Source organism: Cynocephalus volans, chromosome 6 (genome assembly GCF_027409185.1).
Source record: "Cynocephalus volans isolate mCynVol1 chromosome 6, mCynVol1.pri, whole genome shotgun sequence".
Taxonomy (NCBI): domain Eukaryota; kingdom Metazoa; phylum Chordata; class Mammalia; order Dermoptera; family Cynocephalidae; genus Cynocephalus; species Cynocephalus volans.
In genome coordinates this window covers 163,854,494-163,976,389 of record NC_084465.1, presented here as the reverse complement: position 1 = coordinate 163,976,389, position 121,896 = coordinate 163,854,494, and the positions used below count along the sequence as shown (strand labels likewise).

At 39.3% G+C, this 121,896-nt stretch overlaps 1 protein-coding gene and 1 pseudogene across 1 annotated transcript; one reads left to right on the top strand and one right to left on the bottom strand.

Annotated features, from left to right (window-relative positions):
* Window positions 1-935: 935 nt before the first annotated feature.
* LOC134381136 (serine/threonine-protein kinase MRCK alpha-like) lies at window positions 936-37,835 on the top strand. Its single transcript, XM_063101179.1, has 10 exons — window positions 936-1,006; window positions 2,995-3,088; window positions 3,456-3,586; window positions 4,937-5,001; window positions 7,265-7,341; window positions 15,167-15,277; window positions 33,253-33,336; window positions 35,603-35,708; window positions 36,876-37,012; window positions 37,692-37,835. Exons 1-10 carry the CDS (start codon window positions 936-938, stop codon window positions 37,833-37,835), a joined length of 1,020 nt encoding a protein of 339 aa, XP_062957249.1.
* A 16,850-nt stretch (window positions 37,836-54,685) lies between these two features.
* Window positions 54,686-63,123, bottom strand: LOC134379608 (translin-associated protein X-like; annotated as a pseudogene).
* Window positions 63,124-121,896: the final 58,773 nt, after the last annotated feature.

The window sequence follows — 121,896 nt, the reverse complement described above, 5'->3', positions numbered from 1 at the left end:
GACAAAAACTGAGGGACGTCTCCAGATTAAAGGATACAGCAGCTAAATGCAATGAGTGGTCCCAGATTAGATCCTGAACCTGGAAAAAATAGTTATAAAGGACATTATTAGAACAATTGACCAAATTTGAGTACGGACTGTATTTTAGGCAGCAGTGTTGTGTAATGTTGAATTTCCAGGTTTTCATTATTGTACTGTGGTTATGCAGGAGATGTTCTTGTTCTCAAGTATTTAGGGGGTAATAGGGTATAATATCTGAAATGTACTTTCAATTTTTCAGAAAAAAACTGTGCATATTACATGTAGATGGAGGGAGAGAGGGTGGGGGGGGAGAGAGAGAGCAAATGGGGCAAAATGCAGGAGCTTTTTGTACTATTCTTATACTTTTCCACAAGTTTGAAATTGTATCCAAATAAAACGTTACCAAAAGGGATTACCTCAATAGCACAAAACAGAAAAAAAAAAATTGTAACAATTCCTGCTTGTCCAATATATGTATATGTCTATATATTCCAAGACATATACCAGCTTGTGGTATCAGAAACACACACGCACGCACACACACGTCTGAAAGTTCGTAGTTCAAAGGCTGTGTTGAATGATCAGATATCCCAATACTGTCACCAGAGTGCCCCCCCTCAACTTGTCCCATCGTCCACCAGGGGAGGATTTCCTCCTTTCCCATGAGCCAGGTCATTACGATGGACACCCATCCAGCCTGCACATTGAGTCTTCAGGTGTAACTGCCACTTCTGCTAGAGCCATCCCTGGAATCCTGGGGCAGGAACTTTCCAGCCCAGGGAGCAGCAGTTGGCCCAACATCAGCAGCTCCTGCGGACTGTTGGAGAACCAGTGAGCAGACTCTGCAGCCTCCCACCTCCACCACAGTCTTTTGCATCTCCCAGGAGGGGAAACCCTGGGAGTGTCGTGTTACCATGAGCAAGGAGAGAATGCCCTTGTTCCACAGGCTGCGTGATTACAAGCCCCTGCACAACACCTCGGGGAGGTACGTGAGGCCACATCCTCAGTTGTGTCCCACTTATTCACCATCACAGCCCAGCGATGCTTTTAAAAAATATGTAGTAAGGAGCCTCTGCACTTGTAGCTGGGTTTCAGGGCTTCTGCTTTAAAATGAATATTTATTTTTATTAAATAGATTTCTACTATCTTTTAAAAATTGTAACAGGAAATGGTGCTTTGAAATACAGGTAGCACTGTGTTTAAAATACTGCATGAAGTTAAGGAATTAGGAAATTAACTGGGTTTATAATTCCTAAAAATTCTTCAGTTTACTTTCCTGATTTATCAATTCTGAGGTTTTGACTGATGTGTAGGTGTATGTGATATATGTACATTACATAATGTACACACACACACACACACACACACACACACACACACACACACACACACACACACACACACCAGTCTTCACATGTTGTGTAACAAAACTCTAGGTCACAAAACTTCGAGGAGCTGGTGCCTGAACTGGTTCCCAGGCCTATGTGACCCTGATGCCTGTGCTATCTTCAGTGCAATGTTTCGTCTCTGAATTTGTTTTGGTCTGTGTTTTTCTCGTCTAACCTCTTCTAATTGTGACTTGTTATTGGCAGTTATTTACTTTTAATTACCACAAGAATGTGTTCAAAGCCTAGCAGCCCAATTTACGTCTCTGATTAATAACATACAAGAAAGTCCACACTAGAAAATATTTTTTCCCTTAAAAGCCCTTCATGTCATGTGTCACATGTGAGTCTGAGACAGCCCTAGTTTCGACAAGTTCCACTATAATTACACGTAATATAAAAGCAAAGTCTCTGTAGATCAGATTCAAAAAACATATTTTCCAAGTACATAAAGTTCAGTTATATGAAAATCTGTGATGCTTCCTCCTATAGTAGGGATAGAAAATGCTGTACGTTCTTGTTTTAGCACTAAAAATATTCAAAATTATGGAATTGATTTCTATATGGCATGTCTTTTCTGAGGTGCTTAAGAAACTTGGCATATTTCGTGGTAGACATTGATTGTAACAGAGGAGACTCACTATTGTATGAGTATTGCTACCTTTGCAAAGGTCACATAGTCGTAGGGAGGCTGACAGCAGGGTCGTTGCTGCGTTTCACCTGTGTTTGATCAAGAATTCTCACCACTGCACTGCAGTCATGTGCTGGCCTCATCTGGCATTTTAGTTCAAGATAGTTATTGTTTACTGACAGTATTTTAGACTTAACCATAGGTTGCTAGTTATGTCACTACTATTCTCTGTCTTGTGTTCCTCTTTTCTGAATCCAGTTTTTATTTTACATTAGAGAGCATCCTGGAGGAATTCTTTCCGAAAAGTCCATGTGTAGTAAACTTCCTATCTCTTTGCATGTCCGAAAGTGACTTTAGTTTGCTTTTACACCTGAATTCTCATTTGCCGGCCTCCGAACTTGCTGGGGAGTGATGGAACTAACCATTCCAGTGCCTAGGTGGTCCTTCTGGGAATGGGGGCTTAATGTGGTCACATTAATAAGTGGCATGCATTGTACAGAATGCTTATCAGTAAACTACTGCAAGATGAGCATAACGTAGAGTTTCAATGCCCACATTAATATTTAAAGTAATCTCTAATTAAGAATAAAAAGCTTTGAATAGTGACCTATCTTAATTAAATAATAATTTTTTTAAAAAAACTGTTTTTGCCCTTAAAAGACTTAACAATTTCTCCAACTGTGTGATTCAAATCTAGGAAGTGATCTGTTCCCATCCAGTGTGTCTTAAATCTAGCCAGCCACCTTATTTTCTAAGAGCTTTGCGAAGATCCAGGTCTACACATTTTGGTAGTATCTCTAGGTTTTTCCTCTTTTCTGTTTGTAGTAAATTATTTCTATGATTCAAATACTTATGTTAAGATTTACTGTAGGGTATCTTTTCTATATTCTCATTTAGGTTGTTTTATTTTTTTCCATGTTTGTGTTTTATATCTGTCTCTCACTTTCTATATTCTAGCATCAGGGATGAAAAGGATATCCAGGGCTTGACCTTGGGAATAACCAAAGAGGTGGAGTCTTTAAGAAATTTCAGCTTGGTTACTGGAGCCAGAGTGAGTGTCAGTCACAGACCAGGAAAGCTCGCAGAATGCAGCAAAGAAGAGCCAAAAACCATGATGATGAAGCTGCCGAATTATGTCCATTTATCTAGGTCTCAACCTAAAAAAAGCCTTTTCATAAGAAATCGGCCCTGCTTTGGGGGACAGCTATCATGGTGATAAGTATGAAAATGAGACTGTTCATATGAGTCTTTAATATTATCCCAAATTTAAGGAAAAATAATGTGTTTTAACAAGCAATTTTTCTATTTACTATTCAAAAAATGTTATAGTCCAGAGTACCTCCTAATGTTTTTCTGGATGGAATTTAAATGTTGTATATATAAGATGGAAATGAAAACCTACTTACATGGTTTTTTAGAAAACACCAGGGGAGATGCAGCAGTTTGATAAACTGGATATGTCAGCCATGCTTAAGCTGGAGTCATCTCTGGACAGACAATGGCCATCCCGACAGGTGCTCCCAGAAGGGAATCGGGTCACAGTTGACTGGTAAGGCCGAGTCACTCTAACAGTTCATAAGTGGTTGCAAGGCACTTACCTTAAGGTTACATGTTCAGTCTGTTCCCATGACCTAAAGTTTAGGGTTTCTAAAAGAACAGACTTCTCCTATGAAATGAGAAGTTATGAAAATTTTGAAAGTGATTATTTGCTTTTAACATGTATGCTTTCAACATATGTTAAATTTCATTGATCCTAGCATCTTCACAAAATGGTATCAGTAAAACTGAGTAATACTGAACACCAATACACCTATGAGTAAAGTTTCTGTCATTCTTTCCTCATTTGAAAATTTCCTTGATTCAGAAGCACCCAAAATCCTCTCGTAAGGAATTCTATGTATATACACTTACAATTTTAAATGAAAATAGAATGAGGTAAACTAAAATTTGAGCCTATTTTCTGTAAACCTTTAACTTCTGAAGATCTTACTGATGTCGGTTGCCACATGACATGTTTTCTATTATAGCGTATAGCTTATGTTGTATATTGTAGTATGTGTATTTTTTAAACAGTGCCTCTCCCTATTTTGTTTTCTGCTTAGTGAAGAATTTCCTTCCCTTCTTACCATCAAAAGTAGGGCAAATTAAACTCCAACAGTGCAAATGGTAACATGACAGTCATACAGATAGTCAATAAATGTGGCTAATGAATACAACAGTGTACATGAGATGATATAATGTTGCGGAAAAAAAGGGAAAAACAAATTAAAATTCAAACCACAGTAAAAATATGAGTATAGCAGTGGTCTCCTATGTAAATATGTTCCAAAAGTCATGTAGTGAGACAAGAAGAAATACAAGCCTGTGAAGACCAGCTCTCGTGCCTTGTTCACTTAATATAGTCATTGACACTTGGATCAATGTCAGTGTTAGAAGTTAAATTACTTAAAACCAAAAGCTTTATATGTTATAACCAATCTGCTTATAAGACCAGTATACTTTATTTAACATAAAAAGGAAAAACCATTTCCCAGTATGTGAATGGTACAGTGTTAGAGACCTATCACATAATAACGGTGTAGTGTGTCAGAATAAGCATGCTATTTCATCTTATGCTAATGGCATCTCAGTTCACACATTTGCCCAAAAGCAGGTATTCAAATCAAATGGAAAATACTACGTACTGATTTATTTGCTCCATTATTTTGGTTCCCTATGAAACAAACCCCAATCTATTTTTTTTCAGATCTCCCTTATCTAGAGTGTTGTTTTAAATATGAAATTCAGTTTGAGGATTCTGACCACGTTAGCCCCACGTTCCAGTTGCGTGGGATCCAGTTTTAGATCACTGCAGCACTTAACACCGAATGACATCTTCCCTTCTTTCTGCTTCTTTTAGTGAGATGAAAGCCAAAAAGAAGTACCAATCTGACGCGGGGTTAGAAATTGAACACCTGAATAAGGGTGAGGAGCTCAGACCTAAAAGGGTGTGGGGTAATTGTTGTCTCAGTCAGGATCTATTGCACTGTACTTTCATGGGCCATTTGGCCAGTGAGAGCCAGCTTACCATGCAGGTGCAAGAACTGCTGTCATAAGCCAGCCCAAGGTTAGTGTGTGTGTGTGTGCCTGTGTGTGTGCATGAGTGTGTGTGTGTGTGTGTGTGTGTGTGTGTGTACTCTTAATAAAATGTTCAAAGAGCCATTTTCTTTCCCTTTCTTTCTTTGTACTGACACATAATTGTACAATTTGATGATACATACATGTTGTATAATTATTAAGTCAGGGTATTTCACATATCTATCACCTCATCATGCATTTATCATTTCTTTGAGGTGAGAACATTGAAAAGCTCTTCTAGCTATTTTTAAAATAGACGATACCTTGCTGTTAACCATAGTTAACCCTACTTTGCAATAGAACACCAGAATTTATTCCTCCTAATTGCAATTTTGTACCCATTGTTTGCTTTTATTTTAAACAATTCTGAGATCTTTCTATGATGGTTGCTTTAAATGGAACTACCTTTTTTCAGTTAAAAATATTTTTGTAATTTATAATTTTTAAAATTTCATAACAGTTATCACTTCCCAGTTTTGGATGCTCCCATGTGTCACAGCAGGAGACAGAGCCATTCTGGCGATATGAAAGTTTTCTCAGGTTCAAACTGGAGGCCATTTCTTAAGCACAAATTAGTTAGTGGGCCTTCCTCTGCATGTCTGTGCTCCCTGTCCTTCCATTCCACAGTTCCATGGCACACACTGGACTAGATCAGAGTGGGGTGTCCTGCACTGGCTGGTGAATATTCTGGAGGGTAGAGAGTGAACTAGTGAAGAACTTAGGCTAGAAAAACTCTGGAAAGCAGTGGCTGTCCAATTAATATCTGTGGACTGACTTCTTCAGGGACAATAGAAGAAACAGTTAAAGAGAACTCTAGCTACCCTTACAAGGGGGAAAACCGAGATAGATTCTAATTCAATAGAGGTAGGTGTAAAGAGCTGTTGAATGTAGGACAAAAGTTATGTGAGCACTGAGGAAGCTGTGGCCCTCCCTGGGGCAAATGCCCCAGCAAGAAGACCAAGGCTAGAGCCTTTCTTGCTGTAAAACACCATTGAATGTAAAACACCAAACATTGGCTGGTGAGTGTACTGATAGGCTTGATAGTCCTTAAAATTCCTTGAAAGGAATATCGAGCCTATCAGTATATCAAGTCTTTCTTAATAGAGAAAGACCATTATCATAATGCTTTATGAAGTTAACATTTTAACCCAGTTTTGTTTTTTCTCATTATTTTCTGTTTGAGTACTGCAGAGCAATAAAGCACTTCTGCAGTGTCATGTGACATTTCTGAGCGCACTGTCTTATTTGATCATTAAACAAACATGTTAGTGATTTATATCTGAAAATCTCAAACTCCTCATAATGTCCATTGCTGAAGGTGTGCTTGGTAGAAAAAATAAAAGTTGGTGCGTATTCTTCCCTAATATTTAAATAAAATTATAGTCATACTCTAAGATTTCAATTTGAATACCATATATTTAATGTTGGTACAATCGCTAGATAACAAAGTATGACATTTCTTTAAAATTCCTCTGAGGAAAAACACCTGTAGTTGGATACCTTGTTGTGTCTAAATAAATAATATCTTGATACCACGATAAAAGTTTTAAATATAACTAAATATATTTATTTGTTTTATGACTGCTTATGTTCTTATTACAGAAAACTTAGGTAAAAAAGTGCCATACTAGGTAGCTGCAAGGAGTAAATTGAAATGGATACCTCAACTAGGGAGAAACTAGTATAGAAAAAGCAGCCATTGTTGAAATGACCATATTTCTGAAATCCCCTTGGGCCTTCCAAAAATGTTTCAAGTTTTAGTTAAATGTAATACTATTGGGGAAAAAAAAGAATGATTTGACAGACAGGAGTTAATTCATGAAAACTGATGTAACTTGTTTATGTACTTTCATTATAAGTTTAAAGTGAATTTGCTAAAAATTATTGTTTTATTTGACATGCAGAATGCTAAGATATGTTAAAAGGTATCTAATAAATATAAATGTGTAAATAAATATAAGCATGTTTTGGTTTAAATATGAGTATGTGATAAATGAAATTATCTCTGAAGAACGTGGTCTGAGAGCAATGTTAAGTAGATTAGGACTGAAAAAGCCATGAACACTAGTTTCAATTTTTCAGCTTAAAAACGTCTGTCGTTGCCTTCTAGGTATGTGGCAGCAGGACTCAAGCCCGTCTTCCTGGGCACTTTTTAATACAACATGTAATGCAGTGGCTCAAGAAGAAGTAAGTACTAAGCTTTTAGAGGGTGTTCCACAGCTGTGTTGTTCAAGGGCCAACTGCATTTTATATTCTGATCTATGATGTACAAGTTTATGCAGAAAAGTGAATCAAACACCTATAAAACCTCCACTCGGGTGACAATGAAATATGGCTAACACCCCAGAGAGTGCCCTTTTAGGTCACAACCCCTCCCTCTCTGCTAGTGGAAGCTGCTACCCTGATACTCATGGTAGTGACTTCCTCGTTCTTTGTTACGTTTCTACAACCTGTATGTGCATCCCTAAACAATGTGATTTAATTTTAGAATGTAAGTAAATGGAATCATACAGCTCATGTCCTTTTGCGTCATCAACATTAGGTTTGTGAGTTCACCCATGTCATGTGCAGCAATAATCTGTTCAATTGTATTGTCATGTAATATTCCATTCTGTGAACATATTGTAATTATTTTATCCATTCTATTGTTGATGAGCTTTTGGATGTGCCTCAGGCTCCAGCCAGGAAAACAGAAACTATAGCAGTTGTGTTAATGGAGACATTTTAAAACAAAGAGTTAGTTAAAGAGGCATTGGAAGACTAAAAAGGCAAAAAAGCAGATGGTGAGGTCACGCAGATGCAGCCATGGCAAGGAGCAGCCCTGGGCTGGGGAAACTAAAGGAAGGGGCTGGGGTCTCAGAACCTAGACGCTTGGAAAAGGGTCAGCCCAGATGTCTGGGGTGCCACCATGAGGCTGGTTAGCACAGTGCAGAGAGAAAATGCAGACTGGAGCCAACGGCTGCTGCCAGGGTGAGCACCGCTGCTGGGAGAGAAAGCTCTGCAGGCAATTCTAAAGTTACTACCCTCTAAGGTGGAAGAAACACCCAGGCATCTCAGACGTCACAGACACTGGCTCTAAGTTAACAGTAATTCCTGGGCCCTAAAGCACTGTGGTTGTCCACCAGCCGGCTGTATAACACCAGGTAGTAAACAGCATTTTGGCCTTCACTGTTTCTCAGTTGACCCAATAGATCTACCCTGAATACATAATTAGAATAAACATTCTAAAAACCTGGTATGAATCATGCATCATCTCCATGGCCAGGGAGTGAGCGAGGACTATAACTGCAGAGAGAGACAAATGGAAGCCCTGAGACATCCCCTCTAGGGTGGTCTGGGAGGCAGAATTCTAAGTGACCCTTAACAGTCCTGTAAAATCCTCTCCTCTTGAGTGTGGGTGGGACCAGTGATGGTAGAAATAGATCTCAGTAAACCAGTAACTGAACTGATTGCAAGTGAACAAAATACTCCAGTAGAAAAAGAAGTAAAAGATTGTCAAATAGATACAAATAAAGTCTAACGTGTGCTGTTTATAAGGGAGACCTGTAAGACATAAGCATATAGGAAACTTTCATATCAATTCAACATTAACTGAAAGAAAACTGATGCAGATAAAATCTAAGGCAAAAAAAATTATTGCTGGAGGTAAGGAAAGTCACTTAATTATGATAGGAAGTTACTATTCCTCAAAGTCATGCTAATTTTAAATATATAAGGACCAAATATTATGGCCTAAAAACAATAAGATGAAAATGGACACAACTACAAGGTAAACTAGACAAGTCCACAATGATAGATATAGATCTGAACACACCTTTCTCAGTAATTGATAGAAAATATTTGACTAGAATGGTTAAGAAAACCAACCTAATGGAAAAATACAGAACAGTACACATAACAAATACTAAATGTATTCTCTTTTTAAAATTACAAAAACATTTTTTAAAAATGAGTTTATGCTGGGTCGCAAACTAAGTTTCAACAGATGTCAGTGGATTGGACTCATGGAGAATATGTTCTCTGACCATGGGAGTGTTAAGTTAGAAATAACTATTTTGTAATATATGTTAAATTCTTATATGTAAATTAATAAATACGTTTTTAAGTAAACCATGAGTCAAAGTAGAAATTTTAATGGAAATTAGAAAGTAATTTGAACTAAACAATTACAAAAATACTACACATGAAAACTTATGGAATGCAACTAAATCAGTATTTAGAAAAAATTTGTAGCCTTATGTACATAAAATAGAAAAGAAGACAGCCTGAAAAGTTAATGAACTAAGCATACATTTTTAAGAAGTTACAGAAAGAATAGCAATTTAAAACCAAAAAAGGTGGAAGGCAAAAAATAACAAACATAAAAGCTAAAATTAAAGATGTAGAAAAAATATAATAAATACAATGAAAGAGCGAAGCCAATTCTTTGGACTTTAAAAAAACTAGCAAAAATTTTTTTAAAGTATAGCATGGTTTATTAAGAAAAAAAAAAGAAAGAAAAAGTACATAAAACCAATATCACAAATGATAAAAGGGGTTGTCATAGCTGGGGCAGATAGTTAAAAATAAATGAAACAGTACATAATGACTTTAGGCTATTTTAAAATATGAGGAAATCTCATGTCAAGAAATAAAAACTTTGGACAAATTATTAGAAAATATCACTTATCAAAATCAACTAGAGGAAAATGTAGAAAACATGAGTTTCTATAATCATTAAAGAAATTGAGTCTGTTGTTCAATATCTTTCCACAAATTCAACTCCAGGCCCAGATAGCTTCTATCAAACATTCAAGAAGAAATAATTATAATCTTACCCAAAATGTTCCAAAAAATAAGGAACACTCCCTTTTATGGTGAATTTTATGTGTCAACTTGACTGGGCCACAAGATACCCAGATATTTGGTCAAATATTATTGTGGGTATGTCTGTGAGAGTGTTTCTAGATGAAATTAACATGTGAATTGATAAACTGAGTAAAGCAGATTGGCCATCTTACTGTGGGTGACCATGAAGGTCAATCAATCAGTTGAAGGCCTGAATAGAAAAAAAGACTGACCCTCCTGTGAATAAGAAGGAACTCTTCCTGTCTGACTGCTTGAGTTGAGACACTGGTTTTTTCCTGCCTTTGGCCTTAAACTGAACTATGAGCTCTTCTTGGTCTTGGGCCTGCTGGCTTTTGGACTGAAACTACACCATCAGCTTTTCAGGGTCTCTGCTTGCTGATTTCAGATCATGGGACTTCTCAACCTTTACCATTGTGTGAACCAATTCCTTGTAATTACATGCATGCACACGCACACACACACATACACACACGCACACTCCGGTTGGTTTTGTTGCTCTGGAAAAGCTGGACTGACAGATTTTGGTACTGAGAAGTGGATTGCTGCTATAAAAAATAACTAAAAATGTGTAACTGGCTTTGTAGGTGGGTAATAGGGGAGAGAGGCTAGAAGAGTTTAAAGGTACGTGCTATTAAAAGTCAAGATTGCTGATGGGACTGTTAGTAGAAATAAGGACATTAAAGGTGATTCTGGTGATTGCTCACAAAGGAAGAGGAAAGCTGGAGAGAAAGGCTCCATTTTCTTAGAGAATACATAAGTACAAACAGAATATTGGTGGAAATATTAATGTTAAGGGCCATTCTGGTGAGGGCTTAGTTGGAAATGAGGAACAGATTATTAGAAACTGAAGGAAAGACAATTCTTGTTAAAAAGTGATGAAGACCTTGGCTGAATTGTGTTCTAGTGTTTTGTGAAAGGTGGAACATGTGAGTAATGAGATTGGATATTTAGCAGCAGAGATTTCTAAGCAGAATATTGAAGGTACCGCTCGGATCCCCCTAACTGCTTATATTAAAATACAAGGAGAGAGAGATGAATTAAGAATAAATAATGAAGCAGAAAGAAACCATAAATTGGAGATTTGGAAAATTCTCAGTGTAACCATATTACAAAATTTAGAAAGCCTATTCTGAGGAGAACCCTAAGGATGTGGCTGAACAACGATTTGATAAAGGGATCATGGGTGTGAGTCCAGGATTTTATCATCCACCTCAGCAGAAGCCAGGAGTGGAGAAGGAATTATACCAACAAGACACTGATAGTTTGACTTAAAGGGAGTAGAGAAAGTAGGATGGAATAAAGTAGAGCTGTCAGACTTCTTGGATGCCACAGGATAGAGCCATGGAGTTCTTTGGCTGTGAACATATACTATTCAAGGAAAGGGAAGAAGGATGCTGCAGGTAATTCCGGTATCATTCAGAGGTGGCTGTCACTCTCATCACAGCCACAGGGGGTAAGGCTGTTTCCTCCTTGATTTCAGAGGGTGGTGCTGCTGCAGAGAGCCACATGGGCAGGGCCCTCTTAGAGAACCATGGGGATGGTGCCCTGCAGAGCGCTGGGAGTGATACTGCCATCTCAATGGTCCTGGAAGGTGGGGCATCAGGCCAAAGAGAATTATTCTTGAGCCTTAAAATGTAATGGAATTTGCTTTGCTGGATTTGCTTGTGACCCATAACCCCTTTCTTCTTTCCTCTCTCTCTCTTTTGGAATGGAGATGTCTATCCTGTGCCTGTACCATCATTGTATTCTGGAGGCATGTAACTTGTCAGGTTTCACAGGTCTGTGGCTGGACAGGAATTTTGCCTCAGGATGAATCATACTTCAAGTTTCACCCATATCTGATTTAGAAGATATTTAGATGAGATGTCGAACCTTAGACTTTAGAGTTGACACTGGAATGAGTGAAGACTTTTGGGGCTGTTGGGGTGGAATAAATTTATTTTGCATGCAAGAAGGACATGGGTTTTGGGGGGTCCTAGGATGGAATACTATGAACTGAAATTGTGTCCCACCCCCAAAAATTTATATGTTGAAGCACTGACCCCAAAGGTAGGGCTTTTAGGAGGTAATTAAGGTTAAATTAGGTCATAAGGGGATGGCTCTAATCTGGTAGATTTGGTGGCTTTGTAAGAAGAGGAAAAGAGAGATATTTCTCTATCTCTTTGCCATGCAAAGACACAATGAGAAGGCTGCTGTCTGCAAGCCAGGATGAGAGCCCTCAGCAGAAGTAAAACATGCTGGCTCCCTGATCTTGACCTTTCAGTCTCCAGAACTGTGAAAAAATAATTATTTGTTGTTTAAGCCACTGTCTGTGGTATTTGTTTATGACAGCCCAAGCTGACTAAGACACTCCCCAAAGTCATTTTATGTGGCTAATGTAACTTGATTCAAAACCTGATAAGGACAGTATTGGAAGGTAATATCTCAGTCTAATCTTAATTATGAACATTAAATAATTCTTAAGAAACATTGTGAAATGAACCAGTAATATATAAAAGGAATAATGCAGCAAAACCAAAAATTTGGTATTATTCCGATAACACAAGTTTGACACTGGAAAATGAATCAGCATAATATATCAATGGATTAAAAAATAAAAATAAAAATTTTAATAACAGTTTAAAAACATCTGTTATAATTCAATCCTTTCGTAATAGAAAAACAAAAACAAAAACCCTTATCCCAAGCAAGAAGTAGAAAAGAACTTTTTTAATCTGATAAAAGATCAATAAAAGCAACAAAAATCTTTAGCAAACAGCATAATGGTAAAATATTAAAATGTTCCCACTTTTATATTTGGGAACAAGACAAAGATGCCTTCTATGACTTTCTATTCAATATGGTATTGGGGGTGTCTTAGTCCTGTCGGGCTGCTACAACAAATTACATTAGACTGGGTGGTTTATACAACAGACATTTATTTCTCACAGTTCTGGAGGCTAAAAGTCCAAGATCAGGGTGCCAGCATGGTCAGGTTCTAGTGAGGGAAAAGGAGGAAATCCAGATATCCAATAAGCATATTAAAAGTTCTAAACCTCATGAGATGCCACTACAGTTACTAAAATGGCCAAAATGGAAAGACTACAACACCAGGCCTTGGTGAGGATGTGTGCAACACGAGCCCATATGAGGGCTATAATTCCATTCCTGGAAATACATCCTGTAAGAATACTTGAATGCATATGCCAGGAAATACATTCAAGAGTATTCATAACAGCTAAAACAGGAAAAAAACCAACTGTTCATCAAACTGTGGCATGAAAAAAGAAATTCAGGTGCATTAATATAATGGAATACTATACAGCAATGAAAATGAATAAGTGATAGCTATGTTCAATAACACAGTCACATGAATGAATAAAGGCAGGCCCAAGAGAGAACACTCTATGAGCAGAATTAAACTATATGAGCAATTTAAGGATGCATGCTTAATATGATAAAATTCTAAACAAATGCAAAGAGGTGATTACTAAAAAGGCGATTTCCCTTGGGGAGGAAGGAGGTTGTGATCAGCAAGGAGCACGTGAGGAGCTTCTGGATGCTGGCAGCATTCTGTGTGTTGACCCAGGTAGTATTTTTGTGGATGTTTGCATTGTAGTAATGAATTAACATCATATTTATGCCCTTTTCCATATATTTGCTACACTTCACACTAAAAAACAAATTTATCAAAAAAATATAAATATAGAGAGAAATGGTGTAAATGGAAAAGCTGGCAAAGCAGGGGGTAGTGAGTGTAAATGGGCTTGGCTGTGGTCAGGGGTGGGGAGGGGAGGGTTTAGTGGTGGCGGTCAGTGGAGGTGCCCGACAATGCGGTGAGAGCTGGCTTTGCAAACAGAAATGGTCTCTTCCCCAGTGAGCTTATGGCCCCACAGGGAAAAAATTCTATCAGCAATTAGTGACAGATATTGCTGGTTTTCAAGTCCCACCCTTCAGAGTTAGGCTTAATTGTTTTGTGGGAGACTTGTGGTTTTCTAAAATATTAGCCACATAGAATATAGTACTAGGAATTAATCCACAAGCTGACTTTTAAATTCTCCACACCAAAGAGACATCAATTAAATATTAGATGAACCATGTGTCATCATTTCATGACAGTGGTCATGTGAATTAGCAATAGAAGGTACTCTCTCCACCTTGGGAACATAAACAGGGTATTTGGAGATTTAAGCCACATGTTTGATGTTGCCTTGAACTTAAAACAAATTTAGGAAGTAACTTACGAAGCAGAGGTTTTTCCTTTGCATATCTTCAATGGTTTCTGTGACTTCTTATTTGGCCTGACTTTATAGAGATTTGGTTCTGTTAGCCCAAGAACATGCTCATACAAACCCACAGAGCCTTTCATCGGTGGTGGCTCTAAGCCATAATCTCTACCCGCTCCCCCAAATCCCTACATCCCCAATTAAAATTATCACCACCACCACAACCACTACTATATCATCTTATGTGTGTAAATATTAAGTGTAAAGAAAACAACAAAACACTATTTTTATTCTCCAATAACATACAAGACACTGTTATCTGCAACCCCAGGAGGGCTACCCTAAAGATCTCTCCTCATCTGCCAACAAACCTTCTCCTACACAGAAATCTTGGAGCTCTGCCTTTAAGAAACTTTATAATTTTGGAAATCAATAAATTATGTGCTATATGTTCTTTAAAATTAAAGTTAAGAAAGTTCATAACATAGGAGACATTGGGCACAGTGCCAGTATTTTTCTGCTGCAAAAGGAGCAGGGGATTGGGTTTGCACCAAAAGTCATGATGCTGATTAGTTTCTTTTACTTTCATTTAGTAGCTAAAACAGGTACATTCGGGGGCAGAATTTATATCTTTAGTTTCTCGTTCATATCTGTATTACCCACTCTGGGTGGAATCCATTGTGCTCACTCTCTTTCGATGTCCTTGTACCTCCACGTGGAGGATGGGAGGTGAAGGACAGGCCATGTGAAGGGAAGAGCTTGGCAGTGGGCAGTGCCCTCTTTGCAGCAGTAAGGCTACTGCCTTGTGTGTTGAAATACTCCTGACAAAAATACCAAAATTATGTTATAGTAGTTACCCACTACTGAGAAATACTGTAATGTTCATGACTTACGTTAAGAGCTGTGGATGCTGTACGTTGATCTCTTGGGTTTTTGTCTTTCCTGATTTGTTTTTGCAGATTGGTCCAGTAGAGAACATATGTGAACAGAATCTAAAGACCAAGTTTTATATCAGCTCCGGGTCCACGTCTCCTTCCTCACATAGTGGTGATGAAGCTGACCTTGTTAAGGTGCCTCAAGGGGCAGCTTTGCTCCCTAACTGGTCACGTGTAACAACACCAAAAATGAATCCAATTGCAAAAATAGAGTGAGATTTCTCTCCCAACTGAATACGTTGCTTAGTTAGGCAAAGTCTATTAGAGATTATTATTAAGTTTAGCTGATAACACAGGAAGGTTTGAAGCTCAAATAAGAAATCTGCTTCTAAAATCAATGAAAAAAGACAAAAACTCTACCTGCATTTGAACAATGAGCTTAATGAAGTAAGGTTTTAAAGAGCAGAGAGTATAGTTATGTGAATTATGAAATGACCAGTACGACCACAGTGCAAACCAGGAAGGGACATGGTCTGGCAGGTCCAATTCTCTCATTATTTGCGTTGCTTTAATTAATATTTAGATATGTACATTCAATCATGTTTCAGTCAAAAAACATTAACACTAAGAAGTGGTGATATAACAGGAACATTTTATATAATTACATACTTGTCAGTATCAAGTCTGGCATTATGTGTAATTAGTAAAGTATACAAATATATTTGCGATTGCACTTATTAAAATTAGAGACAATGGCATCTTCTCTGCATAATACTACATAAAACGGCTCTTCATTGGCCCTTCACATTAATTAAAGGGCGTGATTCTCCACAAAAGAAAATATTTCCTCTGCTCCCTCTTCAGAAATGGGGTTCCCTTTCTTCTCTGCCTCCACCTCTCCCTGATTATCAGGGGTTCTCTGCTTCCTGCTTGGCAGTCCTGGGGTGGGACTGAACGGTCCCCCGGAGGCGTGTAGTTTCATGTGGGAAACTTCAGAGTTGCTTACAGCCAGGCCAGATCTTATTTTCAAATTCTGTCCAGAGCCTCTGAAATTTTGATAATTTTATTTTATCTTATTCTTTTTAAATTTTTTATATTATTAAATAATTATCCTGTAATAGTGGGTATCCTTCCTGCCCACCTTCTTATACTTACCAACAGGTGCATGTACCCTTAAAGTACATACGATTGCTCGGTCAGATTAAAACATTTACACAAATATTATTCCTATTATTTTGCAACTCATTTTTCACCCTGTTTATTCATGTTATTCATGTTATTTATTCATTTTAACTGCCGAGTAATATTCCAGTGTACAAATACATATCGATTAACATAACAATGCTCCTTGTGATGAACATTTGGGTTGATTCCATTCTTTAGTTTTCTGTTATAATGAGCCTGTTGGGACTTGCTTGTTTGTATACATATAGGACAATTTGTTAGTTATTGGCTAGTAGAAATGCATATTTTTAATTTAAAATTTTTCCAACAGACTGGTTTAATATTTTGGGGACAAGCATAAACTTTACAGAGATTGCAAATATATTATAAACTAATTTTTTCCCTGGACTATTTGAAAGTTGTCATCTGGTTTTGTGTCAGCCCCAATACTTGGTGCATATTTTTTATAAGAATATTTTCCTACATATACACAATACAACATCATCATTAACATCAATGCATTACAACCATCTAATCTCCAGACCCTGTTCAGTTTTTACCAATTGTCCCCATGGTGTCCCTTACGGCAAAAGGATCCAGTTCAAAATCATGCATTGCATTTGGTTGTCATATCTTTGATCTTTTTCTATCTGGAACAGTTTTTTAAGTATTTCTTTCATTTTATGACCCTGACTTTTGAAATTCATAGGCCGGTTATTTGTGGCATGTTCCTCAATTTTGTTGTTGTTTATTTCTTCCAGAAGTACACTCAGTATTTCTTGGAGAAGTAGCTGAGCCTGAGACTGGGGCAGTATAAGATGAGGTGATACGTTTTATTCTGCCAGACAGAAAGTGCTCAAAGAATGACGGAGACATGTCAGAAAGACATAGTGAGGAGCCTGAAGAGGCTTGCACTGGCCCATCTGCAACCATTTGGACACCAAAATAAATAATGACAATAATGATTATAAGCCATTGAATAAAATAAGAAACCATGGGTCCATATAGGTAAAAATAAACTGTAAAATTTGGTAAGGAATGGAGTACTCACACATTTTCAGGGTAACTCCCCAAAGTACGTACTAATTACAAAAGAAAAAAGAGTAATTTCACAGTAGAGGGGCCTCGTGGTCAAAGCGAGCCTCTTCAGTCATGGCATACATCACAGTCAGGCTGGCTGGTTGTCTCAGGTGGCTAGAGCGCAGTGCTCATAACACCAAAGTCCAGGCTTAGATCCCTGTGCTAGCCAGCCTCAAAAACCAAACAATAATAAAAATTACAAAAATAAGTAAAAGTCATGTGTCACCTGATAGGAACATCTGTGATGTTCCTGCCAAAGACACATGGCCTGAATCAAATCAAGAGGAAATGAATTGGGGTGTTTAGAAGTCAAGATCTGGGCTCTGGGGGTACTCGTTGCTATTGGGGAGTCCCTATTCCAGGCCCTTTTATTGGAGTTAGAGGAAAAGTTTTTCTATATCAGTCTGTATATCAAAATCTATCTATCATCTACTTACCCATCTATGAAAACTGTGAGTTCACACACACACAAATACCTCTAATTCCAATCCAGCACCACAGAGTTTATTTCAGTTTTCTCCCTTTCTGTATTTCTAACCCTCTTCTGTGACAATGAGATTGATCATCTTTATGTACTTACTGATCTGATCATTCTCCTCTCTGTATCAATCTCCCGTCTCTACAGCTAGTTTCTCCCTCCCCGACGCTCTGCCTTCTCACGCCAGGCCCCCCTCCACGTGTGCACACCCTTCTCACCCTGTCTGAGCAAGAGAGTTTTTAAAAGCCAATTTCCACCCTTAGCAGCATGTAAGAGTTCTCGTTTCCTTAAATAACGCTAACACTTACTGCTGCTGGATATTTGAAAGTTTCCAATTCTGGTTGGCAGAAAATGGTATCCAATTATGGCTTTTGTTTTGTCGTGTAAAGGTTTTTAATTCTAATGTAGTAAAATCCATCAGTCTTTTATTTTACTGTTTGTGCTTTTTGATTGTTTTGAATTAAATTCATTTCTATTCTATCCTTCCATCTTGAAAGTTCCAGAAAAATTTAAATTCTTTTAGGTTCTTAACTGGAAATTGTATTTTTGTTTGCTATGAAATAAAACTCTAGTTTTTCCAGTAAGTTAGTTAGTTGTCCCAGCCCCATTCATTGACCAGTCTATCATTTCTCTAATAGTTTGTAATGTCACCTCTGTCACATATCAGCTTTATTTATTTACTTATTTACTTACTTATTCATATTGTAGTAAAATGTATACAGCATAAAAAATTGCCGTTTTAATAATTTTTAAGTGTACAGCTCAGTGGCATAAATCACATTTACAGTGTTGTGCAACTATCACAACTATTTTCAAAAACTTTCCACCACTCCAAACAGAAACTCTGTATCCATTAAATAATAATTCTAAATTCTCCCCCAACCCCCAGCTCATGGTAATCTCTAATTTCTGGCTTTACAAATTTGCCAATTAGAGATATCTAATGTAATTGGAATCATACAATAATTGTTTTCTTTGTGCCTGGCTTATAATGTCCTCCAGGTTCATCCATGTAGCATGTATCAGAGCTTTAATCCTTTTAAAAATGGTGGTAAAAAATATATATAATAAAATTTGCTATTTTAGCCATTTTTAAGTGTACAGTTCAGTGCCATCATCACCACCACCCAGCTCCAGATTCTTTTCATCACACCAAACTGGAACTCTGTCCCCATTAAACAAAAACTCTCTGCCTATTCCTCCCTCTAACCAGCCTCTGACAACCACCATCCTACTGTCTGTCTCTATGAGTCTGAATAACCTAGGAACCTCCTGTGAGTGGAGTCATGCAATATTTATCCTTTTGTGTCTGGCTAATTTCAATCAGCGTAGTGTCTTCAAAGTTCATCCACATGTAGCATATATCAGAATTTCATTCCTTTTTAATGCTGAAAAATGTTCTGTTGTATGCACGTACCACATTTTGTTTATCAGTTGATGGACGTTTGCTTTCACCTTCTTGCTGTTATGAATGATGCTGCCGTGAACATTGGCGTACCAATATCCGTTCGAGTCCCTGCTGCCCTTCTGAGAATATAGTCAGAAGTGGAATTGCTGGATCACGTGGTAGTTCTATGTTTAACTATTTGAGGGGCTGCCACACTGTTCTGTATAGTGGCTGTACCGTTTTGCTTTCCCACTCACACTGGACGAGGGTTCCAGTGTCTCCTCATGCTTGCCAGTACTTGTTGTTTTCCATTTGTGTTATGTTAGAGAAATCCTAGTAGGTGTGATGTGATATCTCACTGAAGGTTTAATTTGCATTTCTCTAATGATTAGTGATGTGAATGTCTTTTTATGTGCTTATTGGTAGGGGTCTATCTTCTTTGTAGAAATGTCTATTCAGGTCCTTTGCTCATTTTTGAACTAGGATGTTTGTTGTTGTTGAATTGTACGATCTCTTTTTATTGTCTGTATATTAATCCTTTATCAAATATGAATTTTACAAACATTTTCTCTCATTTTGTGGCCTGTTTTTTCACTCTTTTAATAGTGTCCTTCAATGCACAAAAGTTTTTAACTTTGATGAAGTCCAGTTCATCTGTTGTAAACACCAAATCCAATGTGGTGAAGATATTTCTTAATGTCTTCTAAGAATTTTATAGATTAAGCAGTTATGTTTTCATGTTTTATCCATTTTGAGTTAATTTTTGTATGTGGTGTAAGACAAAGGTTCAACTTTTTTATTTTGCATATGGATACCCAGTTTTCCAGTACAATTTCTTGAAGATTGTCCTTTCTTCATTGAGTGGTGTTGGCATCCTTCTTGAAAATCATTTGACCACATATGTGAGGGTTTTACTTCTGGGCTTCCTATCGTATTCCATTGGTCTATATGTCTGTTTTATGGTGGTACCACACTGTTTTGATTACCTTAATTTTGTAACAAGTTTTGAAGTCAGAAAGTGTGAGACCTCCAACTTTGCTCTTCTTTTTCAAGATTGTTGGCTACATGAGGTCCCTTGAGATTTAATATGAATTTTAGAATAAATTTTTCTATCCTGCAAAATAAGTCATTGGGATTTTGATAGGGATTGCATCAAGTCTGTACATTGTTTTGGGTAGTGCTATGGGTTGAATATGTTCCCCAAAAGTTCATGTATAGGAAACTTGATCCATGTTGTAACAGTGTTAGAGTGGGAAATTCAATTACGAAATTTGAAGGGTGGGGCCTTTAAGAGGTGATCGGATCATGAAAACTATGCCCTTGTGGATGGATTAATCCGTTCATGGAGCAATGGATAATGGTTTAATGGGTAACAATGGGTGTAGACTGGTGACTTTATGAGGCAATCACCTGAAAGTGCGCTTGTTATTCTTGCCATGTGTTACCCTGGTCACCACAGGACTCTGTAGAGTTCCCACCAAGAAGTCCCTGACCAGATGGAGCTTGGACTACCCAGCCTCCAAAAAGTATAAGAAATAAATTTTGGTTTTTTTATAAGTTACCCAGTTTCAGGTATTCTGTCATAAGCAACAGAAAATGGACTAAAACAGGTAGTATAAACATTTTAACAATATTAATTCTTGCAATCCATGAACACAAATGTCTTTCCACTTATTGGTGTTTTTTCAATTGCTTGCAGCAGTGTTTTTTAGTTTTCAGTGTGCAAGCCTTTCACCCCCTTAGTTAAATTTATTGCTAACTATTTTATTCTTTTTCATGCCATCATAAAAAGAATTAATTTATTTTTGTGATTGTTCATTGCTACTGTATAGAAATACAACTGATTTTTTGTATGTTGATTTTATGTCTTGAAACTTTGCTGAATTAATTTATTAGTTCAAATAGTTTTTTGTGGAATCTTTAAATACGAGATCTAAAGATCTTACATATCAGATCACATTATTCGTGAACAAAGATAATTTTTCTTCTTATTTTCCAATTTGAATGCTTGTTATTTCTTTTTCTGGCGTAATTTCTCTTGCCAGGACTTCAAATACTATGTTTGCTTGCAGTGGTAAAAGCAGGCATCCTTCACTTCTTCCAAGTCTTAGAGGAAAAGCTTTTAGTGTTTCACCATGAGTACAATGTTAGCTGTGGTATTCTCATATATAGCCTTTTTTTTATGTTGAGCTAGTTTCCTTTTATGTTCTAATATGCTGAGTTTTTATTTTCATTTGTCCCAAGGTATTTTTTAATTTCCCTTGTGATTTCTTCTTTGACTCATTGATTGTTTAAGACTGTGTTTAATTTCCACCTGTGTGAATTTTCCTTTCCTTCTGCTACTGACTTTTAGTTTCATTCCATTGTGATCAGAAAAAATGCTTTGTGTGATTTCAGCTTTTTAAAATTTATTAAAACTGTTTTGAGTACTAGCATAGTGTCTACCCTGGAGAATTACATCTTTATATATTGTGTACCCATTAACAAAGATTTGTAATTTTTTTATACATTCGTCTTTTAAATCCCATAGAAAATAAAAAGTGAAATTACAACCCAAAATTACAATAATACTGAATTTTGTCTTGTCCATATATTTGCATTTTCCAGAGATCATTATATTTTTATTTGGTTTTGAGTTACTGTCTAGCATCCTAACATTTCAGCCTGCAAGACTCCCGTGAGCATTTCTTTTAGGACAGGTCCAGTGGTGATAAATTTCCTCAGCGTTGTTTATCTAGGAATGTCTTAATTTCTCCCTCATCTTTTTTTCTTGATCTGTCCTTTCCATCTTTCATTTTTTTCCTTCCTTCTTTCCCTCTCCTGTGTTCCTGCTATGTTTATTATTATTTTTTATCTCTTTACTCTTCTGTATTAATTTGGCATGGAGAAATGCTAGTAAGCTTCTAAATGGCCAAAGTTTACTCTGTAACGTGTGCCCAAAAGAATCCATGACCCTATCAGTGGTGCCAAAAGATATCCCTGGGTGCACAACAGGTTAGAGGCTCATAACATCCCAGGGCAGAGCCTGGCCTTGCATTACATATGTAAAATCATACTAATTTTATTCAGTTTTGTTAGTTACTTGCTCATTGTCACTAATAACTGTGTGGAACAGTGGTAATCATCCTTATCATTAAATGTTATACTGAATTTGTAAGTTGTATTCATTTTTTAAAAACATTTGTTAATTAATTAATATTATTATTTTTTACATTCTAAGATGTTGTTGCAGAGCAGTTGGGGGGAGGGCGAGAGGGGAACAGGGAAGGAAATAGGGTGAGAGGAGTAGGAAGGAAGGGAGGCTTGGTCAATGCCCATAGCACCCTCCTCATTCCAGCAGGGAAGCCCGAGGTGCTTCCTGTGGCAGCTGGGTGGTCATCAAAGGGCTGGTTGTGGATGTCAGAGGGGCATAGCTGAGGCCCTTGGCCCTCCACCACCCTGGCTTGGGAGCCCCAGGCACTTCCTGCAGTGGCTTGGTGGTTGTTGCTGGGCTGCCTGTGGTTGTTGATGGGGGGCATGGATGACTTCCTGCATCAGCTTGGTGGTTGTTGCTGGGCTGGTGGCAGATGTTGGAAACGTATGACTGATGCCCTTGGCCCCCCACCACCCCAGCTTGGGAGCCTGGGGCACTTCCCGTAGCAGTTTGGTGGTCATCGCTGAGCTGGTTGGAGATGTCAGAGATGTGTGCCTGAGCTCTCCCTCATTTTTGCAGACCAGTTTTGCTGGATATAGATTCTTGGTGGACAGATTTTTCTTTTTTTCTTCCAGCACCTTTAATATATCATCTCACTGTCATCTGGCCTCCCAGGTTTCTGCTGAGAAACCCATTTATAATATTATTAAGGATCCCTTTTGTATGATGAGTTGTTTTTCTTTTGTTGCTCTTAAAATTCTTTCTTTGTCTTTTGATGGTTGGATTATAATGTGTCTCAGTGTGGATGTCTTTGGGTTTATTCTACTCAGTTTGTTGAGCTTCTTGGATTTTTATATTTATATTTTTCTTCAAATTTGGGAATATTTCAGCCATTATTTTTTTCAAATAGGCTCTCTTATCCTTTCTCTTTGTCTTCTTCTTCTGGGATTCCCATAATAAATACATTTGTCCAATTGATGGTGTCTCATAAGTCCCCTAGACTTTGTTCACTTTTTAAAATCTTTTTTCTCTTTGCTCCTCAGCATTGATAATTTCAACTCTCCTGTCTTCCAGTTCACTGATTCTCTCTTCTTTTTTTTTCTTTTTTTCTTTTTTTTTTTTTTTTTTGACCAGTAAGGAGATCACAACCCTCGGCATGGTGTGGTCTGCACCACACTCAGCCAGTGAGCGCACCAGCCATCCCTATATAGGATCCGAACCCACAGCCTCAGCTCCACCAGTGCCGCACTCTCCCAAGTGAGCCACAGGGCCAGCCCCATTGATTCTCTCTTCTGACTGCACAAGACTGCTGTTTGAACTCCCTTAGTGAATTTTTCAATTCAGTTGTTGTATTGTTCAGCTCCAGAATTCTCTGTTTTGTTTCTTTTTTTATAATTTCTGTGTCTTTGTTAATATTCTCACTTTGTTCATATATTGTTTTTCTGATTTCCTTTAGTTCTTTGTTTATGTTTTTCTTTGCTCTTTGAGCATATTTTTGACAGTTGTTTTAAAACATTTGTCTGGCATGTCCAGTGCCTGTGTTTCTCCAGTGACAGTTTCTGCCATTTTATTTTCTTTTCAGTGGCCCATATCTTCCTGTTCCTTTGTATGCCTTGTGATTTTTTGCTGAAAATTGGGCATTTGAAAAAATGGTTATCTTCTCCAGTCTTTGCAGATGGGCTCTGTGTTAGCGAAGTCCTTTACTAATCAGCAGAGCATGGTCTGAGCCTTGGGATCAACCCAAAGAGAAGTTTAAGGACTTCTTAGGTTTTTTCTGAGCATATGTCTCGCCTGGACCTGTGTTTGGCTATTTCAAGTCCCCTTACACATGTTGGCTTTTACACATCTTAATTTCCAAAAGATTCTTACTCCAGCTTCAACTTGGACCTTAGATGGTCTATTGTATGCCTCTGCCTGTCATTTCTTGTCCAGGTGTCTGCAGGTCTGAAGTGCCCCCTGAAACTTTTACAAGTAGTGCCTGCCACTTTCTGCTACTTTTCAAAAAAGCCTGAGATCTAAACTATCCTGCTTCTCCCCACCTCAACTCTAAGATAGGTGAAAAAAAAATAAAAAACAATCCTTCAGACAGCCCCCAGACAGTTTATAATGTTGCAAATAAGGCCTGCTGTGCTACTTCTGGTTTGAGGGTGGGAACTTAGAATTGGGGTGCTACCTCTTCCAAATTAAGACAGTGCCATGAGGGTGAATAAATATGCCACAAAATTTTCTACCATTTCGAATATGACTCTTGATTGGCCATTTGCTTGGTTGCTGTAGACCTTTGACTATTTTTCAGAGTTCCCACAAGGTCACCAGATTTAGCCAATTTTTTTTTTTTTTTTTTCTTTTTCGGGACAGGCACTCAGCCAGTGAGTGCACCGGCCATTCCTACATAGGATCCGAATCCGCGGCGGGAGCGTCGCCGCGCTCCCAGCGCCGCACGCTCCCGAGTGCGCCACAGGCTCGGCCCTTTAGCCAAATTTTGACTGACTTTTGATGTCTCTATGGGAGAAACAAGGATTTGGAGATTCCTAGTCTGCTAAGTGCCATCTCATTTTGATGATGTCACTCCTCTTTATTCCTTTTTATGGCTGAATTATATTTTTATTTTATGTATGTACCACATTTTGTTTGTCCATTCATCTATTGATGAACACTTGGGTTGTTTCTGCCTTTTGGCTATTGTGAATAATGCTGCAATAAATGTTGGTGTACAGGTCTCTACTTTCAATTACTATCTAGGAATAGAATTACTGGGTCTTACAGTAATTCTTTGTTTAGCTTTTTGAGGAAGAGACAAACTGTTTTCCTCAGCAGCTGCACCATTTTGCATTCCCACCAGCAATGTATGAGGTTTCCAATTTCTTCATAACCTTGCCAACACTGGTTACTTTTTAAAATATTATATCCATCTACTAGGTGTTAAATAATATCTTACTGAGGCTTTGATTACATTTCCCTAATGACTAGTAACGTTGAAAATCTTTTCATGTGCTTATTTTCCATTTGCATATCTTTGGAAAATGTTTATTGAAGTCCTTTGCCTCAGGAAGAAAAAATTTGGGCTTGGTTTCCAGATGATTCTGTGTGATATGCAAGTACTACCAAAGGACAGCTGCAGCGCAACAGCCCTGCCTGCTCTGCAACAGCTTTGATAGAAAGTGGTGAAGGGATATCCTGTTAGTGGGCAGAGCTTCGAGCACTGTACCTCCTTGTTCATTTTGCATAAAAGAAGAGGGGGCCAGAGATACGGATCTATATGGCTAGCCAATCGACAGAATGGTCAGGGACTTGGAAGGAACGTGATTGGAAACTTGGTAATGAGAAGGTTTGAGGACTGGAGTATAGACAGACTTTCCTGAATAGGTACAGAATGTGAATATATTTGTCTCTCATTTGAGTGCTTCCCCAAGGGTGATCTCAGCAGGGGAAGATTTTAATAATTAGATGGTTAGGGTGATTTTTGTGGACACCAGTCATCCTCCTTCCTCGGTGGGAAATCTGTGCCCAACGGGCTCATGAACAAAGTGGCCATGGTGGTAGGGAAGGAGGTTGTAAATGGACACGTCAGCATGGATGTCCACTTACCAAAGCCCATCTGGCTATAGTCACTGTTGCGTGTCCTACCTGCCGAGAGCAGAGACCAGCACTGGTTGCATTTTCCGCCCCAAATCTTCTGACGAAACTGCCACCTGTGGACTTACCCACCATTATTACAGCATTCTGCACAACACGACTTTTGACGAAGAAATTAAGTTTGTAGCCAAGAGAGTGCAAAGTGTCCCTCTCTGTGAATTCCAACTTGTGTTCCTAGATTCCAGTTCATCATTGCTTTCCCCCACTTTACATCCATTTTCTTTCCTGATTACCTGCTTGTAAACCTCACAGTCCAGTATTAGATGTAAAGAACACAGACCTACAGATACTGCTTAACCAGTTAACACAACTGAATACATTTTTGTAATGAATTCCTTGACTGTGTCTCTGTCTGTCTGTCTGTCATCTATCTATTCATCCATCCCTTCATCTACCTACCTACCTACCTATTTACCTACTTACCTATTTACACCTTCTAGTGGTCCACTTTATGGATTAAAAATCAGAGATAATTGCTGTTTTTGATCATTTTAAGTTGGACATTTGAGTGTGTGGGTATATTGGTAACTCTTTGTGGGCTTAATCTGCATTGTCCTTATGATTAATAAATTGAGCATCTTCTCATATGCTTATTGGCCATTTGGGTATGTTCAGGTCTTTACCTATTATTCCTTTGAAATGCTTACTTTTTCAGTATTTTATGTTATTTTAAAAATGAACATAAAATTTAATTTTATTTTTTGGTGACAGTGTATCAATTTTAACAGTATTTATGCACATGTGCACACACACACGCACACATTCCCACATCATGGCAGTCACTGATTTCTTCTCTGCCACTAGTTTTGCTTTGTACAGAACATCATATGAATGGGATCATATAGAATGTAGTTTTTAGATGCTTCCTTCACTCAGCATGATGCCTTTGAAATTCATTCAAGTTGTAGCATGTGGGGTTTTGTTGTTGTTCTGTTGTTTTTGTTTTTTGTTTTGACTGATAATGGGAATCTGAATTCATGACCTTGTCAAGTTCTACCATGTATATATAGTCCCTTCTTTTTTATTGCTGAGTAGTGTTATCCATTCCCCTGTTGAAGGAAATTTGGGTTGTTCCCAGTTTTGGGAGATTGTAAGTAGAACTGCTATAAACATTCACACACAGGTTTCTATGCAAACGTAAGTTTTCATTTTCTAGGGTAATTACCTAAATAATGAAAGTAGTGGAATTGCTGGGTCATATAGAAGTGTATGTTTAACTTTTTAAGAAACCGAATAATATTCCATTGTTTGGATGTGCCACAGTTTATTTATCCGTTCACCTCCTGGGGATATCTAGGTTGCTTCCAAGTTCTAGCAATTATGAATAAAGATGCTATAAAGAACCTTGTGCAGGTTTTTGTGTGGACATAAATATTAATTCCTTTGGATGAGTACCGAGGAGTGTGATTGCTGGATTGTATGATAAAAGTATGCTTAGTTTTGTAAGAAACTGCCGACTGTCTTCTGAAGAAGTCGTACCGTTTGGATTCCCACTAACAGTGAATGAGAGCTTCTGTTGTTCTGTGTCCTTGTCAGCGTTTGGTGTGGTCAGCATTCTGGATTTTGGCCATTTTTTTGTGTAGTGGTATCTCGTCGTTGTTTTTACTTGTATGTTCCTGATGACATGTGATGTGGAGCATCTTTTCATATGCTCACTTGCCATCTGCATATCTTTTTTGTTGAGGGTCTATTAAGATTCCCCCTTTTCTGATTGGGTTGTTTGTTTTCTTATTGTTGACTTTTAAGAATTCTTTGTATATTTTGGATAACAGCCCTTTATCAGATATGTCTTTGAAAATATTTTCTGCCAGACTGTGTGGCTTGTCTTTTCATTCTCTTGACAGTGTCTTTCACGAAACAGAAAATGGATTGTGTCTTTGGTGTTATATCTAGAAAGTCATCACCAAACTGAAGGATCTAGATTTTCTCCTATGTTATCTTCTAGGATTTTTATAGTTTTGTATTTTACAATTAGATCTATGGACCAGTTCAAGTTAATTTTTGTGAAGGGAGTAAAATAGTGTCTAGAGTCTTTTTTTTTTTTTTTTTTTTGCATGTGAATATTCAGTTATTCCAGAACTGCTTGTTGAAAAGACTGTCTCTTATCCACTGTAATGCCTCCGCTCCTTGGTCGAGGACAGGTTGACTATCCTCACGTAGATCTATTTCTGGACTCATTCTCTGTCATTGATCTATTTGTCTGTTCTTTCACCACACCTCACTGTCTGGATTACTGAGGCTATGCAGTAAATCTTAAAGTCAAGTAATTTCAGTCTCTAATTTTGTTTTTCTCCCTCAATATTTTATGGGCTATTCTGGGTCTTTTGAATCAGCTTATCAATATCCACAAAATAACTTGCTGTGATTGCACTGAGTCTACAGAGCTAATTGGGAAGAACTGACAACTTGACGATACTGAGTTTTCCTATCCATGAATGTGGAATATATTTCATGGTTCTTCTTTGATCTCTTTCATCAGAGTTTTGTAGTTTTTCTCATATAGACCTTCTAGTATTTTGCTAGATTTATACCTAAGAAATAACTTTTTGGGTGCTAATGTAAATGGTATCGTGTGGACATAAATTTTATTTTCAAATTTCTCTTGTTTGTTGCTGGTATATAGGAAAGTGATTGACTTGTGTATATTAACTTTGTATCCTGAAAACTTTCTATAATTGCTTATTCGTTTCAGGAGTTTTGTTGATATTTTTGATTCTTTCAGATTTTCTACATAGACAATCATGTCATCTGCATTCAAAGACAGTTATATTTCATCCTTCCAAATCTATGTACCTTTTTTCCTTTTGTTGTCTTATTGCATTAGCTAGGACTTATCAGTATAATGCTGAAAAGCAGTGGTGAGATGGGACATCTTTGTCTTATCCCTTATCTCAAGGGGAAAACTTCAAGATTCTCACCATTAAGTAAGTATGACATTAGCTATATGTGTGGTGTGTTTTGGGGGGTTTTTTTGGGGGGGGGGTTTTTTTTTTTAGATTTAAAAACTCAAGTTGAGGAAGTTCCTCTCTATTTCTGGTTTACTGAGAGTTTTTGTCATGAGTAGTGTTGGATTTTCTCAGATGCTTTTTCTGTGTTTATTGACATAATCATGTCGTTTTCTTCTTTAGCCTGTTGAAATAATGGATTTTAACTGATTTTTTTGAATATTGAACCAGTATTGCTTGTCTGGGATAAATTCCACATGGTAGTTGTAGTGGGTTGAATGCCCCCCTAACTCATTGAAGTTTGAATTGTGTCCCCCAAGATTTATGTATTAGAAACTTCATCCCCACTGTGACTGTTGTGAGGGTGGGAAATCCTATTTTGGTAATTGAAAGAAATTGCCTTGAAGAGGTGATTAAATTGTAGGACCATGCCGTGGTGAATGGATTAATAATGGTGGTCAGGAGTGTGGTTCTGAGGGCTTTAAAAGAAGAGCACATGGGCCGAGCCGTGGCGCACTTGGGAGAGTGCGGCGCTGGGAGTGCGGTAACGCTCCCGCTGCGGGTTCGGATCCTATATGGGAATGGCCGGTGCACTCACTGGCTGAGTGAGTGCCGGTCACGAAAAAGACAAAAAAAAAAAAAAAAAAAAAGAAGAGCACATGAAAAGTTAGTCTCTCTCCGCTCTGCCATTTTCTGCCATGTGAGACCCGTGGGTCACTGTTGCCACCACCAAGACCCTCACCAGGTGTGTTCCCTGGAATTTGGATCTTTTAGCCTCTGAAACTGTAAGCAATAAGTTTTGTTTTCTTATAAATCACCCAGTTCCAGGTAATTTTGTTTTAAGTAACAGAAGTGGACTAATACAGTAGTGCTGTATAATTCTATTTCTACATCATTGGATTCAATTTGCTAATATTTTGTTGAGGATTATTGCATCTGTGTTCATGAGAGTTTTTAGTTTGTAGTTCTATTTTCTTGTACTGTCTTTGTCTAGTTTTGGTATTAGGGTAATGCTGGCCTCATGGCATGAGATAGAAAATATCCATTCTGCTTCTATCATCAGAAAGAGATTGTAGATAATTGGTACAATTTCTTCCTGAAATTTTTGGTAGAATGCACCAGTGAACCCGCTTGGATCTGTTGTTTTCTGTTTTGGAATGCTGTTAATTATTAATTTAATTTCTTTAAATAGACCGTCTGAATGGGTCTAGTTATAGATCCATTCAGACGGTCTATTTCTTCTTGTGTGAGAATTTGTGGGCACAGAGTTGTATGTAGTATTCTGTTATTATCCTTTCAGTGCTCACAAGATTTGCAGTGATGTTCCCTTTCTTATTTGCAGTGTTAGTAACTTGTGTCTTCTCTCCTTTTTTTTTTCCCCGTGGGCTTGGCTAGAGGCTTATTGATTTTATTAATCTTTTCAAACAACCAGCAATAGATTTTCTCCATTGATTTGTTGCTTTCAATTTCATTGATAATTGTTCTGATTATTATTTCTCTTCTGCTGCTTAATTTGGACTTAATTTCCTCTCTCTCTCTCTCTCTCTCTCTCTCTCTCCCTCTCCCCCTGTCTCTTTTTAGTTTCCTGAGATGGACACTTAGATGATTGACTTTAGATGTTTCTTCTTTTCTAATATAAGTAATCAATGCTAAATTTCTCTCTAAGTACTGTTTTCATTGCCATCCGGAAATTTTAAGTTGCGTTTCCATTTTCATTGAGTTCAAAATATTTGTTAATTTCTCTTGGGATTTCTTCTTTAACCAATGTGTACTTTAAAACTGTGTTGTTAAATTTCCAAGTATTTGTGATTTTCTAGTTTTCTCTTATTGATTTGTAGTTTAATCACATTGTGGAGTGGGAGCAAACATTGTATAAGTTCTCTTCTTTTAAATTTGTTAAGGTGTGTTTCATGGTCCAAAATGTGGTCTGTCTAGATGAACGTTTTATTTGAGCTTGAGAAGAATGTGCTGTTTTGGGGTAAGGATGTCCGTTATACCCAGCTGATTGATGGTGGTGTTGAAGCCCACTCTGTTTTTTCAGATTTCTGCCTGCTGGGTCTGTCCATTTCTGACAGAGGGGGTATTGAAGGCTACAACTATGACGGTGGGTTTATCTGTTTCTCCTTGCTCTTCTATCAGTTTTTTACCTCACATATTTTGATACTATTTTGTTAGATGCATGCACATTAAGAATTGTTATGTAATCTTGGAGAATTGACCCTTTTATTCTCATATAATGCCCCTGTTTATCTTTCATAACTTTTCTTGCTCTGAAGCCTGCTCCTTCTGAAATTGATGTAGTTACTCCTGCTTTCTTCTGATTAGTGTTCGCGTGCTATATCTTTCTCCATCCCCTTACTTGTAATCTTTATGTATCTTTATGCTTAAAGTGGGTTATTTGTAGACAACATACAGTTGGGTCTTGATTTTTGATTCACAATGATAATCCCTATCTTTTAATTTGTGCCTTTAGATCACTAATGTTCAAAGTGATTATTGATATAGTTGGATTAATATCTACCATATCTGTTACTATTTTCTATTTGATATCCTTGTTCTTTTTCTTACTTTTTTCTTCCACTTTTTTCTGTCTTTCATGTTTTTTAGATTAATTAATTAATTTGGATAGATACATATTGATTGTACATATTTATGAGGTACAGTTTTTCGGTGCATGAATACAGTGTGTAATTAGTATATTCAGCGTCACAAAAATTTATCATTTCTTTGTGATGAGAGCATTTGACTCTTCTAGCTATTGGAGAACATACAATAAATTATTATTAGTTATAGATGCCTAGCACTACTGTACTCTTTCATGGTTTTAATTGAGCAATTTATATAATTCCATTTTCTCTCCTTTCTTAGCATATGTTATTACTTGTTTTTTTGTTTTTGTTTTTTTTTAACTTTAGTGGTTGTCCTAGAGTTTACAAAATGCATTTGTAACTAATCCGTCCACTTTCAAATAACTCTATAAAACTGCACAGGTAATGTGTGTACCATAAAATAACAAAATAATGCTAATACCTCCCACTTATTCTTTGTATCATTGCTGTCATTTACTTTACTTATACATAAGCATATCTGGCATATATAGACTTATACATATATATGCATATAAGCATACATAATTGAATACATTGTTGCTGTTATTATTTTGCACAAACTTATATGTAATATCAATTAAGTATAAGAAAAATAAAAGTTTTTATTTTATTTCATTTATTCTTTCTCTGATGCTCTTTCTTTATGTAGATCTGAGTTTCTGACTTACATAATTTCTGTTGAACTTTTAACATTTTTTGCAAGGCAGATCTACTGGTAGCAAGTTCCCTCAATTTTTCTTTGTCTGAGAAAGTCTTTATTTCTTTTTTACTTTTGGAGGGTAATTTTGCAAGGTACAGAATTCTAGCTGGGGTGCGTGTGTGTGTGTGTGTGTGTCCCTCAACACTTTAAATATTTCACTCCACTGTCTTCTTGTTTTCATGGCTTCTAAGGATTGTAATTCTTACCTTTCCTCCTTATAGGTAAGGTGTTTTAGTGTTTTTTGTTTGTTTGTTTGTTTTCCTACTGGCCTCTTTCAGAACTTTTTTCTTTAGCTTTGATTTTCTGTACTTTGAAAATTATATGCCTACGTGTAGTAATTTTGGCATTTATCCTGGTTGGTTTTCCGTGAGCTTCCTGGATTTGTGGTTCGGTATCTGAAATTAATTTGAATAATATCCTGAGCAGTAATTACTTCAAGTGTTCCTTCTGTTCTTATTTTCTTCTCCTCTGGCATTCCTATTACATGTGTTCACACCTTTTGAAGTTGTCCCATAGGACTTGGATATTCTGTTCTTTTTTTTCAGTCCTTTTTCTCTTTGCTTTTCTGTTTTGGGGATTTCTGTTGAGATATCCTGGGTCTCGGCAATTTTTCCTCAGCTGTGTCCAGTTTCCTAATATGTCCGTCAAAAGCATTCCTCTTTTTTGATACAGTGTTTTTGATTTCTAGCATTTCTTTTAGTTTCCTTCTTAAAATAAAATACATTTATGATGAACATCTTTCTTTTAATATAGCCCTTAGGCTATGATGTATCCCTTTTCATGAATTACTTTTCATGATATTTTAAATTAGCCAAATTGAAGTAAATTGTATAAATTCTACAAGTATTATGTTTGTAGAAACTGCAAGCATATATCTAATTTACTTAAAACATATTTCAGCACTGTTAGAATTTTAGTTTTACTGAGTATTTGTCTATTAACCAGTATAATTATTTTGCCTTACTTGAGGAATTACTTAATTCGTGTAATTTTGGAAAAATATGCAACTTGCATTTATTTGTTATCCCCTTAATTCAGATTATAGATTCTGCACATCTTCCAGTTCATACACCAACAATAAAGAGAAAGGAATATCACAGTAGAATCCTCTTTCCTCCTAAGGTATTTCATTTAGTTATAAGCTTAATGGGTTCCTTAAAAAATGAGAATAAATTGTTTTTGCTCTCTGTTATTGCCCTGACATTTATTAAAAAAAAAATTATTTTCAGAGTTACATTATCAAAGCTCAGGTCAGATCGAAAAATAAACACTACGGAAAATCATACTAAAAATCTTGGTAAGGTCCAAATGCACCAAAGGCAGGAGTGAATTATTTGGTAAAAATTTTTGGAAGACTTTTTTTTTCTTTAATGAGATTTAATTTATTTTATCACCCCTATTAATAATGTCTAGGCCATGGTAAACTAACTAATTTGAGTCTTACCCCTGAAACTAACTCAAGGAATGCATATCTCTTGACTTATACCAGGATAAATTCTAAATTCTTTATTTCAAATGTAAAGCTGAAACCACAGAAGTACTAGAAATGTACTAGAATATCCTATAACCTTGGAGAAGAAAAAGCCACTTTTTCATTTTTGAACTAGGTAAAGTTACCATCTATTCAAAACATAATTTAGGATGACCAAAATATTCAAAGCATTTCTCGTTAGTAATAAGTAACCAGAAGTTATAGCATATAAGAATAAAAGTAAATTCATGAATATAATAAAGACTGTTTTCCAAAATCTAATAGCAAATATTATCCTAAATGATAAAACACTAAAAGTTTTTCCTTAAAATCAGAAATGATGTAGAATTTTACCTCATAGCAGCATTAGTGTTTAGCAGGTTCTTCAACACTCTAGGAAATGCAATAAGAAATAAAAATGAAATGACTGAAGTAACCACTGGAAGATAAAACTGTTTCATGATATAATTGTTTGCCTAGAAAATTTGAGAATCTGGTTTAGAAAACTACTAAAATTAGTAAGATACTTTGGATACAAGGTAAATATACAAAATAGCATAGGTTATCTCTATTATATAATGACCACCTAGAAAAGAAACTAGAAAATATTTATATGCCAATATCAACAAAAACATATATTTAAAAAAAACAGAATAAAATAAACATTATAGACTTTTCATTTTGTCAGAATTAATGTATGATATTAAGGCAGTATTAATTAGAATACCAAAGGGTTCCCTTCCTTCCTATTTCCTTCTGACTTCTGTTTAAGCATGGTAGATTAAAAAACATATATATTTTTGCTTTCTACTGAAACCCTCTCAAGATAGAAAAAGGGGCAAATAAGTCAACATAATTTCCAAAGACGAAAGCCTGAATGAAGGGTTAGCAGAGCTGAGAAATTTAAAAGTTATGTGCTTAGAAAAAGTGGGCCAAAAAGTAGCAAGAAGATAGATTCTCAGAACCCAAGAAAGAATCAGGGATTAGAGACACCAGGTTCCTCAGAAGACGGGGGTGATGTGCTATGCTGAAAGCAGGGGAGTAGATTTTTCAGTGTGAGGAGCAGGTAGACCCTGTACAAGCATACGGAGTGCCCCCCACAGGGACTACAGCTCCATCCATTTTACAGATGAAGATATAGAGACATAAAGAAGCTGAGACAATTTGCCAACCAATAATTGGAGAAGCCAAATTTTGTTATAATTTACATATTACTAATTTATGCTATCAACAATTTGGGGGCAAAGAGACATGATTCAGAAATGGGAAATCTATCATGTATTACCAAATTGTAGATAAATCTGGGGAGATATTTAAAGTTTAAGTCATTGAAGTTTCAATTAGAAACTTCAGGATGGCCTCTTTCTGGAAGACGTAATACAGCCTCCTCCACAGGAGGTTACCGATTTATGATGCACAATGTTTTGTATTGATAGTAGAAAATGAAACACATAATATAGTATAGAGATAAAATTTCAAAATTATTCTTTTTTTTCAAAGAAGGTATAAAACCACATCACTTTTTGTCACCTGACCCATAAATATATTTATATTTGTACACATAGGCAATTCTCATTTAATTCAGTGCTAAAGAATAATTTGAAAAATTTATCAGTCTAGAAAGCATTATTGCAAATGTCCAGGGTATATCAGCACAAATAAAGGCTAGACTTTATTTACTTGGTTCCAAAAAGTATTAATAAGCACTTGGTTACCACATAGTAATAATAATTCTTTGGATAATTTTTAGGATCTTTTGCTCAATATTTTCCAATTAAAGAATAATCAAAGGGCAGGAATCCTAAATTCTCCATATAGAGATGACATTTTGGGCAGGGTGGGTTTGAAGGAATCAGCGGAATCACGTTTTCAAAGTTAATTAACCGTTGATGTGTATTTGGTCTCTTTGTTTTGTAGAGTAAGACCCACCAGTTTTTCCTCACGACTTTCACGGCCCCCACCAAGTGCCAGCAGTGCACGTCTCTGATGGTGGGTTTGATAAGACAGGGCTGTGTTTGTGACGGTAAGACTGCAATAGAAGGGACTTGGGGAGTCAGAGCTGAGCTTCTAGCAGAAATTGTGTTCTCTTTAGACTGCAGAAGCATGACAGTGGACTGATGACTTCACTAAAAATCTTACTGAGCCTGCTGTGCATTCGGAAGATTGGATGATGGTTGTTGGGAATAGTTTGGGGGGACCTCTGCACTGTGCCCCACCCAGAACCTCATCACCTCACAGCATATGTGAACAGTGGCCTCAGGGGTCGTGCCAGCAGGGCCACATTCGTTAAGAAAATGTACTTAAATGTATTTTGTTCTCTGTAGCACTAGTAGAGTGTGAGGACCATGTTCACTAGCTCATGTGATGGGAAAATGGAATGCCATCTCTGGAGTGTACTAATTTTATTTTACTCATTTAATTTATGATAGCAAATATTGTGGAAGGAAAGCAGTATGTTTTCAGAAACCCTGAACAGCCGACCATTGTGCCATACAAGGCATTTCTGGTCTGGTATTTGGGAGCGAACACGCTGTATTCCCTGGTTAACTTAGTGCACTGAGGGACATAGTGCCGAGCAAGACCGATGTCCCGCCCACTGCGTCCTTTCCTGTACACGTTGTGCTAACTCAGCAAACAAAGTGGGGTTTAAAATGGGGGCGCAGGTTCGTATAAAATCCCTCTAGGGCTGCAGACGCAGGCTCTAAGCTGAGCTCCCAGGAGCAGCTCCTGGCCCAGCATCGCTTGGCCTCTGGGCCTGGGCAGCTGCCTCCTGTGTTACAAGAAGACAAGTCAGGAAGCTGCAGCCCTTAGAACCTGCTGCTCTTGCTGGGATCAGGGAAGACACCGCTGCTGCCGAGTCTGCAGGATCAGGGCATCACCTGCAGAATTAAGAAAGCTTCCACCTAATTCGGAAGCCACCGCTGCAGCGTGACGTCCACATCCTCTGTTGGGATCCACACCAGCAAAACCGACCCTCCACATCCGAATCCAGGGATGACTCCAGGTCACACACAAACGTATCTTATTAGTGGAACTTACATCAGTTCCAAAACGTTAGCTGCGAGGGAATCTGGCAAATGTAGCTGCTAGCATTTCAGCATCTCCAGCAGTAGACAGAACTGTCATGTGAGATGAGAGAGTCCAGCTGTTGTGTCCATCTCAATCATATGTCTTCATTTCTTTCAAAAAGCGTGTGGGTTCTCCTGTCACACAACCTGTGCAGAGAAAGCTCCAAGAGCTTGTCCAGTGCCTTCTCAGCAAAAGAAGGGTCCTCTCTGTCTAGACCCACGAAAAGGCGCGGGAACAGCCTATGAAGGCCACGTCTGGGTAAGTGTCAATATGTAGGGTTTAGATCAACTCTTAAATATATTGTTAATCACCTCTCACTTTGTGAGCACATTTGTCATATATATATGTCATATAATATTTATAATATGTTGCACAATATAAATTATAGTATATGCAATTAAAATTTTTTATTCTATCCTTAAGAAAATGATTTCAGAACAAAATTTAGCTGTCCCCAATAGGATATTTTGAAATGTCCCAAAGTTTTCTATTTAGACCTTACTTTGTGACTAATCAATGGTGAAACCCCGATAATGATGCAGCTTTGACCCCCCCCATCAGCTATAATAAATTATGAGACTAAAAGTAAGATAAGCTTCTTGAGAAATATTTAAAATCTGAGTTGAATTTGAAGGATGGTGCTACCATGTTTGAATTTAATGTTACCTAGGAGCAAAACGTAATTTTAATGAATCACTAGTGGTAACTGAAATGACATCAATTTTATTTTCACAACAGGAGTCATTCAGTCCTCAAGGAAATTGCTATGTTTTTAAAATTTTGCGTATGTTACATAGTTCTGTTCTGTATCCTTAACAAGGAAAGTGACATATTAATAACAAATTTTTATTATTTTAATTTCATCTATATAATTGGATAGTATTTGATGATTTAGTTTGGATTGTTTTTATTTGTCTTTTAAAAATTAAAACTAAAGATCCCAAAGAAAGCAGGACTGAAAAAGGGATGGCAGCAAGCATTGGCTATAGTTTGTGACTTCAAACTCTTCCTGTATAATATAAATGAAGAAAAAGCCTCGAAATCCAGTGTTGTAGTGAGCCATGTGATTGACATGAGGTAAGCTTTGAAAAGGAAAATATTTTCTATCAAAAAATCTGTGAATAAAAATGGTTTTTGGTATTTTTAACCTCTATGTTAAATTCCTGATTTTCTTCATTGCCAAGTGACCTTTAGAATAGAATAGTTTTGCCTAAAGTTTGTGTTACTACCTTTAAGGTATACACTATAATTCAGTGTGATATTTAAAAGAGGTTTTTCCAGTCAAAAGTATATTTTCTTATTACATATGTGTGTTTATGCATGTATATAGTAAGAAAGGAAATAAACCTCAATACCAGACATTTGAAAATTGAGATATAATTCACACACCATAAAATTCACCAGTTTAAAATGTGCAGTCCACTAGTTTTTAGTACATTCACAAGGTTGTGTGACTACCATTACTATCTAATTTTAGAATATTTTCATCAACCCAAAAAGAAACCGTCTGCTCATTGGCAGCCATTCAGCATCCCTCTGTCCCCAGCCCCTGCCAGTCATGAATCTACTTCCTCTTTCTGTCTCTGTGAACATGCCTGTTCTGGATATTTTATGTAAATGGAATCATGCAACGTGCTGTTTCCTTCACTTAGCCTGTGTTTTCAGGGTTTGTCCATGTGGTGCGTTTCAATACTTCATTACTTTTTATGGCTGATACCCCTTATCAAACTGAAGAAGTTCCCTCCCTTTCCTAGTTTCTTGAGTGTTTTTATCTTGAAAGAGTGTCCTGTCTTGAAAAAGTGTTGGATTTTCTCACATGCTTTTTGCATCTATTAAGATGACCATACGGCTTTTTTCTCTTTTATTCTATTAACATGCATGTGTTACATTGATTGGATTTTGTATGTAGAACCAACTTTGCATTCCTGGGATAAATTCTACTGGGCCATGGGTTATAATCCCTTTTACATGCTTCCAGTTGGGGTTGTTAGAATTTATTAAGGATTTTTACATCTACATTCCTACAGAATATTGGTCTATAGTTTTCTTTTTATATATTTGTTTGGTTTTGATATCACGGTAATACTGGCACAGAATGAATTGTAAAGTACTCTTTCCCCTTCTATTTTCTGAAAGAGTTCATGAAGGATTAGTATTAATTCTTTTCTACATGTTTTGTAAAATTCATTAGTGAAGCCATCTGATCTTCAGCTTTTCTTTATGGGAAGTTTTTTGATTAATAGCTCAATCTCTTTACTTGATTAGATTTTTTGTATCTTTTTTAAGTCAGTTTTAGTACTTGTGGCTTTCTAGGAATTTTTGCATTTCATTTAGATTATTTAATTTGTTGGCATACAATTGTTCTAATATTCCCTTATACTGCTTTTAATTTCTTTTTATTTTCAAATTTTTAAAAATTATTTATTTATTAATATTATTGTTATTTTACATTCTAAGATGTTGTTGCAGAGCAGTTGGTTAGGAGGAGGAGGAAGGGGGGTGTGGTCGAGGCCGGTGGCACCCCCCTCATTCCAGCAGTGGCTCGGTCACTGCCAGGCTGGATGCAGAGGTTGGGTACCCTCTTTTAATTTCTGAAAGGTCAGTAGTAACGTTCCCTGTTTCATTTCTCATTTTAGTAATCCGAGTTTTTTCTTGCTATGTTTTTGGTCAGTTTAGCTATAGGTTTATCAATTTTGTTGATCTTGTCAAAGAACCAACTTTTTTTTTTTTTCAATTTTCTCTGTTATTTTTCTGTACCCTAGTTCATTAATCTCCAGTCTAATTTTTATGATTTCCTTCCTTCTGCTAGCTCTGGTTTAGTTTGCTCTTCTTTTTTTAGTTTCTTAAGTTGGGGACTTAGGTTATTGATTTTAGATCTTTTTTAATGTCTTTTCTAATCTTACACGTATAAATTTCCCTCTGAGCACTGTTTTTGCTTCATCCCATAAGTTTTGTCATGTTATGTTTTTGTTTTCATTCATCTCAAAGTATTTTCTGATTTCTTCCTTAACCCGTTGGTTAGCTAGCAGTGTGTTGTTTAATTTCCACATATTTACAAATTTCCCAAATTTCTTTCTGGTATTGATTTCTCATTTCATTCCATTGTGGTCAGAAGCATACTTTGTATGATTTCAATCCTTTTAATGTACACTTAAGAATGTATTCTGCTGTTTTGGGCGGAGTGTCCTATATGTGTTTTATTGGATTACACTGTTGTTATTTCCATGCTTATTTTCTGCCTAGTTCTTTTTATTATTGAAAGGCAGGTATTGAATGAAATCCCCAATTAGTATTGTTAAATTGTCTATTTCTCCCTTAATTTCTGCAAGGTTTTGCCTCATGAATTTTGGTGCTCTATTGTAGATGCATATATGTTTATGTTATATATTCATGATAGATTGATCTTTTTATCGATATGAAGTATCTCTGTCTCTAGTAACAATTTTTGTCTAAAATTTTATTTTGTCTTACATTATATAGATACTTCAGCTCTATTTTGGTTACTGATTGCATGATATATCTTTCTCTTTTACTTTCAACCAATTTGAGTCTTTGAGTCTAAAGTCTATCTCTCATAGCATATACTGGGATCATTTGTTGATTCACTTGTTCAGTCTCTGCCTTTTAAATGGAGAGTTTAGTCCATTTTTATTTAATATAATTACTGATAAGGTAAGATTTACCTGCCATTTTGCTGTTTGTTTTTTATATGTCTTATGTCATTTTGTTCATCTATTCCTCCTTTACTATTGTCTTTTGTGTAAAAGAGATATTTGCTAGTGTGCCGTTTTAATTCCCTCCTCATTTATTTTGCTATATATTTTAAATTATTTTCTAGTAGTTTTCCTGGGGCTTAAAATTAACATCTTAATATACAACAATGTAGTTTGGGTTAATACAAACTTAAGTTCAATAGTATACAAACAAAACTGTGCTCCTACGTGGCTTCATCTCCCACTTTTCTGCAATTTATATCTTAATACATTGTCTGTCAGCACAGATTTGTAATTATTGCTTTATGCAACTGTCTAAATATGTAGAAGAAAAAAAGTGTCATAGACAAAAATATATTTATTTTATACCATCTTTTATATTTAGGTATGTATTTATCTTTACTAGTAATTTCCATGTGGATTACACTTACTATTTAGTGTACTCTCATTTTAGTCTGAAGGACTCACTTTAGTGTTTCCTGTATCACAGTTCTGCTAGTAATGAATTCTCCCAGTTTTTGCTTATGAGGGGATGTCTTAATTTGTCCTTCATTTTTTGAAGGGTAGTTTTGCTGGATATATAATTCATGGCTGACAGTATTTTTATCAGTTTGTTTGGGCTGCCATAAAAATACCACAGACTGGGTGGCTGAAAAACAGAAATTTATTTTCTCCCAGGTCTGAAGCCTGTAAGTCCAAGATAAAGGTGACAGAAGAATTGGTTTCTTCCGAGGCTTCTCTCCTTGGCTTGCACATGGCCACCTTCTTGTTGTCTCCTCACATGGCCTTTTCTTTATGCATGCACATCCCTGGTGTCTCTGCTTATAACAATACCAGTCATATTGCATTAGGCATCATCCATATAACCTCTTTTCACCTTAATCACTTCTTTAAGGGCCCTATCTCCAAATACAATCACATTCTGAAGTGTACTGGAAGTTAGAACTTCAACATATAAGTTTTAAGGGGACATAATTCATTCCAAAGCAGTATTTTTTTTATCCCTTTAAATATATCATTCCACTACCTTTTGGCCTCCATGATTTCTGATAAGAATTCATCTGTTAATCTGTTCATGAGATCCCTTGCACATGATGAATTGCTTCTCTCTTGCCACTCTCAAAATTTTCTCTTTGTTTTTCAACAAATCGTTTATGAAGTATCTATGTATGGATCTCTCAGAGTATATTCTACTTGGAGGTTGTTGTGATTCATGGACATGTAGATTAATGTTTTTCATCAAATTTGGAAAATTTTCAGCCATTATTCCTCAGTTATTCTTTCTGCCCCCTTTTCTCTCTCCTCTTTCTCTGAGACTCTCATTATGTATATTTTAGTATGCTGCATGGTATCTACAGGTCTCTGAAGTTCTTTTCATTTTTATTTATTGTTTTTCTCTTTCTTTTCCTTAGATTGACGTCAATTGACCTATCTTTAAATTCAGTGCTTCTCTCTACTTCTAAAAGTTCAACTTATTTTTTTAGCTCCCACATATGAATGAGAACTTACAGTATTTATCTTTCTGTGTCTGACTTTTTTCACTTAATGTAATGTATTTCAGTCTCATTTCATTCTTTTTCATGGCTAAGTAATATTTCATTGAGTACATATACCATATTTTCTTTATCCATTCATCCATTGACAGACACCTAGGTTGATTCCATATACTGGGTAGGGTATTATAAATTGTGCTGCAGTAAACATGGGGGAGCAGATATCTCTTTGGTATGCTAACTTTCTTTACTTTGGGTAAATACCCAATAGTGGGATTGCTTCTCATATGGTAATTGTATTTTTTAGTTTCTTAAGAAAATTCCATACTGTTTTCCATAATGGCTGCACTAATCCCCAACTACAGTCTACTAGGGTTCCCCTTTCTCTGCATCTGTGCCAGCATTTGTTGCTCTCTGTCTTTTTGATAATGTCCAGTCTAACTGGGGTGAGGTGATATTTCAATGTGGTTTTGATTTGCATTTCCCTGATAATTAGTGATGTTGAGCTTTTGTTTTTTTTTTTTTCTTTTCTTTTTTCATGTACCTGTTGGCCATTTGTAGGTCTTCTTTTGAGAAATATGTATTCAGGTCATTTGTCCATTTCTTAATCAAATTATTTGGGGTTTTTTGCTGTTAAGTTGTTTAAGTTCCTTTTCTAATAGTAATCCCTTGTCAGATGAATAGTTTTCAAATATTTTCTCCCATTCCACTTAATGTCTCTTCACTCTGTTGATTATTTCTTTTGCTGTACAGAAGCTTCTTAGTTTGGTGTAATCCCGTTTGCCTATTATTGCTTTTGTTGCCTGTGCTTTAGAAGTCTTCTCCATAAAATTTTTGCCCAGATCAATGTCTTAGAGTATTTCCCCTACGTTTTATTCTACTAGTTTTATAGTTTCAGATCTTACATTTAAGTCTTTAACCTGTATTGAGTTCATTTTGGTAAATGGTGAGATACAGGGATCTAGTTTTATTCTTCTGCATATGGAAGTCAGTGTAATGCCTCCAGCTTTATTGGATTTGCTGAGGATTGATTTAGCTATTTGGGATCTTTTGTGGTGCATATGGATTTTAGGATTGTTTTCTCCATTTCTGTGAAGAATGTCATTGGTATTCTGATAGGAATTGCATTGAAAGTGCAGGTCTCTTTGTGTATTATGGTCATTTTGACAATATTAATTCTTCTAATCTATGAACATGGAATGTATTTCTGTTTTTTGGTGTCGTTTTCAATTTCTTTCATAAGTGTTTTGCAGTTATCATTGTCGAGATCTTTCACCTCCTTGGTTAAATTCATTCCTAGGTATTTTATGTTTTCAGTAGCTATTGTAAGTAGGATTTCTCTCTTTATTTTTTCTTCTGTTTTGCTAGTTTGTCATTGATGTACAGAAATACCACTGATTTTTGTATATTGGCTTTGTATCCTGCAACATTACTGAATTTGTTTATCAATTCTAAAAGTTTTTTATCTTTTTCTATATATAAGATCATTTTATCTGTAAACAGGAACAATTTGACTTCCTCTTTCCAATTTGGATGACCTTTATTTCTTTGTCTTGCCTAATTGCTTGACTAGAACTTCTAGTACTGTGTTAAATAGGAGTGGTGAATGTGAGTGGTGAATGTGAGCATCCTTGTTCTTGTTATTAGAGGAAAAACTTTCAACTTTTGCAATTCAGGATGATGTTAGCTGTTGGTTTGTCAGATATGGCCTTTAGTACATTGAGATACTTTCCTTCTATACTTAATTTGTTGAGACTTTTTATCATAAAAGGATGTTTTATTTCATCAAATGTTTTTTCTGCATCTATAGAGGTGATCATTTTTTTTTTGTTCTTCATTTTGTTGGTGTGGTGTATCACATTTATTGATTTGCATACATTGAATCTTCCTTGCATCCCTGGAGTGTATCCCACTTGATCATGGTATATAATCTTTTTGATGTACTGTTGAATTCTATATGCTAGTATTTTGTTGAGGGTTTTTGCATCTACGTTCATCAGAGATATTGGCCTGTAGTTTGGTTTTTTTTTGTTTGGTTGGTTGGTTTTTTTTTTTTTTTTTTTTTTTGGTGTCTCTGTCTGATTTTAGTATAAGGGTGATACTGGCCTCATAGAATAAATTTGGAGAATACCATCTGCTTTGATTTTTTGGAATAGTTTGAGAAGAATTGGTATTAATTCTCCTTTAAAAGTTTGCTGGAATTCAACAGTGAATCCATCTGGTCCTGAGCTTTGCTTTATTGGGAAACTGCTGATTACTGGTTCAATTCTGTTAGTCATATTGTCTGCTCAGGTTTTTTATTTCTTCTTGGTTTAGTCTGGTAAAATATACGTGTCCAGAAATTTATCCATTTTCTCTAGATTTTCCAGTTTGTTGGCATATTGTTTATTATAATCTGTAATGATTTTTTGTATTTCTGTGGTGTCAGTTATAATGTCTTCTATTTTATTTCTGATTTTTGTTATTTTGGTCTCTCTCTCTCTCTCTCTCTCTCTCTCTCTGTCTCTCACTCTCACTCTCATTAGCCTACCTAATGATTTGACAATTTTATCTTCTAAAAAATTTTTTTTGTTTTGTTAATTTTTTGCACTTTTTAAAATTGGTTTCTTTCATTTAGCTCTGTTCTGATCTTTATTGTTTCTTTTCATCTACTAAATTTGGGGTTGGATTGTTCTTGCTTTTCTAGGTATAATATTAGGGATTTTATTTAAAATCTTCCTACTTTTTAAGTAAGCACTTTTTGTAATAAACTTCTTAGTACTGCTTTTACAGTAACCTATAGGTTTTGATATGATGTGCCTCTATTTTCATTTGTTTCAAGTAATTTTTTTATTTCCTCCTAATTTCTTCTTTGATTCATTGGTCATTCAGGAGCATGTTGTTTAATTTCCATATATTTGAAGCATTTGCAAAGTTTCACTTGTTTGTGGTCTGAAAAGATACTTTACATGATTTCAATTTTTTAAAATTTGTCGAGAGTTTACTTGTGATCCATCCTGGAGAATGATATACGTACTGTTGAGAAGAATGTATATGCTGCAGTTGTTGGATGAAATGTTCTGTAAATGTCTGTTAAGTCCATTTGGTCTATAGTGCAGTTTAAATCCAATGTTTCTTTGTTGATTTTTTGTCTAGATGATCTATCCAGTGATGAGATAGGGATGTTGAAGTCCCCAACTATTGTCATATTGGGGTCTATCTCTCTCTTTAGATCCAATTATATTTACTTATATGTCTGGGTGCTCCAGCCTTGGGTGCATATATCTTTACAATTGTTATATCCTTTTGCTGAATTGATCCCTTTATCATTATATAATGTCCTTCTTTGTCATTTTTTAATAGTTTTTAACTTAAAGTCCATTTAATCTGATATAAGTATAACGACTCCTGCTCATTTCTGATTTCTATTTGCATGGAATATCTTTACCATCCCTTCACTATTGGTCTATGTGTGTCTTTACAGATAAAGTGAATTTTTTGTAGGCAGCATATAGTTGGATCTTGTTTTTTAGTCCATTAAGCCAGTCTATATCTTTTAAATGAGGAATTTAATCCATTTACCTTTAAGTTTGTTATTGAAAGGCATTGCCTTACTCCTAACATTTAATTAATTACTTTATGGTTGTTTTATGTATCTTTTGTTTCTTTCTTTCTCTTTTATTGTTTGCCTTTGTTTTTTGTTGGCTTTCTGCAGCAGTAAGATGTATTTTTTTCTTTCTTGTTTGTGTGTCTGCTCTACTAGTGAATTTTATTCCTTCACATGTTATCATGATGGTAGTTATCACTCTTTCGCTTACAGGTACAGAACTCCCTTAGAGATTTCTTGTAGTGGTGATTTCCCACAGTTTTTGTTTGTCTGGGAAAGACACTCTTTCTCTTTTATTTATGAATGATAGATAGCTTTGTTGGTGTAGAATTATTGGCCAACAGTTTTATTTCTTTCAACACTTTGAATGTATCATTCTACTCTCTCCTGGCCTGAACAATTTCTGCAGAGAATCTGCCATTGGTCTGATGGAAATTGCCTCTTAGGTAATGAAACTTTTCTCATGTTTTAAAAATTCTCTCTTTATCTTTGACTTTTGACAGTTTACTACAATGTGTCTTGCAGAGGACCTTTGTGCCTTAAATCTGTTTGGGGATCTTTGAGATTCTTAGATCTGGTAATCCCAATTTCTCTCAATGCTTGGGAAGTTTTCAGCTATTATTTTATTAAATAGGTTTTCTGTGACTTTTACCTTCTCTTCCCCCTCTGGAACACCAAAAATATGGATGTTTGTACACTTAAAGTGGTTCCATTGATCTTGTAGGTTTTCTTCTTTTATTAAAAATTCTTTTCTTCTTTTGTCCAACTGGGTTGTTTAAAAAACCTGTCTTCAAGTTCAGAAATTCTTTCTTCTGCTTGATCCAGCCGGTTTCTTGAACCCTGGGTGGTATCTCATTTCATTTAATAAACTATTTAGTTCCAATATTTCTGCTTGATTCTTTGTTATGATATCTATCTCTTTGTTGAATCCTTCCAATTCTGAATCATTTTTCTAATTTAATTGTGTTGTCTGTCTATGTTTTCTCACATCTCATTGAGTTTCCTTAAGAGTATTATTGTTTAGAATTCCTTTTTAGGCATTTTATAAATTTCCTTTGTGGGGGGAACTAGTACTGGGGAATTATTTTATTCCTTTTGGGGTATCATGTTTTCTTGTTTTTTTTATGTTTCTTGTATTCCTGTGTTTATATCTGAGCACTTGGTTGAACACTTGCTTTTTTACTTACTCTGGAGGAGCTTTTGATGGGAGAGACTCTATCCTGTAGATAATGTTCTACATCAGTTGGACAGGTTGTTTTAGATGTGGTTTCAGGTGAGCACAGTAGTGTAGTCTCTGTGTGATTTCTTGGGCTATATTTAATGTTGGAGTGTCTGTGAGTGCCTCTGTGGCCTAGGCACTGGGTCACGTGATGATGGCTTCTTGCTGAAGTTAGCAACACTGGGCTGGGTCACAGGGATCACGGATGAGGTCTTGAGCTCTTGAGTGAAGTGTCGGGGTGCTCTGCAACTCCTCAGCTGGACCAGGCAACCCTAGGCAAGCTCACTGGTGCCCCAGCCAGGATCTTGTGGCCCCAAGAGAGTCACTGGGGTGCTCTGTAGCTCCTCAGCTTAAATAGGTCACCATGGGCATGATTTCTGGTGTTACAGTAAGGACCTTGAACTTTGAAGAAGACAATGAAGTGCCCAGCAGCTTCTCAACTAAAGTGAGCCATTCTGGGTATAGTTGCTGTGGTCATGGGTGAGATATTGTGCCCCCAAGAGAGATTCTGGAGCTCTCTGAAGCTTCACTGTTGAAGTGGGTCTCTCTGGGAGAGGTCTCCAGGGTCATAGGAGGGGTCCTGTACCCTCAAGAGAGACATTGGATTGCCCTGCAGCACCACTGTTGGAGTGGGCCACTCTCAGCAAGGTTGTTGCAGTTGGGGGCAGGACTCTGCACTCCCATGAGGAATGCTGGGGTGCTCTGCAGTTCCTCAGCTGGAGTAGGACACTCCAGATAAGGTTTCTGGGATTGTGGTTGGGACCTTGTCCCATCAAGAGAGATTTTGGGTCACTCTACAGCTCCTTGGATCATGTGAGCCACTCTGAGTGGAGTTGCCAGGGCCATAGATGGGCCCCTAAACCCCAAAAGAGACTCTGGGTAACTCTGCAACCCCTCATCTGGAATGGGCTGCCCCACACAAGGTCACTGGGGTTTTGGTCAGGTCCCTGTGCCCCCAAGAGAGATGCTGGGTCACTCTGTAGCTCCCTACTTAGAGTGGGCCACTTTGGGCACAGTCATGAGGGCTGTTAAGGGGCCCCATTACCCCCAAGAGAGACACTGGGTCACTGTGTAGCCCCTCAGCTAGAGTGGGCCACCCTGTGCTAGGTCACTGGGATTGTGGGAAGGCCCCTGTCTCCCCAAGAGAGATTCTGGGTCATACTGCAGCTCCCCAGGTGGAGAGGGTGGCCCTGGGCCGGCTCACTGGAGCTGCAGATGGAGTTCTTGCCTCCGAGAGAGGTGTGGAGGTGCTTCACAGTTTCTCAGCCGAGTGCTTGGGCCTGGGAGGGTTTCTGGAGCTGCAGTGAGGTTTTGTGCACCTGGGGTGGGGGGACATGGGTACCCCACTGAAAAGAACAGGGTCAGCAGCAATGGCAGAAGGCCCCAGTTGGTCAACCCTCTGGCTTTGGAAAGTGCATGCACTGGCTCCGTCTGTCCTGGAGGCAGCCTCTGCACAGTGCTGTACTGCCTGTTCCCAGGGGTGCAGAGCATTGTGTGGGCTCAGGTGCCAGAGTCCTGGTGTGATGAGGGGGCCTTAGGGATGTGGAGAGGCCAGGCTATTGGGCCCCAAGGCAAAATGCACTCAGGTGTTGGCTCCGATCCCAAAATGGTGATATGCTGTGGCAGCCTGGGACCTGGGGGGTGGGGAGGCTCAGCATGAATTCCCTCCCTGGATTAATGTGGTGGTGTGGGCTTTCAGCAGCTCCCCACAGTGGGCTCACTGTCTGCAAGGGCCACGCAGCTCCATTGTAGCTTGGATTGCAACATCCATGGTGTAGCTCTTGCTGACCTTTTCCCTGTAGGAAGAAGTTCCTCCTGGGTTCCTGCTGCTCCTGGCTGGAGACTAGGGTGGTAGAGATGTTTAGTGAGATTTCTGAAGTCACGTGTAAAGTCTTTATTCTATCACATGCAGTCACTGAAGTCTCTAGTCTGTTAGCTTAGTGGTTAGCTAATAATTGGGCAGAAATTTCCTTATACACTGAGAACCAATACATTTCCCAGTCTTTGCTGAGGTGCTCTGTGTGTATATTGAAGAACTCTTTCAATGCTCAGCCAGGCAGGTAACAACTCTGTCTTAGCCTGCACTTTCTGCTGGTGAAGAGCCTCAAGAATATTGGAAAAAATGATGACTGAAATCTTCCCAAACTTAATGAAAAACATTAACTTACACATCCGTGGTTAGCCAGAGGCGAGAGGTCTTATAGCCTTCTCAGGTCTTTCTTAAGCATGTGCATAGGCCTGAGTGTGTGGGTAGTCATCTAGATTCCTAACAATATTTCAGAAATTTTCAAGGTCCCTGTAGATATCTTATTCCTGAGCTTTTCTCTTTGAGAGTTTTTCTGAGTGTTAAACACTGCCTCAGGCATCTGTGACGTTAAAATGCTTGCCTGTGATTGTTTTCTCTATGTTCCACCTGGAGAATAGATTTTGCAAGCTGGGAGAGCTCTGGTTCAGGACAGACGTGCCAGTTCCCTTCTCCTTCCTCCGCCTCCCGCCCTCTGCCTTGCCGTCTGGTGACTGCCAGGAGGGACTGTGAATGCAGGGTGCTGCCCTTTCAAGACTCCTGAGGAACTGGAGAGTGAAGCATGGGACTGGGGCAAGTTAAGACACCACAAAGCTCACCACTCTTACCAAGATATAGCTTTTTTTTTTCTTGAATAAATCCTCCTCAGATTGTCACAAACTTTTGGTTAATTTGCCGAGTGCTGAAGAAGTTGGTCTGAAAAAATTTGGCAGTTTTCTAGTTGCTTTTATGACAGAGAATTTTCAGAGATCCTTCCTCTGCTGTTTTCTCTGACATCACTCCATGTACTCTTGGAGTGTTTAATAAAGGATGTGAATCAGTGAACTGGTGTAAGCACCTCCTGCTAAGAGAAATGCAACATGGCTCTCTGCTCCTCTGACAGAATTTCCTGAGTCTTTTAGGCCCCTCTTCACCTTCCTCTGTGTGTCTCTCAGCGTCTGTCCGTGGCCTTATTCTCTTCCTCCTCTGCATACTACTGGGTAATATCACTTCCTGGGGCTCCAGGTGTCACCTGCACAGAGCCTTGGCATGGGAAACCAGATAATCCTGGAAGGTGACTTTAAAAAGGTTAGTCTGGCAGTGGGGCTTTTAAATAATAAGATAGTTTGGGTGCACGTGTGTGCGTGTGTGTGTGCATGTATTAGGTTTTGGGGATGGGAAATGAAGGAAGCTTGCCATAGTCTATTCTTCAGGTTAGATGAGTGTCTGCACTAAAATGCTGGCTTTGAGAATTATAACAGAAGAGATGGACAAGAAATATCACTAAGGCAACCTCACGGAACGTGGTGAGTGACAGAGAAAGGAAAACGGGAAGAGGAGTAACAGATGGTGCTGAGGTTTTAAGACACTGAAACTGAGAGATTGAAGGCAACATTGACAATAGTAAGGATTAATGAAAAATGATGTATAGCGAAAAAGAAAATAAATTTTGTTTCAGATTTTTAAAAAGTAAAAAAATATCAAGTGAACTGAATCGAACAGATTTTTGCTTTAAATCAAGATAGAGTAACAGGGACCATATTTAATCTTCTACTTGAAACAACCAAAAACTGATTTTAATGGGCTGGACATTAGACAATGAAGAGCGGTGATAACTGAAAAATGGGAAAAAAAAGTGAGGTGAGTTGTACATTTGCTCCTGGTTACTGCACCAGGAACATGAAACACAGGAATTGGAATCCCATATAGAGAGAGGTGAACTCCCCAAGTTGAGAGAGGAAGTTGAGCGTCTGGAGAGACAAGGGTAGCTAGAGTTCACAAGACAGAGTATCAGAGAAGAGAGAGCAGGAGAGAGCCAGAGAGAGTCAGAGAAAGAGTGCACGTGTGAGTGGTGTCCTGGGATCCAAAAAAGATCCCACTAAAGGATTCAGCACACGACCCATCAGCAACCACCAGAAAGGATTAAGGTGTCTTCCAGCCAGCCAGACTGGAAGCCTCAGTACTTGGAAGAATATCAGAAGGGTCTTGCCTCAGTAGTGGGGAATAATTAGCCCTTTCACAAATACTTTCTGGCCCCACCTAACAAATTTTAAAAGCAAGACCTGAAAGGATCAACTCTTTCCAAGTTCTTGCATACCTGTTAATAAAAATATCCAGTACCCAACAAGATAACATCTACAGTCTCAGACATCCAGTAAAAAGTTATCAAGCATGCAAAGAAACAGGCAAATGAGACCCATCGTGACAAGAAAAATCAACAAAGAAAGATGGATCCAGAAGGGATGCAAATGTAGAATTAGCAGAAAAGGATATTAGAACAGTTGTTTCTGAAAACTTAAGTAGATATATGGAAGGTATCAAAAGACCCAGGTCAAATTTATAGAGATAAAAACTGTAATATCCAATATGAAAAACACAATGGATGTGATCAATGGCAAATTAGACGTTCCAGAAGATAAGACATAGCAATAAAAACTATCCAAAATGAAACAAATAGAGAAAAAGAACAGAGCATCAGTGAACTGCAGTACAACTTTGAATGGCCTATAATATGTGTATTAGTCAGTTTCTTTTGCTTATAATAAAATATCTGAAACTGGGTAATTGAAAACAAAACTTATTTCTTACAGTTCTGGAGACTGGGAAGTCCAAAGTCCAGGGAACACATCTAGTGAAGTCCTTGTTCTTCGTGGTGAATCTCCACAGCAAGGCAGAATGTCACATGGTGAGAGAAATGGACTGAGCAAGACAGAGCCAAGCTTCTCACTTGCTGTCCTTATAGAGCCATCATAGCCATGCCCGTGACCACTAATTAAATAATCCATTCAGAAGGGAACAGTCCTCCCAATCTAATCACCTCTTAAAGGCCCCACCTTTAAATTACCATGATAGGATTTCCCACCATCTTAACACTGCTACAGTGAGTATTGAGTTTCCAATGCATGAACCTGTGGGGGACACATTTAACCCACAGCAATAAGTGTAATTTGAGTCCCAGAAGGACTGGAGAGGAGAAGACATACAAAGTACAAGTATATGAAAAAAAATGTCCAAAATATTTCCAAATTTGATACAAACTACAAATCTCAGATGCAAGAAACTCAACAAAGCCTGAGTACAAGAAATATAAAGAAACTACATAAAGGCATATAGTAATCAAATTACTGGGCACCAGTGCAGCAAGCATGCAGGGGGACATGCCTCATGTGACATTGCACAAAGAGAAGAGAGCTGCCACATTTCTCATCACAAGCAATGGATGCTGGAGAAATAGAAGAATATTTAAAATACTGAAAGAAAAGATATTGTTAACTTTGAATTTTATATCCAGTGCAAACACCTTTCAAAAATGAACAGGAAAAAAAAATATTTCCAAACAAAAAAAATGAAAGAATTTATCACCAGCAGAGCTGCTCTACAAGAAATACAATAGGAACTTCTTCAAGCAGAAGGAGAATGATGCCAGATGGAAATACTGATCTATACTAAGGTATGAAGAGCACTGAAGATGGTTAACTATGTAGCAAGATGTTTGAGCACCCCCCTATTAAAAAAAATCTCTGTAAAGGATAATTGACTTTTATACAAAAATAACAACAATGTTTTGTGTGGTTTGTAATCTAAGTGAAATGGATGACAATAGTATAAAGGCCAGGAAAGAAAAAAGTAATAGCATATTACTGTTAGGTTCTTATGCTATATGTGAAGTGATACAATATCACTTGAAAGTAGACCGTGATAATTAAAGATGTAAAGCAACCGCTAAAATAACAAAACAAAGAGTTATAAAAGCCAAGAGAGAAGGTGAAATGGGATAATTAAAAAAAACTCAGTCCAAAAAAAAAAAAAAACCATAAAAAGAGAAAATGGAGCACAAAGAACAAAGGGGTTGAGTAGAAAACTAACAGCAAGATGATAGATGTAACCCAACCATATCGAAAATCACATTAAATGTAAATGTTCTAAGCACCTTAGTTAAAAAGTAGGATTGTTAACTTTGAAAAAATCAAGACCCAAGTACATGCTGTCTACAAGAAAGGCATTTTAAATATAAAGACACAAACACATTAAAAGTAAAAGGTTAAAAAAGATATACCATGAACAAAAATAAAGCTGGAGTGGCTATATTCATATCAGACACAGTAGATATCAGATAAAATAATATTATCAGGGATGAAGAATGTTATTTCATAATGACAACAGAGTCATATTATCAGGAGGACATAACAGTTGAGAATTGCATTACCCCTGTCAATAATTGGTACAAAACGTAGGCAGAAAGTAAAGTCATTGTAGAGAGAGCAAACAAAAAGAAACAAAAACTATCAACCAACTTGACTTGATTGACATTTATAAAATGCTCCACCCAACAATAGAGTAATGTACATTATTTTCAAGCAAACACAGAATATTTATCAAGATAGAACACATTCTTTGCCATAATGCAAGTCTCAAAACATTTGGAATGATTTAAGTCATGCAAAGTGTGCTCCAGAGAGACCACACTGGAAATAAATCAGAAATTAATAACAAAAACTTCTGGAGTGGGGGAGCATTAGGACACTAAGTAGCACATGTCTACACATTGCAAGGACTAAAGAATTCAAAAGGGAAATTACCAAATATTTTGAGCTGAGTGGAAGTGAAAACACAGTATTTCAAACTGTGTGGGATGCCGATAAATCACTATTTATGGGCAAAAAGAATTAAACACCGAATTAGAAGAGAGATTTTAAATCAATATATCAGCTTCCACCTTCATAAACTAGAAAAAGAAGAGCAAATTAAATCACAAAAAGCAAAGGAAAGGAAATAATAGAGTGAAAATTAATGAAGTGGAAAAAAATTGAGAAAATCAATGAAACCAAAAATTGATAAACCTCCAGCAGGCTGATCAGTAAAACAAGAAAAAAGAAAATTACTATTATCAAGAATGAGAGAGATTTTACAAGATTTTACAAGAACTAAAAATAGAGTAAGGGAATACTATGAACAACTTTATCTAATAAATTCTGTAATTAAGAAAAAATGACAAACTCCTAGGAAGATACAAATTGCCATAGCTCACTCATGAAATGGGTAATTGAATAATTAAAATAATTGAATTTTTAAGTTTATTTTTATTTTAATTTTAAGCATGTCTATGCTTTATTTTTCTTTATGTTTTTTTTTTTTTTAAATTACATTTTCAAAGAATTAGCCCTTAAATCCAGTATCTAGATTCTCAGAACTCAGAAAACCATTTGGAAATGTCTGGTTGTCAGCCAATAATACCATGCTTAGGTCAGTTTCACAGCACCAGTAATGGTTAATAATTAATTTCAGCAGGTAAAGTATTTACTAGAGACTACTACCATTGTTAATCCCAACTGTGTTGACAATTGTCTTATTGCTGAATTGTATGTGATAAATTTTCTTTGGCAACTTCTATTTAATTTATCAATTATACCACAGGACAACTATTAAAGTTTGGATTAGCTTAGTATTTCAAAATTTCATCGTCATTATTTAAATATAATTTCTAATAGATGCTAGAATAGGAAAGCTTCCAAACATGTCTAGTACATTGACAACAAAAAAAATTGCTACAGAATCACTACTAAAAGTTTTTTGGTCAAATGTACAAATACGTAATTCAACTCAAGTTTACTCGTGAAAATATTACAGTGGTAGCTCCAGTTCCCAATCAGATCTTCTGTGATAAAGAACAAAAAATAGATGGAGAAACTAAACCTGGGGATCTGTAAATTTTTCTGGAAGACTGTTTCATATGAGTTCAAAATAAGATATAAGAACTGATACATGCAGATAATTTTATGTACAGCTTATATACAATTTAAAACAAGTACGCATGAAAACATTTCTGTGTAAAAGCCACAATAGAGTCAAATGAAATACTGAATAACAGTTTTACATATTGGTCTCTCTAAGGAGAAGAGTGAGTGAGTTATGTTATTCTAAGAAGTGCCCTCTTCTTGGTCAATCATGTTTGAACTGGAAACACATCTGCCAGCATGTGTTGGAATTTCTGAACCTCTGACTTTCAAGGTGCAGCAAGCATTCTCCACTTTGGCCAGTCTTTGTTTCGAGGTATAGAGTTTCTTTGAAACCTCATAAGGTACAGTGTTGACCACGAATGAAAACCTATCATAAAACTGAATAAAACCTGGCTCACTTCAAAGGGGGTGTCAATGTCCCCCTTCCCCACGCTGTTAGTATACGTCCCATCAATTCTCCAGATAAATCAGCCACTCCCAGAAGGTAATCAACAGGTGTGACTTTCAGTCTTCAAGTTCCAAACTGCTTATCCTGTGCATCAGAGAAGGGAGTCTTATTTTCTTTCGCATTGTCTTCTGTTGTAAATATCAACTGCTTTTTAATGTCATCCATTGATTCATGATCGTGTTTTGATGAAGTGTTGGAAAGAGAAAGCCTCCACGTGCTCCTGCAGTGCTGCAGTAATGGTGCGATGACACTGACGCATGTCTTCTCCTGATAGTTCTTGGGCTACCTGTAACATCTTTTGTCTGACACCATCCAATTTAATTTCTGATTCAGTTAATATTTCTTCCATATCAAGAGCACTCGTAATCCTATGGAAGAGGAAAATTGTCTTCTACCTTTGGACAGTAAGATCCCCACTAAGTTTTACAAGTCCCGCGTGTTTGTCTTGCCTCGCATCAAGTTCCTCCTGAATGAGCTGAAGGCCAGCACCACCGGTGAAGATGATGACATCTTTCCCTTCTCTTCTTTGGCTTTGTGGGAAATCGTCATACTTCATTTTTCTGAACACAGCTGATCCTTCTCTCATTGCTGATGCCGTGACGGCCTATGGTGAGTGAAGCGCAGATGGAGGCCTTGGAGCACGCTGAGTGCAGGAGGGCCCGGGAGCAGTGGCTGCACCAATGCCCCTTGCAGCTGGCCACCCACGATGCTCTCTAACTGAATTCCAGTTAAACACCACCCCACAAAGAAAATTCTAGGTCCAAATTGCTTCACTGAGGTTTTTCTTTCAGACATCTAAGGAAGAAACACTACCAATTCTACAAAAACTCTTTCAGAAAATTGAAGAATGGAAACCGGTTCCCAACTTATTCTATGAGGCCAGCATTACTTTGATATCAAAGCCAGACAGAGATATCATGAGAAAAGGAATGAAATGATATTCTTCGTGAACTTAGAGGCAAAAAGTCTTTTAAAAAGTTAGCAAATAGACTCCAACAATGTGTAAAAATTATATTATATCATGAGCAAATGGGTGTATCTCAGGGAGGTGGTTTTAACATCTCTAAATCAATCAATGTATTTCACCATATTAAGTAAGAAAAGAAAATCATATGATTATGTCAATAGTTGCATTAAACACATTGACAAAATCATATATTTATTCTTGATGAACACTTATAAGGGTGCATTCTGGTCCCAATAAAGGGTATCCATGAAAATCCTACAGCTAAGATGATAGTTAGTAGTGAAAGACTCAATGCTTTCTCCCTTGTCTTATCAAGAACAAGACAAGGATGTTTGCTGTGACCACTCTTACTTAACACTCTGCTGGGAATCCCAGTCAGAAATAAAATGCATCTAGGTTGGAAATAAGGAAGCAAAACTATTCATAAACAAGATGAATATCTACATAGAAAATCCAATGTAATAGACAAAAAAAGATATTAGAACTAATAAATGAGTTTAGCAAGGTTGCAGCATACATGATCAATACACAAAAAGCAATTGCAGTTCTTTATACCAGCAACACATAATAAGAAATTGGAATTAAAAGAGCAAAACCATTTACAATAGCATCAAAACATATTAAATTCTTAGGAACAAATCTGACAAAATATGAGCAAGACCTGTGCACTGAAAATTGCAAAGTATTGATGAGAGAAATTTTAAAAAGTGTAAGTAAATGGTGAGACATACTGTGTTCATGCATTGGAAACTTGATATTTTAAACATGTTAGTGTTCCCCAAATTTATCTACAGTTTCAATACAATCTTATTCAAAATTTTAGCAGGATTTTAATTTTTTTTTGTAGAAATTGACCACCTGGTGCTAAAATTTATAGGGAAATGCAAAAGATCTAGAAGAGCAAGAATAAATGAAAAAAGAACAGATTTGAAGAATTAGTCCTACTTGATTTCAACAATAAAGCTATAAAATATGAAATATAGAAATATCTATATGCAAATATATATTTGTGGATATATATTTGTCATATATTTGTGGGTATGTATTTGTATATATACAAGAGTACTTCAAAAAGTTCATGGAATTAAGAGATAATACAAATCTTCCCATGAACTTTTGGAAACACCCTCGTATTTCTGGATTTTCTATTCTGTTAATTTATACAGTATTTTCAGCAACTTGCAAAAGCTATCAACAAATGGTTCTGGAACTTAAGGCGTCCATGTGCAAAAAATCACCTTCAGTCTCTCTACTTCTCACCATATGTAAAAGTTAACTCAAAATAGATTGTAGACTATTTACTCAAAATGGATTATAAACCTATAAAGTGCCTAGAGGTAAGAGAAAATCTTTCTGCTCTTGGATAAGGCAAAGAATTCTTAAATACAACACCAAAGCACAACACATAAAAGAAAAAAATGATAAAACTTAAAACTTGCTTCTCGAAATATACTGTCAAGAGAAGTAAACAGAAGCTGCAGACAGAGGAAATATTTGCAAACTCAAATCTCTGACAAAGGACTTGCATCGAGAATGTGTAAATTTTCTCAAAACTCAATAATAAGGAAATTAACAACCCAAATTTTAAAAATGGGTGAAAGATTTGAAAAGATAATTCAGCAAAGAAGATACACATACAGCGAACGAGCACATGTGGATGGATGCTCAACCCCGTTCATTATCAGGGAAATTCAAGTAAAGCAACTGCGAGGTACCACTACACATTCATGAGAAAGGTTAAAATTTAAAAGACTGACCAATTCTAGTGTGGGGAAGATGGAGGCGGAGGACCTAGAACTTGCATTCACTGCTTTGTAAATCATACAACCACTTTTGAAAAGTCTGTTCCTCAGAAAGTCAAACACACGCCTACTGTGTGACCCAACCATTGCACTTCAGGTATTTCCTTGAGAGAAGTCAAGACACGTCCGTAGATGACCCACATGAATATTCACAGCAGCCTTACTTAAAATGGTCCTAAACTGAAAATAATCCAAATGTCCACTAATGGGTGAATGGATAAATGGTCGTACATCCATGCAATAGAATATTACTAGCAATAAAAGGAAATGAAGCAGTGATCCACGCAACAGCATGAAGAATCTCAAAATCGTTGTGTGTTTTTCATGTGTAAAGTGCTAGAAAATACAAGAAGGCAGATCAGCAGTTGCTTGGGAAGGAGGGGGAGAAGGGAGGGGTTGCAAGCAGCCCCCAGAGACTTTTAGGGGGACGATGTGTTCATCACCTCTGTTGCAGTGATGGTTTCATGGGTGTATGCGTAAGTCAAAACTTGCCAAATTGTGTATTTTGAGTATGTGGGGCTTCCTATCTGTCAACTATACCCTCAGCAACATACAAAAAAATACATCAACTGAGCTGGTCTGAGGGCACCAGAGCTCATTCTTTGGGCCACGGCTTTGGGGTCAGACTGGCGCTCCTATCCCAGTTCCACCAAGACTGTCTGGATCCTGAATCCGGGGCAGCCCGGAATTGACTTTGGTTTCTGGTAACACATGGCTGGACGGTCACTGCTGACACAGAACATTGATCACTATCAGTTACCACAGAAAATAATGGTAAACCTCAGTGACGTTAAAACTGGGGACTGTGATTGTGTTTTGTGTTGCTCCCCTTCAGGTGATTCTTTTCACTTCTAGTGTCACTTTTCCTTCAGGGACGGAGCATTTTCAGTCAGTTCGCTGTCACCCTCTGATTTGATTCCTGTCAGGAGGAGAGATATTCCCCGCACATTTACAGTAAGTGTGGTGCTGCATGCAGCCTCATTCTGTGCCTTGTCACCCCCGCAGGGTCCAGGCTCCTTGGGTCCTGAAGGTTGAGATTTCACGAGTGCTGAAAGATAATTTCCCCCTTCCTCCCTCCCACTTGCCACAATAACTCTATCCCCTATTCTTACTCAAAGAGACTGTAAGTGGGTTTTTGCAGGTGTCTTTTATCCCACAGGTAAATCTAGGATGTAAAATGTAAATATACCTGAGGGCATCCTTTCTTCCGCAGCAGGTATGGGGACAGCTGTCAGATTCATAGCTGGAAATGGGGGAAGCTGACAGAGGAGCCAGTATGGGCGGGTGTATAGGAAGAGGGACACATAGTGACAGAGAAAGACAGGCAGTTCCAGAGCATCAGCCTGGAAGGTCATGGGCCCATGGCACACCAATGTGAAGTGCCCAGACTGCAGATGCTTGTTGAAACAAGCTTGCTCTGAGCTGCTCTTATGAAGTCATAAAATTCAAACCAAGACTACTGCATGGAAAAGTTGAGGCAGTATGTAGTTTTTCAGTCTCTTATTGTATTAGTTATTCCTGTTGCTTATAACAGAATACCCGGAACTGGGTGATTTGTGAAGAAATGAAATTTATTGCTTATAGTTTCAGAGGCTGGGAAGTCCAGTGTCCAGGGAACACATCTGGTAAGGGCCTTCTTTGATGGTGGCTTTACAGCAATGCAGGGGTCTCACATGGCAGAAAATAGCAGAGCAGATAGACTCTCACGTGTTCCCTTTTTAAAGCCCTGGGAACCATACCCATGACCACCATGACTATCGGTTCATTAGGACACGGCCCTACAATCCAGTCACCTCTTCAAGGCCCCGCCTTTCAACTACCATAATAGGATTTCCCACCCTCAACACTTACAATGGGGATCAAGCTTCCAATACGTAAACTTGGGGGACACAATTCAATCCATATCACTTAGGGAATAGAAGCTTTGCTGTTTAAAAATTCATGTAAAAAATTACAGTGATTCTGGAATGGGGTTAGATATGATGATGGAAAGAAAAGGACCAAGCCCGTATTGGGCCCGGTGATTACAGTCAACCTGTGAGTCTTGAATTTAACAAAGACCAGACAGAAGTGTTCCTGGTCCCTCAGGCCAAGAATATAAATCTCTTTAGTCTCTACCGAACCACCAAGAGACTGTACAAAAATCTGGCCACTTGGAACTGACTTACAGAGGGGAATTTATGACGTCATTACTGCTTAACTGATGTTTAGGAAGAAAGTTTTATATATAAATTTAGAGTTCTGCTCACCTAATTATGTACTTTATAATTCAAATTTGATTTCCCATTTACTCGTAATAATTTGAATGATAGCCATGTAGCGGGCAGAAAGCATAGGTATTTCTGAACATGTTTAACTTAACAACAAAAAACTTTGAGCATTGCATAATATCACAGTTGTACAATGATCACACTCTCAAGACACATTGCCATTTCAGAGACATCAAAGCTGCAATGCTGTGTCTTTGGACTGATGAGATGTAGAGGCTCTGGCTTCAGTCTGCCTGGGTTCTACCCTCTCAGTGCCCTGTTTTCTCACCTGTCAAATGGAAAGAGTGGTAGTACCCACCTGTGGTGAGGTGCCTGTGAGGATTAAATCAGTTAGTACATGTAGATTTCTCAGAGCAGTCCCTGGCACAGTCAGCATGCAATAAATGAATGCTTGTGTTTCATTCAATGCAGTTAGATGCAATGTGTTCTTTAGTCATAGTGCTCCAGTGTTCCTGCAAAGATTACAATAGAGGTGACTCCCCATTTTACAGAGTACCTGATCCTTGCTTTTGGCCTGGGTTCTCATGCTCACACCGTTTATTCTGCTAACCAGGAAGAGGGTAATAACATCAGAGCTGTCATTTACCAATGGCGAGTTTAATGAAAAATGTTAACAGGCTAGCATAAAGAGTGTCTGCTTTCTGATAACGTAGATATTACTTAAATTGTTCTAGGTCACAGCTTCTCAGCTCTCAGCACCTAGTAATAGATATTCCGTCCCAATACTAGCCGATAGCGAGAATGAGAAGAGTGAGTGGGTGGAGGTGCTGAGTGGATTGCACAGGACATTGAAAAAAAGTCACGCCAGAGGCCGCTCAGTCTATCTTCTGAAAGAGGCTTATGACAGCAGTCTACCCCTGATCAGAACCACCCAGGCAGCTGCAATCATAGGTATGGATTGATCACATTTACCCCACTGGGTTCGTACCTCTCAGCGCAATCCCAAAATTGAAATCTGAAAACCTTAAGTTAATCGACAGTTCATTTGGCGGTAAAACCTGACCTTAATCAACATGAGGCTGTTGGTTGTCTCCCCTTAGTATGGCTGTTCAGAGCATTCTCTGCAAAAATACTAATCTGATTATGTGATGGTTCCCTGCACCCTGTATAATACGGTGTTTTTAAATATACAGTACTGCCTTGCTCGTGTCTGAAAAATTCTGGGTTCCAAACCACATCTGACCTCAAGGGTATCACATAAAGTATGTGGCCCTGTGAACTATCACCTTGAGGGCAGGGACTGCTCAATTCTGTGCTCTCAATACCCAATCAATACTCAGGAAATAAATGAAAAATAAGTGAATCAGTGAATGAATTGCTGAGATCATTATTCAAGCTTTTGTTAATAAACAAACATCCTTTAATGTCCCAAACGTCATTTCTTCGGAATCAGCTGGCAGTGATGACAAGAGCTATTTACTGCCTGTGCAGCGTGGGGCAAGTTGCTAAATTCTTTGAGCATCGCTGTGAATACAGATAATTCCTGTTTTTCACAGTAATGGAAAGGATTAGGTGAGATGACGTATGTAAAGTTCTGTTTTTGTTTTCAAGGCCTTCCCTCTATGAATGCTGTCTCTGCACTTTTGAGTTTTAATTCTCCTTGCATTTTGCTAAAGGTAAACGTTGAGGCCCATTGAGGCCAAGGTCACCGACAAATTAGATTACAAAGTTTTTTCATGTGTGAAATTTATTTATTAGCAGTAAATATGAAAGCATGTAATTACTTGAATATTATACTTTCTTCAGGTGTTCATAAATATTACTTTGTAATGATCTTTCTGTTGAGAAAAGTCATGTTTTATTATGTTTACTTCTGTAATCTGAAAGAAAAATAGTGCAAATTAATTATTCTTATTATATTTCTTTTCATTTCATATGTGTTAAATTTATATTTAACTTGACCTTAATGAACTAATTAAATTTGAACTTTTTCAGTGTTGATAAGTTTGATCAGCTTATTAGTTTTATTTAGCATTAGCCAAAAAAAGCTTGATCTTTTTATTTATGTGTCAAATTCAGATCACAAAAGAATCGCTCTGGGAAATGAAGAAGGGTTATTTGTCCTGCACGTTACCATAGATGGTAAGGAGGATTTTATTTTATTTTATTTTATTTTTAATTTATCAATATACAATGTAGTTGATTTCCATGTCCCTTTACCAATTCCTCCATTTCCTCTCTCTCTGCCTCCCTCCTTCCCCCCATCATATCTGTTCCCTTATCTTAGTAAGTTCAAGGAATTGTTTTGACTGTTGTGTCTTCTTTCACCTCCAAGTATTTGTTCATATATTTATTAATTCATTTTTATTAGCTCCCACAAATAAGGGAGAACATGTGGTATTTCTCTTTCTGTGCCTGGCTTATTTCACTTTATGTAATTTTCTCTAAGTCCACCCATGTTGCTGCGAATTGTAGTATTTCATTTTTTTTTATAGCAGAGTAGAATTCCATTGTGTAGATGTACCACATTTTCCTTATCCACTCTTCTGATGATGGGCATTTAGGCCGGTTCCAACTCTTGGCTACTATAAATAGAGCTGCAATAAACATGGGAGTGCAGGTATACCTTCGACTTGATGATTTCCACTCCTCTGGGTATATTCCCAGCAGTGGAATAGCTGGCTCATATGGTAGATCTATCTGTAGTTGTTTAAGGAACCTGGTAAGGAGACTGTTTACTGTTCTAGAATAACTTTCAATTCTAATAATAATAATTTCAGATTTGTTCTCTTTGTTTTCTGTAAATCAAAACTTCCATATCTGGGTTGTTATGTTTTCAAGTCAAATGATTTTTCTTATTTCCAAGGATCCATAATCCCCCTGAGTGTAAATATTTGCACAGCTGATTTTATCTAATACGTCGTCTACTGTAAGAGCATAGGTTACCATCTTAGATTTGGTGCATGAAAGAAAATGAAATTGTGCTCTGTCCTCTCTTCTGCCCTCCCTACCCCCACCATCACATTGGCACTGCACAACATGAAATTGGGTATTTCTCAGAGGAGACAGCAGAGTTTTTTGTTTTTGTTTGGTTTTGTTGTGGTGGTGGTTTGGGGGAGAAACGTGGTGGCAGATGAAATCGAGAGGAGCCGTTCTAATATCAGTCCTCTTGCCACACACCTTCCTGACATCGGGTCAGGTGAAGGAGAACGTGCATTTGAAGCATGTGCTATGCTTTCCACGGAAAGGCCTCCTGGGGTGTAAGGGTGACTCTGTCCCGGTGAGGAGGTCCACAGAAGGCCCACAAGGAATCCACAGGAGCACAGGGACCCAGGCTGTTGTTCAGTGCTGTACCCGAATCACTTGGAACAGGGCCTGCACATGGTAAATGCTCTCCAAACTCTTGTGGAATAGAGGAATCCAATTAGGGCCGGAAAAAAATTATATTTTCTTCTCTAAAAAAGTAGTGTATTTCCATTTGTAAGACATTCAGAGGTGTTTGCCTCGCTGCCTGGACTCTCAGGACTAAGTTTGGTGCTTTATTATGCTAATGTTATCGGAATTATTAAGATAATTATATATCTAGGGAATAGTTACATTCTTTTTTATCTCTATGATTTTTTCTTTCTTATCCTTTTCTTCTTATCCTTTTTTTTTTTTTTTGTCTTCTTCAAACCTACCCTGTGAGTTTGTGTCTGTGATGTTATTAGAACCAGACTCATAACCATTGGGAAAGAATTGAAAAACAAGGAAATTTCATTTTATTCATTTGTTTCAATATCGATTTTCTTAATATTGTTCCTCAGGTCATTGAGGGTCTCTTCTTTTCTTTGTCCTCCTCCTTTTTTTCTTTCTCTGCTCCAGTTTAAATATTTCTGTTCACATGTCCAGTTTGATTTCTGTTGACTCCACTGGGAACAGAACTTGACTTGAGTAATTGAGAGAGAATTTAAAAATAAGAAAGCATTGCTAATTTAAAGGTGATTTGCCGTTTTTATTTTTAGAGAAATTAATCAGGTTGATGACATCAAGATTTATCTGATCATTTTTATTAATGGTTATTAATAAAATTGGGAGAATCAGAATTTTAAAAATATAAATTATTTTGAATTTGAAAATGATTTACAATCATGTTTGTTTGTAGAAATTATTCGAATTGGTGACATGAAGAAGATCCATCAGATTGAGCTAATCCCTCGTGGCCAGATGGCTGCAGTGATCTCTGGACGAAATCGCCATGTGCACCTGTTTCCCATGTCAGCTTTGGACGGACGGAAGACTGCTGTTCACAAGCTGGCGGAAACCAAAGGGTGCCAGACCATGGCTTCTGGAACGACGTGCCACGGGGTCCATACGTGCCTCTGTGTGGCTAGGAAAAGCCAAGTCCTCTGTTTTGAGCTGTTTCAGAGCAAGAACATTTCTCACAGAAAATTTAAAGAGGTCCAAGTCCCAACCAGTGTCCAGTGGATGGCCATCTTCAGCGAGCAGCTTTGTGTAGGATTTCAGTCGGGATTCCTGAGATACCCCCTAAGGAGAGAAGGAATCCCATACAGGATGCTCCATTCCCATGACCCCACTCTGTCGTTTATTGCACAGCAGCCAGTGGATGCTCTCTGTGCAGTGGAGATCTCCAGCATTGAATATCTGCTGTGTTTTAAGAGCATTGGAATATACACGGACAGCAGGGGCCTCTGATCTAGGCCTGTTGACCTGATGTGGCCAGCAGTTCCCACCGACTGCCGTAAGGCTCCCTACAGTGTGTTTCCCTGTCTGTCTCCTTCCTGCCTTTTATTACAACTCTATCTCCTGTATTCTAATATTGTTAATGGCAGGGTTTATTTTTGAACACAACAATGCTGAAGATTTTTCTTAACTGTCTACGTCTTGTTAAGTAGAATAACACCAATGAAGTAGCACCGAAGTTGTTCAATTGAAATAAACTTAGCCTTTAATTTTTACTACATTCATAGGACAATTTACCTTGGATACACTGGTATTCTTAGTCCAAGCTGTTGCTTTTTATCACGCTCCTAAAGCTTTGTGGTCCCTGAAAATACCCTACGTATGAGCATTAATTGACCACAAGAACTAGTTACTAAGCAAATTATTTCTTGCTTTTTAGGTTTAGCTTATATAAAGTATACATATAATGGTTCCCAATAATTTCAGTGAATTTTATATTTTTATTGATGCAGGCCATCATTTCAAAATATAAATATGGCCTTTTAAATTCACTTAGTGAATAGTAATTGTGCACTTACCGTGAACAACTTGCTATGCCAAGGGCTAAGGGCACAATATTAAACGTGATAACAAGAGAGACGAGTCCCTATCCTCATGGGGATACAGCCATGAGAGGAGATCACACATTCAGCAAACGCTGTACCTGGAGAAAGACTCCATGGGAGCACACGGGAGGAGGCCGGATCCGGACGGCAGGGCAGGGAGGGCTAGCCAGAGAAGCGACTTTCTTCTTTCAGCCATTTCACAAAGTTATTTCATTCGTTGTGTTCTGTCTCCCTCTGCTTCTGATTAGTAATCAACCACTGTTCTTTTTGTGTTCTCCTATGTCTTTTCTATTTGGCTGCTTTTAAGATTTTCTCATTATCCTTGGTTTTCAGCAATTTGATGATGATGTGCTTAGATGTGGTTTTCTTTTTCTTCATCCTGCTCGGGGCTTGCTGAACTACTTAGACCTGAGAGTTATCTTTTATTAATTTTGAAAATTTTTTCAGGCATTATCTTTTGGAGACATTTTCAAGACTTATCTTTTCAAAACAATATTTCTAACCTAGTTTCTCTCCCCTCTCTTCCCAAAGATTCTATAATATGTTTATTAGACATCTTGATATTGTTCCCAAGGTCATTGAGGCTCTATTCTTTTATTTTTAATCTTTTTCTTTTTTCTCTGCTTCACTTTGAATCATTTCTATTTGCCCATTTTAACTTTTACTGATTTTTTTTTTCCTTCCACATCCAGGAATTGTTAAGCATTTTAGGTATTTTATTTTTTTAAATTGACAAATAAGTATTCTAATCTTCTGCTTTACAACTTCAATTTTTTGAAAAAATAAATTTCATTTGTTCGCTAAAATTTTCGCATGTGCTAATCTATTTTGTTTATCTTTTTCACGCAGTCTTGAACTATTGGTAATTATACCAACATCTGGCTCATCTGTGGGTCTGCTACTATTGACTATTTTTTTTATGGATTAAGGGTCATATTTTCCTGCTTTTTTACAAGTCTTAAAATTGCTTATCCTTCACTGGACATTGTGTGATGTAGAGACTCTGAGCTATATTATCTTACTCTGGAGACTGTTGAGTTTTATTCTGGAAGGTAATCAGCCTACTGATTGATTACCTTGGTTTTGCTGAGGCTTGGATCTAGATTTGTTAGGGTTAGTCAGTTTTGGCTTTTTCTTTAGTCCTTACTCCTACAGAATGGCCCCTCTGGGGTCTCAACTTAACACCCAGAGTTTTCACCAATGTCTCTCCACTGCGTCTGGATGAGAAATCTTATGTCTCTCCAGCACTGTACTAACTCTGAAATTTCTGTTCATTGTCAGTGCTTCCAGCAGGTATTGTGGAGTTTTGCTCTCTCCGTGTGCATCTTTGGACTTGGCCAGGGACCTTAAGGCAACTGCTGGGCAAATTTCTGAGATACCTTTTTCTGGGCTCCTTCCTCTCTAGTTCTCTGCCTTGAAACTTTCAGACACAACAGTAATCTGTTTCCTCTGCTCAGCAAAACTTCCACTCCCTTCTTGGGCTCCATTTTCCCACACTGCAGTTTGGCAATTGCCCTTAAGCAGAAAGTTGGGAAATGTGAAACCCAACTGATCATTTTCCCTTCCTTTAGTGATATCAGTCCTTGCTGTCTATTACCCAGTACCAGAAAACAGTTACTTCATATATTTTGTTCAGTTTTATAGTTATTGCTAGTGGGAGGGTAAGTCCGATACCAGCCATTCTGTCGTAACTGGAACAGGCCATCTTCAGCATTCAGTTCAAGGTGAGAGTTCAAGAGATAGGCTGCAGGGGTGCTCATAAACCTGCTCACAGAGGGTTTATGCACGGTTAGATCTGAATTTCTAAAAGATTCTTGCGCTCCAGTGATGAGACTGAAGATAATGTGACGTAAGACTGGAGGCTAAGAGACCCATTAAGAGGTTTTTGCAGAAACTGTGAATTAAAATTAAGCATGGTAGAAGCAGTTGGGATGGAGAGGGGAGGATTTTAGGAATATTGAGGAGAAATAACTGACAAAACTTCACACTTGATTGGAAGTAGAAGCTGAGGGGCAAGTGAATCAGGAACAATCCCCAGATTTCCGACTCGAGCAAATGAGTGGATGCTTCTGACATTGACTGAGATAGTGAGACACGAGGTGGATCGGGTTTAGGTGGGTGAGGGAAGAGATATGACAAGTCAAGTGTCTCCTGTTTTGTTGTGATGTTGCAGTGTTTCAAATCAAGTTCCAGACATCACATCATTCTATCTCTGCAACTGTAGCATGCATCTCTAAAATAAGGACATTTCCTCACATAACCACATTGCTGTGGTCACTGCTGAAGAAATTGTCCGTGATTCTGGTTGATAGTCCATATTCAGGTATCCCTGACTATCACAAGTATGACTCTTTTCACAGTGCATTTGTTGGATCAGAATTCAGACAAGCCCACATATTGCACACCACTGTTTTCTCTTAAATATCTTCTAATCATGAGTAGTCTTCCATGTCACTGATTTGTGTTCCTATAGAATGTCCTATGATCTGGATCTTTTTGTTTTCTCATGGTGCCTTTTAACATCTTCTATATCCTGAGTTTTCCACAACTGAAAGTGAGCTCTAAAGGCTTTTCCTGAGAATGCTTCTAACAGTGCTGTACATGTCAGACTGAGTCACCTCATGAGGGGCACACAGCGTCTGGTCATCCAGCTGTTGTAGCACTGAAGGTGATGACCAGTCTCTGGTGTTGTCAGCCTGATTCCCTGGACGTGCTGTGCGGGAGAGTAAAAAGAGAGAGAAGAGAAGAGGGCACAGGGGGAGGAAGAGAAGCCCACAAAGAAGACTGAGACGAGAATTCAGGGGAGCAGGAGGGAAACCTAGAGAGCACCGTCGAGCCTAAGAAAGACGGGCCCAGCATCACGGAGCAAGCAGAGAAGACAGCGATGGAAACGTGTCTGTTGCTTTTAGCAGCAGCCGATGGTGGATAACCTGTAGTGAGAGCAATTTTGATGGAGAGGTTAAGGTGCAAGTCAGATTGCCGTGGGCTGGGGTGTGAGTAGGTGAGAAGTGGAGAACATGGGATGCAGACAGCACTTTCAGGAGTTTGCCTGTAAGAAAAGGGAAAGAGATGGGACATCGTGAGCATAGGAGGAGGAGAGTGGAAAAAAGATGTTGTGTTGTTTATACTGTGGCTGTTTTAATGGGGAGGCCTATTCATGTTGACAGGTTGGACATTTAGGAACCATAACGGGTTATCATTGATAAAGTAGAAAGTTCCAAAAATGTTATTGGCCAGAAGATTTCACTGCTTTGTTTATTAATTTCACTTTCCACATAGACTTTTCTCACCTTATGTATACCACCTTCTTTTGTTGTGAGCTGAACTGGTCTGGAAGACATAGGTTTTGAAGTGTTATGACATTACTTAATACAGCTGCTGTCAGATGAGGTGCTGGAAAGCTTTTTTCACTACGTACATTTGAGTTGTGCACATCACTTATTTCTTGTTTACATTTGTTTAAACCATGTGTATTTCAAAAACGGTTTTGAAGCAGCTACGATCTGATAATAAGAGTATTATAATGGGATTCTTCTAGGTTCCTAATTAGAAGTTTTGTGTGTATGTGTGTGTTTTAATGAATTTGGGTTTGACAGATAAAATTAATCATGTGTGCTATATGATTTCATTTATGTAATATTTTTGAAATGACAGAATGTTAGAAGTGGAGGACAGATTACTGATTGACAGGGCTTGGGGAAGAAGGGGAGGTGGGAAAGGGGTGCCAAAAGGGATCCTCGAGGTGTTGGAATTATTCAGTATCTTGACTGTGGTGTTGGACACATGAACCTACACAGCTGATAAAAAATATGGAAATTGATACACACACTCACACACACAGCACAAGTAAAAGGGAAAATTTGCCTAAGATGGGAAGGTTGATTGAATCAACGTCAGTATCATTGTTTTGCAAAATGTCACCATTGGGGGGAAGTGGGCAGAGTCCACAAGGAAATCTGTCTGTATTATTATTACAATGACATGTGAATCTATCGTTATCTCAATAAAAATTTTACTTAAAAATGAATTGTGAAGCCCATGTTTGCTGTTACCTCCCAGGTTACAATGCCCCGTACCTGTTGGTGTACAGTGAAAATGCAGTGGACATTTTCGATGTGAACTCCGCAGAATGGGTCCAGACGGTCCCTCTCAGGAAGGTAATTTGAGAATAAGACCATGTAACTAATGAATTAATGATTGAAAAGTGGAAACAGGACTATTCCGTGGTTCATTTACTGTAATGTGAACTTGTAAATGTGGAGGCTGAAGTAAAAGTAAAAAACAAGAGGTAAACCACCAAACATCAAATTGGTTAATTTTGTTATCAGTACTAGAGCTAGTTTGTGATGTTTTGTTGCATTATATAAAGTGGGATTGTCATGACATAAGTAAATGTACTGTAGTACGTTTATAGTACATTTACTCATATCATGACAGTATAGCTGTTATTTCCCACATTCAGTTTAAAGTTACTTTTATTTATTGCTAATTTTTACTTAGCAGTATAATTTGGCCTCCAGTGAAGAAAATTTTACAGGCTGAATGTATAGATACAGATATTTCCAAAGCTGTGTTTCAGATTCTCAATTAGGATTTCACAGATTCACAATAAAATAAAACTTTTGTCTCTCAAGCACAAATAACTTAAAACAGATAAAAAATTTAAAGTAAAAACGGGTCATTTTATTAAGAGACCATTGAAGATTTAAGAGTAATTAAATTCCAGGACATGTACAGTACATATTGCATGAACCATCAAAAAGGAATTTATACAGCATAGCCACAACTATATGTGAGGTTTTAGCCTATGTTATGCAAGATCAGCAGTGGGAAGAGCTGTTGTAAGGACCATCCCACCACATAAAACATTACAATATACTTGCCAGCATTCTAAATGTGAACCGGTCCTATTTACTGTTTGATAAAATGAATTCGTAAGGCAGATTAGTCTTTTCAGGATAACCTTTTAGTAAGTAATGACTTCTTAAAAGTTAATAACTAAATGTATTTCTATTTAAGTTAGTGATTTCAGATTTTTTAACCCATGATATTCATGTTTTTGAAATTTTATCAATATGAGTTTGTAACGCCATGCATCCCATTCAACTGATATTATGCTTCTCTTTTCTTTTCTTTTTGAGACTAGAGTATGTGGAGTGGTGAGTTTTAAATAGAATGTCTTAACAATTAATGCTTTGTATGTAAGCAAATATCCTTATAACGATTTTAAAGTGTCTGTTGAAATGGTAATCTTGTTTTTTGTTATTTTAGGTTCGGCCCTTAAATAGTGAAGGATCCCTAAATATTTTACATTTGGAGACAATTAGATTAATATATTTCAAAAATAAGACAAGTAAGAAATGACTTTTTCTTCTTAGTAGAACTACCTCTAAGGAACCATTTCTCTAGCTGACTGCCCAGAGTCAGAGAGCTGGTGCAGGGAGAGGCGAGATTTTAACCCAGGAGTGTCTGGGCTTCAAGTCTGTGTTCTTTACCCACAGCCCCTCAATGCACTTGGGGCAAAACACACTTCTCATTCAGCTTGCATATTCGGGCAGATTAAAAAACATCTACCTCTGGCACACTCCCGTTATTTTCCAGTGGGATTTATCTCGGTACAGTGGGATGGAAGCATCTGCAACCACTGATCACCATTTAAAACACTCCCTGTGAAACTTACCCACCCGGGGGTAGAAGTGCACTGAGCTGCAGCCCCACACTGAAAGCAGCCTCACCTCCACTGCTCCCACCTACGTTTTGTTTTTATTGATTTATTTAATCGGAATAGTTAGTATATTCAATACTATGCAATGTTGTTGTTTCCCAGGCCCCTTTATCGATTCCTCCCTTAGTTCCCTCTCCCTCCCCCTTTCGCACCTCTTGTAACCTCAGTTCTGTTCTCTCCTTTTGAAAGTTTAATGTATTATTATGATTGTTATATCTTTCTTTCTTTTTTAAAGTTTATTTTTTTATTATTTCAGCTCCCACTTACAAGTCAGGATATGCGGTATTTCTCTTTCTGTGCCTGGCTTATTTCACTTACTCTAATTTTCTCTAAGTTCATCCATGTTGCTGTGAATGGCAGTATTTCATTCTTTTTTATGGCAGAGTAGTATTCCGTTGTGTAGATATACCACATTTTCCTTATCCGGTCATCTGTTGATGGACATTTAGGTCGATTCCAACTCTTGGCTATTATAAATAGAGCTGCAATAAACACGGGAGTGCAGGTATCCCTTCAACATGATGCTTTCCATTCCTCTGGGCATATGCCCATTAGTGGGATTGATGGATCGTATGGAAGATCTATCTGTAGTTGTTTGAGAAACCTCCATCCTGTTTTCCATAGTGGTTGTACTAATTTACAGTCCCACCAACAGTGTAGGAGTGTTCCCTTCTCCCAACACCCTCACCAGCATTTGTTATTCACTGTCTTTTTGATTATAGCCAGTCTAACTGGAGTGAGATGGTATCTCAATGTGGTTTTGATTTGTGTTTCCCTGATGCTGAGTGATGTTGAGCATTTTTTCATGTACCTTTTGGCCATTTGTATGTCTTCCCTTGAAAAATGCCTATTCAGCTCCTTTGCCTATTTTTTAAATTGGGTTACGTTTTTTTTTTTTTTTTTTACTGTGAAGTTGTGTGACTTCTTTGTATATTCTGGTTATTAATCCCTTGTTGGATGCATAGCTTGCAAATATTTTCTCCTACTCTGTAGGTTGTCTTTTCACTCTGTTAATTCTCTCTTGCTGTGCAGAAGCTTTTTAGTTTGATTATAATCCCATTTGTTTATTTTTCCTTTTGTTGCCTGTGCTTTGGGGGTCATATTCATAAAGTCTGTGCCCAGTCCTATTTCCTGGAGTGCCACCTCCCTTTTAGATTCTAGCAGATTTGGAGTGTGAAAAAAGCCACTATAGATCCATTTCTCTCTTTTTTTCTTACCTTATTTATACCTAATGCAGCTGTGTACTAGTTTGCTAGGGGTGCTATGACAAAGGACCACAGACTAGGGGCTTAAGCAACAGAGATTCATTGTCTCATGTTCTGGAGGCTGCAAGTCCGAGGTCAAGGTGTCATGAAGGTTGGTTCTTCCAAGGCTGTGAGGGACAACCTGCTCCAGGCCTCCCTCCCAGCTCTTGGGTTTGCTGCTATCTGTAGTATTCCTTGGCTTGTAGAAGCATCACCCTGATCTCTGCCTCCATCTTAACGTGACACTCTCCTGTGTGTGTCTGCATCCAAATTCTCCATAAGGACACAGTCATGTTGGATTAGGGCCCACCCTAATGTCCTCATCTTAACTTGATCATCTGCAAAGACCCTGTTTCCAATAAGGTCACATGCACAAGTACCGAGAGTTAAGACATCTTTTCAGGGGGACTGAATTCCAACCTATAACGAACTGTCTTGTTTTAATTTTGGAGTCTAAGATAGTTTGAGGGTTTTTGGCTGACAGTTTAGTTTACTTCTAAATATTAAGAACTAAAACAGAGTGAGCCCCATGCTCTTAGGAATCTGAAAAGAGTTGCATCTTCCCGCAAAATAAGAAGAGGGAGCAAGAGAGACTGATCCTTCCCTCTAGCAGGGGCAGTGTGGGGACCATGAACTCTCTGCCTTCACCCTCCTGCCACCCCCTTTCCTGCAGTGCACCTCAGAAATGCTTTGCTATGTTAAAATAATGGTAATTATTTTCATCTGTGGGAAGACTTGCTTTTTATGCGTAATTACCCTGCACCATAACTAAGTATTTTAATACCCTTAATCTACAAAAGTCTGGTAGGAGGGAAAAGGTTAGCATAGAAATGTGAGGGCAAATCAAAATGGAAAGACACCAAAGCAATTACTTTCTCCTTCCAGTGAAATGGTGGCATTTTATAGGTATAAGTCACAATAGATTTATTTTTAAGTATTTCTTAAATTGAAAATTAAACTCTGTTAATGCTCTGATTGCATTCTTGCTAAATTTGCCATAATCATCCACTTTTAGCTTTTAAAAAGTATGATATTTTTGCAGTTCATTAGCAATTAGAGATTAATAGATTTTAACTGTGAAAAGAATGCCGTTGCTTTGTTTTAAAATATATACAGGTGAAGATGAGCTGGTATTTCCTGAAACATCTGACAGTTGTCAGAAGCGAATGATCCGACACATCGACAGCAAGCGGCGTTACTCCTTCCGAGTTCCCAGAGGCAAAGGGACACTATGCAAGGGGCTGTGACCACCACCTCACAGGTGGGCCAGAGCACCATTTGTTTTAATTTGGAGGAAAAAGAAGTAAATCTCTGAAACTCAGGCAGAAATATCTGTTCCCTGTGGTGATGTGTTTATTCCTCTGTGAAACATAAAGGAAACTTTTATGGTCGTGAGTATGAATGTAAGTGTGATACATTCATTCATTTCTCTGTGAATGTGGAATGATTAAAATTTGGCATGTAAGCCTCCACCTGCAAATACAGAACATGCATGTATGCATGCCACGAGGTGTGTCCCACGGTCGTTCTGTGAACAAATAAATAACACTGTGTGCAGGTACATATGGGGTGTTTACGTCCCAACTCTGGGTCTGCTTTAAGGTAACTTCTGTTAATGAGCCATCAGTTGGTGATAAATTCTATAAATGAATAGGCAGAAAAATAGGCTGATCTTCTTTTGAGTTACAAATTAAAACACTTCTAAGGTAGTATAATTTTTTTTAAGAGTCATAATAATATGAAAACTACATAATGGGGCAGAACTTCTCTGATGTCTGTGGCTGTTAAAAACAATGTGATCTCTACTAAAAACTTTAAGATAAATTTTTTTTAAATCGGCAAAGAACTGGGTGTTCCTGTCTTTTTCACCGCATTAGTAATTAACTGTCTTCTGTAGGCTGCCCTCGAAGAAGTCACCCATGCGATGCTGTCTTGTCTTTTAAAGCTGATTGAGCACCATGCTGTGTGCTTATTAATATCTAAAGTATCATTTTCATAAAAGTAATAATTTCCAAAGTGCAGTCGAGGGTCTTCAAATTTTAAACGTGAAAATTAATGCAGTTTTCATCCACGTTGACTGTCTTCTATTCTTTCTCTTCTCCATCTTCAAAGAGCCAGGGCTGGAGCCCACAACCCTGCCTGAGACCCCCTGCTACATGCCAAGGACCAAAAACACCCTTGTTTCCCAACACGTATTTTATGTTGAGATATTTCTATGCACATAAAAACTCGTTTGGTTGCTTTTGGATTTTTTTAATATACAAATTTCTGGTTTTACCTTAATAAAAATATTAACATTGACAACTCGAATCTGTTTAACATCTTATGTTTGAAAGTATTTTAATTTGAGAGATTTCTGTGAAAGGGACAGCCAATTAAAATAGCTTTGATATTTTGTTTTAATAGTAAATCATGGTTATGTCTTAAATGAATAATAATTAAAAAATAAAATAATAATGAGGTCTCTTATTTTTGAATCTGTCAACCTAAATCACAGAGAGAGATTATGATACAGAGTGTGGGAGGCCTTTCTCTAATGAGAAGGGGGTTGCAGGATGCCCTTCCTCTGTGCTGTTTTTCTAGTCCTGAGATCCCAAACAGGCTTACCTTCTTCTTCCCGCCTTTCAGAGATCTCTTTTGGTTGTCCATTGTGCCATTTATAGGGTTTATAGCTATGATTAATGGGGCAGAGCAGAGAAAACTGTCTACAACATATTGTTGAGACTAGAAGTCTTTTTACCCAGTTTTTAATTGGGTTGCCTACTAAGAATGATTTCTTTCAGGTTGTATATCTTGCCTTTTTATATCCTTGATGATGGCTTTTGGAGAGAAGTTTTAAATTTCGATGAAGTCCAATTTATCATTTTTTATGGTTCTTCATTTTGGTGACCTAAGAGATCTTTACCTATCCCAAGACCATAAAAGTTTAATTCTAGATATTTTAGAGTTTTAGCTTTCACATTTAGGTCTATAATTCTTTTTGAGTTAAATTTTGTGTGTATGGTGAGAGGTAGGAAGTGATATTCATTTTTCCTGTTCAAAGATTCAGTTGTTGTACTGACTACTGTTTCCCTTCTGAATTACTTGGATCTATTATTTGGCTCATTATTCTGTGTCATTGATCAATGCTTATCCTTTATAGTAGGTCTTGAAATTAGTGTGTGTAATTTTCACCCTTTTTCAAAATTGTTTTGGACATCCTAGATTCTTTGCATTTTCTTTTCTTTTTTTTCTTTTTTCTTTTTTTTTTAGGCAGTAAAAATTGCCAAGTGCATTTTCTAATAAACCTTAGTATTCTCTAGCCGGTTTCTACCAAAAAAAAAAAAAAAAAAGAAAAAGAAAAGAAGAAAAAAAAGGCTGGTATTGCATTCAGTCTATAGATTAATTTGTGGAAAATCTTAACAACGTTGAGTCTTCCAATCCATGAACATGGTATATCTTCCCGTTGTTTAGGTGTTTAATTCTTCTCATCAATATTTTGTAGTTTTTGTTGTAGATGTATTGCACATATTTGGTTATCACTAAGTATTTTATAGTTTTTATGCTGTTGTTAATGATATTGTGGTTTTTAAGTCTTATTTTTATATTGTTTGTTGCCAGTGTATAGAAATATACTTGATTTTTATATGATTAATCTTGTGTCCTGCTCCCTTGTTACTTTTGCTTACTAGTTCTCATAGTTTTTTTTTGGTTTGTTTGTTTTTGTAGATTCTCTAGGATACTTCCATGACCATTTTGTCTGAGAGTAAAGACATATTTACTTCTTTCTTTACAATCTGTATAAATTTTATTTCTTTGTCTTTCCTTACTGCACTGGCTTGAACTCCCAATAAATTTTTCAATAGAAGGAGCAAGAGCCTTGTCGTGGATTATAAGAGAACAAATTACGATACAAATTTAGTATGATATTAACTCTAGATTTTTATAGCCACAGTTTTTCAGATTGGAGATGTTCCTTTCTGTCCTTGCAGAAGTATTTTTTGCTTAAGGTTGGGATGGACTCTAAGCAACACTGTGTTTTTTGCAGAGTCCTGTGTTCTTGTTATCAAGCATTTGTTCATGAGAACAGATAGCCTTGCCTAGAGTTCTGTTCATCAGAGTTTTTTGTTTGTTTGTTTGTTTGTTTTAACAGAAGCGACTTCATTTTGGCTCTGATGGTTTTCAAAAGTCTTACTCCTGTGGGGTGGAGAACATTCAGTTAAGAAGAATTTTCATGAAATCCTTTACCAGTTAAAGTTATATTTCTTTCTTTCTCATTACTCTATTTCTTGGACTTAGTAATTGCATTTGATAATGCTAATATTAGCGATTTCTGACCACATTAAAACCTTTGTGGTTCCGGGTTGGAGGTTTTGTATACAGATTTGTGCAGGTTGGCATTCCTTCCAGGTAAGAGAGAAAGGTGAGAAGCTTGTTTGACTCCCACAGCAAAGGAGTGAGTAGGGGTGGGGTAGGACTGATGGAGGGAGGGGGGACTAGGGAATCCATCTTCCCCTAAATCTTAAATCTGTCTGCTCCGAAGCCCCAGCTCCCCGAGGACCTCCACATGCCTCCCGGGCTGGTGTCACTACTCCTTCCTTGCTTAGGGAGGGCTGCACCCCACGGTGTTAGAGCCACGGGTGAGCACAGAGTGACATAAGCCTCAATCAGGCTAAGGTGATCCTAGGGAAACTGAGGCTTTACCTATGGAAATGTGGGCATAGTGTAATTTAGCCATTCTCTAGGGCAGTGTCTCTCAAACCCTTAGTTTACTGGGAGGTTTTTATTGCAAATGGGTATTGAATTTGTTCGATGCTTGTTCTGCATCTATTGAGATGGTCGTATTTTTTTTGTCCTCTGTTTTACCGTGGCGAATTATAATGACTCATTTTCAAACCTAGCATTTCTGGGATAAAACCTTCTTTATCATGATGTATTATCAGTTTACATATTGCTGGTTTTAAATTACTAATATTTTTAAATGATTTTTGCTTTTATTTTTACGACAGATATTAATTGTACTTTGCTTGTTTTGTAATATTTTTGTCTGTTTATGGAGTCATAGTACTGCTGACCTCATAGAATGATTTGGAAAATGTTCTTTGCTCCTTAAGTTTCTAAAAGAGTTTGTGTAACATTAGTAATTGGTAGGGGTCTTTTTTCCTTAAATGCTTGATGGAACTCATGAGTGACATCTTCTAGGACTACAGTTTTACTTGTGGGAAAATTTTTTATTACAAAGTCAATTTTTTTAAACGCATATAAGGCTATCCAACTAGTCTATTCCTTCTTGTGTTTGTTTTGATAATTGTGTCTTTGAGGAATTTGTTCATTTGATCTAAGTTGTTTAATTTGTTAGCAAAATTATTCATAATGTTCAATTAGTGCTCATCCAATGTTTTTAGAATATAAAGTGATGCTCCTGCTTTTGTTCCTGATATTCTCTTCTTCTTTTTTTTTTTTTTTTTCTCAATGGGCATAGCTACAGATTCATAAATTTTATTGGTATTTTGAAAGATCGAGGCTTCAATATCACTGATTCTGTGTTACCTATCCTTTTTTCCTATTTCATTGGCTTCAAGATCTATCTTTATTATTTCTTTCCTTCTACTTAGTTTGCATTTATTTTGCTTTTCTTTTTCTAATTATTATTTCTTTTCTTATAAAAGTATTTGAATCTATAAATTTCTTTCTAGACACTGCTTTAACTGCATCCCACAAATTCGATATATTTTGTTTATAAATATTTCAGGTTCAAAATAATTTAGGATTTACCTTTTTATTTCTCTTTGTCTCATTGGTTATTTAGAGGAATGTTGTTTTGATTGCCATGGATTCTGGGATTTTCCTGATATCTTTCTGTTACAGATTTTTTTTTCTTTGTATAGTTGCATTGTGATCAGGGAACATGTTCTACGTGATTTCAGTCCTTTAAAATTTGTTGAGACTGGTTCTATGGACCACAATATAGTTCACCTTGGCAAATGTTTCAGGCACGTTTGAAAAGAACGTCCATTCTGATGTTGTCAGACAGAGTGTCCTGTAAGTATCGATTAGTTCAATTAGTTCAAGTTGGTTAATAATATCTCCAAATTTTCTTAAAAGAACTATAGTTGTGAATTTCTCTATTTTTTCCTTTCACATCAAACAATTTTGGCTTCAAGTTTTCAAAGCTTTCTTACTGTTTTCACAGACATTTAGGATAGTTGTGTCTTCTCGATGGTTTTCAATGGATGGTTAAGATATGAAAATTTCTCCTTTCTGTCTGTAATATTCCTCATCAGGAAGTCTCCTTGGTCTGATATTGCTGTAGTCATTTCAGCTTTTTTCCTTAGAATTTGCATTGCATGTTTTCCATCCTTTTATTATTAATTGATGTGTTCCATTGTATTTAAAGTACAGTTCACACATATATATGATACGTTTTGATTAGCTCTTGGTTTTTCATTGTCTCATAATGTCTGTCTTTTAATTGGAGTAGTCAGAACATTGACATTTAATGTAAATATTGACGTTTGGCCTTAAATGTATCACATGTTTTTATTTGTCACATCTCTTTTTTCTTTGCTTCTGTCTTCTTTTGAATCAATTATGTACGTTTGCTATCCATTTTTTCTCTTATTAGATTGTTATCTGTATATTTCTATAGTTGCTCTGTGATTTATGTTATGTGTCTTTAGCATCACCATTTACCTTCAAATACATAACACCAATCCATGTATATTGTAACAGTGTATTTCCATTTCCTCCTCTTATCTTTTGGGCTATTGCTATACATGCATATATTTTGTTTCTATCAATGTTATAAACCCCATTACTTTGTTATTATTTTTGCTTAAACAGTAAATTATTTTTATCAAGAATTTATAAAACACAAAAGTATTTTATATTTACTTACCTAATTACCATCTCTGGTGCTCTTCATTCCCTCGTGGTTGGTATTGTGATTTGTTTTGTCTAGTAATTTACAATAATTTTTGAAAAGATACACTCAGCTGTCTTGTGGAATGTCCCGTTTTCTGAATTTGTTTAATATTTTTATTGCTCTCTTTCCTTCACTGAATATTTTAGAGCTGGGATGATCTATCAGACATCTATTGTACATAAAGTCATTATGAATGGAGTTTATATACAAATGCCAGCATTTCAAAAGTTGGTAACCAACCTGTACAAGTTGAGTATAAATTTTATTAATACGTTTGATTCAGAAAGACTTGGGAAATCAGATAGTGAATTCACCAAGTGTGTGGCACATGCTAGATGCTCTGGAGTTAAGTTTTATCACGAGAAGGCATGGTTGCTTGGGAGGGCCCTGTAATAAGAAGTTTTGATTTTATTCTGTCATTGACATTCCCACTGTTAGAACAGGCCCTTGGCTTCAGCACCCATTTACTTTTAGCATTCTAAATGAGGCTCTCAGAAGCAAAATTATGTTTTAGTTTTCGTTTCTCTTAATAAACACAAAACATTGGTGTAGACATCTTTATAAAGGGACATATTTTCATTGCAGTTAACATGAGCTAATAAGATGGGTTCAGTTTATCCATTCATCAAACTTTTACTAGGTGATTGTGCTTTGCCAGGATCTGAACTAAACAAGGAAATACAAGTAAGTCATGGTCTCTGCTGTCTCTCCTGGGAACTCATAGACTAGGGGAAAGGAGACTCTAAAGCAAAAAATTCCAATACAGTGAGATGAACTTGATTTTAGAGGCATGTACAGGAAGATTGGTTTCACGAGACAAATAATGCTTAGCTCAGCCTGCGCCTGAGCAAGGAAGTCCCCAGAACAGAAGAGATGATTGGATGGAATTTTGAGGGCAGGGTAGAAGTTCAGTAAGAAGGGAAGTTTACTCCAGGCAAAAGGAAGAGTGTTTACAAAAGCAAAGAACAGTCGTTCTCAACTAGGGCCATTTTTCAAAGGATGTTTGGTAAGATCTGAAGATTTTGGGGTTGTCAGAGCTAGGGGTGAGTATGCTACTGGCATCTGGTGGGTAGAGACCAGGGATGCTGCCAAATGGCCTGTGATGCACAGGTCAGCCCCTACAATAAAGAACTGTCTGTTCCAAAATGTAAATAGTGCAGTGATTGAGAAACCTTGATGGTGAGGCATGAAGCATTATGTCGAGTCCTGAAAACTAAGTATTTTTCATGGTTGGAATGCAGTGCGGTGTACTGGTGAGGAGAAAGGACAGTCCAAGGAAAAACGGAGGACATGAGATCAAGCATAGACTTGGGGCATAAATGTTTTGCTATAGGGTTTGGATTTTATCCCAAAGGAGGCAGGAACATGTTAGTTAATGGGGAAACTAACAACACCACTCACATCTGAAAAGATTAACAATATACGTGAATTGGTATTATATATTTGAAGGTAAATGGTGATGCTAAAGACATCTAAAGATCTTGGGCAGTGCTCTAGATGGATTGCAGAGCAGTGAGGCTGGGGCACTAACTCAGGTGGACACGGGCGGGGCTTTAAAGGAGATACATATGACTCAATGACCCTCTGTACGTGAGGACGATGAAGCCAGGGATGACTGCTGGATGTCCAGCTGGACAGCTGGGCGAGCGTCACCACTGCCTGAGGTCAGGAACTCCAGACAGAGGAGTGAGCTCGTGGTGGCAGGTGTGGAGTGTGAAAGCTGAAAAGCATATTGGGCCTGAGGGAAGGAATAACACATTTCAGGTCACCCACGTGTTGTGACGGAGCCGGGAGTAGAGCACAGTGCTGTTCTCTCCATCACAGTAACTTCATCACAAAAGGCCCTTTTGGGAAACGCAGACTAAGTTAGAGCCAATAATTAACATATGCCCTTGCATTAGACCCCGTCATCCCTTGTGCTGAGGCCTGTGTGGGTGCTCAAAGTGTCAACAGTTTAGTGGGACATCGACAAGCAACAAGGCTGTGTTCACACCTTGGTGTTTTATTCTTCCTGTACTGTGAGTTGTATAATCAATTGTTTCCATATTTTCTGTTAGTTCAAAAGAGAAATAAGTTGCTGGTGAGTCAATATACGAGGAGGTTTGCGTTCATTCTCTGAACGATGATACATGTGCGTGCACACAGGGGTCAGGAGGATCACGTGAGGACAGGCTGCACTGCCTCTGCATGGCCCTTCTGCCCCTTCCCAAGGGCCAGAGAACATCTGCCACGGGGAGGTCTTCACCTGGCTGAGGGCCGTGGGTTTAAGGCGTGCGAGTGCAGGAGCTGTAGGCCCACGCAGTTTTCTTTCTTCCCACTCAGCCACACCCTCCAGTCCTCTACGCTCCTTCAAGAGCAGTGCAGATGAGCAAGACTCGGGAGCTGTTATTACCCACTTTGCCTTACAATAGATTTGTAAGGCGTTTCAAGGTCTATATGTTAAAATGTAGACACAGAAATAGATGAGAACCTGAGAAAATGTAGAATACCTAAATGAGGAGCTTTTCAACACAAAATAGAAGATTTTGTGGACATGACATCTTCCCCATCTCCTTTTAAAATTTCTACCATGCTTTAGTCCAACAACTAGTTATTGATTTACAAGCACGTCTCACTTTGCGTGGTAGGACATGACCATAAAAATGACCATGAAAGCTGAAACCGTAAAGTGATCTTAACAATCAATGGAACAAAGTATAATTGTTCTGTGACCTTTAACATTTTTTGTCCAAGGATTAAGAGCTCTCTTGCTGTTGCATACATGCATACACGCATACAAGGCAATGAAAAGAAGCCAATAAAAGAAATAATTGTTTAGTATACTGGAACTTATGAACATCAGTAACAATGAGAATTAAAGTGCTGTTTTTTAAAAAAAAAAATTATCAAAAGCAGTTTCCACAAGGCTTGCCTTCCTATCATATGACACAGAGTGAACATCTTTTCTATGCCTTGGAAAATTGTCATACCCACTCATAAGTCTGGAACAGCTTCCAACATTTTATCCTTTGTGCTTCAACATCACAAAATACCTCTGAGAGTTCCTTTGACATGGAGCTCTGTGCTGGCACCTGCTCACTTAGTCATAACCACCTTCCTCATTTGTATTGCCAGGTTCACCTCCCCAAGTGCCCTGGCTGTGTCCGCATCCTACAGTCAGCTCTTATCACCCCATTTAAATAGGTCTGGATTTTGCTTCTTCTGCTGTAACTTTTTCTTTCTTTTCTGCCCTTTCGTCTTTGTTGGCCACTTCTCTCTTTCAGTTGTCCGTTTTTATAAACTGTCATATGGGTTTATTACTGGGAAACTAAGAAGCAACACAACTGTGTGCTCTGCTGTCTGTGCATGAACTGAGCAGCAGGTGCACAGTGACCAGCCATCAAGAAGTGACATGGTTGGCCCTGATCCTGCTGTGCATCTGTTGTTTATGCAGAGGTTTGTGACCGAGGCACCAGTAGCAGTGTTTGCACTGTGGAGACAACAATTTGAAACTCAAACTGTTATTTAACTAAAGTTTGAGCATTCAGTGCTGTGAGATCTCTCTGAGTATTCCTTAGCGTGAAGTGCTTTGCCGGCATCACTGAGATCGGTGCATATGAGAACTGTGCAGAGTGAGAACCGCCTGCACCATGGCACCCGCGTGAGATGACGCGTGTGGTGGTTACAGCTTGAACAGGGCAGTTTCCTTCCACGGGATCTCCAGTCTACTGGGAAAAGTGATGAAAAATTCAGCGTGCAACTTTATTCTCCAGTGGAACTAAATCTGACTTATTTTCCTGAACATAGCCTGCTGCTCCTGACTCTGCCTCCTGTCACGTCCTCACTGTGGCTGCATCGACCTTTAACCCTGTCCCTGCTCCTTTACCTTCTTCGCCCTTCTTGCTCTGTCGTGAGTCAGTTCAGATCGCCTCATCCACAAAACCCTTCCTCTCCCCTTTCCATGTCCTTCCTCTTCCGAGTTCTTGCAGCCCCTGTACCGCTCCTGCCTCTGCATCTCAGAGGTCAGTGAAAACCGTCTGCCATCTGCGGGTATCTCCAGTTAGACCAGACGCCCTCAAGGTCTGGAACCGCCCTAGGTCCGTCTTTTACAGAACCCGCCCTAGCCATCTCTTCCTGGTTTGCAAATCTTAGTATGTGGGTCCAGCATCTACCCAGCTACACATTCAGTGAAGCTGCTCAGGAAACTGAGGACAAATTCTGTAGCTGCTTCTGCTGTGGGACTGACTCCCGATTCTTTTCTCCATTGCTGTTACTTTAACGAAGGTGGTCATCTCTTTCTCAGGTGTCTGGTTGTAACTTCCCCTCCAGCCATCGTCCACTCTTCTGTCGTAGCATTACTTCTACGACATAGGCCTGGGAGGACGTTCAGACCCTACTGGGACTGCTTCATGGGCTCCCCACGGTCCCCAGCAGTGACCTCAAGGAGGACGTGAACACCCCGGAGAATGCCCGGGGCAATCTACTAAAGTGTGGGAAGAAAATTGTGGGAACTCGATTTACATTTATTGTTACCTAAACAAGAAGAATTTTTAAAAAACCTTTTACTAGTGTTGTATTAATGATAGTCTATGTACGTAATACATAAATAGGTACAAGTGAATTGTGATGCTCAAAACATTTTTATGGCTTGAGTTACCCCCAAAGTATACTACAAAATTAGATCCAAAATAGGCTTACTTTATAACTTAAGTACTGTTCATCAAGGGATCACGTTCCCAATATAAAGTGACTTTCTCATCTCTGGTAATATTCTTCCTCTGAAATAGACTTGATTGATACTAACATAGCCACTCAGGTTCTCTTACGACTCTTGTGACCACGTTTAGTCTGCTCGCCCGTGATCACACAACATGCATCTTTTTGACTACAGCCGAGCCAGTGACTATAAAGTGCTCTCTCACTATGGTTTTGTGGCTCCACAGTGGCTAATGGCATTGAGCACCTTTTCACATGACTATGGGCCATTTCTATGTATTATTTAGAGAAATTTTTAGATAGTTTGCCCTTTTTGACAGGGTTTCCTCCTAATTTTTTTTTTTAGCTATAAAGGCTTTTAATCTATTCTAGATATAAATCCCTTGTCACGTGTATGATTTTCAAATGCTTTCTCCCATTCTGTGATTGTCCTTTCACTTTCTTGAGGGTGTTCTTTGAAGCACACAACCTTTAAATTTTGATGGTGTCCAGTATACTTATTTTGCCTTTTGTCACTTGTATTTTTGATGTTTTATATAAGAAGGTTCCTAACTCACTATAAGATTTATTCATATTTTCTTCCGAGACTCATACTTTTAACTCTCTCTGTGTTCCTAACAGCAGAGTTTCAAATGCATGAAACAAGAGTTGTGATAGAACTACAAGAAGATAGAGACACATCCACAAACGTAGTTAGGGGTTTCAATAGGCCTCTCCTCAAATTGACAGAACAGTTAAGCGTCTTTGTTTGTGTTAATCAAATGCTGTAAACAACACAGATGTCCATCAACAGGTCACTGAATAAACAAACCGGGGTGTAGCTATACAATGGAATACAGTTTAGCAATAAAATGAAATGACCTCTTGACACAAAATGTATGAATCTCAAAATAATTATTCTGAGTGAAAGCTAAAAAGATCAAACATGAAAAGATAAAAAGTACACCTTGTATGAATGCATTTATGGAGACTAGAAAATGTAAACTGATGGGAAGTGACAGAGAGCAAAGGAGTTGTCTGGGGAGGTGGGGGTGACAGGAGGGTCACAGGGTGTGAGGCTGCTAGTGGGACTGGGGGTCTGTGCACTCTTTTGCTCGTGATGATGGGTTCATGGGTGCACGCATGCACTAAAATGGAATTTTATACTTCATACCCATGCAATTTATTGTGTGTCATTTGTACCTCAATAAATATGTTTTAAAAAATGAAATGTACCTAACAATAAGTTAGTATTTCTGTCTTAAACAATTACGTTGTTACTTCATGCAACAGCAATGAATAGAAAATGAAATCTTAAAAATGATACCTTTGACTATAGCATCAAAAATACATCTTACTCTGAAGAAATAAATCTAGTGACAGATTTTACACTGAAACTTAAACATGTTTTCAAACAAAACAGGGGTAGAATAAAAGTGTTCATAAACTGGAAGTTTCAGTATAGGAAAGATGTGAAGTTTTCTCTAAAATTAGTCTTTAAATTCATTGCAAATTTCAATGAAAATATCAAGAATTTTTTGCAGAATTTAACAAGCTGATTCTGAAATTCATATAGAAATGAAAAGGGTCAATATTAGCAAGATGTTCTTGACACTAATCCAGCTGTTGCACTACTGGATATCAGGACCTACTGCTATGAACAGAACTGTGTCCCCCCAGTCTCCCTGACCCACGTCCACATTGGAAGCCCTGACCCCTCTACCAGGGAGACTCACACCTTCTCACAACCAGGTGAAGCTCTCTTTGCCCTCCCTGGGGGTCTTCTGTCTCATGCGGGAGGCTGGAGTCTGGATCAGGCTCTGCTCAAGGGGGAGGGTAAGACTGACATTCATTTGACATTCTCTTACATGTAAAAATAGCCCATCACGACCTGAGTGGGTGGTTCCAGAGGGCTGGCAGCAAAGATAAACTCAGTTAGTAGAAACACCTGAGAGAGTCAATCCAAAGGCCTTACACGTGCGTGACACATGCTCTGACATCTGGCTTTGTCACTGGTGGTCCCCCATGTCCTGGAGTTATGTCCTGGTTGATTGTGGTTGTGCATCTGTGAAGTCACCTAAGCAGCTCACAGTCAACCTGCAGCTTCTGCCCCCTTTGCAAACCCGTCCTTGCCTGCCCACCCTCCTCTGCCTTCAACCAGGGTGCGGGAAGAGCTCTCACCAGGCTTTTCTGGGCAGCCTAAGAGTAAGGCCACTTGGAGTTGTCAGAGCCTTACTGTCCTGCTGCTCTCCAACAAGACTGAGTCTTGTGCAAGCACAATTTACCTGGTCTTTGTATTACCAGGGCCTTAGAATAAAGCATCAAAGGCAATATTAGAATAAAGTGTCCAGGGAGGTTTTGGGTAAATGTGGTTTGAGAAACAAGACAATATCCCACTAACTCCAATGTGTCGACCTGAGAGTAGGAAAAACCTGGGAAAAGCAAGCTTTGGGAAAATGGCCCCAGAGAGATGAAGCAAACTGGAAGCAGGACGTGGGTGTCCTTGAGCGGCTGCATCCACCATCAGGTGTAGACTGTGGGGCGCTTTCCCTGTGGTCTGGTGCTCCAGGCCGAGGAGAACTGCAAAAGGGACCTGCCTGCCGGTTGCTGAGACCCTTCCTCCGAACGTTCGCATTTACAGTAGCCCCCCAGTACTGAAATGACTGACCCCATCCAACCAGAAACTGGGTGGAGATTCGGCTAATACGGTCTGTTCAGTACTTCTTTCGACAGTCTCTCTTTTGCCTTTGTCTCTGAAGAGACACGATAACCTTGGCCTGTGCCCAGGGTGCCTCAGCAGCTTTGCATCCCATGCTCTGCAGGCAAGGCCAGCACATGTGGCCACATGCGACGGCCTCTCCTTCGGGGTCCTCTTGGCACATGCACAAAGAGCTCCCAGAGGGCAGGTCCTCTCCACACCCCAGTGTTAATGAGCCAATGCCCTTTGGGCCTTTTGTGTTCTGGAAGCCACATATTTCTCATCTGCAAATCTTCCTGAATCTCAGGATGCTATAAATTGTCTGTCAGCCCACCGTGAATGGGGGCTCCTCCAGAAAAAGGCTCTGGAATCTGCCCAGGTTGAAATCACCATACAGCAGGCATCCCACTGGTGCCCTCGGAGACCCCTTCACTGCAGAGGTCTTGGCAGCCTCTTCTCGTGCTTCCCAGAGTCTCTGGACTATCTACGATGGCTGTAGTTTCCTACAGGCTTCTGATGCAAGAAATTGCCCTCTGTGGCCCTGCACTGTACAACATCACAGCAGCACTTGCTGGCCACATAGTGGGATCTCCTGGAAACAGAGGCTGTCACTGACCCTGAGCCTGTGACCCTCCTTACCCATTATGCTCTGAGTCATGGAAACGGCACTCCACAAGCTGGTCACGGCTACCAAGACCTCCCTAAGACAGGATGTAGCCAAACCTGGGCCCTCTGGCATGTCCCACCTGCAGGAGGGGGTGGCCTCCCCTGTCCTCAGTCCCCTGCTGGGTGCCAGAGTATTGGAGGGGGTCACCCCTCCCTCAGACTCCTTGGGGTCAACTGAGTGAACAGCAGTGGGAGGTGGTACAAGTTACAGATGTCACCATCACCATTACATGTGATGTAATGGCAGTCAGTATCTGAGCACTGTCTGTCCTGGCCAGCAAGTGGCCCATCTGTACATGTGGCCCCTTGGGATAAAGAGCTCTGGGAATCTCTTGTCCTGCAGATACCCCAAATAAACATCAAGGTGATCTATATTTCCACATGCACTGAGACCACAGCGCCTGGCCTCCAGCACAGTTCTCGTCTCCGCTGAGGGGCTGGACATCACTGAGGGTAACCAGCGCATCTCAGTTCTCAGGGTCCTCAAGCCTGGGCTCTCGCAGACGGCCTCCAATGCAATATCCACCTCCCCTGCAGGTTTGAAACCAATAAGTTCTCCAATCAGACAGCCAACCTTGTCATGGGGCCAGGCACAGTGCCTGCTTGTCCCTGAGCAGTGAGCTCAGCTCCCTGTCAGCCCATGGAATGGTCCCACAAGACAATGACATCCTCCTGTGGGAGCTGGGGGCTCCTCTGGTTGCTACAAACCTCCCGCAGTCCCTGCGGGGTCACTCTGCTGCTGAGTGCACCCGGGCATGGCCCTGCGTCCTCCCGCCTGGGCAGTGCTGTCCGTCTCACCTGTCCAGCATTGGTCAGGGGTGCAGGGCGGGAGCCCCCCTCACCAGTGGCTGAACAGGAGGCATTGAACCACTCTCGCCAAGGCAGTCACCATGATCCTGGTACACCCGGGTCACACGCTCTTCTGGAAGCCCTCAAGCACCCTTGTCTGTCCCTCGGTGAAGACACCTTCCTCCCCCAGACCCGCAGGCATGTGTAGCTTGGTCTCGTGACCCCCTGACTTCAGCTGCCTGGAGCACAGGCCTTCCTCCTGCTCCTGGGAGACTCCTGGCCTGTCCCCCTGGCATTTGTCCCTGCTGTAACCTCTGCTTGGCACACCCTTTCCACAGACAACCACGCCACTCTTTTCCTTACTGCCTTTAGAATTTCACCAAATGTCAGCTTTTCGGCAACTTTTCCCCCAACAATCATTCTATTTAATGCCCCCACCCCTCACCGCACCTTCCCCTCCCCATTTGTCTCCTTTTTTCCCCCACAGAGCTCACCGTGGCTTCTGTGGCCATGGAGAATGGGGTGTGTTCCAGCCTCCCTGCACCCTCCGGACCGGGCGTCTCAGCAGCCAGAGTGACATTCAGCTTGGGAATGTGTTTGCTCAGTCTGCCCTGTGGCTGGACCCAGGAGTCCCCAGTCCCAGACGTCATTTCCACTGCCCACGTGGGCTTGCTGAAAACCTCAGCTACCAGAACCTCCCTGAATCATCAAATTCAAGAGCAGGTCTCAGGGAATCTTAGGTCAACCTGGAACAGTTGTAAACATGGCTTTGAAATGCTAAGAGATATGAAGATTGTGGCAATTTTAGTTCTAGTAAAATGATTCTGATTGAGGGTAGGACCAAAGGATAAAAATTAATCCATCATCTGACATGAACAATATTTTCACTCTTAAGAAGCATAGTAGATATTATTTTCTTGAGTGTTACTCAGACGTATTTTTACTTTCTGCACATCCAGGAATAATGCTGGTGACACCTCTAACTTTCTTTTAATTTGGAGAAGACAACTGCACCCCATGAATTTAAGACCTGAATATAAAGCCTGAGTAGGCATGAAAAACTACTCATTGTACAGTGTTTTCAACGAAGCTAATTAGAAATGGGCAAAGGTGTCTGTAGAAATTGCTGCGCTTCATGGCAATCACACACACAAATGGTAAGTCCGCAAATCACTGAGCAATGTCACTTTGCACGGCTAAGTCAGGAGTTATATTTCTTTTTGCTTTATTATATGTAAACATTCACTTTGTCTCTGACGGTGATGTGATTAATTATCGTAAAGTCACAATAGTGATTACAGCTCTAGACCACAAACTGCTTGAGCAGGGATTGTCTCCTGTCTCATTCATCTACATCCTGAACTCAGTGACAGGCATTTGGCTGGAACTCAGTCAATACCCGTTGAATGAGTGAATCAATCCCACTTCAGCTTCTTGCCAGCTCCGGTCTGAATGGTCTGTCCTTCCTCTCTGAGTGCAGCACAGACCCAGGTTTCTGGAGTCTGGGGCCACTGGCTGCCATTGGAGCAGCCCGTCCCCTCTGCAGGGGGCATCACTCACTCATTTATTAAGAGACAGGCACAGGTGCAGGTGGAGGGTGCTGTGGGATCAAGTGTCCGAGGCCCTCCTACTCTCTGTGCCCTGCAGGGTCATGCTCTCGATGGATTTAGAATAAGAAAAATCAAGTTCTGTAATTTCTAAATTTTCTGAAATGAACACGTAAATAGAAAAACAATATTAACACACACGTACACACATAAAACCTACCGTGACTCTTGGGAAAGCTGTCAGTGGAGAGGTTAACAGGAATTTTATAGTTTTCTGTGTGACCTAGTTAATGTATATTTAAAAACCTGTCTGAATTTATCTTTAGGAAATAGAACTTTTTAGATTGTTCAGGAATGTAAAGATTCACACACCACAAAATATTAAAATGTAGCACCCGAGCCAGATCCGGTGCTGGGTGGAGCAGAGCTTGGGTGGACACGGACAAGTTTGATGAGAACAAATTCATGGATGAGCAGAAGGAGGTGGTGATAGCAGAGCCAGGCCCAGACCCTAGTGAGGTGGCCGGGCTCCTGCGGCAAGGGGACATGTTGCCGCGTTTCATGCAGCCTTGCAGAACTCTCCTGTCAACACCCAGCATCCAGCTGTGAAGGAACGAGCCAGGGCCTGGTGCTGAAATTGCTCACAAACTTAAGAGCTGCGAGACTGGGCAGGCTGTGTAGTCGCTGGACAGAGGCGGCACTGATTTGTTAATGAAGTACATTTATAAAGGGTTTAAGGAGCCCACAGAAGACAGCAGCTCAGGGTTACTCCAGTAGCATGAGAAGGCCTTAGCAGTAGGAGAACGAGGCTCCATTATGAGTTCTTACAGCAAAAAAGACAGTAAAAAAAAAAAGACTCATGTTACCTGGGGAAGAATTTTGGATGCCCAGGCTGGTGAAGAAGAGATTGACAATGGACAATCTTCCTTGGAAGTCCCAATTAAACTGTTTCAGGACATGAATCTGCTGACATGTATTTTAATTTCAAGGTGGAGGGAGAAATCGTCCTGCTGTTTCCTAAATCCTTTGCAGGATCTGATAGTCTGTGCCTTTGTGTACAAGCAATGCAGAGCTGATATTGTGACCACATACCAGAGTGGCTGGCCGGTGTCATTCGGGTATACCTGTGTGCACTGCCTGTTTAAAATGGGGGAGGGATGACTGGGGCAGGTGCAGATCCAAGGGCTGTTGTAAAAGGGAGAGCTTGTTTTTTTGAAGTAGAAAAACCCCGAGAGTTTGTACAGACATGCTGTCTTCCAAGCAAAGGTGGACTCTTGGGTTCATTGTAAAGTGACTGCTGCGTCAATAAAGGTCTTGGCTTATTAGTATAATATATATATATATATATATATATTATATATATAAATATATATATTATATTAATATATATATTAAAATGTACTCGATGTGTGCTAAACATGTAAATATTATAGTTCTTGTGTATTTGCTTATAGGTTGTATATTTCTAATTGTTTTAATGGTTATGTTGATTTTTAAAAAGAACTTATCTTCAATATAATGAAGTCATCATTATTTTGGGTTGTTGTGTAATAAAGTGATTTGGCCACCAGATGGCGATGGTACACAGCACAGAGCAGGTTGCTGAAGCCTTTGCTTTCTAAAATGGAAACACTGGAATTATACGGAAGCAGGTGCTTTAGAAGACGTCCATGCTAAAGCTCTAGAGTGGTCGCTAAATACGACCAAAGTACCCAAGACAAAAATATAAAAACAGTAACTAAATTATTCCAGTGTGAATTATTTATTGTTCTTTATTAATGCTTAATATTTTCCATTTCAAATTCCATGTATGGCATATATACACTATATAAAAACTGTATTGAAAGGAGAACTTACTTCTTTCTAAAATCAAAGAACACACATATTATGTGTATGTACACACACAGGTATATATATATATATATCTTAATGTTGTAATTATAGAAGAAAACAATGTTTTTGTCAATAAAAAAAGCATTTTAATTTCCCATATTTGCTTCTCTTTTTCCCAGCTACTCAAAAGGCTGCAGTAAAGTGGCTTCTGAAGGTTCGGTCATGTTAATATTGTTCTGTTGTCATGTAAAGCTCCAAAAACCTTTATTCTATATAGATTTCATTAGTAGTATTTATTTGTCTATATTTTTACTTAAAAACAAAACAGAACAAACAAACATTTTTTGCAGTATTTTTTTTAAGTGTACTTGTCACATACCATAATACCTCGGGGGCAATTCCATGTAGTTACTTTATTTACAACATTTTTAAATAGCCACCCAAGATCAGATTCTGAGGTGCCATTTCCCTTAAGAGGGAATGGACAGTGTAAGCTGTGGCGGTGCATGGAGATCTCTGATAATTATGCCTGAAGGAGTGACTCTTCTCTGTTTTTCAAACTAGGTTATTCACACTCTGTTGAGGGGTGGATGGATGGAATAAGAATGAGGGAAGGATGTTTCTCTGTAAGTACCCAGGAAGTACAGGGCCCCAGAGACAAGCCATCCTTTATGGTCCCACATCCACATCAACAGGCAGATTCAGAAAAGCTTTGGGGACTTGGTTCTCCAGGTCTAAAGAGGCAGAGCCATGCCCAGGGAAGCTCTCTGGGGTAGGGTCTCCTGATGGTCCTGCAGAGGTCAATGTCCACCTGGCCTGCGAGGAGGTTTTAGAGCACTGGAGAGCTCAGTTCAACCAGAAATCTCCTTCATTCATTCACTCATTCATTCATCCATCTATCTGCTCAATGACTCACACTAATTATGTGCCTGTGAGTAGGACGCATTGTTCTAGGGAGTTGGGATGCAGGATGTGTTCATGATGTGCTCCTTGCCCAGGAAGCACCTACGCCTGCCCTCCTGGTGTTGCTGGCCTCATTCCTGAGAGCTTCTCTTGGCCACGACCAACCTCACTATTGAGCAGGACCCTTGGGCTTGAATGATGCTAATGAGATGCTGAGGTCAGTTACAACAGTAGTCAGATATTTTTTTTTTTTTACTTTTATTTTATTTTGTCAATATACAATTTGTTTTTTTTTTAGATCTCTAAGCTATATGATTTATTTATTTATTTATTTATTTTTTAAATTTTATTTTGTCGATATACTTTGTGGCTGATTATTGCTCCCCATCACCAAAACCTCCCTCCCTTCTCCCTCCCCCCTCCCCCCCAACAATGTCCTTTCTGTTTGCTTTTCGTATCAACTTCAAGTGATTGTGGTTGTTATATCTTCTCCCCCCCCCGTTTGTGTGTGTGTGTGTGTGTGTGAATTTATATATTAATTTTTAGCTCCCACCAATAAGTGAGAACATGTGGTATTTCTCTTTCTGTGCCTGACTTGTTTCACTTAATATAATTCTCTCGAGGTCCATCCATGTTGTTGCAAATGGCAGTATTTCATTCGTTTTTATAGCTGAGTAGTATTCCATTGTGTAGATGTACCACATTTTCCGTATCCACTCATCCGATGATGGACATTTGGACTGGTTCCAACTCTTGGCTATTGTAAAGAGTGCTGCGATGAACATTGGGGAACAGGTATACCTTCGACTTGATGATTTCCATTCCTCTGGGTATATTCCCAACAGTGGGATAGCTGGGTCGTATGGTAGATCTATCTGCAATTGTTTGAGGAACCTCCATACCATTTTCCATAGAGGCTGCACCATTTTGCAGTCCCACCAACAATGTATGAGAATTCTTTTTTCTCTGCAACCTCGCCAGCATTTATCGTTCAGAGTCTTTTGGATATTAACCATCCTAACTGGGGTGAGAAGGTATCTCAGTGTGGTTTTGATTTGCATTTCCCAAATGCTGAGTGATGTTGAGCATTTTTTCATATGTCTGTTGGCCATTTGTATATCTTCCTTTGAGAAATGCGTATTTAGCTCTTTTGCCGATTTTTTAATTGGGTTGCTTGTTTTACTGTTGTAAAGTTGTTTCCATTCCTTGTATATTCTGGATATTAATCCTTTGTCAGATGTATATTTTGCAAATATTTTCTCCCACTCTGTTGGTTGTCTTTTAACTCTGTTAATTGTTTCTTTTGCTGTGCAGAAGCTTTTTAGTTTGATATAATCCCATTTGTTTATTTTTCCTTTGGTTGCCCATGCTTTTGGGGTCATATTCATGAAGTCTGTGCCCAGTCCTACTTCCTGAAGTGTTTCTCCTATGTTTTCCTTGAGTACTTTTATTGTCTTAGGGTGTATATTTAATTCTTTAATCCATTTTGAGTTGACTTTAGTGTATAGTGAGAGGTATGGGTCTAGTTTCATCCTCCTGCATATTGATATCCAGTTCTCCCAGCACCATTTGCTGAAGAGGCAGTATCTTCCCCAGTGTATAGACTTGGTGCCTTGTCAAAGATCAGATGGCTGTAGGTGTGTGGGTTGATTTCTGGATTCTCTGTCCTATTCCATTGATCAGTGTGTCTGTTTTGATGCCAGTACCATGCTGTTTGGGTTATTATAGCTTTGTAGCATATTTTAAAGTCTGGTAGTATTATGCCTCCAGCTTTATTTTTTTTGCTCATCATTGCTTTGGCTATGCATGGTCTTTTGTTATTCCATATAAATGTCTGGATAGTTTTTTCCATTTCTGAGAAAAATGTCATTGGAATGTTGATAGGGATTGTATTGAATTTGTATATCACTTTGGGTAGTATGGTCATTTTCACAATGTTGATTCTTCCAATCCAAGAGCATGGGATATCTTTCCATCTTCTTGTGTCCTCTTTAATTTCTCTCAGCAGTGGTTTGTAGTTCTCATTATAGAGATTTTTCACATCCTTGGTTAACTCAATTCCTAAGTATTTTATTTTATTTTTTTGGTGGCTATTGTAAATGGGCAGGCTTTCTTGATTTCTCTTTCTGCATGTTCACTATTGGAGAATAGAAATGCTACTGATTTTTGTGTGTTGATTTTGTATCCTGCTACTTTGCTGAAATCATTTATCAACTCCAAGAGTTTTTTTGTAGAGGCTTTAGGCTGTTCGATATACAGGTTCATGTCATCTGCAAAGGGGGACAGTTTGATTTCATCTTATCCAATCTGGATGCCCTTTATTTCCTTCTCTTCTCTGATTGCTCTGGCTAGTACTTCCAACACTATGTTGAATAGGAGTGGTGAGAGTGGGCATCCTTGTCTAGTTCCTGTTCTTAAAGGAAAAGCTTTCAGCTTTTCCCCATTCAAGATGGTATTGGCAGTGGGTTTATCATATATGGCTTTAATTATGTTGAGATACTTCCCATCTATACCTAACTTATACAGAGTCTTTATTGTGAATGAGTGTTGAATTATATCAAATGCCTTTTCAGCATCTATAGAGATGATCATATGGTCCTTCTGTTTGATTTTATTGATATGGTGTATCACATTTATTGATTTGCATATGTTGAACCAACCTTGCATCCCTGGGATGAATCCCACTTGATCGTGGTGAATAATTTTGAGTATGTGTTGCTGTATTCTCTTAGCTATTATTTTATTGAAGATTTTTGCATCTATATTCATCAAGGATATCGGCCTTTAGTTTTCTTTTTTGGTTATATCTTTACCTGGTTTTGGTATCAGGGTGATGTTTGCTTCATAGAATGAGTTTGGGAGATTTGCATCTGTTTCAATCTTTTGGAATAGTTTGTAAAGAATCGGTGTCAATTCCTCTTTGAATGTTTGGTAAACTTCTGCTGTGAATCCATCTGGTCCTGGGCTTTTCTTTCCTTGGAGCCTTCTGATAACAGCTTTGATCACCTTTACTGTTATTGGTCTGTTCAGATTTTCTATGTCTTCATGGCTCAGTTTTGGCAGCTTGTGTGTGTCCAGAAATTTATGCATTTCATCCAGATTTTCAAATTTGTTGGCCTACAGTTGTTTATAGTAGTCTCGAATGATTCCTTGTATTTCAGATGAATCAGTTGTAATTTCACCTTTTTCATTTCTAATTTTTGTTATTTGAATCTTCTCTCTTCTTTTTTTTTGTTAGCCATGCTAATGGTTTGTCAATTTTATTTATCTTTTCAAAAAACCAACTTTTTGATTCATTGATCTTTTGTATTGTTTTTTGGGTTACAATTTCATTAAGTTCTGCTCTGATCTTAATGATTTCTTTCCATCTTCTATCTTTAGGTTTGGATTGTTCTTGTTTTTCTAGTTCTTTAAGGTGACGTGTTAGGTTGTTCACTTGCCATCTTTCCATTCTTCTGAGGTGAGCATTTAATGCAATAAATTTCCCCCTGAGTACTGCTTTTGCAGTATCCCACAGGTTTTGGTATGATGTATCATTATTTTCATTAGTTTCAATAAATTTTTTGATTTCCTGCTTGATTTCTTCTTGGACCCATATGTCATTAAGTAGAATGCTGTTTAATTTCCATGTGTTTGTATAGTTTCCAGAATTTCATTTTTTATTGATTTCTAATTTGAATCCATTGTGGTCTGAGAAAATACATGGGATAATTCCAATTTTTTTGAATTTATTGAAACCTGATTTGTCACCTAATATGTTTTCTATCCTGGAGAATGATCCATGTGCTGATGAAAAGAATGAATATTCTGAGGCTGTTGGATGGAATGTTCTGTAGATATCTGCCAAGTCCAATTGGTCTAGAGTCTTGTTTAGATCTTGTGTTTCTCTACTGATGCTTTGCCTAGATAATCTCTCCAATATTGACAGTGGGGTGTTCAGGTCCCCTGCTATTATGGTATTAGTGTCTATTTCTTTCTTTAGGTCTAATAGAGTTTGTTTTATAGATCTGGCTGCTCCAACATTGGGTGCATATATATTTATGATTGTTATGTCTTCTTGATGGATCAATCCTTTTATCATTATGTAGTGGCCCTCATTATCTTTTATGGTTTTTAGTTTAAAGTCTATTTTCTTAGATATAAGAATAGCTACTCCAGCTTGTTTTTCATTTCTGTTTGCATGGTAAATCTTTGTCCATCCTTTCACTCTCAGTCTATGTGAGTCTTTATAGGTGAGGTGGGTCTGTTGAAGGCAGCATATAGTTGGGTCCTCCTTTTTAATCCAGTCAGCCAGTCTGTGTCTTTTGATGGGGAATTTAATCCATTGAAAAGTGTTGATTTACTCCTAGCATTTTATAGATTTTTGTTTGGATGTCTTAAGTGTCTTTTGTTCCTTTCTTTCTGATTTACTGTTTGTTTTCTGTATTTGTTGGTTCCTTGGGTTGTAGATAAACTTTTTTTTTCTCTTCATTGTTGGCATTTTTATTTTATTGGTGCGTTTTGATTTTTCTTGGGTTTTTATGGCAGTGGTAGTTATTTTTCAGGTACCAAACCCAGTACTCCCTTGAGAATTTCCTGTAAGGGTGTTCATGTGGTCGTGAACTCCCGCAGTTTTTGTTTATCTGAGAAATATACTATTTGCCCTTCATTTCGGAAGGATAGCCTTGCAGGGTAGAGTATTCTTGGCTGGCAATCTCTATCTTTTAGTATTTTGAATATATCATCCTGTTCCTTTCTGGCTTTTAGGGTTTGTGATGAAAAGTCTGATGTTAGTCTGATTGGAGCTCCCTTATATGTGATTTGATGCTTCTCTCTTTTAGCTTTTAAGACTCTGTCTTTGTCTTTGAGTTTTGCCAATTTGACTACAACATGTCTTGGAGAAGACCTTTTTGGGCTGAAAACGTTTGGGATTTCTGAGCTTCCTGAATCTGAAGATCTGTGTCTTTTCCTATACCTGGGATGTTTTCTGCCACTATTTAGTTGAATATGTTTTCAACACAATCTCCTTTTTCCTCCCCTTCTGGAATACTTATGACTCAGATATTTGAGTGCTTAAGGTTGTCTTATATTTCTCTTAGATTTTCTTCAATGTTTTTGATTCTTTTTTTTTTTTTTTTTTTGGTCTGCCTGTATTATTTCAAACAGCCCATCCTCAAGGTCAGAAATTCTCTCTTCTGCTTCTGCAAGCCTGCTTGTTAAACTCTCTGTTGTATTTTGTTGTTGTTGTTGTTGTTTGTTTGTTTGTTTTGGTTTTGGGGTTTTTTTTTTTTTTGGTTGAATGAATTGTTCAGCTCAGCAAGCTCTGCTACATTCTTTTTCAGGGTATTGATTTCCTTGTACATTTCTTCTTTCAGGTCCTGTATACTTTTCCTCATGTCATCATGATGTCTAGCTGAGTTTTCTTGTATCTCATTCAGTTTCCTTAGAATTATCACTTGAAATTCCTTGTCAGACATTTCAAGGGCCTCTTGTTCTATAGGATCTAGAGCTTGAGTTATTACCCTTTGGTGGTGTACTTTCTTGATTTTTCATATTTCTGGTATCTTTCCTTTGATGTTTAGTCATTGTGGTAGGGGATTTCACAGTCCACTGGTTTGACACTATTGTCTGGCTAGGATGCTGCTGGGGCTGCCAATTTCATATGGTTGCCTCAGTGTCTGCTCGGTTGCCCACTAGTGCTTCGGGTGCGTGGTCACCTCAGATCTTGGGCCTCTCTGGGGAGGTGCCTATCTGGTCAGCACACACTCGGCTGGGGTGGGGATGGAGTGAGGCAGTGGTGGCAAGGTCTACCTGCTGGGTTGTGTGCTGTCACCACAGGGCAGGTAGTCTCTGAGGATTGTGGACCTCTCTGGCTGGGTGCCTCTCTGATCAGCACGCACTCAGCGGGGCTGGGGATGGAGTCAGGTGATGGCAGTGAGGCCTACCTGCTGAGTCGCACGCTGGCACTGCAGAGCTCGTGGTCTCTGCAGATCTCGGGCTTCTCCAGCTGGGTGCCTCTCTGATCAGCGTGCACTTGGTGGGGCTGGGGATGGAGTCAGGTGGTGGTGAAGAGGCCTACCTATTGGGTCATGCACTGGCACTGCAGGGCACGTAGTCTCCAAGGATCTTGGGCCACTCTGGCTGGCGCCTCCCTGATTGGTGCGCACTTGGCTGGAGTAGTCAAATATTATTTAATCCTCTGTAATTCAAACCTTTAAAGTAGATGGTCATGCGTGATGAGCATTACCTCAAAGCCCTAATAGGTAAAATCTCTCAAATTCCCATCGCTGCTCATTGGTGCCGCCTGAATTAGAACTATTCATGGCCCTATAAGCCTGTGGGGATATAGGCTGTAGGTTTTCTGTGTATGGAAGAGGGGATCAGGTAAGGTAGTGGAGACTGGGAAGAGGGGAGTGCCCAGGATTGAGCCTCATAGGGAGTTTGTGCTTTGTGATCTGACGGAGGAGGCAGGTTTGCAAAGAAATGGAGTTGGAACATTCTGAAAGGCAGGAAGCAAACCAGGAGAACACAGGGTGGGAGAGAAAGTGCTTTAGGAAGGTATGAGTTCTCACAACTGTCACCTGCTGCTGGGAAATCCAGCACAAGGGAGCCTAGAACATACCTTCTGGGCATGGTAACAGCAAGGCCAAAGTGTCCATCATGATTGCTGTTGGGTAGAGTGGGTATCTGGGAGCCAGATGGGCGAGCATGGAGGAGCAAGTGGGGGGGGGAGATGAGGATTCTTTCAAGGTTGTTTGCTTTTGAAGAGTAGGAGAGAGAGGGGAGCTTCAGGAGGAAGATATCTCAGGTTGGAGCAGAATTGACCTGTAGGTAACTGGGGACACCCATGGGGGAAGGAAGCCCCCAATTCTGAAGTAAAGCTGTTTCTGCACCATAATGGAAAGCTGTTCCTGCACCCTAATGGAAAGCTGTTCCAGCCAAACTACCTGATACTCAGAGCTGGATCCTATTATCCAAACCCACATTCACTCCAGGGTAAAGGGAATCTTACCTGGACTAGGAGACCTAGGAGACAGATGCCAACTCCTCATTACAGTTCTCCTCTCACCCTTATCTACAAACATGAACAGGTAATGCAGAGACACCAACACAAACACAAAGCAAAGAAACAGAACAAAATGAGGCCAACACAGAGGAGGCAGGATGGAGAAGGAAAGACCAAATCCTAGAGACATTGTTTGTGCCCTCAATATAGCTGTACCTGAAGCCTTTTGCTGAGTATTTTTTACACTACCCAAGATTTCCCTTCTGCTAAAGCAGTTTTGAATTCTATCTCTGTCATCTGCATCCAAAATAGTCCTGGTGAGGAACCACGGTCAGCCCCCCACCCAGCAGATGGCAGGAGTGCACCTGTGGACCTCAGCAGGAGTGCAGTCAGCTCCCATCACTGCCACAGACACCACTTACATGCAGGTGGTCTACCACAGCCACCACTATAGCTACACCCACTGCAAGGGTGTCTTATTGCTACAGCAGCAGCCACAGCCACCGTGCAGGTGGCCCAAACAACAAATCAATTGCATTGACACAAGAAGAGTCACCAACAGGGCTCAAGGAAGAGGTGAGTGAGTGCAGACCCATGACCCAGTGGCCCAACCCACAGGAAGAATTACACTGCCACACCTGGTGGCACACCTGGGGGTAAGAGGTATGTTTGCAGCCCATGCAACTGCCTTAACCTGAGAGAGACACACATAAAACCCCTTGAGAGTGCAAAAACCCAGGATATCAAAATACAGCAGGGAAGATAATTCCCAATCACCACCATCCTATCCCCCAAACTAGGGAAGAAAGGATCCAGGAGGAGCCTGTGCCTGTAGGAAAGAGGAAAGAGAAACCCTACCCATGGTCACCCATTCAAATTGAAGAGCTCCAGTGTGCCCCAGTGCACCCATCAGGGTCTCAGGACACTAGCCAGGGTGATAACAACCCTACCCAAGGGCACCCACCCCTGCCAAAGAGCAACAGGGAATGCAGGCACTTCTACCAAGAACTCGAGAGCTCATCACATCCTTGACAAACCAACAAGGTGTCACTAACTTCAGCAAGGAATCACTAAGCACTCACATGCAAGTCCTACACTGAACAAGGCCCAATTACCCACATGAAGACTATGCTACTGCATCTATCTGGAACCAATATTAGAACACTCTACTCAATAGTCAATATAAAACACATCTACAGGAGGAAGTCTCTCTTCAAAGCCTACTCCAGAGTAAAAAAAGAAGCAACTGCTTTACTAGATGACCAGACACCAAAGTAGAGATACTAGAAATATTAAAAAAAAAAAAAATTCAAGAAAATACAACATCACCAAAAGAATACAGTATTTCTCAAGTACCAGACCCCATAGATCATGAAACCCTTGAAATTACTGAAAAGGAAGCCCAAGCAATAATCTTAAGGAATCTCAAGAAGATATGAGAAGACTCAGTTAGGCAGCACAATAAAACGAGAAAAAATACCCAGGATATGAAGGTGGAAATTTACAAAGAGATCAATACCTTAAAAAAGAATGTAGTAGAACTCCTAAAAATGAAAGAATCGTTCAATGAAATAAAAAACAAAACACAATCAAGAGCTTAAGCAGTGGGTCAGAACAAGCAGGAGAAAAAAATTCCCGATCTTGAAGACAGTTTTTTCAAAATAACCTAGGTGGACAAAAAGAAAAAGGAAAAAAAAAAACTATTTTAAATAAAAGAAATGAAGATAGTGAAGAAAACTTTCTTCTTTAAATGAAGAAAATCTAAGAGAGCTAGCAGACAACCTTAAGTGCACAAACATCCAAATCATAGGCATTCCAGAAGGGGAGGAGAAAGGAAAAGGCATTGAAAACCTATTTGATGAAATAGTAATGGAAAACTTCCTAGATGTAAGGAGAGACACAGACCTCTAGATCCCAGGGGCTCAAAGATCCCCTAACAGATTCAATCCAAAAAGGTCCTCTATGAGACCATTATAGTCAAACCAGCAAACTCAGAGCCAAAGAGATAATCTTAAAAACAGCAAGAGAAAAGCATCAAATCACCTATAAGGAGTCCCCATCAGACTAACAGCAGACTTCCCAAAAGAAACCTTACAGCCCAGAAGAGAATAGGATGATATGTTCAAAATACTGAAAGAATAAAAGCTGCCATCTAAGATGCTATAACCAGGAAAACTATCCATCAAAATAAGGCAGAAATAGTGTATTTTTCAGATAAAAAATAAAAGCCAAAACTGTGGGAGTTCATCACCACATGACCAGCCCTACAAGTAATCTTCAAGGGAGCCCTGCATTTGGAATCCAAAAAATGATAATCACTACCATGAATACAAAAGAAAGAACAAAATGCATGGGGAACAAAAATGCAAGCAAGAGAGAGAAAGAAACTGTATATCACTACCTCAAAAAAGCAATAAACACCAAAGACAAACAATAAAAGGGGAAGAATAGAATAAAAGATATGTAAAACATCCAAACAAAAATTGATAAAATACCAGAATTACAACAATCCCTTTCAATAACAATACTAAATTTAAATGGATTTCCCACACAGAAGACACAGACTGACTGATTGGATTAGAAAGCTAGACCCAACTATATGCTGTCTACAAGAGACCTACCTCAGCTGTAAAGACACACGTAGACTGATAGTGAAGGGATGGAAAAAGATATACTCTGCAAATGGAAACCAACAATGAGCAGGAGTAGCTGTTCTTATATTGAATAAAATAGACTTTAAACCAACAACCATAAAAAGAAACAAAGAAGGCCACTATATAATGATAACAACATCTATGCAGGAAGAAGACATAACAATCATAAATATATATACACCCAATACTGGAGCACCAAGATATATAAAACAAACACTAGTAGACCCGAAGAAAGAGATAGACCCCAATACTATAATAGTTGGGGACCTGAACACCACTCTCTTAGCATTGGAGAGATCATCTAGGCAACAAATCAGCAGAGAAACACAAGACATATATATAGACATACAAAGTAGACCAATTAGACTTGGCAGATATCTACAGAGCACTTCATCCAACAAGTACAGAATATACCTTCTTCTCATCAGCACATGGAACATTCTCCAGGGTAGACTACATGTTAGATCATAAATCAAATCTCAACTAATTTTAAAAATTGACATCATTTCAAATATCTTCTCTGACCACAAAAGATTAAAACTAACAATCAATAACAAGTGAAAATCTTGAAACTATATAAATACATGGAAATTAAATAATATTGACTGAATGACCTATAGATCCAAGAAGAAATTAAACAGGAAGTAAAAAAATTTCTCAAAACTAATGAAAATAAAGACACATCATACCAAAACCTGTGGAATCCTGTAAAAACAGTACTAACAGGAAAATTTATTACAATAAATGCTCACATCAAAAGAATAGAAAGATTTCAAAAAACAACCTAATGTTACACCTCAAAGAACTAGAAAGACAAGACTAATCCAATGCCAAAATTAGTAGGTGGAAAGAAATAACAATGATCAAAGCAGAACTAAAAGAAATAAAGATCCAAAAAAGATACAAAAGATCAATAAAACAAAAAGTTGGTTTTTTGAGAAGATAAACAAAATAGACAAACCATTAGCAAGGCTAACTAAAAAAAGAAAAGAGAAGACCCAAATAACAAAAATCAGAAATGAAAAATGTGACATTACAAACAATACCACAGAAATACAAAGAATCATTAGAGACTATTATAAACAACTATATGCCAACAAATTTGAAAACCTGGAGTAAACAGGTAAACTTCAAGACACATACAAACTACCAAGACTAGACCAAGAACACAAAGAAAATCTGAACAGACCAATAACAAGCAACGAGATTGAAGCAGTAACCACCTGTTCTCTAACAAAGAAAAGCCCAGGACCACATGGCTTTACTGCTGAATTCTACCAAACATTTAAGGAGGAATTAATGCCAATTCTCCTCAAAATATTCCAAAAAATTGAAACACAGGCCACTACTCCAAACTCATTCTATGAGGCTAGCATCACCCTGATACCAAAACCATACAATGACACAACAAAATAAGAAAACTATAGGCCAATATCTTTGATGAACATAGATGCAAAAATCTTCAACAAAATATTAGCAAACAGAATACAGCAACACATCAAAATACTTAACCACCATGATCAAGTGGGATTCATCCCAGGGATGCAAGTATCTTTCAACATATGCAAGTCAATAAGTGTGATAGACCAAATCAGCAAAATCAAGGATAAAAACCATGTGATTAACTCAATAGATTCAGAAAAGGCATTTGACAAAATTCAACATCCTTTCATGATAAAGACCCTCAACAAAATAGGTATAGAAGGAAAGTATATCAACACAGTAAAAGCCATATAGACAAGCCCATCACCAATATAAGGTTGAATGGGGAAAACCTGAAAGATTTTCCCTTAAGAAAAGGAACAAGGCAAGGATGTACGCTCTTATTTTACATTGTATTGGAAGTATCAGCCAGAGAAATCAGTCAAAAGAAAGAAGTAAAGGGCATCCAGACTGGAAAAGATGAAGTCAAACTACCCCTCTTTGCAAGTGACACGATCCTATATAAAGAAAAACCGAAAGACTCTACCCAAAAACTCTTGGAGCAGCTAAATGATTTCAGTAAAGTTGCAGGATATGAAATCAACATGCAAAAATCAGTAGCATTTTTATACTCCAGTAAGGAACTAGCAGGAAAAGAAATCAGGAAAGCAAGTGCATTTACAATAGTCACCAAAAAAATGAAATACTTATAGGGATTAATTTAAATACAGAGGTGAAAGATCTGTACAATGAGAACTACAAAACACTGATGAAAGAAATTAAAGAAGACAAAAAGGTGAAAAGACATTCCATGTTCTTGGATTAGAAGAACCAATGTAATGAAAATACCCATACTACCCAAAGGAATCTACAGATTCAATGCAATTCCCATTAATGTACCAGTGACATTCTGCACAGAAACAGAAAAAAACAATTCTAATATTCATATGGAATAACAAAAGATCCTTAATAGCCAAAGCAATGCTGTGCAAAATAAATAAATAAATAAATAAAAATAAAGCTGGAGGAGTAACAATATCTGACTTCAAATTATACTACAAAGCTATAGTAATCAAAACAGTATGGTACTGGCATAAAAACAGACATTTGGACCAATGAAACAGAATAGACAACCCAGAAATAAACCCACATACTTACAGTCAATTGATCTTTGATAAAGGCACATACATTAGGAAAAAGACTGCCTCTTCAATAAATGATGCTGGGGAAACTGGACACCCATAAGTAGAAGAATGAAACTAGACCTGTACCTCTTGCCATATACCAAAATCAACTATAAATAGATTAAAGATTTAAATATAAGACCCGAAATTATAAAATTCCTAAAAGAAAACAGGTGAAACAATTCAGGAAATAGGACTGGACAAAATCTTTATGAATATGACCCCAAAAGTACAGGCAACAAAAGAAAAAATAAACAAAAGGGATTGTATCAAACTAAAAAGCTTCTGCACATCAAAAGAAACAAATAACAGAGCAAAGAGACAACCTACAGAATGGGAAAAAATATTTGCAAAATATGCATCCAACAAGGAATCAATATCCAGAATATACAAGGAATTTGAACAATTTAACAGTAAAAAAACAAATAACCTGATTAAAAAATGAGCAATGGAGCTAAATAGGCATTTCTCAATGGAAGATATACAAATGCCCAACAGACACATGAAAAAATGCTTAATATTACTAAGCATCAGAGAAATGCAAATCAAAGCCACATTGAGATATTATCTCGCCCCATTTAGAGTGGCCGTTATCAAAAAGACAGAGAATAACAAATGCTGGCAAGGATGCAGAAAAAGGTATCCCTCCTACACTGTTGGTTGGACTGTAAATTGGTGCAGCCATTATGGAAAACGGTATGCAGGTTTCTCAAACAATTACAGATAGAATTGCCACATGATCCAGCAATCCTACTGCTGGGTATATACCCAAAGGAATGGAAATCATCGTGTTGAAGGGATACCTGTACTCCCATATTTATCACAGCTCTATTTACAATAGCCAAGAGTTGGAACCAACCTAAATGTCCATTTATGGATCACTGGATAAGGACAGTATGGTATTTGTACACAATGGAGTACTACTCTGCCATAAAAAGGATGCAATTCTGCATGGATGAGCTTGGAGAAAATTATGCTAAGTGAAATAAGCCAGGCACAGAAAGAGAAAACCACATGTCCTTACTCATAAGTGGGATCTAAAAAAAAAAAAAGATACAACAATCACAATAATTCCTTGAAGTTTCAATAGGAGAGAACAGAACTGAGACCACTGGAGGTGAGAAAGGGGAGGGGAAGTAGCAAGAAACTGGTAAATGTCCACAAAAAATGATTACATTGTATAATTTTGAGTATACTCATTATCCTAATTTGAGCATCACATATTGCACACGGGTATGGATATTCAGTGCTGTGCCCCACAGATAGGTACAATCAATCATGTTTCAATAAGTAATACAAAAAGAAACAAAAAACAACAACAACAAAATAGGCCTGGCTATGTTCACTGAGTGTATCTATTGTCCGAACACTCAGGAATAGTTCTATGATGGCCTATTGTTTAACATATCAATTTCAGTGTCAGGAAAGAGGAACATTTAATTCCAATGTCCTTATTTTGCCTGAAAATTATCATATGACACAAAGAAATGAACTAAACAGAGCAAAATAAGTTTATGACAGTGTTAAACATAGTCTTCAGAATGGAAAGATATACTAATATAATTGCTTTATTGTCCATTTGATATGTTATTAGTGCCAATGATGGCCTGCAGATTTTCATAATTTCCTTCAAATCAATGGATCCAGTCTCCTCATAGGTGTTGTGTTTGGAAAATAGAGTCATTTAATCAGGCCCCTTGCTTTAGGTCTGGTTGGGGGTGGTGCAGTGCATTCTTTGTACATGAGATATGTGTGTGGGTGGAGTTAGTGCACATGCACAGCACCGCCAACTTGGTTGGCATTTACTGCCTCTGGTGTCTACCCGTGCGGCCATGCTCTCCAACCCATGACTTCCGAGGACCTGTTTGCCAGTTACCTAGTTCATAGACCTGCGTGTGAGGGGTCTGGTGACCCAGCCTGGCGTGTGAAGGGTTCGTGACCCAGTCTGGACCCAGTTTGAGGGGCCTGTGAGCTCCAGACCCAGCCCTAGCTTGACAGTTGGCCCAGTCGGCAGGATGATGGGCAGGTAAAACGGCTCGACATGTGGCTACAGGTGTCTGTTCCATTGCCCCATTTTACTTCTGCTTCCCTTAAATCTTCATCCCTCAATAGACCTTTCTGTTTGTTTGTTTAGTTTCTGTGTATTTCGTGCATTTTATGTATAAATCTGCTGTCTAACGTATTGCATACAAAAGCAGTCTTTTCTCCTACCTGTTTTTAGTATCTCAATAATGTTGTGGCGTCTACAGGTCACAGAGCCTTACTGCTGAGGGTTCTATAACAACTGGCTTCTTCTGCTCTCATCTCTGTGGACACAAAACACCAAACCTCTAAAGCATTTTCTATTTATTCTCGACACAGTGTTCCTCTCTCTCTGCAGTCGTTGTTCACTCTGAAACGCAGAACTTAACCCGGTGCAGGAGGAGAGGGCAGAGACCCCGTGGACAGCTGCGGTGGCCAAGGCACTGGCTGCTGTCGGGTGTCTTTGCTTTTCCAGGTAGACCCACATTTTCTTATTTCTTTTGAAAAAACATAATGATTATACTTTTCCCTTCAAGAGAAATAACTATTTTATGGCTCGCTTTCCATGTGTAAACCATGTTTGGGATGCAGCTTGTAAACTTATTGCTGAACTTCAAAACATTTTGTTGCTCTCTAGGCTTTAAAATTGACTTCTGCTTGATTAGTCTTCGGAAGCTGAAAGTTTTCAAAATTTACGATGAATTGTGGAAGAAACAGCGTCCCGAGTCAGAGAGAAGACTGAGGGTGGCAGGAAAGACTGTTTGCTCTTAGGAAGTCAGTGCACCGGGGCAGCGACTGACCATGGAAGGGAGAGCACGGCAGCCGCCGACGACGACAGCCTGGCCCATGCTGGCTGCCTGCGGTAAACTGCTGTTTGCACAGTACGTCTAGATGCTTTATTTGTTTTTAATTCTAAAGTTCATAAAAAGCGTTCTAATGAACCATACTCAAATGAAGGACTGTGAGGACTATAGATGGTTAATTCTCTGTCCCTCAGCCTAAGCAACAAGATCTCTCAACCTTTTCCAACCAGTTGATCTTGCTGCTAAGCAGCCACCCCCTCAAAGAAAAAGGAGGTTGCAGGGTGGAATTAGATAAATGTAGTAAACACTTTCTGGTATGGTTTCTCTGTCCCAAATGTCTTTCTCCAAGGCCACTCCCCACCCCCAACCCAGGGCAGCTATGTTTCTATTATATCATCTGCCCTAGTCAGGGTGGAACCTAAACTATCCCAAACTGGACCAACCCACATTCCCTCTCCAAAACACAGGAATTGGGATTAAGAAATGCTCGTTTGTCCTTGCAGCTCACCTGAACTTAGGTGCTGATGTGTTTACCAGTTGTTTAGAAAAGCAGATAGATGCAGGCTGTAAGAGGAGCAGTGGAGGAATGTGGGGAGAGCAGCTGGGAGCAGAGATCAGAGATGCTGGGGCTGGTCCTGAGCTCCCCCCAGGTCCTGTTCAAGCTGTTCTCAGAGCTTCCATGCTTCCTGCCATTAGAAAGACCTCCTCCATTTCGGATTAAGTCACTGAGAGTGGATCTCTGTCACTCACAAACAAGAAAGCTTTACTACAACAATAACACAAGAGGAAAATTCTGTGAACCAGAAAGGGAATCGAGTGACACCTCGTGAGAAGAAATGGCTTAGACACACACCTTCCTCTGTTCCTGCCTATGAGGACCATGTGAAGAGCCTCTTAATGAGGTCTTACTCATTATGAACAGCAACCAGCTATTTCAGAGTTAAGTATAGCCTAGTTGTTGCCTATTAACAAAAGTATTTTAAAAACCAAAGGTAAAATTTCGAAAAAGCATCAAGGCTAAATTTAGTGAGAACACAGAATCTTCGAGCTGAATGGCCCATTCAATCACCTGTACACGGCTCACTCTACAATGTCCCTCTGAGGCTCATTCATCATGTGGTCAGAGCCCCAAGTGAGCTGCTGCACATGTGGGGATGAATTAAATGAGGTGTCTACGCAGAATGAACTGGAGGAGATAAACCATAAGCAAACAACCAGTATGTGGAATGTGCCCCGATGGGAGCAGGTGGGTTGTCAGGGGAGAACAGAGGTCACACACTTCTCTGCTTTGGAGGTTGGATTGTGGCACACAGGAGGACTCAAAGGTGGTGATTTGGGATTTGAATCTGCAAAAGTAAGTGAGGGTCTTTGCAAATATGGCTGTGGAGATGAGTTTAAGAGGGTGGTACAATTAGGGACATTCCAGATCAAGCAGAAGCCCTGGGCCTGGCATGGAGTGAAGGGTGTGGTGTGCTCGTGAGGGCTGTAGTTACTTCAGCATGGCTGTTTACTAGGGTACACAGGCTGGTGAGGGTGTTGTGGAGGTGAGACTGTCACAGAGGCAGGAATCAAGGTCCTTGTGAGCCTTGCATGAGGCTTGGAAACTTGAACACGCTCTCAGACCACTTTTTGTTTTGGAGAGCGCACGTTCCTGAGCTCTGCCTCGTGGTGGTCTGCAGCACAGCTTCCCGCAGTGCCATCTGCCAGGCGCAGCCCTGCCTGCTTGGGATGAGCCCGGTGTCTCCTCCATGTGAGGACACGGCAGAACTACATGCTGACCGTCCTGCTCCTCCCTGAGCTTGTCCCTCCTGACATTACTCCCGTGCCAGCCTCTAAGGCCTTTCATCCTCCTCCTGTCTGTCGACGTCCTGCAGAATATCCAACAGCTTGAACTGAGCCCAGGGTCCTCAGAGTGGTCTGACCTGCCCAGGGAGTGGGGCTGCCTCCCCTCCAGTTGAACCCGATGCATGTGATGAGGTTGCACTAAGACCCAGGTGACCGCATCACACCAAGGGCTCCTGCTGAGGACACAGAGACATAAACTTAGCTCACTTTTGTTTCTAGAGGCTTTGTTCTAATGTTGTGTATCTTTCAACTCATGTGGGACTAGGTCATTACCATTTTATTTGTTTAGAGAAGTGCTCTGACCCAGGCAGTTAAGACAGTTTTGGTTTTTGTCTCTTAAAGTCACATAGACCTCTCCTTTCCAGTTCTGAGTCAGCTGAGAATTTGCCTTGTGATTTTTGTCTTCACCCAGGTCAGTGGTAAGGACTGGAGATACCCAGGCTGGGAATGGGCCCATTTCCCCCAGGCCCTCTAGGTGCAGGCCCCGCTGGGCAGAAGAGCTCGTGAAGCCACGTGACTATGAACCGTGGTTGGGGGTGGGGCCTGGGAGGCTTTAGCCACCTCCCACCCCTCCCTGTTCATCGTTTAGTACAGAAACAATTTCCCAAATGGATGTAAATGATCCATGTAGAGAGCCACACATCAGATCTCAGTCACAACCTTCTAGCCACAGATCTGGCCAAAGACCCCAGGGGTCCTCAGATAACAGCAGCGTGGAGAGCACTCCACCGTGGGCACCAGAGTCCTTCTAAGGAGGAGTTGTGGGGGGCCCCGAGGTGTGCAGAGGCAGCTCCAGAGAGCACAGCTGCACACAGCAAAGAGGGGGCCGGCTGGACTGATTTGCTGAAGTCATTGAAAAATGCCCCCAAAATAATGAGCATATGAGTTGAAAAACGGTCAAGGCCCCACCCGCCCCACCCGAGGCAGCGGCTGGGAGAGAAGAGGAAAGTCAGACGCTCCCACTCCTGTGGCCTCACTCGTGACGGGGACGCAGTGCTCTCCCCCAGCTTCTTCTCCTCTGTGGTTGGCCATATTTATTTCCAGCGGGATTGGAGGGAATTAGTTTTATGTTTTTACATAGCTTTCTGACAAGTTTTCTGAAATGAGTTCCTAAAGTGACAGACTGAACGTATGTCCCAGAAGGCAATTCATGGTGGACTGCACAGTGAGGGACTCCTGGAAGGACGGAGCCCCGTCCTCACTTTAGACACATCTCTGAGCTGTAAAACCAACACAATGGACTTATATTTTCCTTGGAGAGATTTATTTAATGGCAGTGCTTCATTCTTCGTGGCTGTGTTTTCTCTCCTGAAGTGAACTTGGTTTCTCCAGTTATATTGGAGTCTCCTTGGAGGCCCGAGACTATATCTTATATTAACCAACTGATCCATCCTTGAACCAACCGGTCACTCCAGCAGGTGTCGTAGAGCACCTGAGGAAGGTACTGCCCTGTTCCTTAGGGAGATTTGAGAGGAGGCTGGGCCGGCCACGGATGCTTAATGGGTACGCTGGGCTGTTGATTTATTTCCAGAGTAGACTCGTTTAAACACACTTCTCATTCTTGAAAGTATTCATAGAAGTATGGAGAAACTAGTTCAATTTGTTTTTATGGCAATAATTGACTATTTTGAGGTTAATTTATATACAATAATATGCACCCATTAAAATCTACAGTTTATAAGCAATGATAAATATATGCACCCATGTAACCACCACATCGGTCAAGATGCAAAACTTTCCATCACCCCAGAAAGTTCCCTTGTGCCCCATTTGCAGCCAGCCTTACCAGCTCCCCAGCCACGGACAACCACTGATTGCTTTCTGACACCATGAGTTAGATTTGCCTTTTCTACAATTTCATATAAACTATGTAAATTCTTAGATGGATACACATAGCATATATTCTTTTGTGTCTTGCTTCTGTAATGTAGCAAAATGTTTTTGAGAAATATTGGTTTGTCATATATGGCTTTTATTGTGTTGAGATACTTTCCTTCTATATACCTAATTTACTGAGAGTCTATCATGAAGGGATGTTGAATTTTTCAAATGCTTTTTCTGCATCCACTAAGATAATCATATGGTTTTTGTCCTTGATTTTGTTGATGTGGTGCATCACATTTATTGACTTCCATATATTGAGTCATTCTTGCATCCCGGGGATGAATCCCACTTGATCATGATAATCTTTTCGATGTGCTGCTATGTTTCATCTGCTAATATTTTGCTGAGGAGGATTTTGTGTCTATGTTCATCAAGGATATTGGCCTATCGTTTTTTTTGTTGTTGTTGTTCTTGTATCTGGTTTTGGTATCAGGGTGATGCTGGCCTCATAGAATGAGTTTGGGAGAATGGCCTGTGTTGCAATTTTTTGGAATAGTTTAAAAAGGATTGTTACTAATTCTTCTTTAAAGGTTTGGTAGAATTCAGCAGTAAAGCCATCTGGTGCTGGGATTTTCTTTGTTGGGAGACTGCTGATTACCGCTTCAATCTCATTGCTTGTTATTGGTCTCTTTAGGTTTTCCATTCCTTCTGGGTTCAGTCTTGGTAGTTTGTATGTGTCCAGGTAGTTTGTAGGGTGTTTTAGTTTTGGTTCCAGGTAGATGTAGTAGTGTATTCTCAGTGTAGTTACTCTGACTGCATTCAAAGTCAAATTTGTGTGTGAGTGCCTTCATGGCCTATGTGCTGGGGCACTCACTTGCTGAAGTGAGGGACACTGTTTTGGGCCATCGAGGACATAGGTGATATCTTGAGTTCTTAGGAGAAGTTCCTGGATGCCCTGTCAGTCGTTGTAACCCTGACCAGATTTGCTGCCACTCTGGCTAGTGTTCCATGACTTTATCATGTGCTCTGTGGTGTACCGAAGGTCCTCAGCTTGAATGGATGATCGTGGGCAGGGTTTCTCTTTCCTCTTTTATTGCTTCTCCCTCTTTCCTCTTTCCTTTTGCCAGGTAAAAGAAAATCTGGATCTGGGTGGGCTGGAGCTGGTGGCACCGAGCTTGGCATTGATGGGGAGCAGGATGGATTCTTGTGCAGGGAGAATGGCATCTGCAGTGGCAGTGTTCTGGGGCTGGAAGGTGGCTACTGTGGTGGGTGTGGAACTGTGCTGTCCTCTTCAGTTCAGAAGCTGGACTGCCAAGGGCAGAGCTGCTGAGCCACTTCTCAGGAAGTGAGTGAGACCATTAGGTGGGGCTGCACTGAGGGGAGCTGTCTAGAAGGTTTTTGTGTGGTGGGCAGGGCCGTTATGCCAGCCTCCAGTGAAGGGGCCAGTGCAGCCACTCCTGGGACTGTCGGCAAGACTGCTGGATGGGATTGTTCAGGACAGAACCAGCTGGCCACTTTTCTAGGAGGGGTGGATGCACTTTATTCCTGCCAGCCCAAGGGAAAATTTACTAGGGTAGAGACCCATGAGCTCTCTTTCTGGCTTTGGGGCTTAGGTGCATACAGCTCAGTCAGCTGGTGGGGCTGGGAGTAGGGGGAAGAGAGGGGTGTGGTCTGCCTGAGGAGGGTATTCTTGCCAGAGGAGAGTCTGCCTGCCTGCCCTCTGGCTGGGGACATGGGGGGTCTAGGACTAGGGTTGGCTTCCCAGACAGCCAGGCAGAGTCACAGCCACTGTGCACCCAGGCTTCATGCCACCAGGAGCAAGACATTATAGCCTCTCCTGTGAATGTGCTGAGTAGAGGACAGAGACTTAAGGCTGGGAAAGCCCCTACCGGCCCCAGGGCAAAATGTGCTCCTGAACAGCTCTGGTTTCAAGATGGTTCCATCCTGCATCAGTTTAGGTCCCCAGGGTGGGGAGTGGAGAGTGCACTGTTTGTAGCAGTGTCTAGAGCAGTGTCTGTTTTCTAGGGCACTCCCGTGACTTGGCTCCAGGCTTGTCCTGCCAAAGGACCTGTGGGTCTTTGTAATGAGGGTGGGGGTTGGTGTGGGTCCTCCACCTACCTTTTTGCCACAAGGGAAAATCTTGTGCCCATCCCAGTGTCAGAGACATGGCAGCTGAGGCTGTGTGTCCCTCTCCTCCCTATGCTACTACCATCCATCCTGCATTTCACGCTCCACAGCGATCTCACAGGTCTCCCACCTCACTCCCACCCTCTCCCACTGATGCTCCTGTCAATATTTAGCTGTCTGTTAGCTGTTGTAGTCCTTTTCTGTGGGAGGAACTTGCCCTGGGCACCTCTAGTCTGCCACCTTGCCTGATTTGCTTTCTGACACCATGAATTAGATTTGCCTTTTCTAGGATGTCATGCATGAAATTTCATGTGTGTGATTCCATAGATGGCATCTCATAGATGTGTCCTGCTTCTTTAGTGCAGCAAAATGTTCTTGAGGAATATTCGTTCTTCTGCAGTCATCAGTAGTTCCTTTTGTTGCTGAGTAGTATTTATCGTATGGATATATCACAATTTGTGTACCCATTCCCCTGTTGATGGACATTTGGGTTATTTCCTGTTTGGGGTTATTACAAATAAAGCTGCTATGAACATTTGTGTACACATCTTTGCATGGACACATGCTTTCATTTCTCTTGAGTAAATACCTAGGAGTAGAATGCTGGATCACATGGTAGTTGTTTGCTTACTTTTAAGAGGAATTACCAAACTGTTTTCCAGTGTGGTTGTACCATTTAACATTCCTATCAGCAGAGTATGCATGTTCCAGATCCTCCACATTCTTGTCACCACAGTCTTTTCAGTCTGATCTATTCTACTGTGTATGTGTTAATTTGCATTTCCTTGATGACTGAGGATGTTGAGCATGTTTTCATATGCTTGTTGACCACTCATATATCTTCTTTTAAAATTTATATGTCTGTCTATTTAAGTCTTTTGCCTATTTTTTAAACTTGGATGGTTGTTTTCCTGTTATTGAGTTGTAAGTTTTCTTTGTATATTTAGGTACAGACTGTTACCAGATATCTGTGTTGTGAAATTTTACTCCCAATAACTGTCTTGATTTTTATTTTCTTAATAGTGTCTTTCAAAAAGCAATTGTTTTAATTTTGTTTTTCTCTTATGGTGTTTTTTTCTGTCTCATCTAAGCAATCTTTGCTCACCTCAGCCAACTAACTGAGTTTCATTTTATAAATGTTATTGTTGTATATCTTAAATTGAGGCCAACTGATTCTTATATATTGCATTAATTTTCTAGAGCTATAACAAAGTACCACAAACATCATGGCTTGAAACAATAGAAATTTATTCTCTCATAGTTACCTGAAATCAAGCTGTCAGCAGGGCCACCCCCTGCCCAGTAAGCTCTAGGGGAGCGTCCTTCCTGCCTCTTCCAGCTTGTGGTGGCTCCAGGTGTCTCCTGGTTTGTGGCAGCCTCCAATCTTAGCCTCCTTTAATTGTGTGTTTCTCCTCTTCTGTCTTCTCCTCATCTTGTGAGGATACTTGTCACTGGATTTAGAACCTGCCCAATTAATCCAAGATGATCTCATTTTGAGGGTCTTTATTTAATTACATCTGCAAAGATCCTTTATCCAAGTAAGATCATACCCATAGGCACTGGAGTTAGGACCCGGACTCATGTTTTGGGGGATCACAATTCAACCCATACATGTATGATGTGACATAAAGATTTGAGGTTTTTTTTTTTTTTTTATATTTGGATAGCCACTTGTTCTATTGGAATTTGTTTAAAAGACATTTATTCCCTATTAAATCACTTTGAAATCTTTGTTAAAAATCAATTGACAATGTACATGTGGATCTATTTCTGAACACTATTCAATTCCATTGATCTAGGTGTCTTTCTTTATGCTAATATTCTACTATTGTGGTTACTGTAACTTTAATTATCCTTTTGTCCTTGAGACCAGGTAATACAAGTCCTTCATTCTTTTTCAAAAATTGTTTTGGCTATTTTAGATCACTTGAATTTCCATATGAATTTTTGAATCAGCTTGTTAATTGCTAAAAAAAAATAATAATAAAAAGCCCACTTGGATTTTGGTCAGGATTGTATTGAACCTATAGGTCAATTTGGGGAGAATAGGCATTTTAACAATATTGAATCTGGTTCAATGATCTGCATCCGTTCTCATTGCATGATATGCCTATTTCACTAACAGGAAGCTAGCAAAACTTAACCTAGGTCTTTGGTTTTTGTAATCGCTGTCAAATCTTAATTGTCTAGAAGTAAGGAAAAAGTGATATAAAGATTAAATAAAATTGCAAACAGGCTGTTGGACTGTGGGTAAGGGGTCGACAGTGGAGCATCTTGGCTGCAGAGCTATTTCCAAAGAGAACAGTCTAGTGTCCAAATCAGTCCGGGGGCTTGCGGGGGACAGGGCCTGATCCTACCGGTTGTGTAATCCAAGTGCCTGCTTTTCAGGAAATAGGGTCTCTAGGTAGTGCAAAGACTGCTAGAAGGTGGGGATTAGGGACAGATTCCCTGAAGTGGTGCCTGGTGTTAAAGGCATATGAGAGGTAGCTGGCCAGCGGCTTGTTAGAACCCAGTGAGTTGGAGAGATAAATAGACTTGATTCTCCAAATAGAAGCTGTAGGAAAGCCAGAGATCCAAGGCATTCGACCTCAACATGGTGGCAGTAGAAGACAGACTCTGGAGTGTGGGGCATGCAAAGGCTGTCCCTAGACAGGGGCAGCAACAGACACAGACAGGGCACTAGTGAGCGTGTAATATGTCCAGTCTTGAGCTTGGCTCTTTGTTTTTTAGGGGAAAGAAGGCAGACCCAACTGGTCTCTAGAACTCATGAAAGAAGTTGGTGGCACTCAGGCAGGATAGCAGGCACACCTGGAGACTGATTCTGTGCCCTCCACCCCCTCCAACTCAATGCCTCCCAGCAGATTTCCTTATCTTTTAGAGACACAAGGATGCAGAAAATGAGCTTAGATTTTCTTTCTTTTTTTTTTTCTTCTTGTCACTAGGAAAATGAAGATGTTAATTGGCTGAGAAATGATCCAGAGACAGAAAAGCAAGATCAATGTGAAATGAGAAGCAGAGGTGTGAGTGACTCCCGAGTCCAAAGGCAATTCCTGAATACTCAGTCCTTAAATCACAGTAGATATTTTGGAGCATGAAAAGGCACAACAATGGGAGAGCAGGGACAGTCACCAGAAATCTGTGGGTCTTCAACAGGGTCACTGCCACACACCCATAGAGAGTGAATTTGATTTGAAAAACTGCATTAAAAGATCATAAGCAATGACTGAATGGAAAATGATAGTTGAAAATAGGGCAAATTGGTGCATCCACAGGCAAGCCTGCACCACAGCTCCTCTGTGGAATGACAGTGTCTTAGAAACCGTACCTGGCAGCTGTGGAGACTTGTTCTGTTTCATACCCAGCTGTTGGCACCCAACTGAGACACATTAAAAAGGTTTAAATGAGTGTTATTTTTTCTCTGTATCACTATTACTTATAACTCATTGAAAATTAAAAAAACAAAACAAAACAAACAACAAAACAAATCAGAGCTTAATGTTAACAGAACCATTTATTACAAATAGCTACTTATTGGATAAAATTGAATTGTTTGGTTTATTTTACCTAAAACATTGCTATTTAAATTTGATTGATCAAGTCTGTCTCGTATTTCTTTAAGCGTTTTTCCCAAAGGGCTTTTCCACTCTTTGACGTGAGGAAGCCCTGCCACAGTTTGTGTATGAAACAGACTTTTCCTATAGAGGTCAGCCAGAGTGGCAGGTGATGGATTTGGAGACAGGAAACTCTTCCACGTATAGACATGCTGTACTGGATAGTTGGCTTTTAAAATAAGTAAGCAGTTTTTTTCTAACCCAGACTGACATTACCTGTGTTTTTGCTGCCAGGGTCGTGATGGTGTGAGACCTAAAGGTAAGGTTCAATATGATGTGCTGTCCTGACAGGTGGCAAAATTGGGAGGGCCTTGAATGATGTAACCACAGGCTCCCCACCCACTCTGCTCCCACGGACAAGGTCCCCAGCCAAACAGTCCTACTCATCACGGTGACCAGGCACAGAACCTGAGTGGTGATCTTCAGTTCCTGACAGCCCATGGGATGATTTCAACATGCCCACAATGCCTCCTGCAAGAACCAAGGTGCCTCAACCCTCCTGTTACTATGAATTGTGCCCCCGCATCCCCTGATTATTTGCCCTGTTCCCAGTTCTTCCCGCATGTTGTCACATGGCGTGCACTGTCCTCATCCCCAGGCTGTGAGTCCATGTGACTTATAAGCTGTGGTCCATCTCATCTGTCCCGGGTTGGGTGTTGTGTGTTTGGCTGCCTCAGCCCTAGGGCAGGAATCCCTCCCTCACCAACAGTGTGAAGAGGATGCGACGGAGAGAGTCACTCATGAAATGTGTATCTGCGTTAACTTTTGTCCCCTCCAGCATAGCCAATGTCACCTAAGGAGGCGTCAGTCTCCAGTGCAGTAAGCACACAGCCCCGACGGTGGGGCCAGTCCAGTGGCTCCTCCTTCCTGCCTGAGGTTTTAATGTCTCTTTTCAGTGTGGGATCCTGTTCTTCCATCCTCACTCTAGGTTTAGAAATGCCACTCTGTTTCTCTCCTCCTTTTATACTTCCTGGTCCCCACAGCCCTCCCAGTCTCACAGTTTAGCTGTGATTCTGCTGGTGCTGGATTTCAAAATCTAAATGTTCAACTGAAACTCTCATTTCAGATCAGCAGCCATGTGTGCGATGTGTCTGTGTTCCTGACCAGGTGTCTCTGCAACCGGAACAGGTAGGAAGTGCCGTGTCCTTCCTGTCCTGTCCTGGAGTGCGTGCCATTCAGTCTCATTGCTCTTAGCAACAGCCCTGGGCCGGGCTTCTAAGAGGAGTGACCCCACTCTTTTCTCTGTATTCAGGCCCCCTCAAAACCTCTCTGCTTTTGTGGTTTTGCATGGCCCACCTTAAGAAAGGTAGTTTATAAAGCAAACCTGAGAGTCGACATCTGCCCCAACTGCTAACAGATGTCACTTGTCACCACCTGTGGGTAGATTAGACACATCTCCTCAGTGCAGATCTTTAGAGTCACTTAGAATAGACAAGACCAAGTGGTGTCTCAGTGGCATGCTGTCATTCTGTCTTTTTGCAGTCACCGGAAGCTGGTGGTATGTAAGTCATCGGAAGGTGCTTGAATCAGTAAAGTCCAAACAATGTGACGGTTTGGCTCTTTATTTTCAATTTGTTTACAAGCATTGCCATTTCAGGACTCCCACAGCTGGAGCTTGCTTTCCATGTTAATGGGCCTTTCAGGCACCCATGGTTGTGCAGATGGGAGGGCCAAACATCTGTCCTCACCCGAGACCTCTGAGCATCCAGACTCTCCTTCCTGCAGTAATTCTCCTGGCCAGTTGCTCCTTTAGAGATTAAATTCTAACTCCCCAGTGCTGTAAGGCCTTCTGTTGCCTGGCCTCATGCTAAGCTCACCAGTCTCATCTGCCAGGGTCCCTGACACCAACCCCCTTTCCCACTGGGGTTCTTTGGGCCCCTACCCATGGTCCTGAGAGTCTCTTGCCTGAATGCTCTTCTCTACCTCCCAGATCTGGCTTGTAGCCCACCCTTCCGTGCATTGCTCCTTGAGTCTCCAGCTCATGAACTCACACTAACCTTTCTGTCCTCTGAATTCTTTACCCAGCAACTCAGCCTTAGTCTGGGCAACACTGCCCATGGTCTCTAGCAGGGGCTTGTGTGGTCATGGAAACTTATTTTCTGAAGCTCTTTAAGGCTTTTGCATAGTCTCAGCATGTAGTAAATGGTTAATTGATATTGTCAAATTGACTAGTCTTCTTATTTAGTCCTTTAGTTTGCATTTGGCATCAGGATCCCGGTTAGGGAATGCATGTATTACCTTCTCCATCTGGGCAGTTCACTGCTGACATTGTCCTAACCAAGATTTCAGTGGCAGGTGCCCTGACACCCCTTTCTTTTATTCCTTTTGGATTTTGTTTTTGTGAATGGTTTTATGTTTCATGAGAGTGTTCTCTCTGCTATAGTTTCATTTCTGAAATGCTACCTACCTCTGGTGCAGTGGACTGTCCCTGCTGGCTCAACAGAGCAGCTCCTGTTTCTCTCCTAAAACCCCATGTTTGTGCTGAGGACCCATCATTCACGGCGAGAGTAACACGAAAGTCCTGCTTGAACACCCGGCCTTTGATCTTTCTCAAAAACTAATGCGGAGAGTCCAAACCATGTGGTAAGATGAGTCCAGGTTTGTTCAGAACAAGTTGGCAGACTTTAAAATGGTCTGGTTTTGAACTAGGAGCTTAATAGAAATGCATTAGAATTTTTTTTTTTTTTTTTTTTTGCCTCAATTGGGTAAAATCTTAGTTTGGGGGGCAACATTGTATATTCTTGTTTTGTAACCAAATAACTAATAGTAGCTTTATAATATTTCTTTAAAAATTGCAAAATGTACTTTTCTCCAAGGGATTTTTGAAGTAGGAGCCACATCTTATTATTATCTGAATGTAAGAATAGAAAACCTAGAGCACTGAAAATGGAATTTCCAGCCATGCTGTCTCCATTAAAATACAGCCATGTATGTCTTGTCGGAGTGGTGTAGTCCCAGGCATTTCCAATCTCTGTCTGCTGTTCCAGCTTGTTTCATCTATTGCTGGCCTAGGAAAACATAGGTCTCTGTAATTTGTAGTCACAGTTGGAATCCCTAGAAGAAAAGCTCAGCGGTCTCCCCTGTGGGACTGAGGGGCCGCCACAGCCTCAATCCCCCTCCTCCTCCTTCCTCCATCCCATTTCCTTCCCCTTTCCCCTCTCTCCCTCCATCCCAACTGCTCTGGGAATTAATACAGTTTTTTAAATATTAATGAATTTTTTAAAATAATTTTTTTAAAAACCGAATTTTAGAATGAGAAGAAAACCACTGTGTGGTTTTTCTCAGGTTAATAGGCTGTGTGGTTGATTTAATTCCACATATAAATAGGTTATCCACATTTTCAGATAATATTATCAACTCAATTCCATTTGGCACAAAACTCATTTATTGAGTTGGTGAAGCTGGGGGAAGGCACTTTTCATGGTGGTCATGAGGTGGCTTCAGTGACCGCATGAGCCCCTGCTGTGAAGGCTTGTCGTGCTACTTAACTTCTGAATGATGAGTTTCTTCATGTGTGGAACGTGGTAATGATACTTCCCACATCACTCGTTTATTAAGAGAATTAAACGGGATCTTGTCTGTGAAGTGCCTCCAGGAGGCAGGGCCACTGCTGGGAGTAGAGCTGGGGACAGGCTGTCCATCAGGAGCTGGGGCGATGGAGGGCAGAGGGCAGAGGGCCACACTGTGCCTCCTCCTTGCTGCCCAGTCTCCCCTCAGTGCCTCCTCTGGCAGATCCCTGCAGACCCGGGGCCTGGGAATTGCAGCCTGTGGGGCCGGCCCTGCACTGCAGAGCTGAGAAAGATTGAGGGATGGGCCTGAGTGAAGCCTGACCTGGGGCCAGCACAGCCACACTGGCGATGCAGTGGGTCCCGCCCACCGGCTCCAGGCAGTCAAGAAGCATCCGTGTCCTCTGCTCCTGCAGATTAACCGTTTAGCTGTGCGGATCAAGTGATGGGTCCAACTCTGCTCAGCAACTCCTGTATGTGGTAGTGAGCTCTCTTCCAGGAATCTTGGACCCTCCTTTGACCACAGGGCTGCTCCAGGCATGTTCCCCTGACAATGGCAGAGACACAGGCCAAGCAGCACACCTGGGAGCTCATAAGGCCCACGTGTAGAAGGGACACATTCCACCTTTTATGGGAGGAAAGTTAAATGGCAAAGGGTGTGGCCACAAGGAGGGGTGAAGAATTAGGGCCATTAATTCAATCTAAAGCAACTCCTTTTACAGCTCAACCTCCATTCTCTCCATCGGTCTCCCAGAGTCCAGGCATAGGTATCATCCCCCATTCAAGTGTCAACTTGACCCAAAGTTCCGTCAGTCCAGTGTCCATCCAAGTCCTGGCCTCAGGCAACATACTTCCCTGTCCTATCTCAAGGGCTCCCTGTGGCCTGCTAACTCAGGGAATGAATTGGGCCACCATGCCATTCTGACCACTTCCAGCTGCTGCGAGCACATCGCTGCTATAAGCCTGTGTAAATCAGGCCCGAGGTCCTTCTTCTACCATCCCTTGCGGAGCTCCCGTGAGGCTCTGAGCATGGCAGTGGAGGCAGGTATGTGGGGAGCTGAGCCGCTGCTCACCAACTGGACCCATCGGGCCGGTCTCACATGTGTGTTTTACTGTGATCACGGCTGCTGCTGCAAGTGCCCGTGCTTACAGCCTGGTGAGTCAGATACTACCTGGGCCGTGATGGGCAGCTCAGGCCTCAACAGTCACTTGGTGTCCCATGGTAGAGTGTGGTGCGGTTTCTGTCAGGTCCCAGGAGCCAACCAGACATGAATTCTCTAAGGAAGATGAGTCATCTGCAGAAGGGGCCAGGCTTTGCCGTGCTCCCAAGGAGTCTGTGCTGTGATCCTCCGTGGGAGTGGAAGACCCCCCAGCCTTCTTTACTGTTGAGGTTTGAGCACCGTTTGACTCCTCTCATACCGTCAGCCTTATGGTTGACACATGGAGTAGAGAAGACACTCAGATGTGACACAGGTGGCCTCCAAAGTCGAAAGAGACCCAGGACTGGCATTCCAGGTGTGCTAGAGGGTGCTTGACACAATGTCATCTCAAGATACGGAAACCTCACAGCTGCCTGGTGCTGGGTGACTCATTCCTGATGTGACAGCAACAGCCACTTCCTCTTTATCCAATGACAGACTCAACTTCAGGTGTAGTGTTTCCCACCCAAACAACCCATTCTCCCTGCCCCAGATGGTCCCTTCTGATGAA

Bases quoted from the DNA above. Each gene is read 5' to 3' on its own strand.
- LOC134381136 (XM_063101179.1), top strand. From the start codon at position 936: ATGAGCAAGGAGAGAATGCCCTTGTTCCACAGGCTGCGTGATTACAAG. The intron at 1,007-2,994 runs GTACGTGAGGCC...TCTATATTCTAG, and splicing joins CTGCACAACACCTCGGGGAG to CATCAGGGATGAAAAGGATA. The intron at 3,089-3,455 runs GTGAGTGTCAGT...ATGGTTTTTTAG, and splicing joins GCTTGGTTACTGGAGCCAGA to AAAACACCAGGGGAGATGCA.